The sequence below is a fragment of the Aptenodytes patagonicus genome, chromosome 26 (genome assembly GCF_965638725.1).
Source record: "Aptenodytes patagonicus chromosome 26, bAptPat1.pri.cur, whole genome shotgun sequence".
NCBI lineage: Eukaryota > Metazoa > Chordata > Aves > Sphenisciformes > Spheniscidae > Aptenodytes > Aptenodytes patagonicus.
The window spans coordinates 3,027,677-3,162,795 of NC_134974.1; the positions used below are offsets into that span (position 1 = coordinate 3,027,677).

At 57.0% G+C, this 135,119-nt stretch overlaps 10 protein-coding genes, 1 long non-coding RNA gene and 1 pseudogene across 16 annotated transcripts in view; 2 read left to right on the forward strand and 10 right to left on the reverse strand.

The window, feature by feature from the left end:
• Nucleotides 1-1,332, reverse strand: part of CFAP126 (cilia and flagella associated protein 126) — a 2,955-nt gene extending 1,623 nt beyond the window's left edge. The window contains exons 1-4 of the mRNA XM_076359940.1: nt 1,306-1,332; nt 1,169-1,231; nt 434-514; nt 137-313 (exon numbers count right to left, since the gene is read on the reverse strand). Coding sequence (XP_076216055.1) covers nt 137-313; nt 434-514; nt 1,169-1,231; nt 1,306-1,332 — 348 coding nt within the window. The remainder of the gene's footprint in view (nt 1-136; nt 314-433; nt 515-1,168; nt 1,232-1,305) is intronic.
• Nucleotides 1,333-2,622: 1,290 nt separating this feature from the next.
• Nucleotides 2,623-6,084, reverse strand: VSIG8 (V-set and immunoglobulin domain containing 8). 2 transcript variants are annotated; one of them, XM_076359868.1, is made up of 7 exons: nt 6,012-6,084; nt 5,398-5,573; nt 4,847-5,048; nt 4,580-4,744; nt 4,153-4,275; nt 3,867-4,002; nt 2,623-3,355 (listed from the first exon to the last, which is right to left on the reverse strand). In XM_076359868.1, exons 1-7 carry the CDS (start codon nt 6,058-6,060, stop codon nt 3,184-3,186), a joined length of 1,023 nt encoding a protein of 340 aa, XP_076215983.1. In that variant the 5' UTR covers nt 6,061-6,084; the 3' UTR covers nt 2,623-3,183. The 2 variants fall into 2 exon arrangements, with proteins under 2 accessions (XP_076215983.1, XP_076215982.1); XM_076359867.1 differs by having other exon boundaries at nt 4,580-5,048.
• Nucleotides 6,085-8,693: 2,609 nt separating this feature from the next.
• Nucleotides 8,694-17,865, reverse strand: CFAP45 (cilia and flagella associated protein 45). 2 transcript variants are annotated; one of them, XM_076359821.1, is made up of 12 exons: nt 17,845-17,865; nt 17,617-17,727; nt 14,422-14,558; nt 12,254-12,395; nt 11,441-11,611; nt 11,001-11,179; nt 10,638-10,767; nt 10,194-10,340; nt 9,989-10,102; nt 9,521-9,714; nt 9,074-9,298; nt 8,694-8,871 (listed from the first exon to the last, which is right to left on the reverse strand). In XM_076359821.1, exons 1-12 carry the CDS (start codon nt 17,845-17,847, stop codon nt 8,748-8,750), a joined length of 1,677 nt encoding a protein of 558 aa, XP_076215936.1. In that variant the 5' UTR covers nt 17,848-17,865; the 3' UTR covers nt 8,694-8,747. The 2 variants fall into 2 exon arrangements, with proteins under 2 accessions (XP_076215936.1, XP_076215937.1); XM_076359822.1 differs by lacking the exon at nt 17,617-17,727 and having other exon boundaries at nt 17,845-17,861.
• Nucleotides 17,866-19,276: 1,411 nt separating this feature from the next.
• Nucleotides 19,277-22,797, reverse strand: TAGLN2 (transgelin 2). Its single transcript, XM_076359820.1, has 5 exons — nt 22,731-22,797; nt 20,315-20,511; nt 20,064-20,238; nt 19,878-19,980; nt 19,277-19,801 (listed from the first exon to the last, which is right to left on the reverse strand). Exons 2-5 carry the CDS (start codon nt 20,492-20,494, stop codon nt 19,660-19,662), a joined length of 600 nt encoding a protein of 199 aa, XP_076215935.1. The 5' UTR covers nt 20,495-20,511; nt 22,731-22,797; the 3' UTR covers nt 19,277-19,659.
• Nucleotides 22,798-25,391: 2,594 nt separating this feature from the next.
• On the reverse strand, nt 25,392-37,557 carry IGSF9 (immunoglobulin superfamily member 9). 2 transcript variants are annotated; one of them, XM_076360039.1, is made up of 20 exons: nt 37,475-37,557; nt 37,016-37,207; nt 32,813-32,965; nt 32,524-32,675; nt 32,174-32,291; nt 31,848-31,989; nt 31,498-31,643; nt 31,164-31,306; nt 30,946-31,086; nt 30,660-30,776; nt 30,139-30,289; nt 29,862-29,985; nt 29,606-29,781; nt 29,222-29,472; nt 28,944-29,028; nt 28,358-28,528; nt 28,077-28,122; nt 26,181-27,527; nt 25,830-25,975; nt 25,392-25,650 (listed from the first exon to the last, which is right to left on the reverse strand). In XM_076360039.1, exons 1-20 carry the CDS (start codon nt 37,530-37,532, stop codon nt 25,457-25,459), a joined length of 4,053 nt encoding a protein of 1,350 aa, XP_076216154.1. In that variant the 5' UTR covers nt 37,533-37,557; the 3' UTR covers nt 25,392-25,456. The 2 variants fall into 2 exon arrangements, with proteins under 2 accessions (XP_076216154.1, XP_076216155.1); XM_076360040.1 differs by having other exon boundaries at nt 25,561-25,650; nt 25,762-25,975.
• A 2,546-nt stretch (nt 37,558-40,103) lies between these two features.
• DUSP23 (dual specificity phosphatase 23) lies at nt 40,104-41,750 on the reverse strand. Of its 3 annotated transcripts, none has more exons than XM_076359806.1 (4): nt 41,571-41,750; nt 40,855-41,019; nt 40,434-40,615; nt 40,104-40,264 (listed from the first exon to the last, which is right to left on the reverse strand). In XM_076359806.1, exons 1-4 carry the CDS (start codon nt 41,718-41,720, stop codon nt 40,237-40,239), a joined length of 525 nt encoding a protein of 174 aa, XP_076215921.1. In that variant the 5' UTR covers nt 41,721-41,750; the 3' UTR covers nt 40,104-40,236. The 3 variants fall into 3 exon arrangements, with proteins under 3 accessions (XP_076215921.1, XP_076215919.1, XP_076215920.1); XM_076359804.1 differs by having other exon boundaries at nt 40,855-41,127; nt 41,571-41,714; XM_076359805.1 differs by lacking the exon at nt 40,104-40,264 and having other exon boundaries at nt 40,430-40,615; nt 40,855-41,127; nt 41,571-41,729.
• Nucleotides 41,751-42,073: 323 nt separating this feature from the next.
• Nucleotides 42,074-43,920, reverse strand: LOC143171019 (serum amyloid P-component-like; annotated as a pseudogene).
• A 119-nt stretch (nt 43,921-44,039) lies between these two features.
• On the reverse strand, nt 44,040-45,895 carry LOC143171018 (serum amyloid P-component-like). The gene is made up of 2 exons (XM_076359743.1): nt 45,794-45,895; nt 44,040-45,533 (listed from the first exon to the last, which is right to left on the reverse strand). The coding sequence occupies exons 1-2, from the start codon at nt 45,855-45,857 to the stop codon at nt 44,914-44,916; spliced, it is 684 nt and encodes a 227-aa protein (XP_076215858.1). The 5' UTR covers nt 45,858-45,895; the 3' UTR covers nt 44,040-44,913.
• Nucleotides 45,896-47,576: 1,681 nt separating this feature from the next.
• On the reverse strand, nt 47,577-49,277 carry ACKR1 (atypical chemokine receptor 1 (Duffy blood group)). The gene is made up of 2 exons (XM_076359742.1): nt 49,042-49,277; nt 47,577-48,554 (listed from the first exon to the last, which is right to left on the reverse strand). Exons 1-2 carry the CDS (start codon nt 49,060-49,062, stop codon nt 47,625-47,627), a joined length of 951 nt encoding a protein of 316 aa, XP_076215857.1. The 5' UTR covers nt 49,063-49,277; the 3' UTR covers nt 47,577-47,624.
• A 1,085-nt stretch (nt 49,278-50,362) lies between these two features.
• CADM3 (cell adhesion molecule 3) lies at nt 50,363-76,988 on the reverse strand. The gene is made up of 9 exons (XM_076359741.1): nt 76,854-76,988; nt 61,799-61,939; nt 61,413-61,565; nt 61,048-61,185; nt 60,640-60,810; nt 59,933-60,023; nt 59,368-59,537; nt 55,937-56,062; nt 50,363-54,832 (listed from the first exon to the last, which is right to left on the reverse strand). The coding sequence occupies exons 1-9, from the start codon at nt 76,927-76,929 to the stop codon at nt 54,714-54,716; spliced, it is 1,185 nt and encodes a 394-aa protein (XP_076215856.1). The 5' UTR covers nt 76,930-76,988; the 3' UTR covers nt 50,363-54,713.
• A 5,512-nt stretch (nt 76,989-82,500) lies between these two features.
• LOC143171028 (uncharacterized) lies at nt 82,501-98,039 on the forward strand. Its single transcript, XR_012997124.1, has 3 exons — nt 82,501-82,565; nt 96,056-96,158; nt 97,992-98,039. It is a non-coding gene; the product is annotated as an uncharacterized LOC143171028 (long non-coding RNA).
• A 16,791-nt stretch (nt 98,040-114,830) lies between these two features.
• Nucleotides 114,831-127,099, forward strand: LOC143171159 (uncharacterized). The gene is made up of 4 exons (XM_076359942.1): nt 114,831-114,973; nt 121,221-121,264; nt 126,052-126,230; nt 126,380-127,099. Exons 1-4 carry the CDS (start codon nt 114,881-114,883, stop codon nt 126,532-126,534), a joined length of 471 nt encoding a protein of 156 aa, XP_076216057.1. The 5' UTR covers nt 114,831-114,880; the 3' UTR covers nt 126,535-127,099.
• The last annotated feature ends 8,020 nt before the right edge of the window (nt 127,100-135,119 follow it).

The window sequence follows — 135,119 nt, forward strand, 5'->3', positions numbered from 1 at the left end:
CGGCTCCATCTCTGCTGCCTTCTCCCCTCTCCTGCCCTTCCCTGGCCTGGCGCAGGCCTGGGGTGCTACAAAATGCCCCTGAAATCTGCTCGTGGGCTGGGGTGCCGTCCCTGGACCCCCAGAGAGGGGCACCTACCCTCCCGGTGATCTCTGTCCGGAGGCCGTTGCAGGCGTGGGTCAGGGCGGTGGGTTGGTGGATCCAGTCAATGAGCTGCGCGGCGGCAGCGTCCGAGCGGGAGGTCAGGTCCAGCCTGGCCGGGGGAATCCTCGGTGGCATCTCCCAGGTCCCCACAAACCTGCCCCATGGGGACACCTGGAAGAGGGGGACCGGGACCTGTCGAGGGCCTTCCAGCCCCAGGGAGCCCCAGTGCCGGCCGAGGGGGAGGAGCGGGCACCTCCAGCCCCGCCACGGGTGCCCGTGGATCTGGCTCACCTGGGAGCGGGGCACAGTGGGGAGCAGGTGCCCACGGTCATTGGCGACGATCGGCGTGGAGCCCTGCCGCAGCAAGGGGCGCTGGGGGAGCAGGGGGTGTATGTATGGCTGGGGGTCCCAGGGCAGTCCAGGCTGGGGCTGAGAGGGGTCCCAGGGGTCAAGGCCAGGGCTGGGGGCATCCTAAGGGTCCCATGATGGTCCGGGCTGGGGCTGGGGGGGGTGCCCTGGGGGGAGGTCTGGGCCGGAGCTAGTGGGGTCCTGGGGGATCCTGGGGTCCAGGCTGGGGCTGGGGAGCCAAGGTGGGGGGTCTGGGATGGGGCTGGGGGTTCCCAGGGGTCCAGGCCAGGGCTGGGGGCATCCTAAGGGTCCCGCGATGGTCCGGGCTGGGGCTGGGGGGGTCCCAGGGTGCCCTGGGGAGGTCTGGGCTGGAGCTAGGAGGGTCCTGGGGGATCCTGGGGGTCCAGGCTGCAGCTGGGGGGCCCCGGGGGGGGGGGGGGGTGGTCTGGGATGGGGCTGGGGGGGTCCCGGGGGTCCAGGCCAGGACTGGAGGGGTCCTAAGGGTCCCGCGATGGTCCGGGCTGGGGCTGGAGGGGTCCAGGGTGCCCTGGGGGGAGGTCCGGACCGGAGCTAGTGGGGTCCTGGGGGATCCTGGGGGTCCAGGCTGGGGCTGGGGGGCCCCGGGGGGGGGGTCTGGGATGGGGCTGGGGGGGTCCCGGGGGTCCAGGCCGGGGGTACCTGCCGGCCAGGCCGGGGCACGCTCCAGTTCTGCAGGCGGCGGGGGTTGAAGGCGTCCTCGTACTGCGGGGAGAGCGGGGCCGGTGAGAGCCTGGACCGAGACCGGCACCGGGCCCGGGACCCCCCCGCACCCCCACCTGCCCCGCGCCGTAGCGGGCCGCCATGCGCCGCGCGCGCCGTCTCCTGGCAACCGCCCCGCGTGACCTCGCGCCGCGCGCTCCCCCTGGCGGCTGCGACGGGCGCTGCCGGCGGGGCGTGGCCGGGCGGGGGGCGTGGCCCGTGACGTCAGCGCCAGCTGTTCCGCGGCGGTGCGGCGGGTCCCGGTGCCGGTGCCCCCCCCCCCCCCCCGGGCGCGGGGAGCCCGGACGGGGGCTGGAGCGATGGCGGGGTCAGGGTGACGGTTCAGAGAGTCACGGCTGGGGTCAGGATTCGTGTTCAGGCTCGGGCTGGGGTCGGGCTTAGGGTCAGGGTCAGGGTCAGGGTCAGGAGTTAAGGCCGTGGCTGGGACGAGGGGTATCTGCGGGGGGGGGGGGGGGGGGGGGTGTCGTGGGGGGGTGGGGGGGGGGTGGGGGTCGGGTTATGGCTTAAGCCCTTGGGGCCTGGTTCGGCCGGGGCAGCCCCCGCCCCGTGGGACCCCCCCCCCGACTCGCAGCCCTGGGGCCGGTGCGGGGTTGGGGTTAGGGTAGGGTTGGGCTTAGCATTAGGGATTGGATTAGCATTAGCGTTGGGGTTAGCACCTGGGTGAGGGTTAACATCAGTGTTAGGACTGACGTGATGCTTAGGGTTAGTGCTAGGGTCCAGGTCAGGGTCAGGGTTAAGGTTAAGGTTAGGGTTAGTATTAGGGTTAGGGTAGGGTTTATCGTTAGGGTCAGCCTTAGGGCAAGAGTCGGGCTGGGGGCTAAGTTTAGGATTGTGGGCAGCATTGCGTTAGGGTTAGGGTTAAGATTAGGGTTAGGGCACCCTGGGTCTGTGCACCTTTGCTGTTTGGGGCTGCCCTCTCTCCCTGTTGGAGGCTCGCCCTCCCTCCCTCCCTCCTTCTGCGGGGTGCTCGGGGGCTGCGCTGGCTGTTTCCCCCCCAACCCCTGCCAGGCTTCACAGCAGCCCCCAGGCGACTGCTCCCCGACAGGTCCTGTCTCACCTGGCGTCCTGGCCGGCGTGGGGCACCCGCAGCCATGTGGCAGCGTGCCCTGGCAGCAGCCCCAGAAAGCACCCATGGGTGCTGCAGGGTTGTGTCAGCAGCGTCTGCACGGGGACGCTGGGACGGGCGCTGCCAGGAGCGTGCCAGGTGCCTGCCGCTGCCATGGCATTAACTGACCCATCCCAGCATGAGCTTTCCTCCAGTGAATCAGTGCCGCCGACTCCCCGGGAGCTTCCCGATCACGGTGCCGGGGCCGGCAGCTGCCTCCTCCCTGTGCTCCCCAGCCAGGGAGAGGCGAGGCACAACAGGACAGCACTGAATTCACTTTAGTTTATTTCTTTTCATTTTTTTTCTTGTTCCAAACTGCAAATCCTGGTGCCAACGGCATCTCGTCTCGAATAACACCCAATTGCTAAAGCCAATGCGGGGGCGCCGGTGGCGCCGGGCCGGAGGCAGGGGGGCTGCCGAGCAGCCAGTTTGGGCGATTCGGGGCTGTCACGTCCCTGCTCGACACCGAGGGGACGGGCTGGAGAGAAATAAATATTGCTGCACTATTGAGGGATGCCTCTGGGAGCGGGGCTGGGAGCCGCTTCGAGAGCCGGGCTGTGGCGAGGGGGGGGGGACATACAAAAAAGGGGCCAAAAAAAAGAAAACCAACAAAACAGACTGATGAACCCAAACGAAGTTTGCTGGAAGCCGGGGCTGTTTCGGGGAGGAGGAGGGAGCTGGATTCCTGACTTCAATTTGCACGGCGAGCCCCAGCAGTGCAGCCATGCGCCGCTTGGTGCCGGATCCTGGCGGTGCCGCCGGCTCTGGGCTCGCAGTCGCTCCCCCCTGTGGAGCCGAATCAGGGGCGGGCGCGGGGCTGGCGGGGGGGTTACAGCGCTGGGCAGGTGACCTGGTGCCGGATGCCCTCATTGCACATGAGGGCAGCTGCCCGCTCGTCGCCGTCGCCATGCTGGCACTGCATGTAGCTGATGCCGTGGGGCGAGTAGCTGTGGTGGGCGCAGACATTGCAGGCGCGGGTCATGGTGCCGCCTGTGCTGCTCCTGCGGGCAAAGGGGAGCCCCAGCGGCACCCGTCAGTGCTCGGCAGTGCCCAGTGGCACCCATCAGCACCCATCGGTGCCTGGTGGCACCCGTCGGTGCCCACCAATGCTCAGCAGTGCCTGGCAGTACCCAGTGGCACCCATTGGCACCCCACTGGTTTCCATCACTGCCAAACAGTGCCTGGTGGCACTCATCAGCACCCGTCGGTGCCCATCGGTGCCCTCTGGCACCCGTCAGTACCTGATGGCACCCACCAGTGCTCATTGGGGTCCATTGGTACCTGGTGGTTCCCAGTGGTGCCTATCAGCACCCATCGGTGCCCATCAGTCCCCATCATTGTCTGGTGGTACCCATAAGTGACCCACAGTGGCCATCAGTGCCTGGTGGCACCCAGCAGTGCCCATGGGTGCCCATCGGTCCCCAGTAGTGCCCAGTGATTCCCGTCAGTGCCCAGTGGCACCCGCTGGTGCCCGCTGGCCCTGTGCCCATCCTGTGCCCCTGTGCCCCTCACCTGCAGTCGCTGCAGGTCCGCTGGCACTCCTTCCGACGGTAGCGGCAGATCAGCGCCCAGATGAGGAGCCCGAGCAGGCTGAGGAGCAGGAGGGAGCCCAGGATGGAGCCCACGATGATGCCCGCCTGCCTTCCTCCTGCCACAGGAGCACAGCCTGTCACCACCAGCCTCCCCACCGGCTGCCCACTGGTCACCATGCCCCTGGTGGCACCCTGGCATGCAGAGTCAGCCCCCGACAGCACCCTGACTGTGCTGTACCACCCCCCCCCCCCGCAGTGGTACTTACTTGGTGCGAGGTTGAGGTTGAGCTGGCACACAGAGTAGCCCACACGGTTGGTGACACGGCACTGGTAGACACCGGTGTGCACCACTGACAGGCTATGGATTAACAGGTCGCCAGGAGAACGTCCTGCAGTGGGGAGAGATGGCCCCATCAGCCCCATCACCGCACCCCTGCCAGCACCTGCACCCTCGGACACAGGTGCACAGGGACATGGGAGCACACAGACATGGGAGCACACGGACAAGGGCACATACAGGCATGGACACCCATGAACACAGGTGCACACAGACACCCACATACCTGGGTGCACACAGCCATGGGCACCCACCAACACGTGCACCCACAGACAGGGACACACCCCCCATGAACATCCCCTGCACCTGGGTATCCCCTCCTCCCCCTGGGTGGGTGCAGCCCCACCAGCACCCACCTTGGATGGTGCCGGAGGGCAGGTGTCCCCCACTGTAGCCATCAGCCAACTTGGTCCAGTGGTAGGCGAATGGGGAGGTGCCGCCCCGGCTGTAGCACCGCAGCAGGACGCTGCTCCCCTCTATCAGCTCCCCCTCGGTCCAGCACTGCGGGATGGCCGGCTTCTCTGCAGGGAGAGGGACACTGTCACTGCCAGGGCCACCAGGGGCCACCAGGGGCCACCCAGGGCACCTGGGAAGGGGACATGGGGGAGGGGGGGAGGGCTCACCTTGCACAGTGACGATGACTTCATGCACAGCCACAGTGTTTTTCTTCACCCGGCACTTGTAGGTGCCAGTGTCAGAGACCTGCAGGTCGGCCAGGTGGATGGAGGCGTCGTACTGGCTGGGGTCGTTCTGCACGAAGGCCACCCGGTCCTGCAGCCCTGAGCCACTGCCGTAGTTGACATGGTGGTCGTGGTAGGACAGGAACTGGGGGGAGCAAGCGGGGAAACTGAACAGGGCTGGTCTGGGTGGGGGGGACCCGGGACTGCCAGCTGGGGAGGGAAATGCAATGCCCAGTGCCTGGCTGGCTCTGCCTGCCCTGCCAGTTCCTTCCCTGCCCTGCCAGACTCTGCCTGGTCCTTCCCTGCCCTGCCTGGTCCTTCCCAGCCCAGCACTCCCAGACCCTGCCTGGCTCTGCCTGTCCTGCCTGGTCCTTCCCTGCTCTGCCGGACTTTGCCTGTCCTGCCTGCTCTGCTGGGCTCCATCTGGTCCGTCCCAGCCCTGCCTGCCCTGCCTGCATGGTGAGATGGCAGCTGCCGGGACGAGTGACACTCACCACATTCTCCGGGCCGGTCCGCTCAGGCGTGGTCTGGATCCACTCGATGCCCACGCCCTGGGGACCATTGTCTTCGGGCTCGAGGATGTAGGGGCAGCCCAGCTTCACAGAGTCACCCTTGGCCAGGTACAGCACCTCCCGGCCCTTGCTGTTGATCCTGACGGCCAGGAGGAGAGCTGGGGAGAGAATGGCACCCATCACACTGGCTGGGGAGCACAGGGGCATCCCAAACCTGCGCCTCAATGCACCCCAACCCCACATCCCACAGCACCCGGACCTGCGGGGAGCAGGGACACGGCAGGGACCCATCTGCAGGGTCAGGCACCCACAGGGGCTCAGTGTCCCAGTGGGGTTGAGCACCCATCAGGGCTGGCATCCGCTGGGTCCTATGAAGTTGCATCGGGGACAAAGGGACATGGCAGGCTCAATGCCACCCGCCCAGCTCTGGCCAACACAGGTGGGTGTCGGGGCAGGACGAGCCCCAGCTGCGTGCTCTGCTGACCATGGGGTGCATCCGGCACCATGGGGTGCCCTGCGGCCGGGCAGGGACCCCTTCATCCTTGGTGGCATTGCTGCAGGAGCGGGTCCAAGCGCAGGGATCCATCAGTGCCTACCTGGCATGAGACCCAGGAGCAGGAGCAGGCTGGCGCCGTGCCCTGCCATGACGCTGCAGCCGTGCCGGGCGGTGAGGAGGAGTGGGAGCAGAGGAGGCTCCGAGGCGACAAGGCAGCCGGCCGTGCGGGGCTGCTTTTACATGCTGGGCTGGGACACTCCTCCCTGTGGGGCGGATGCCTTTGGGATGACTGAGTGGCTCCAAGCTGTGCGTGAGCGATGCCGCCCTGCTCCACTCCCTACCTGGTAATTAAGCATGGCCATGCCATGGGCTCCCATCCAGCCAGGCCCGGGATGGGGGCCACTGCAGGCAGTGCGGGCAGGGGGCACCATCATGACCCGGTGCACCCAGAGCAGCGGAGCAGAGACTGGGGGGGGGGGGGCTGTGAATCCCATGGTGCCCGGTGGCTGGTACCCTGGTGTGGGCACTGGCGGGATGAGTGTGGCCGGTGGGAAAAGGCTGCCTGGGACCCTGCGGGAGCAGCCCAAGCATGGCCGAGCACTGCAGCTGCATGAAAGTGCCAGTTTGGCCCCATTCAGGTCCTGAAAGGATTTTGGTCTTGGGGCAGGACTCAGGGTAGTTGGAAGAGCTTAAAGGTGTGGTTTGATCAAGGGCTTAAGCTCCTGCAGATCCCTCCTCCGGTCCTGCCCCCTCAGTGAGCGGGCATGGGGATGCCATAGCCATGTGGGGACTGTGGCACCCACCAAGCCCATGCTGGTGCTGGTGGCACTGCTGAAACACAGCGCGGAGGCCTGGCTGGTGCTCCAGGCCACGGCTCACTGTATGGGGACATGGTGGCATGGCAGCAGCAGGGGCAGCACACCCTGGGCCATGCTCAGCACAGCGGAGACATACAGTGTGGTTGGAGGAGGCTGGACAGCCAGAGAGGAAGAGAGGGGCCAAAACCTGCTGGGAACTGAGGGCAGGAGCTGGGGATAGGGATGCTCTGCAGCTGATGGAGGAGTTGGGGACAGGGATGCTCAGCGGTGGAGGGAGGAGTTGGGACAGGGAAGCGTGGCAGCAGGCACTGGGGATGCTCAGCCCCGTGGGAAGCCCCAGCCATGGGCACGCTCCATGCCCATGTCCCCTGGGGGGGCTGAGCTGGCTGAGCCCCCACACTGGGCTGCTCTGGTGCTGTAGGCCAGGGCCCATGTCTGGCTCACCCGTGCAATGCCCTGCAGCACAGCTTGGCCATGCTGGTGCTCTCCAGACCACAACTGCCCCAGCCAGCTCGGCAGCACCGCCCAGCGGGTTCCAAACACTCCCGGGGGCCAAGAGCTGCTCCATTTACTGTCCCCAAGCTGAGCTCACTGCTGCCAGTTAACCCTTACTGGCCCCGTGCTGGGAATTGGGGCTGAGCCCAGCACGTGCTTTGGCGCGTCTGTGATTTCAGGGCCCCTGTGCGCAGCCTGGCCCCGGGGCAGCACCGACATGGCGAGGGGTGCCGCCTGCCAGGGCTGTTCCCACCGTGACAGGGCCGTGGCTCATGGCGGCTTGGGGCTCCTTGCCGGCACGGCGCTGGCTCCCCAGCTGGTGACTCCTGCATTCCTCGGCACAGGGAGCCCCACTCATGCAGGAAGGGTGGGGAAGCCACTCCGCCCTGGCTGGCCACCCGCTGGTGGTCACAGCCCCTTTGGCACGGCCGGTGCGGTGGCTTTGAAACCCTCCGGGCTGAGCCTGGCCTAGAACAAGGCTGCAACTGCCTGGCCAAGGTGGTGACCGAGAGTGACACGGCCGGCGTGTGGCCACTGGAGACCAGGGATGGAGGCGTGGGCAGCTGAGCCCGCCGCAGAACACCGCAGATGCTTTCTGGGCTGGCCACAGATGCCGAGGCCCCAGGGGGTCCAGAGAGCTCGGTGGCCGCGAGGGGCTTGCTTGAGGTCAGGTGGCAGATGCCCTGCAGCACCAGCAATGCCTTTCAGCCCCTGCCCCAAAAGGGATGGCGCAGCCCCGCAGTGCCTGGCTCCGTCACGACATGGGGACACACAGCAACTGGAGAAGAGACAGGGAAGAGATAACAAGAGGCTATGGCATTTCGTCCTCCCTATTTACCCAGTCTGGAGGAAGCTCAGGGCTCACAGCAGAGTCCTCTGAGCCATCCCCCTGCCCTGGGCAGTCTCGCCTTTGCCGGCTCTCCTTATTTTTCAGCTGCTCTGACAATTAATCAGAGCCACTCCTACGGGATCCCAGCCCTCTGAAGCTGCCAGTCCCTATCCAAATGGATTTTAAATGTTTGCATCATGCTCTGGTCTCTTTGCTTTGCTCCTGAAGAAGGCCACTGCCAGAGGGCCTGGAGGTGACACCTCAGTGAGAAGGTGGCACTGCCAGGGCTGATGCAGCTGTGGGCAGCCAGGGCCAGGGCTGTGTGCGTGGAGAAGAGCCCACCTAGCTCATGGGGACCCTACCTGAGCCACCCCGCGCGGGCTGGGAACACCCACCTTCCTCCAAGCTGCTTCAGTGGTGACACCGAGCTGTGCCAAGGGCGTGGAGCCACTTCTGGCCCCTCCGAGGACACGGGCTACCTCTGACATCTCTCCCCCAGCAGATGTGGGGAGACGGGCAAGGGGTGATCTCTGTCCCGGGAGTGTGGCAGGTCAGACAACGAGCCTTTGGGCTATTCCAGCCCTGAGGGCAGCTCCTGGCCCCAGAAACCCGAAGCAAGAGAAAGATGAAAGACACCATCTGCTCCATAAACATCTCTGTTCATAGAAAACTCAGCCTAAGAAAATGGAAACCCCTAAGTCACTGGGGAACCGGAGCTCCGCTCCTCATGGGGCTGAGCCTGGCCAGGCGCTGCGCTTGCTTGGCTCAGGGCCCTCCGCTCCACCTGGGCGCAGTACTTCTCAGGGATGCCGGAGGCTCTGCAGAGGAAAGAAATCATCAGGCACCCTGTGCTACACCGGAGCCGAGCTTTAGGACTGTGGCCCTGGAGCGGATCCTGTTTGATGAGGATGCAAAGGAACCTGTGAGGTGGCCCAGGGGTCAGGAGATGGTGGGAAGCCAGGAAGGACTTAGGGACATGCAGGGAACCAGGGAAGTAAGCAGCCGCTGGCAGCACATCACCTGAGCTCCTGCATCTTCTGCTGCTTGAGCTGGGCTATGCGCTGGCTGCGCTGGCGGGCCTCCTCCTCCAGCCGCTGGCACTCCTCGAAGGCGGCCACCCGCTCCTGCGCCAGCTGTTGCTGACGCTCCCACATCTGGCGCCGGACATCGTTAGCATGGGCGAGCTGCAGACCTGCCCTCCGTGCTTCCTCCGCCTTCTCCTTCTCCATCTGCTCCCGCTGGGCCCTGTGGGAGAGCTCGGGGCAGATGAAAGGCCCCGCTCCAGCCCCTGTGCGTGCTGATAGCCTGCCTGTGGGGCCTCAGCCAGCACCAGAGCCACTGTGCTGGCTTGTCGCTGGGAACCCCCACAGCAGCACCCCTGCCACTCTGTCACACATCCCTCGGCCCCATTTTGCAAGGCAGGGCCTGGCCATCTCGCCAGCGAGCTCCTAGCACTGTGTCTCTCACCTGAGGATCCTCTCGAACTCGTGGCGGTCCTGCTGCACCTGCACGGCCATGCTGTGCTCCCGCTGGGCGATCTGCTCCAGGCGGCTCCGCTTCAGCATCTGCTCCATCTCGGCTTTCCTCTGTGTCGCCTCCTTCTCCTTGCGCCGCCACTCTCGCTCGGCAGCCTCTTGGCTGCGCTTGGCCCTCAGTGCGTCCTGCCAAAGGGGGACAGTGGTGATGCTGGAGGGGTTGTGGAGGGCTTCCCTCAGGGGGGAGGTATGGAAGCACTTGACCATAGTTTTGCCTCTCTCCCAGTGCCACAGCCAGCACTGCTCCAGGACGTCACCTGGCTCCAGGTGCTGGTCCAGACCTGCAATGCCCCAGTAGACCCACCACCTCCAGGAGAGCTTCCACTTTGCTGGGGTGGTGACGAGGAAGGTTGCAAGTGAGCCAGCATGGGAGCACATCGTGTGTCAGCAAACTGCTCACCTGCTCTGCCTGGTGGTCCTGGGCCCTCTCTTGCATGGCCCTCAAGCGTGCCGTCTCCTTCTCCTTCTCCCGACGGATTCTCTCCTGCTCAGCTTCGAACTCAGCCTCACGCTCCTGCATGGGACAGAGCCTCGTGGCAGCTCCCTGCAGCACCTCTGCTGCCTGTTGAACCTATGCCAGCGCCACACACGCTCAGTCCTATTACCATTTTCTGCCTCTGGTACTCAAGCACCCGTTCGTCTGCCATCCTCTCCTGCTCCCGCTGCTCCTCCTTGCGCCGCTGGTTCTCGTCATTGATGCGTTTAATCTCAGCCTGGATTTTCTTCTGTTGCTCCTGTCTCCGCTCCAAGTCCTGAAAACAGTGCAGAGGGTCCGAGGGTGACAGGACAAGTGCCACAGCACAGAGCGCTCCCTCCGCTCCTCCCTGTGTGCCTTCCTGAGGGCCCACCAGCACACTCGGGGTGAGGGAGGGCTCAGCGGCTCGAGTCACTTTCTGAGGATGCCTCAACTTCCCCAAGAAACCAGAGCTTTAATTCTGTCAGCTGTTGCCTCCACACACCAAGTCTGACTTACCCAGCACTGGGTCACCCTTCCAACAAGGTGAAAATCTAACTCCAGCCCCCCCCTGCTCCCTGGTCACTGGTCGCACCTTCAGGTCCTCCATCTTCAGCTGCTCCAAGTACTCCAGCAGCTCCTGTGCCTCCTGGTCCCGTTGCTCGGCTCTCATAGCTTGCTCCTCCGCATTCTGCTCCATCTGCTTCACAAGCTCCTGCCTCCCTCTGGAAAGAAGAGAGCAGAAGGTTTCCCTCCGGCTCCGTCCCACTCCCAGAAGCAGAAATGCCGGCACGGGCATTGGGTGGTGTGTCTGCTGCCTCGTGCTGCCCAGCCCAGTCACTGTGACTGGGAGGCATGCTGTGGTGTGAAGCCGGCAGCCGTAGGTTATCCGAGCTCCTGCACAGGGCCTGGGAAGAGGACGGATGCCTCCACAGGCAAGAGGGACCCTTTTGCAAACCTGATCAGCTCCTGCTTCCTCCTGCACTCCAGTTCCTCCTGCATCTCGTCGGCCTTTTTCCTCTCCACCTCCATCATCTTGGCCAGGCGCTTCTCTTCTTCCTCCAGCTCTTTTGTGATGAGCTGCTTCTCGAGGATCTGCGTGTCGCGGATCATGTGGCACTTGGCACCAAGGATCAGCTGTGGGGACAAAAGGTCTCCCTGGTCTCCGAGCCAGACTTGGCAGTGGCAGCAGGGACAGACACACAGACAAGGAGGGGGAAAAGGGAAGGAGAGGATGACCCTGGGTAGCAACAAGTAGAGCAGGGTTTAGGTCTAGAGTGGCTAGATGAAGCTCGCGGGGGCTCTCAGCAGCCTGTCCGAGCAGGCAGCTCAGGCAGGTCTTAACACCCGCAGAAGGTTCTGCGGTGCCAGGTGACGCGAGGGAGCCCCTGGCCGTACCTCGTTGAACTCCTTGATCTCGTCTTCCTGCTCCATGCGCATCCTGCTCGCCCGCTGCAGCAGGTACTGGGCTCGCTCCTGCGCCTCCTCCTCCAGCTCGCTCAGCTTCCCCGTCTGCTGCTGCAGGACAGCCCTTTGCTTTGCCGCACTCTTGCGCTCACTCACTGCCTCCTGGGGGGACAGGCAGGGCTCCCAGAAGCTGGACGCCCTCCTGGGGCAGCCCCGTGAGGCTGAGCCTGCCCGAGGGTGCTGCGGGGCAGCCTGGCTCATGAGGGGCATGCTCCACTGCACCGTGTCCCTGGCACAGAGCCGAGGGGCAAGGCAGGCTCCTCCAGCCATGGCACAGGAGCTGGGTAGCCCCTTCCCACACCCCTATTAAGACACCCCACTCCCTTTGCAGGGTGGCAGAAATGCAACACACAGGCTTCATCACAGCCTCCGGAGTCACTGCAGGCTGGGGGAGCAACCAGTGTGGGATTGCTGGATGCAACCAACGCGGGCATTCCTTCCCCACCCACGGACCAGGCAAATCCAGGGATCCTGCACAGCCCTTCCTGGGCTGGGGATCAGAGGAGACCCAAGACACACAGCTGTGCTGCCTTCCCTGTACGCTGCCCCAGCAGCGATGGGCGCACCGAAACATGGGTGAAAGAGAGATGAAGGTGGCGGCCCGTGAGCAGAGCTCCGGCGACAGCCCCAGCTGGCGTGTCTCTGATCCACAAGGTTGGCTCTACCTGGGCACATCCACCTCCACCCGCAGCCCAAGACCTGTCAGCAAGCAGGGAAAGAAGGGGCAGGAGGGGAAATGCCTACGAGAATGGCTTCCTTCTCCGCTTTGAGGGCTGCCAGCTTGGTCTCACGCTCCTCCTTGGTCAGGACTCGAGCTGCTTCTTTAATGCGCTGGAAATCCTCCTGGCCGATAATGAGGGATGCTGCTGGGTTCTCCGCAGGGACGCTGGGCAGAGAAAGAGAGTGGTCAGTGGCATGGAGTCTCCGACAGCTCCCTCTGTTCCCTGCCCCGCTGACCTCCCTGCCTGGCCATGGGACCTGCCTGGGCTGCCCACACCAGGGGTGGCAGGAGCAGCTCCACGACCAGGAGTCACCAGAGAGCAATGCAGGAAGCGCCTGAGCTGTGGGGACCCGTCTCTCCCGGTCGGGGGGGGAGGAAGAAACAGAAAGTGCAGTGAAAGCAGCACCACGCTGTGATGCATGGGGGACAGGATGCTCGGCGGGGTGGCCAGGGGCCTCCCGGGAAAACCTCAAAATATTCAGCATGGGCCTAGTCAGCCCCAATAAAAAATGCTGAAAGTATTTCAGTCCAACCTGACTTTCCCAGCCCTCATTTGGGAAAATTTTGACCACTGCCCTGACCCCTTTTCCAGTGGAACACGCTGCTCATCCCTGCCCCTAGACTGACTGCCGCTGCTCCTGCGTGCCAGGTCGAAACCTCTGTTCCATGCAGACAGATTTTGGGGAGCAGAAGTTGCCTTTTCACTCTGTTTCATGACACTCAGCCTGCTCCAGCTCCACATCTGCACAGCACAGCTCAGCTTCGGCTCCGCTGCTCCGGGAATCCACCCGGCACAAGATGAGGAAATGCTGTGCTGCCCAAACACGGAGCACCCTCTCCCCTCCCAGTGCTGGCAGGTGTCCTTCCAGCCGTCACCCCAGCTCTGCAGGACACTGCAGAGCCACAAACTCTGCCCGTGACTCACGCTGTAGTTTAGAGGAAATCACCGAAGCTCTTGGTGCCCCCATTTCCCCACTTGTAAAAATGTGGATAATAATACTGTTTTCCAGGAGAGTTGTAAGGAGTTAATTACTCTCTGTATTACTCAGATACCATGGTGACGCATGTGGTGTAGGAGCATATATTAACCAAATGCATAGAGCACTTTGAAGATGTTCAGGTCTAAGAATTTACTCATTATTATTGTGTGTCACCTTTCATCCACCCTTGTGAATATGAACAGATACCTGCATAATGATCGTTCAAGAGCTGCATCACAGCATCGGATTCCAGGACGCCTTAAAGAATGGCTAATGGTCACAACGGCACTAATAAATGTAATGATACAGTGGCCACTGCTTTAGTCGTCTCAGTGTTTGGGTGACCAGCCTGGGATGTCCAGGGCCTGATTTTCAGGAATTAAACCAGCACAAACAGTTTCCATTAGCTTCAGTTGGACCTGCGGCTGTGCAACACATCTGGAAATTGGCCCTCAGCTTCATCAGCAGGGCTAAATAAGAACGTGAACATATAAAACCAGGTACCGGCCTCGAAAGCCTGAACCAGTGCCTCTGTGCCATTTCACTCTCCACAAAACCTGAACCATCCGTGGGGCGGGTGTCACGTTTTACGGGGTGTAAGAGCATTACATGGAAGTTCAAAACAGGAAGCGAAGATGAACCTCGCACCGAGCGACAACTACAAGGAAAATTTAGGGAGGTCAAAATGAGGCTAAATTGGAGCTGGCTGGGATAATGGCCCTATTCTCGTCTATGTGCTGCAGGCTTTTAACGAGGTGTAGTAATTAGGGCCAGGGTTCTTACAGTTCAGCCTTGCTTATAAAACATCCCTGTAGAGAAACACACAGCTCCTGGTGCGCAGGGGCTGCAGGCGATGCTCCACTGCCTTTCTCACATGGGGCTTTTCGGTATTGGGGTATGGGAGGCAGCGTTTGATACGTGATGGGGGGCAGGTGCCACCCTGGGGGGCTGTTCAGCCCAGAAGGAGCTTTTCTGGCTGCTGAGGTTTTATGTTGCTTTTTACTGGTTCTTACGATGATTCAGTTCCTCTGTAAAACGCCCAGTGCTCCATTGCCGCTCAAGCCAGGCATGTTGGAGCACTGCTGCCCATCCCTCCTCCCCTGAGGTGTCCCGGCAAACGGTGGGACAAACTCCGTGCACCGAGACAGTGCTGTGACAGACACGCAGGGCCCCGAAAGCTCCTCAGAGCTGCCACTCAGGCACATACTTACACGACGTCACGGATGAAGTCCTTGGTGATGAGACGGATGGTCTCGGGCTTGTGCCTGCCAGCGGACGGTGCTTTTGGGGTAGTCTGCACATCCCGAAGGATCACGATGGGGCTGCCAGAGCGCGACTGCCGCAGGCTCTGCAAGAAAGGATGGCATTTCCTATGGCTTTCCTGCCACCACCCCGTGCTCAGCTCTCTGCCCCTGGCTCCTGGGCACAGAGGTGCTCTGGGCACGAGAGGCCCCAGGTTCCCGTGAACTTGGGACGCTTTCTGACAAACACCCTCTCACACCACCAAGACCAGTGAAGTCTGGGCACAGGAAAGGGTTTTTGCCTCAGCAGCCCCAGCTCCGAAGGCCTGATGAGAACATGGGGAGAACCAAAAATACCCCTACAGCACTGGTTTTACTATAAAAATCTGGGCATCAGTCTCTCACCCAGATCTGAAGTAAATGATGAGCTGACAGCTGCTCGCTCAGGGCAAGACCTTGCAAATGCTCAAGTATCATCTCGGCTACCTTGAGCTGACGGCAGCTGCCTCTGCCCCACTCACCCGTGGCCACCGGCACCTCTGTCCTGCTGAGCCCCACGGACTCAGGAAAACCAACCCAGATTGACCCAAACTCGCTGGGGGCTGGCAGGGGGATGCTGGGGAGGGGAAAGCGGGGACAGCTCGAGGTCTGGCCTTGCAGGGCAATCAACCGGCAGACGGCACTGGGTAGAAACCAGTACTCCCAGTACAGCCTAGACTGGTGCCGGTCCCTTTGCTCAAGCTGAGACTGCCACCTAGTGAAGTGTCCCCCAGCTGCTGGGTGACTCGGGGACCGCGCTCCACACCCCCCCGGGGCAGGGTGGGTGCTGGGTGCCCCCGGAGGGGTGGGAGCAGCCGAGGGATGTCCCACACACGTGGGGCTGCCCCACGGGAACCTCCGATCAGGCCGCAGGGTCTCCAATAGGCAGGAACAGACGTCCCGTCCATTCCGGGGTGAAGCCCTGCCGGGGCTGCTGACAATCCCACAGGAAAGAACATTTCGGAGCAGGTCCTGGTCTGCAGAGCAAACCTCCAGCAGCCGAGCGGGACAGTCCCCGGCCAGGAGACCCGAGCCCAGCAGGGCAGGTTCAGCTTCCCTAGTCCGGGGTCACTTCCCCGAGCCCAACCATGGTGTAGGCGTCCCAGTGAAATACTCACCCGGGTCAGGGAACTGCAAGAGCTAATCTAAGGTAACACACAAATGTGTGGTTTCTCTTGTACTTCTATCTACTAGTTCAGCTTTAAAATCCTAAGCAACTGCTGGAACAAATCCTACAGCCGGCTGGGCGCTGAGCAGTTCCCTGGGAACTTGCTGCTGGCAGTATTTCCATTTTACGGGTCTGCAATATTTCCATTTTACGGGTCTGCAATATTTCCATTTTACGGGTCTGATGACCCCAAACCACGGGCTCTCCCACAGCCCAGCACAGCAGATACTGGAGCAGCTTCCCAGCCACCGCAGGCCCCAAGTGCGAGCTGTTGAATTAAAGGGTTTGGCACTGAAACATCCATGCAAACAAAGATAATAGTGTTATTCACTGCAGCCAGCTCGCACATTGTCCCCAAAGTCAGGAGAACTCCTTGGACTAGACCTGGATTAATCTCAGGGAACTCAGTTAACACCCATATGAGTGTTACGACATTTTTATCTAACTGCCTTGAAGGCTTCCGAGATAACAGATCATAAACCTGCCTGGGGGTCCTTGGCTCACAGGGCATCCGAGGCACACGGACCTGGCAGCCCCGGAGCAGGTTGCTTGCCGGGAGCGCTCCCAACCCACGAGGCAAACCGTCTGCACAGACTCCAGTTGGGAGCGGAGGTAATCTTCATTACACGCTTCCTTCCTCTCCTCTGAAAAGCCAAAGGGTTTTGGCAAGTCTCTTCCGACAGATTTGTTTCAAGCGATAAGACCCAGGAGAGGAAATTACAGCTGCAAACACACACCCCCGCAGAGGGACAAGAGCCTCCAACACAGTGCGGTCCCCTCATGGCAGCCAGCCGCCTGCCACGGCCCCAGCGGCGATACCCCCAACATTTTATCAGCCAAAGAGGCGGCGAGCATGAGATGGGTCAAACTCTGGCAGCGTCCAGCCTGGCCCTTGTACCTCGATCTGTGTCAAAGACGACACAAAGCGTGGGGAGAGCCAACGGCTGCAGCCATAAACCCAACCTGCCACGGGGAGAGCAGCTGGAGACTCGATAAAGGAGGTGGGAGAAGCAGCAGCGGGGAAGGATGTCCAAAACATCACCCTTGCCTGGAAAATGCCATCGTCCACCTTGGTGACAGCGGTTGCAGCTCTCCCCTGGGCTCTCCTCAGCCGAGAGACGAGTGTGGAGGAAGCGAGCCTTTTCCTTACAAGACCAGAGAGGAAAGAGCTGTTGCTCTCTGTTTATCTCCTCTCTCAATGGCCAGGGCATCCAGCCAGGAGGTCAGAGACCTGCTGCAATTCTGCCTCGTCTCCAAGGGGACTGATTTCGTAGCTCCCTGATGAAAATCTAAATATGTTGGCAACAAGCTGCTCTAGAAGCTTCCAGCCCCGATCCAAGGACTCTCCATATATCCCACATGAAACAACCTCTGTCTAACGTATAGACCCCGTAATGCCGGCTCCTCTCCTTTACCAGGGTGTCTCACCTCCTGAGCCTCCGTTGTCTCACTAATTAACTAATTACCCTGTGAAAAGTGGAAGCTTGCGGTGTCAAGGAAGACAGAGGCACATGCAGCCCCTGGTCTGGTGACCTTGCCACGCTCCCAGGAGGCGGGGGTGGATTTTGCGCCCTCCCAGAAGGAATTGAACATCCAGCTCCCACAGCGCGGCAAGTAATTAAGAGTGCAGAGGTGGCAGGGCCTGGGGGGGGCTGGCGAAGGGTGCGACAGCATCCCTCACCCAGGAGGTTTGGAAAACAGGGACCATGGAGGCAATATGGTGAAGAGCCTCTGGCGAGCAAGCCAGCGCAAGCAGGGTGGGATGAGGACCGTCAGAAGAGGTGCGAGGGGCCGAGGCACCGGGAGCTCCCTGCCTGGAGGGTGCCCGAGCCGGGGCCGAGGAGCACTGGGCAGGACCCCAGCACCACGGTGCCCTGGGCGGGATGGGGCTGACTTTGGCCTGGTGAGGTCCCAGCCGCCCCGACCCGTGGTGCTCCCCGGTATCCCGGCCCCCTTACCCGGCTCTCCCCGAACAGCATCTCATCCACCGCGGTGCTCCGGGCCCTCCTCCTGTACCGGCTGTGGGGCTGGCTGGGGGCACGGCTGGGGGGTGCGGGGACGCTGGCGGGCTGCGGGGGGAGAGGGGCCGTGAACGGGCTGCGGCGAGGGTGGGGGGAACCCCGGGGAGGAGGCGCCGGGGATACCGGGGGAACCGGGGAGGAGGGACCGGGACAAGCCGCACTCACCATCCCGCTCCGCTCGGCGGCCGCCGGCCGTCTCCACGGCAACGGCAACGGCCCCCCCCCCGCTCCCCTGGCAACCGCCGCGCGGGCGGGGCGTTCCCCAGCGCGCGCACGGGGGCGGGGCTGAGGCCAGAGGGCCGCGCTGGGCGGTGGGAGGGCGCTTTATGGTGGGGGGCGCGGGGGCGTGTTCGCGCGCGGGTTGGTGCACGCGGGGACTGCGTGCAGGCCGTGCGCGTGCCCGGGCACACCCCGCGCGCACACCCGCGGGCTCACACGCGTTCACACTCGCCGCGCGCGCACCTGCGCACGCCGGCAGCTGAGGCCCACGCGTGTGCGCACGGGTGGGCTCGCACGGGCACGCACGTGTTTGTGCACGTGGGCTGTCTCACACGCACACCGGTGCACGCGTGGGGGCTGGCGCGGGGAGCCAGGCAGATGTGTACGTGCCCAGGCAGGCACCGCCCTGCCCACGCGTGCACACGCAGCGAGGCTCACCCCGCGTTACCGATGTGCACACGCAGCACGCGCTCATCCTGCCCGCGTGTCCCACGCCGTGTCCCCCTGCCCAGCCACGCCCTCCGGCCACCCCCGCCCCCCGTGACCACCGCCAACGCCCCCCCCCCCATCCCACGGAGGCCGGCAAGGCGTCGGCAGCGACTGCCCCGCCCCGCCCAGCCCTTGTCCCGCCCCGCCCTTGCCCCGCCCCCAGCCCTTGCCCCGCCCCTCCCAGCCCTTGCCCCTTCATGCCCGCCCCTCCCAGCCCTTGCCCCGCCCCTCCCAGCCCTTGTCCCGCCCCCAGCCCTTGCCCCGCCCCTCCCAGCCCTTGTCCCGCTCCGCCCCTCCCAGCCCTTGCCCCGCCCCGCCCCGCCCTTGTCCCGCCCCGCCCTTGTCCCGCCCCCAGCCCTTGCCCCGCCCCTCCCAGCCCTTGCCCCTTCATGCCCGCCCCTCCCAGCCCTTGCCCCGCCCCTCCCAGCCCTTGTCCCGCTCCGCCCCTCCCAGCCCTTGCCCCTTCATGCCCGCCCCTCCCAGCCCTTGCCCCGCCCCAGCCCTTGCCCCGCCCCTCCCAGCCCTTGCCCCGCCCCACCCCTCCCAGCCCTTGCCCCGCCCCTCCCAGCCCTTGCCCCGCCCCACCCCTCCCAGCCCTTGCCCCGCCCCTCCCAGCCCTTGCCCCTTCATGCCCGCCCCTCCCAGCCCTTGCCCCGCCCCAGCCCTTGCCCCGCCCCAGCCCTTGCCCCGCCCCTCCCAGCCCTTGCCCCTTCATGCCCGCCCCACCCCTCCACGGGGCCTGGCTGCTGCCATGCTGTGGTGCGAGGCAGCGGGGTCCTTGCACCCCCAGGCCGGGGTCCCCCCACCCCAGGGTCTCCCCTCACCCAGGAGCCTCGTGCCTCCCACTCCAGCCCAGCAGCCCCCCCCCCCCCAACTGCCCAGGCCTGGAAAGAAGATGAGCCGTTTATTGAGGCACGGGGGAGGGGGGTGCGCTGGGGTGGGGTGCCCCCCCCCCCCAAGCACAGCGGCAGGGCTGGGGGGGGCACCACGGCCCCCAAGGCACTGGGGAGTGCGGGCACAGCAGTGGGCGGGGCAGCGCAGCAGCCCTCCCCACCCCACCCCCACCTGCACCCAGCCTAATAATAATAATAAAAAAAAGACTTTGGTCCTCGAAATACTGGCAGGGAGGCAGGCACCCGGGCAGGGGGGCACCCAGATGGTCCGCGGGGGTGGGGAGGGTTAAGGCAGTTTGGGGGCCGGCCCCGGGGGGCCCCTCGCAGGCAGGGCCCATGGGGGGCCGTGCTGGGGGCAGCCAGGGGGCAGTGTGGGTGCTCAGAGGATCTGGCGGGGCATGCCGTAGCCTGTCATGCCGGCCTGCGAGGCACCCCGGTTGGTGCCCATCTGCAGCCCAATGACGCTCTGGCCCTCCTTCAGCTTGTCCTCGGAGAAGACGCGCCGGTTCTCCTGTGACTTCCTGCAGGCATGGTAGATGTCAGCGTCCCCACTGGACCCCACGGCCCGGCACCCCCCCCCCAGCACCCACCACCTACTTGGGGAACCAGTTGGGGTCTCCCACGAAGAGCCCGTCGCCCTTGGCCACGGCCAGGCTGCCCAGGTTCATCAGGGTCCTCTGCACGCACGCCATGTTCTTCCCTGCAAGGCCCCAGGCAGGCTCAGCCCCGTCCCCATCCATCTCCAACCCCGTCACCGTCCCCTGCACCCACCCAGCCGCTCACCTTCCCAGAGGTCGACGGTCTGAAAGATGTCAGTGGCAGCGATGCCGTAGCGCTCGGCTGCCTGCAGGAACTGCGAGATCTGCTCCATCTGCTTGAAGGCCATGGCAGACGCCTGGATCTTGGCCACCGGCCCCTGGCCCCGCGGGTGCAGGCTGTTGATGAGCCGGCACAGCACCTGGCCGGGAGGGAGCCAGGCGTCAGGTGGTGTGGCGCAGCAGCCCCCTGCCCCGGCCGGCCCTGGGGGTACTCACGGTGCCGTCTTTCAGCCACTGCTGGAAGCCATCCCTGCCAGGTGCCGGCTGCGCGACGTCCCCACCACACTGCGCCAGGATCCACCGCACCAGGACCTGCTCCAGCTCAGGGTCATACTGCCGGTCGATCTTCTGCTGCACCTCCCGGCTGAGGCCATACGACGGTCCCCGGTTTGCCATGCTGACGGCAGGGGGGTCTGCAGAGATTGGACCCCTGTCAGCGGCTCTGGTGGCACCGGGGCATCCAGCATGGGACAGACATGGCCCCGTGCCCGCGGCATGGTGGAGCCCCTCAGGGACAGCAGTTGACAGCAGGCATGGTAGCTGCTCCCCAGCAGCGTGGCAGAGCCCCATCCTGCCCAGCCAGGCTGCCTGGACGTCCGGCACGGAGCCTTATCGCCTGTGCCAGGCACTGCCCGGTCTCTGCCCTGCCCTGCCTGCTTCCTGCCCAGCCAGCCAGGAGCAGGTGCTGGGTCTGTGCCCACCCGAGGGCGACGGGGCAATTTGGCCCTGGGCAGGGTGGGCGGCACCATGGCCCCTCAGTGCTGGGGCTGGACCCCCCCACCCTGAGCATCAGTGTCCCCGCGGCTTGGCCCCACCGAGCGCACGCGTACTTGGCAGGCGCTCACTGCCGGTCGAAGCTTGTTTGCGAAGCTCACCCATTTGCTCGGGCTGGGTGCCAGATCCGGGACTGGCTCAGGAGCACAGGGCCTGGGGCTGCCGCCAGCGGTGCCCCCACCCCAGCAGGGGAGCCGGACCTGGCGGGCCCTGTGGCCGGGCACTGCCCTTGCCAAGGTGCCACCGGAGCTGGTGCCAACCGTGCTGGGAAGGATAGAGGTTGTGCAAGGTGCCCACAGGGGAAACACGAGCAGATGAGTGCTGCCCTGCCCATGCAGCTGGGGTGCTCCAAGCTCCGAGGTGGTCTGGATCCCCTCTACCCACCAGCGACGCAGCGGGCATGCATTGGGATGTGTATTGCCTCCCGTGCCCAGTCCTGCACTGCTGGCGTTTGGGGGGCACCCTGGCACACAGAAGCAGGAGCACATGCTGCTCCTCCCCAGGGATGCAGGTGCCCCTACCAGCCCCGGTGCCCACACCCCAGCTGGGGGCATATGGCAGCTGCCGGCCTGGGGCAGCCCAGCCCACACCTCGGGGGACCAGGCTCAGTTTGGGACAGAGCTTGACCCCATCACATGGCTAGCTTCACGCTTCGGGCTCCTGTCACTAGGAGCAGCCATGGGACGAGCCACCCTGGCTCATCAGGACAGGAGGAAAATCAACCCCAAGCCCCCGGGGAAGCCAGCAGCAGCAGCAGCGGGGCGGCTGTGCAAAGCCTCAACGCTGTGGCCACCCCGCAACCACAAACCATCCCAGGCCAGCCAGGTGTCCCCCCAAAGCCATCGGCTGCCGTGGGGCTCCCCGGGGCAAGTGCTGGGGTGCGGGCAGCCCCTGCAGGGAGGGAGCCAGCTTCCCCGGAGCGTGGGGAGCGCCCGGCCGGGGGCCAAGCCGGTTGGGAAACAAAGAGGAGCTGAAATTGGTGCAGACAGGGCTGATTTCCCGACACAGCTGGGGCTTGCCCAGACGGGAGGGGAGGGCCAGACCCAGCCCAGCTGCGCCACTGCCGTGCTGGGGACCCCACGGACGCCGCGGGAGGGGGCTGCACCCTGCCCAGCCGCGGCATGGCGACCCTGGGGAGCCCATAGCAGCCCGGGGGCAGCAAGGAGGGAACCCCAGCCAGCACAGAGCCACCCCGGGAACCCCTGAGCCACCCCAAGAGCAGCAGGGAGGGGACTGTACCCAGGGCGTGGCCACCTTGGGGTCCCCATAGACCCCCATCTGGGACACAGCCGCCCTGGGAACCCCGCAGCCAGCCCAGGGTCGGCGGGGAGATGACCGTACAGAGAACAGGGCCACCCTGGGGACCCCGCAGGCACCAGGGGGGCACTGGGGAGGGGACGGGCGGGGGACTGGACCCAGCCTGGCTGGGACACGGCCACCCCAGGGCCAGCGAGGAGGGGACAGGGGCTTGGACGAGGCGCAGCCGCGGCACCGGGGCCGCCGTGCCGGCTCCGAGGGACCGCAGCCCCGGGACGGACGCGCCCCCGGGGCGCCCGGAGCGGCGGGGCCGGAAGCCGCACCCGCGTCCCGCTTCCCGGGCGCGGCCGCGTGTCCTGGCCGCTCCGCGGGCGCGGCGCCCGGTCCTGCCCAGAGCCGTTACCACGGCGGAGCGGGGGGGACAGCCCGGGGGACCGGTCCCGCTCCGGGCCCCCGGGGCAGCGCGGCCCCGGCCATTTTAGGGCAGAGTGGCCGGTCCCGTCCCCGTCCCCATCTCCATCCCGGTCCCGGTCCCGGGTACCCGTCCCCACCTGCCGCCCGGTGTCCGCGGGCGTTGCCCGCTGCCCGCGCCCCTCCCTACCTGCGGCGCCGATCCCGCGGTCCCGGTGCGGCAGTGGCGGATGCCGCCGCCCGCGCCCTTTTCACGGCTGATGTCAGCGCGGCCGGGGGCGGCCCGGTACCGCCCGCTCCCGGGGCGGGTCCGCCGGGCCGAGGCCGGGCCGCCACCGCGCCCCGGGCTGCCCCGCCCCGCCCGGCGGCCCCGCGGGGAAAGGGCTCCGGCCCGGGCCGGGATGGGCACAGGGGACGCGGTGGGGGGAGGGGTCATAGGGGGTCGTGGTGGCAGCGGGGGACGGGGTGGCCGTGGTGGCAGGGGGACAAAGGGGCTGTGATGGGGACAAGGCAGCTGTGGTGGCAGGGAGACATCGGGGTTTTGGCGGGGACAGGGTGGCCATACTGGCAGGGGGACACAGGGCTTGTGGTGGGGACAGGTTGGCTGTGGCAGCCGAGGTGAGGACAGGGTGGCTGTGGTGGCAGGGACAGAGTGGTTGTGGTAGGGACAGGCTGGCCATAGCGTTTGAGGAACATCAGGGTTTTGGTGGGGACAGGGTGGCTGTAGTGGCAGGGGGATATGGGGGCTGTGGTGACGATGGTGGAGACATAGCCTGGCATGGTGGCAGTAGGGGACAAGGCTGTGATGGCGACAGGGCCTAGCTGTGGTAGCAGGGGTCATGGTCACCACAGTGGCAGGGGACATGATGGTGGGGACCACCAGGGCCTGGCCATGGTGGCAGGGGGACAGCTCGAGGGGCTGCAGGCCCCACAGGGACACGGTGTCCCCAGCATCTGCGGCGTCCCCAGCGGCGCAGGGAGGGACGATGACACTCTTGCACAAGTCCTGTCTCCATGGGAAGCATAACCAAAACAACAAACAAAACCTTGTCCCGAAGCCACATCCGCCTCCAGAACGGGTGGCAGGGTCACCACCACAGCATCCCCGTGACCCCACCCCTCAGCACCCAAAATCTGGCCCGGGCTCAGCACCCACTCTCCTGAGCCAGCCCAAGATGCCACTGTCCTCAGTTGCGAGGACACTGTCATGGTGGCGATCGGCCTTGGAGTGCCCCCCCCTCCCCCCCAGTGGCCAGTGTCCTCCTACACCCATGGTGGGGACCGGCCTTGGAGTGCCCCCCCCCCCCCCCCCCCCCCCGTGGTGGGTTGTGTGTTGTCCCTGTTGTCCCCCATGCCCCCCCCCCTTGGATTGTGGGTGTCCCCCGGGGATTTCCAGTGGGGTTTCCTGTGGCTTCGGTGCATGGCTGGGGCACACGCAGATGAGAGGACCAGGGTAGAGGGTGGCACATGACCAAGGGTAGCGGGGTGATCCGTGGGACAGGGGTGACATAGGGGGGACAAGGTCAGGGGGTGACATGGGGATGCAGGAATAGGGGCAGGGTTAGGGGTGACAGGATGAGGGTGGCACAGTAGCAGGACCTGGGGGAACAGCTTTAAGGGTGACACAGGGAGGCAGGACCCATGCAGGGGGAGGCCCAGGGTGACACAGAGAGCAGGAGGGGGGTGATACGGGGGGGAACAGGTCCCATGGGGGGTGACATAGAGATCACGAAAACGGTGACACAGGGGCAGGATTCTGGAAGGACTCGGCCAGGGGAGGCAGTGGGTAACAGAGGGTGATTTGGGGACAGGACCCCTGGGGGCAGCATAGGGGCAATAAAGGGGCAGGAGCTCCAGGGCACAGGGCCGGGGTGGCACGGGGCAGGACCCCCAGGGGTGGAACAGGGCAGGACCCAGGGGAGCGGCATGGGGACAGGACAGCGGGGGACAGGGCTGGGGACGATATGGAGGTGAGGGAATGGTATAGGGCAGGATGCTCGGGGGATGCAGCCAGGGACGATGCTGGGGTGACACAGGCAGGACCCCTAAGGGACACGGGGGAGGACCTGGGGGACAGGGGCAGGGCTGATGCAGGGGACACGGGGGGACCCCGGGGACACGGGGCAGGACCAGGGGGCATGATGTGACAGGGGACAGATCCGGGGGGACAGAGCTGGGGGTGACCCTGAAGGGACACAGGGGACAGGCAGGGTGACACGGGGTAACGCGAGTGGACGTGGGGGGGGCAGACGGGGGTGACACATGGGCGGGAGCCCGGGGGAGGCTCAGGGCGACCCAACGTGACCCGCGGCGCAGCCCACGAGCGACCCCCCGGAACACTGAGGGGCGTGGGTGACGTAGTGCGCTCCGGGCCCCGCCCCCGTGACGCGCTCCCGCGGCATGGCCATATAAGGGAACGAGGCGCGCAGGCCCCGCCCTGCGCGAAGTCGCCGCCAGACGCCGCCCCGCCCGCAGCCCGCCCTGGGGAGGGCGGCAGCGGGCAGGGAGGAGGCTGCGGGGAAAGCCGGGGGGCACCGGGACCGGGACACCGGAACGGGGAGGGGAAGCGGGGGGAGACCAGAAGGGGAGCCTGCGCAAAGCATGGGGACGGGGAAGATGGGGGGGCTGCAGTGGGATTAGGAGGAGATGGGACGGGGGGGGGGGGGGAATGCAGGGAGCACGGGGGGTGGGGGATGATGGGGAGGGCCCCACAGGGGTGGGGAGAGCAGCAGGATGGAGGGGGTGGGCTGGGGGGGGAAGGGGCAGGACCCTGGAGGGGCCGAGGGTCTGGGCGCCCCGGGGCTGGGGACATGGTGGGCACCCATCCCCCTGCCACACACGAACCGCTGCTGCTCTCACGCCTCTTTATTCCACCCCAACATCCTTCTCCCCCAGCCCAGGGGGTCCTGGGGGGCCCTAGAGCAGCGTGGCCAGCTCAAAGCGCTCAGCGCAGCACCCACGGGGGCCCAGCCGCTGCCGGGCCACCTCCCTGCGGCGCCGGGATACCACCAGCTCCTGGCACAGGGCTGTGCCACGCTCCAGGGGGCCACCCGCCGCTGCCAATGCCTCTGCTGACACCGAGCTCACTGGGGAGGAGCCGCCGCCGGGCTCTGCGGGGAGACAGGCAGCGTCCGGCCTGGCTGCATCACCCACCCGCGGGGCCACCCCCAGGGATGTGGGTGGCAAAGGGCCCTGCCACCCCCTTTTCCCAATCGCCTCACCCTGGGAAGGGCGGGGGACAGCCCCACAGGGCTATGATGGTCGGGAGGTCTGGGGGTGCCGCACTCACTCTGCCGCTCCAGGTCGCGCAGGGCGATGGTAGAGACAGGCCGCGCCGGGTCCCCACTGCGGTAGAGCTGCAGCGCCTCAAGGATGTCTGACTCCAGGGCAAACTCTGCATCCCACTCGTAGTTCTCGTCCACCGAGGTGTTCCTCCTGTGGGGACGGGCATCAGGACAGTACCACAGAGCTGGGATGGACCCCAGGGGCGGGGATGGTGGGGACCCCATAAGGGGGTGTCCCCAGGGAGCAATGGCTGGGGTGCCTCCATGCCGGGACACCCCGGCCAAGCCCCGCGGCACAGGGTGAGAACTGTCCCAGCATGAGCGAGCTCATCCCCAGCATCCTGCCCGTTGCTCACCTCTTTCCAGTGCCACCGAGGGCTGGATTCATCCTCGCCCTGCCCTCCTCCGCCACCGAGCCTCTGCTGTGCCAGCTGCCCCTGTCCCCGAGGGGGGTGCCCAGGCAGTTGCCCCCCAGGGACGGTGCCAGTGAGGGGGGTCGCAGGAAGGAGGCGCTGCCCCGGCCACTGCTCTGGCTGGTCAAACTGCCCCGCGGCAGCTTCTCCAGGGGGGGAGGATCCAGGGGCCCACAGGGTGCCCAGCTGGGCTCTGCGGTGCCAATTGAGGGCACAGCTTCAGTCCTACCACCACCAGCAGGGAGGCGGTGAGCTGACTGGGTGGGGGGCCCCGGGCCGGCCCCGGAGCTGGGGGAGCCGGGCCAGGCAGCACTACCAGGCAGTGAGGCCTTGGCAGGACCCACCGGCAGCCTGGGGGGCTTGAGGAAAGCAGTGGCTGGGGGGGAGATGGCGTTGGCACATGTGTCAGTGGAGTCCGGGCACAGTGTCTGCCCCGTGTGCTGCAGGGAACCCCCAGCCCCCGGCAGGGCAGGGGGTGGGCTGTCAGCAGGCTCTGGCTGGCTGGCTGGGCTGGGCTCAGCCGGCTCCTCCAGGGGTGGCCAGTCGCCATCGACGCACATCTCCTTGAAGAAGGGCAGGCTCAGGTACTGGAGGATCCCGCTCTGGGCCGGGGGGCCAGCCAGCTGCTGGCTGCACCCAAGGCTGGGGGAGGCTGGGGAGCCGAGGGGCGGCGAGTCCCACAGGGTGCTGGCAGTGTTCTGGCAGAGCCTGGCGCTGCCGGGGTTGTCGCGCAGCTCCTCCACGGTACTGTAAGGCAGAGTCGCGGCAGAGGCCACAGGGCTGATGTTGATGATGCACAATGCTGCAGCCTCATCCACGGGGCTGCTGCTGCCGTAGCCAAAGTAGCGGCCCTGGCGGTAGCTGGCGGCCCGGGCTCCCCGGCGGGCCTGCCCTGTGGGCCGGGGGCGCAGCGAGACCCCCTTGCGCCAGATGGGCTCCTCCTCTGCGGGCAGCTGGAGGTAGGGCTCAGTCTGCGGCCCCGGGGAGTCCCGCTGGGGGTATGGCTTTGGCTCAGTGTAGGGCAGGGCCCCAAAGGCAGTCTCCTGCAGCCGTGTGTCAGTTTCCACCACAAAACGCCCATCAGGGCCACGGCAGATCCGCTCCAGGGGCACGTGCTCCCCAATGTGGCTCTCATACACGGCATACCGGGAGCCAGCCCCGGCGATGCTGAGACCCAGGCTGGTGCCAGCCTTCTCGCCCCACAGCAGCGTCTGGCGCAAGCTCCGGTAGGGAGATGGCTGCAGCTTCAGCTTCACAGTGCTGTCCGGGCTACCAGAGCCACGAGAATTGCTGTAAGGAAGAAGAGAGCTGCTGCAGCATCCCCGTCCCAGCTCTGGGCTCATCTGGCTGCCCCCTATGCCGGGAGAGCTTGTGCCGGGCATCTGGTAGCAGGTACCATAGAATCATTGAGGTTGGAAAAGACCTCTAAGATCATCGAGTCCAACCGTCAACCCAACACCACCATGCCCACTAAACCATGTCCCTAAGTGCCTCATACCTAAATACCAAGTCCCTAAATACCTCCAGGGATGGGGACCATGACCCTACACTGCTACTGCAGGCTTGACAGACCTGCTCCTGTGCTTTCTGATCCTTTCTTTAGCCAAAACTCCCCAGAGGGAGCACCCTGGAAGAGCCCTACCCCATGGCAGACCCTGATCCCAGCACCCTGCTCCTAACGCCCCCTCTGTGACCAGCCCTTGGCCAATGATGGTGGGGGGGGGTGGCTGCCCCCTGGCCTGTCCCTCTGCCCCCAGCCAGTGGCGAGTGAATGATGGGGAGTGCAGCAAGACAGGGAGGGAGCAGGACAGGGAGGGAGCGTGGCATGGCATGACTTACTGTGGAGGTGGAAGCTTCTTGCTGGGGGAGAAGACGAGTGGTGGATCTGGAAGGTTATGAGAACACAAGGGGATCACACAGTGAGCAACTCAAAGTGATGATGAGGAGATGGCGGCGTCCACTACTACCATCCCTGGTAAGCCCCCCAGCCCCGGGCTGGCTTGTCCCCCTCCCTGGGGGGGGGACCCAGGGCACTGGGTCCTGCCACTCTGCACGTGATGTATTGAGCTCTCCGGGAGCTCCAGGATCCAGGTGCCTGCACCCAGCCAGCTGGGTCCTACCTTGCCTTCGCTTCTGGATGCGGGCAGCACGCCGGCGGTTCATGATGCAGGCGGCCATGGTGCTGAAGATGACAGCCACGCTGAGGAAGCAGATCCCCCCGATGACCCCGGCCAGCACCGGCTGCGGCAGGAGCTCTGGCAGCTGAGTGCGAGACGGATACACCTCCATGCCTGGGCCAGACAAGAGGCATGGTTACCCGTGGAGCATGCCAGCACAGTGGGCACAGCCTCCCCCACATCGCCAGCACCACAAGGATAAACAGCAAAGTCTTGGCTCTCTCTCCCCTCGGGGCTGGTCTGCCTTCAGGCAGACCCATGCCCTCTGCCGTGCTGGGTGCCAGGAGCAAGGATGCTCTGTGCAGAGCTCTCCCGCTACCTGGTCCATGAGACCGAAGTCACACCAGATCCACAACTGGAGATGGCTCTGGACCCTGCATCCCCTGGTCTAGCAGCAGGGACACTTGAGGGCGGGAGCAGCATGAAGGGGTTTCTATTTGGGAAGATCCTAGACCACACCGGGCACTTTACACCTCTGGTTTCTGTCCCCAGGGCAGGAAGAGCAAGTGGGCGGCAGCCCAGGCCTTACCTGCTGTGGAGACGTTCACCGTATTGCTGGGATCGCTGATGTAGCTGCCAGCAAAGGCCACCAGTCGAAACTCGTAGAAGGCGTCCTGGGGGAGCAGAGGGCCATCAGCCTTGTTGGCACGGCAGCCAGCCAAGCCTCAGCCCACATTGCCACAGAGCCACTTGGCTATGCGGCATCGCCAGATGCCCCAGCTCCAGGTACCAGTGATGCAGATCTGACCCCCTCCCTTGCTGCGTCCCCTCAGAGCCGCCCCGCAGAACACCTGGTGAGATTCCCACCTTGATGAGTCCTGGCACCAGGACCTGGGTCTTCGTGCTGGGGATAGAGCGGTCCAGCACCTCCCAGCCGCCCTTGTCCTGCCGCAGCTCCAGTGCGTAGCCGCTAAGTGCCACCGAGAACTGAGCCGGGGGGTCCCACTGCAGCAGGACCCCACGCAGAGTCTCATTGGCGGTCAGAGCCTGCGGCGGGGACAGGAAGACGCGCATGGTCATGGCTGGCGGCTCTGGAGGCACTGTGGTCACTGGGAAGCCTGAAGAGAAAGGGGATGCTGGTGTGGGAGCTGATATGAGGGGACAGCAGGGCAGAAACAGGAGCCTCCTAGGCGCTTGAGGGCTCTGGGGGGAACGGGCACTGCTTTGGGGAGCACATGGGCCCCCTCTTACCCCTGGGCATGGAGGTGACAATCTGGCTGAAGGGGCCGCTGCCCAGCTTGTTCTGGGCCAGGACGCTGAACTGGTAGCTCATGTCTGGCTGCAGATTCTCCACCAAGAGGTGCTGAGCCCCCACCGGCACCGAGAGTGACACCCAGTCATGATGAGCCCGGGGCGGATGCTTCACCCTGAGGAGATGTGGGACCTGTGAGTCCAGAGCTGAGGGCCCCAGGTGGGACACCAGACCCTGCCCACAGCAGGGACTCACAGCGGTGTGTACCAGACGCTGAACCTCTGGAAATAGCCTCCATCAAACCCTGGCTCCCAGGAGACATTGGCTGCCAGCAGGAGCGGGAGCACAGAGACGTTGGTGACAGCATGAGGACTGGTACCTGGCAGGGGAAGCAGAGAGAAGACCTATCAGACCAGGCGGCTCAGACAACAGCTGTGCAGGAGCCTTTCCACCCCTTCCACCTGGTATCATCCACCCCAGGGCAGCCCAGCACCCATGGACAATGCGGGCCCACCAGGGACAGGCAACTCACCCAGCACGTGGACAGAAGTGGTGGTGCTGACGCTGGCTACCTGGTTGGTGGCCGTGCACTCCCAGACCCCATGCTGCTCCTTGATGAGCGGGCGGAAGATGAGGCTGCTGTTCCCATCCACCTGGGCGCCGCTCTTCCCCGCGCTGCCTACCTGCACGGTGAGGCACGGACACGCTGATGGTGGGCGACCACCCAGCCCGCCCCACCGCAGCACTGGTACAGTTGCTCTGCAGCAACCCTGCAAGACCAGGCCCTCGGGGAAAACGGGACTTGATGTGATCCACCACCCTGGGGCTAGTTTAGGAACTGAGGGGCAGGATTTTGCCCTGGTTTCTTAGAGGGCAACACAAGCAAAGTGCCCTGAGCCCATTCTCCCGCAGGAACCAGGAGAGATGTGATCCTGCAGCATCTGCGGGGACATGGACACAGGGACTGCCGCCCTAGAGTGATGCCCCAGAGGCCAAAAGCAGCATCCGCCCCTGAGGAGGGCTCAGCTGGTTCCCCAGAGTGGCAGCTCCTACCTTCAGCCAGGTGACAGTTGGGGGGGGATCCCCATGGGCCACGCAGGGGATCACCAGCTCCCGGCCCACCTCCTGGAAGTATTCCCCCTTGGGGCGCACTGTGAAGGCGGGGGGGTCCTGGAAGACAGGCATATACAGTGTGGGGCTTGGCAGCAGGCGGGACAGGGTGCAGACCTGCAGCAGGGCAGGCCAACAGGCACGGAGCGCACCCGGGCTGCTTGACACAGCAGGGTGGGAGCAGCTTGGGCAAGGGACTCGGGCAGTGTGCCCACCTGCCCAGCCTCACCTTCAGCAGAACACGCGTGGGCTGGGACTCGCCAGCGGTGCCGTAGCTGTTGTATGGGGTACACGTGTACACTCCCAGAGCATCGTCGTTCCCCGTTGCAATGACAATGGAGCCATCCGGTCTCACAGACCAGCCAGGGAGCTGGGAGAGGCAGGCATGGGGTCAGGACAAGAGGCTCGTGGGGGTGGGAAGGCAGGGGAGGGCGCAAGCAGCGGTACCTTGTCCAGCTCCAGTGGGCGCCCGTCCCTCGTCCAGCTGACGGAGAGCAGAGGAGGGTTGGCCCTGGTGGAGCAGTGGATCACACCCTGCATCCCCTTGGGCAGGTGGGTCTCTGGGAGCATGGTGGTCACCTGCGCCGGATCTGTGAGGACAAACAGGGTGCTGGGGCCTGCGTGAGGGCAGCAGGGGGCTGGGGTCTCCACGGCAGCTGAAGGGGTACCCCTTCCTACCATGGCCTGCAGGGACCCCCCTGGGCTGGCCCAGCAGAACCTTTCTGTGAGCGGAGCCACTGACAGCGTGGCCTGGGCTTGCGAGAGGCTGCAGGGCTCTTACACAGCACTGTGACGAAGGCCGAGGCAGAAGGTGGCTTCCACAGCCCGTTGCTGGGGATGCAGGTGTATTTGCCGGCATCATCTGGGGTTGTTCGCTGGAGCAAGAGACTCCCATCCACCAGGACACGGACCCGAGTCTGGAGGTGGCTGCAAGGGAAGGGGAGAGCAGTGGTGAGCAGCGTGGCTGGGACCACCCCCAGTGCCCCAGGATGAGTGAACGCCACCCGCCATGCACCCAGCCAGCCCACTGCGCTCAGATCCAGGCTTCGTGGGGCCACAGCAGCCTGCTGGCCCCAGCACTGCCGGCAGGAGCCCACAGCTGCCTCGGTACCATCCCTGTCCCCACCATACCTGAGGTGGAAAACGTTGCTGCTGCCCTGGAACCAGGTGTAGGTGAGGTTTCCCGGGTATGCCTCGGCCTGGCACGCCAGAAAGGCATCTTGAGAGACGTTGACAGTGACGTTCTGGGGTGGCACCACGATGATGGGTGGCCCTGCAGTGTGGGGCAGAGGGGACGGTGAGGGCTGGGGACAGAGAACGGCCTCAGCTGCTCCCAAAGCCCATCATTCCTGCGCCTGCCCCAAAACCAACCCCTGCGATGTGGCTCCTCTGTGCCCTGCGGCGGCACCCAGTGGGGTGGCCCATGCAGCCAGGGCTGGGAGAGCACTCGCTCTTACCCTGCACAAGCACACGGGTGGTGTGGGTGATGGTGCCCTCCTCACTGGAAGCATGGCAGGTGTAAGTGCCTGCACTGGCACGCTCCACGGCAGCGATGCTCAGTGTCCCGTTCTTCACCTGCAACGGCACCAGGCACGTGGCATGGCCACCAAGGGACAGGACACTCTCAGGAATGTGGCGCTGTAGGCAGAGCCGGTGGCAGGAGGGGGGTGCCACCGTGGTGGGGACAGGCACCCGCTCTCCAGCCAAGCAGAGTTGCATTGGGCTGCCCCACGAGACCCTTGCTGAGGTGGGGGGACACATCATGGGCTGGGGGGGGGGGCAGTAACGAGTGGCTTGCTGTCCTCACCTGCACTGTTTCCCCACTCTGGACAGCCAGGTCGCTCCTCTTCCAGATGACAACAGGCTGGGGGTTGCCGACAGCCGTGCAGGTAAGGCTCAGCGTGTCCCGGTCCCGCACCTCCACAAATGCAGGGGGGGTCTCCAGGAAGGTGGGGGGTGCTGTAAAGACAAGTCCAGACCCTCACTCCCAGGTGCGGCTCAGCTGGTCTTGGAAGACCAGTGGACCCAGTCCCAGCCCTGAGAGATCTTGGCTGGTGCTGAGCAGAGCAGCGACTGAGGGTGGGATCAGCCCGTACCATTGACGGTGAGGTGGATCCAGGTGCCGTTCTGGAAGTCAGCGTCAGTGCTGTGCCGGTCGAGGAAGAGCACGCGGCACTCGTACCAGCCTTGGTCCTCAGCACGCAGGAGGTTGATGCGCAGCGAGGCGCCTTCCTCAATCCGCACACGACCTGCACACCCAGAAGCAGCCGTCATGGCCAGCGCCGCTGGCTTAGGGGCAGCTGCATCCCTGGGCCACCTGCCTCCCCGGGGCACCCGCCCACGCAGCACTTGCCCCTGCCACAGGCTCAGCAGCTTCCCTGGGGAATGGGGCTGACTGGCCCACTTGGCAATGGCAGGGTCTGCCCGTGTGGCCAGGCCGTGCTGGGCTGCTTCTGCCTTGGCTGGCACCGCAGGGGGCTGGGAACGGCTGCAGGACAAAAGCCAGGGCAAGCCACGCTGCGGTGGAGGTTGGTCACACCGACATTTAGCACTACACCTCTTGCTGTTGTCGGGGGAACAGAGGATGACATGGTGGTGGGCTCTGCCACCCACCCCTGCATAGGGTGGCCTCAGCAGGGACCCCCCAGCCCAGGCAAGGTGTATCCCTGCGCCCTGAGCATTGCTCCCAGCAGCTAGGCAAGAGAGCTGGTCCCACCGTGCCCTCCGCCTCCCCCTTGAACTGCCAGGCTGCCTGCAAAATCCCTCCCCGCACCCTTCCCCCTTGCCTTTCAGGGACTGTTCCCCCACAGCCTTGGCCACCCTTTCCCCGGGGAGCCCCCCAGCTGTCTCACCCTTAGGAGCCCTGATAACACTGTTCTGTCTCCCTGCGGCACGGGGTGGGGTCAGGCCGAACCCCTCGCCTGCCTCGCAGGGACGAGCACTACAGACCCCTCGAGGGGCACGGCGGTGGGGGGCTCTCTCGGGTTGTGGGGCCCTCGCCCCGAGCAGGCAGCAGCCCCGCACCCCATGGCCTCTTGGATGAAGAGGAGGAGAAGGGCGCAAAGCGACAGCGAGCACAGCCCTTTAATCCCCTGGGCTATTATCAGAGCCATAATCGGCTCAGGCGTGCAGCAGGCAATTGGCTCAGCCCTGGCCGGGGTGCACAGCCAGCAGCACCCACTGCCCCGGCACCCCCGGGGCTACACACCCCCAACCCTGCTGCAGGCACCCACAGACCAGAGAGCTGCTCCAGGCTGGGGACGAGGGTTTAGCCCCAGGCATGCCATTGCCCAGGGTGGCCTCGCTCTTAGCACGCCGCAGCAGGGACACAGCCACGGTGGTGGCAGCACTGCACACAGCTCTTGGCACCGGAGCAGCCCACAACACTCCTGTCAACATCCCAGAGCTCCCCGGGACCAGCATCTTCCTGAAGTATTTCCAACAAAGCAAGTTTTGCCAAACATTTCCCCCCCTCCGCCCCATCAGCTCTACCAATGAGCTCTGTGTCACAGGTGGTTCCCATGCACTGCCCCAGCCACCAGAGCCCAGGCCGGGCACTGAGCATGTGCTACCAGCAGCGGGAGGCTGCATCCCATCAGACGAGCCTGGCGAGGAGGAGGAGGAGGAGCGGTGGGACCCGGGCAGGCTGGTTTGGGCACAGAGGTTAGGTGGTTGAGGGACAGGATTGCACACTAAATGCTGGGGCCATGCAGCCCTGTGTGAACCCAGCACACAAACACGTGCAACCCCTTCCTAACAGCACCCGGAGCTTCTTCCAGCTGCTGCAGCCACCCGCCACATCTCCCACCCCTCCTGCCTCTCCCCATGGCCAGCTCCAACACAGATCCACGGCATCTTCTACGGCAGGAGATGCCGGGGACAGATGGACGTATCTGGATGCCTAGGGCCAGCATCCCTCACTCAGAGCACAAAGCAACACCCCAGGCAAACCTTGGACACAAGGGGGATGGCAGGAGCAGGGAGAGGGATGGGAGCCACGCGTGGGTAAAACACCCATAGGATGAGGGGTCCTCCCACCCCTCACCCCAGAGCCAGCTCCCACGCCGAGCCCCAGGAAGCAGGGCAGCTCTGGAAAACCCCATCCCTGCCTGCAGCTGCCAGCTCACAGTCCCAGGAGCCAGGCGGGAACAGCAGGCTCCTGAACAAAGGTCCCTTTGGAAGGGATCAGAGTGCCCCGGGGACACCCCCCAGCCTCTCCCTAATCCCCTGTGCTGGCCCCAGCCCCCTCCTCCTCCTCTTCCACCACCCAGCCGATAACAAAACCGCCGCTGCCCTCCAGACCAGCATCCCCCAGTGCCTGGCAACCGCCATTCAGAGGGACACAAAGGGGGCTGCAGCCCCAGCCGCTGCGCTTGCTGCCGGCGATCGAGTGCCTGAGAAGGCAGCCAGGCCAGGGACCACCGGCCCTGCTCCAGGCCAGCCAACAGCAGGGGACAGTGGCACCTCGGGGAGAGCCGACCCCATTCGCCCAAGTGAGCCAAGGGCTCTCATGGAGGTGGCTGCAGCCCACTGTGCCCCCAGGATACCCCAAATTGCCCCATGAGGAGCACGGGTGACAGCAGGGTCTCCCTGGCCCCTGTGGGTGACACCTGATCTACTCTGCCTGCCTTCCCAGCCCCCCCAGAGGATTGAAAACAAGCCGCCCGGCTGCCATGGTGACAGCCACCAGCCCCCCTGCCCACCCAGCTCGCCCTCATTACTGCCACCAGACCCCTTCCCGCAGCACATCCCCCCCCAGCGCTGATCCCAGAGCAGCCCAACCTGCTCCCACAGCCCCCCAGGGCCTTGCTGGCAGCAGGGACAAGCGGGAGGGCTGAGGGCAGCGCAGGCGGGATGCTGCCAGGCCCCTTCTAGGTAACCCGAGCTCCTGTAGCTGAGGGGCCCTGCGATGCCCGGCTCAGGTAACAGGAGCCCAGCCTGGGCCTCCCGGGAAAGCAGGTGCCTCGTCATCACCAGAGGGTTTGTTGTCACTGTGGGTCCCACTGAGCCAGGTCGGGGCTGGCTGCAGAGCGAAGGTGTCCCCAGGCACAGGCCAGCAGCGGAGAGAGGCCGAGGCGTGCCCCGAAATTAGTCTTCTACGCAGCCCAGGAAGAGGCAGCACTGCTCTGCCCACGGCCAGGCAGGAGCGGTTGGCTCAAACCTCAGCTTGCTGCACATTTTTTAGGCAAGGGCTGGTTTCAGCAGCGGCGGCAAGCTCCTGACCTAGGCACAGGCTGGTGCTCCAGCCCTCCCCATCTCATCCCATCCCATCCGGTGGGAGGATTTTGGTGCATCGCTGCCACAGGCTGTGGGGGCCATGCTCAGCCCAAAACACCGGCCAGCTGCCAGCCCTTCCCCTCCTCCCCAGCCATCCCCGTCCTCAAGGGACACTACTGTTGTCTTCACCCCTATGCTCGCAGGGATCCCTCAAGGTCTGCCACTGCTTCACTTTATGGGATATTTGAAGAGGAGAATATCCCCCTCCCATGCTGCAGCCCTTCCCCAGTGCAGCTTTGCTCCAAATCCCAGCCAGCCCAGCACCGCCAATTGGCAGCTTTGCCAAAATCCCCTCCCCAGGCTCAATCTTCAAGTGACCCGCATGGGCTGAGGCGGCGGCGTGGCAGCGCCTGGGTGCCCGAGGCCTCTGGCACAGAGCATCCTGGTGTCACCGGCCCCGGTCCAGCACAGCAGGCAGGATGGGAGAGCCAGGGCAGTGTGGCAGGCATTGCCACAGTGCTGCAGCCCGGGCACAGGCAGGTGGGCACTCAGCCATCCCCACTCCCAAGTGGGTAGTGCTGGGGAGGCCTCAGCAGCCAGAGGCCATGGTGATGGGAGTAGTGGCTGGCGTGCCAGGAACCTCCTGCCTGAGAGGCTTCTCCCACCCTCTGTCCAGGTGAGGATCCCTCCCGCTGCTGAGCTGGGCCGGGGGCTGTGCCTCCCCTGTGAGCTGGGTGTCTACATCCCTTCTGCTTCCTACTCCAGCCATTCCTGGAGCTGCTGCACAAGGATGGGACTCTGCCCTGCTGCGGGGACCTCCCCAGCCCCATAATGTCCTCTCCTGCCGCCTGGGGCCAGAGGGAGAGCCCTGCACTTCCCCACCACCCCGGGAGCGTGATTAATGTGGTCTGACAGCAGCAGCCCACGGCTGGGGCCCAGCCAAGGAGAGCGGAGACGCAGGACACCAGAGCCAGCCCGGCCAGCCTCACGTACTGCCCCGGGCCCATCCCAGCCCGGAGGTTGGGGCCAGGAGGGCCCCCCAGGACCCCATAACCGCCCACCGCCACGGCTACGGGACTTACCGATGTACTCCGGGTCCACCCGCGGCGAGTAAAGCCCGAACTTGATGAAGATGGGGAGGACAAAGCCGAAGCGGACCCACTCGATCACATAGAGAGGGGGACGGGCCTCGTGGGCATCCAGGAGGTCGCAGCCCAGCACTGTGCTCTCCCCGACTCGCCCCACCACAGCCTGGGACTCGCTCTGGCCGCTGCCTGCCGGAACCAAGGCGGGAGGGGTGAGCCCCGCCAGCGGGACGGGACACTGCCTTCCCCCCGAGCCCCCCAGCCCGCGGACCCCTTCCCAGCCGGCGGCACCGGCCGCCCCCGGCCCCGCGACGTCAGGAGCGGCACCACGTGCGCTGCCCCCGCCGCCACCCGCGTTCCGGAGGCCCGGCACCGGCCAGACCGGCCTTGCCGGCAGCGCGGCCGCTCCCGCCCCGGCTCGGCCCCTCCGCCGCGGGCGGGACGGCGGCCCCTTACCCTCAGCGCCAGCGCCGGCGAGCAGGCTGAGGACGGCGGCGCGCAGCCACCACCGCATAGCCCAGGTCCCCCCTCAGGCGGCTCCCGCAGCGGCCCCGGCGGGACGGGGCGGGCGGCGGGGGACCGAGCGGCGGCGGGTCGCCGGGAAGCCAGCAGTTGGTCACCGGGGGCCGGCGCGGTGTCTCCGAGGGCCGGCGCGGGGCCGGCGCCCCTCAGGGCCCGCGGACCGGCGGGCTCCGCCGGGATGCCCACGGCGCACCGGCCCCGGGCGGGGGGCGCTGGCAGCTCCGCGTCCCGCCGCTCCTCATGCCCGTCCCGCGGAGGCTCGGCCGGGCTCACCGCCCCGCTCCGTTTCGTTCCGTCCCCGCCGGGCGGCCGCAAACAAACCCGCGGCGCCGGGAGGGGCCGCCCGGGCCCCGCCCCCCGCCTCGCCCCGCCCGTTGCCACGGGGACAGCCAATCGCAGGCCCGGCGCCGGGCGCCCCCGAGGCGGCCAATGGCGGAGTGGGGCGGTGGGAGCCGCGAGGGCTGCTGGGAGTTGTAGTTCCGGCGGGAGGGTAGGGGGACGCGGGTGGGACGGGGGAAGGACACGAGGGTGGGCCACTGCTGCGGGGTACGGGTGTGCGATACACCCCTGGGACACGGGCACGGGACGTGTGCGTGACACAGGTGTGTGTGTCCAGGTGTGTGACACAGGTATGCCTGCACACTGCCTGGCTGGGAGCATCAGCAATGCACGGCGCCCACCCAGGGCTGCTGCAGGCTGAGCCCTGCTGTGCTAGTCGTGCTGTGCTATGCATAGCCATGCTGTGCCAAGCCATGCCATGCCATGCTGTGCCATGCCGAGCCCTTCCCTGCCATACCACACCATATCATACCATGCCAAGCCATGCCACGCGGAGCCGTGCCATGCCACGCTGTGCCATGCCGAACTGTGCTATGCCACACCGCGCACAGCCCCACAGCCGGGAGGCAGCGCACGTGCCGGCATAGGGCACCCCCGTGATTGCCATCGTGCCAGGGCTCCCCACCTGCCCTTCCCCACCTCGGTCATCACCTCTCTAATCCCACCCTAAATGCGTCCCTGGCATGGGGACGGCCACCAGTGCGGTGTCCCCATCCCACCAGGCTGAGCCGGAGCTGGGCTGCCCGCCAGGCTGGGGGCTCTGGAAGGCCTCTTGGGACAGGGGCTGACTGGGGAGGGGACAGCCCCCGCGTTCTGTTGCCACGATGGAGCCTGGCATCAAGGGCTGAGTGTGGCCATGCCGGACCACATGTGCCATGCTGGGCCCTGCTCTGCGGCACCGCCAAGTCCCAGGAGCAGTGCTGAGCACTAGGTCGGGGATGCTGGGGCAAAGCCCCCTGGCCCAGCCCCCCCTTCCCTGTGGCAGGGGGGTCCGCGGTCCCCCCCGTCGGCTCGGCCTGGCCCGGCCCCCTGAGCCTGGGAGACTATTAAGGACAGAGCTAATGTAAGAGGAGTTAAAGTAAATAATTCTGTGGTTAAGCTGCTTTCCTGCATCTCACGGGCCCATGTGAGTCCTGCGGCTCCTGCGGGCTTAGGCACTACAGCTGGATGGCGTTGCCCTGTCCCCGTTGTCCCTGTCCCCTAGCGCAGTGCTGCCCCCCCCCCCCCCCCCCCCAGCCACTTGTGCCCCAGGCAAGGGGTGCAGGCAGAGTCGAACACCCCCTGGACAGCCCTGCGTCCTGGTGTGGTGTCACAGCCCAATGGAGCCATGGCATTGCTCATGGGACATGGGTGCTTCCTGAACCCCCGCCAGGGAAGGGCCATGGGGCACTGGGCAGAGCTGGGGGCTGCTTTCTACCCCCTGCTTTTTGGGGTGCCCCGCACCCTGCAGTGAAGACCCCCCTGGTCACCTCCTCCATCCCCGCCAGTCCCATCCCAAGCCCTGTGGGAGGAGCCAGGTCCAGGAGAGGGGGGGACACCGGGGTGCTACAGCTGCCCCAAGACAGTCAGTTGTCCCCAGCCACGGCTCTGAGCAGGGCACAGCCGTTTTGTCAGCAGTGCCCAGTGCCACCACCCTGGTGCTTCGTTCCCAAGGGAAGATGACGACATTTTGGGGTTTCAGAACAATGTTTGGGGGCCATGGAGCTGCCTGGCAGAGGCGATGGCCCTATCAGCTCAGGGCGCAGACAGGGAGCTCGTGCCCAGTGAATGCCAGGCACTCCCGGCCATGTGCCACACGTCTGGGAACGGGGACGGTGACACTTCTTGCACTTAGGATTTAAATGCCACCAAGGTTAGGAGCAGCTGAGAAGAGATTTTCAGGATTGGACTTTTGGACAGAGATACCTAAATTCCATCTGAGCTTCACTTTAAGCATCAATGTCCCGGGCCGGCCCCCATGCGCTGATGCAGCTGCCACCCTCCATGCGGCCCCACTGCTTTAGCAGGCGACCAGCTCCAGGACCCACCTGCCGGTGCCCAAAGCAGAGCTGCTTGTGCTCCCCAAGGGCTGAGGCCAGGCAGAGACCCAAGAGCCAGGACTCCCACAGCCTGGGGTGCGGCTGCCGACCCAGCCGGGCGGTGCAGCGGGATGGCAGGGAGCCTGGCAGAGCCGCGAGCATGTGTGCTGCCCACCGGTTCCCCACACAGAGCCCTGGAGAGAAGCTACAGGAGAGTCCTTTAATGTGGGAGGGGACAGACGGCAGCACCTTGGGGCTGGGAAAGGCCCCCCACCATTTCGGAGTGACCGTCTCCATTGAACCCATTCAGCACATACTGCCCTGGGGAGATGGTCGTGCTCACGCCTCCTCGCTGTCCTCTCCAGCGCTGTGGTGGGGCAGATCCCACTGGTGAGCTGGGCTTTGGGACCCACAGCTCCCCTACCGCTTGCTGCACCCGGCACGCCACCAGCTGTGGCCCTGGCGCGGCACAGGGAGCCCCTCTGGGGAGGGGAGTAACACAGAGACAGGACTCCCTGCTGCAAGGCTGCACCTACTGAATGCGCTGGCAGAACTGGATCACAGCTTGCTCCTGCTCCCATGTCTCGATGGAGCCAGGCCGCAGCCGCCGGATCTCCCGGATGGCGTCGCCGCCACTCATCTTCTGCGCCTTCGCCAGGTAGCAGGCCAGCATGGTGCCCGTCCGGCCGTGTCCCAGCATGCAGTGCACTGCCACAGCCTGGCCGGCAGTGCCGCACCATCAGCTGGCACCGGCACAAAGGGATGCGGGTGTCCCTGCTGCAGCCCCCCCCCCCCCCCCCCCCCATGCTCCCCAGCATCACCCCTTGGTGTTACAGGTGTTACCCCCTTGGTGTAACCTCTCCCTCAGTGCCACCTCCTCCCCCCTGAGGTGTCACCCCCCTGCGGCATCACCCCCCTTGACACTACCTCCCCAGTGTGACGTGCCCCCTGCCATACCTCCCCGCGGGCGGTGGCCTCTTCCACCAGCTGCAGGAAGCTTTGGATCTGCCCGGGCGTCGGGGGGCTGAAGTCGGGCACGCGGAGCCGGTGAAGCCGGATGGCGGGGCAGCAGCTGTGGTGCGGGGGTGCCCGCTCTGACAGCGACACCAGGTGCCGCACGCCCTGGCCCAGCAGGAACCGGTAGTGCCCCGGCTCCCGCGGCATGGCCAGGCCTGCCAGCCGCCCCTCCGCCACCCACGAGAAGTTGGGGGGCTCGGATGCCCCCATTGCCTGCAGAGACCGGCACCGTGGGCCTGTGCCACCACGTTCCCTGGGGACAGGGCTGCTCTGGGGACCCCAGCTGGGCCAGACCCCTGGAAGACCATTGCCGGGACCCCCCAGTTCAGGCCCCCCAGGATCCCCTGCCAGGCCCCCCAGGAGACCATGGCCAGACCCCCCAGGACCCCCTGGCCAGGAACCCAGGACCCCCAGTACCACCCCCCCCCCCCGGAGAACGTGGCCAGGCCCCCAGGGCCCCCCAGTTCAGGCCCCCTGAGATCCCCGGGCCCGTCCTCCCGATCGGTCCCATCCCCCCCCCGGCAGCCCCGCACCGCCCGGGCCCGGCCCCCGCGGCCTGCTCCGAGCAGGGCCCCGCACCGGCCCGGCCCGGCCCGGCCCGGCCGATCACCGCAGGCCGCCCCCAGCGGGCCCGGGCCGCTCCCGCCCCGCCGTACCGGAGAGGCCGCGCGGCGGCGGAGTGGAGCGGGGCCCGGAAGGCGTCTGCAAAGAGCGGCGGCACGGGCGGACAGGGACCGTCCGCCAGCGGCGGGGCGGCGCCGGCCGCCGGCGCACGGGGCTGCGCCCCCGGGGCTCCGGGACCGCATCCCCGCGGGGCTGGGGGACACGGGGCTGTCCCGGGGCTGCCCCTCCCAGCCCCGGCCCCGGCCCCTCTCCGTGCCCAGGGGCTGGCGGGGGTGTACGTCCTCCAACGTTGGGCAAGGGTGTGCCCCCTCTCTGTCCCCCCGCGTTGGGCAAGGGTGTGCCCCCTCTCTGTCCCCCCGCGTTGGGCAAGGGTGTGCCCCCTCTCTGTCCCCCCACTCATCCCCAGCCCCGGTGTTCCCGGTGTCTCTGGGACGGAGTGGGGCCCCTGAGCTGGCAGCAGCCCCTTCCCCCGGCTTGTCCCCCTTCTTCCTCTCTAGCAAGTTTTCTGAGCCCAAATTAATTACCTGAGCCACGCTGAGCTTTGGTGGGCTTCAATTTGCCTGGCAAAGATCATTGCTGCTTTTCAAACCCATTTCTTCATTTATGTGATGCCAGGTGGTTTTGGGGGGGTTACACAGCAGGGAAGGGGGGCGACACAGCCCCCACAGCAATCACGGCTCGCCCAGTGCTTGCCGGCCACCATGAGTGAGAGCGCAGGAGTGCACCAGTCCCCCGTTGTGCACCAGGCGTCAGGGCTTCAGGTACATCTCGCCCATGATCTTGTAGGGGAAGTTTCTCCAGCTGAAGACGGGGGCTTCGTCGGGGCTGTTGTGCATGGCTGCCATCACCCCCGAGGTGGAGATCCCCGTGTCTCACATGTACACGGATGAGATTTCCCCCACAAAGGACTGCTGGGTGTCAAAGCCGCCCCTGAAGGTGTCCTGCTCCTGCCCCAGCAGGAGGGCCGCCTCCGCCCCCATGTGTAGCCCCTCTGCAGCCCCTTGCGGGGCCAGGGCTTCCTCTTGAACCAAAAGCCCATGATGCCGGTGGTAGACTCCCAGCTGGCGCAGACATGCTCGCTCGCCACGATGCTCTTGGGGACACCAAAGGACACAAACCTGCCCCCCATATAGAGCCAGTACACCCAGGGCTTGGGCTTGAAGAGGAGGATCTTGTCCTGCACCTTGGTGGCGTAGGAGAAGAGGCTGTAGGGCTGGGTCAGGTCGGTGTAGGACCACAGGCACACAGTGAAGTTCTGCAGCGGCTGCTCCAGCTTCATTGTCACAAGCTTGTGGGAGTCTTTGGTCTCTTGGGGAAACACAAACACTTCGTACACCAGGTCTGGGAGAGGTGAGAAAGAGGTGGCTGCTCCTGCCATGGTGAAGGCATCTGGCCAAGTTCCCCAAGGAGAAACAGGGTTGCAGTGTGCCAGCGAGGAAGCCACCACCAACCTGGAGGTGGCCTCTGGCATAAGACCCAGAGGTGGCTTCCACCACCAAGACCGGCCATGCGTGGGCTGTGATATGGGGTGGCACAGGAACGGGGTGGTGAGGACGAGCTGTGGGAAGGAGGGGAAGAGCACTTATCCCCAGCTGTCCCCTTGGTCCCTTCCCTATCATTTATCCACAGGTTGAAGGTGGCCACGTCGGTGCCCAGGGAGCCGGTGGCCGTACAGACGTAGGTGCCCAAGTGGGTCTTGCTGAAGGAGGGGAAGAGGAGGACATTGTTGGGGCCTTTCTGCAGGGGGTCGTAGCTTCCTTCCTTCTTCTACAGGAACTCCTGGGGTCTGAGCCAGGCTGGGTGTCACTCAGGTGGGTGGACACGCTGGGGTGGCCATGCCATGGGGTGGAGTAACACAGAAGGACCATGGTGCTCCCTCCCCAGCCCCTTCTTCTCCCACTGCCCACGGGGCTGGGGATGCTGGAGCTGCCTGCCCCATGCTGGTGCTGTGCTAGAGGCTGCAGGAGAGTGGGGAGCACCTTACCCGGGGTCCCCTGTGACCTCGCAGCAGAGCATCAGCTGGTGGTACAGGGTGGGTGCCGGCGGGTGAGCCTGGATCCGGGCGGTCACTTTTCCTGCAGCACCCAGCGGGAAGGGCCAGACTGGGCGGGGGGGCTCTTCCTGTCCCCCTGTCCCCACCCGTGGTGCCCGGCTGCACCAGCCTGTGGGAGCCCCGTGTCCCCACCACCGCCCCAGCCGCAGCCCTGCAGCACTCTTCATGGTGCTTGGTGTTGTGTCCCTGCCGCCCCCCACTGCTGGCCCCACTGCGGCGCTCAGGGTGCCCCTTTTGGCTCTTGCTACACTGCCATCGCATCTCTTCCCCCACCCCTGCTGCATCCCCTTGCACCCCCAGCGCACTGCGCTGTGCCCACTGCACCCCTCTGCAGAGCTCCAGGTGCCTCCTCCACTGCATGGCTACTGCGTGATCCCCACGCCTCCCCCTGCACCCACTGCACCCCTCTGCAGTGCTCAGGGTGCCCCACTGCTCCCCACTGCCACCACCACTGCATGTCCCCCTATACCCATTGCACCCACTGCTCCCGCTGCTCCTCACTGCACTTTCTGTTCTCCCCATGGGACCCAAAGGGGGTCCCGGCGCAGCCCCTCTGCCCCTACCTCGCAGGGCAGCGAGGCCGAAAAGCACCGTGAGTGTGAGGAAGCAGAGCCACAGCTGCCTCATGGCACTGCTGAGCCTGGCCACCGGCACCTCCATGGTGAGGGAGAACTGCAGAGCCACTGCCACAGCGCTGGGGCTGCTTAGGGTCTGTGCCAGGGTGAGCGCAGCTATGCAACAGTGACATTCACCCATGACCTTCGTCCCCAAGTGCCTGGAGGCACTGACCCACAGGGCTGTTTGGCAATCTGGTGAGGGGCCCGGGGCCGGTTTGCCTGCCCGGGAGCCTGCAGACCCAGCGGGCTGGCAGGGAGCCTGGGGACGGTGGGTGTGCATGGGGACGGGCATCGGGGACAGGTCCTGCATCCCCAAGGGCTTGTGCTGAGCCCCTGCCTGCTCATCCCTAATCACTTATGCTGTTTCGTGTGTGGCTGGGCAGCGCTGGAGCTGGTGGATCTGCATCCTGCCCACGTGGAGGCTGGCCATGGGGCAGCTCGGGGGGGGGGGTGCGGGGAAGGGAAAGGGTGCCCCAGGCATCAGTGATGGGTTGGTGGCGGGTGCTGGCGCTCAGGGGGACTCTGCCAGGCTGAGTGGTGCCCCCAGCCCTCTCCAGCTCCATCCGAGCCCCGTCCTGACCAGAGCTCCCTGGCTGGGGCACGCAGACGGCACCTTCTTGGCAGGTTGTAGAGGCGAAGGGGTGATGGGGATGGGGAGGGGAGAGCGGGGTCTGAGGCCGCTCCAGTCCCAGACCCGGCCGGCTCTCATGGCCCCAGCACCTCCCGGAGCCGGGGTTTCACTACCACATCACCTTTCACCTCGTAGCTCAGGTTCTTCCAGGCCAGGACAGCAGGCGGCAGGCGTAGGGACTGGTAGGCGGCTCGCATCTTGTCTGGGGACAGCCCCGCATCCCACAGGTAGACGTCGGTCAGCTCGCCCGAGAAGGAGTTGTAGACGTCAAAACCACCCCCGAAGGCGTCCTGCTCCTGCCCCAGCAGAATGGCCGCCTCCGCCCCCACCATGTAGCCCCTCTGCAGCCCCTTGCGGGGCCAGGGCTTCCCATTGAGCCAAAACTCAGCAATGCCGGTGGCCGACTCCCAGCTAGCACAGACGTGCTCCCAGTCCCCGTGGCCCTCAGGGACGCGGAAGGTGACGAACTTGCCCCCCACGTAGAGTCGGTACTCGCTGGGCTTGGGCTTGAAGAGGAGGATCTCATTGTCCTGCGCCTTGGTGGCATAGGAGAAGAGGCTGTGGGGCCGGGTCAGGTCAGTGTAGGACCGCAGGCACACGGTGAAGTTCTGCAGCGGCTGCTTGAGCTTGGCCCTCAGCAACACGTAGGCATCGCTGGGGTCCTTCCGGAAGACGAACACCTTTCGGTACAGGTCTGGGGGACGAGAGAGGGGATGCGGTGGGAGGTTGGGGTGTCCTGCAGCCCCCTCTGACTGCCTCTGAGCCTTCCTCTGTTCCCCCCGGGTGATTCCGCATCCCTGACATCCCTTCTGCTGACCCCAGCCTTGCTCCAGCATCCTCCAGCCCTGCTGACTGGGCTCTGGCATGAAGCAGAGGGCTCAGAGAGCTGCTGCCACGTACCCCCTGGACCTGCCCTGCCCTGTGCCAGCTCCTGTCCCCCAGCATTGCCCCTACCTTCCTGGGCCACGATCCCCGAGATCCCGGCCAGGACAGCAAGCCAGAGCTGCAGCTGACCCATGGTCCTGGGCGTTGCAGTCGGTGCAGGGAAAGGAGCCGCCTCAGTGCAGGGCTGCCGCCCGCCAGGTTTATGGGCCGGAGGGTGGGAGTGGAGCCGCGTCCCGCCAATCCCGTCCCCAGCAGCCTGGCATGCTCTGGGAGGAGTGATTTCATGCCGTCACGCGGCCGTGCCACAAGACCCTAGGTCACCCGCCTGCACGGGGCTCCCCTTGGAGCTGTGCCCACCCGGGCCAGGGGGGCACCCCAGCTGCGTGGCTTCACCTCGGTCCTCTCGTCTCCCCGCCCCGGGCAAACGCCCTGTGGGAGTGACCCGGTTTGATCCCGGCTCATCTGAGAAGCACAGGGGAAGCTGCCCCTGGCCCCCTCGCCCTGACCTGCGGCTCTTGGGCATGTCCCCGGGCTCTGCTTGCCCCTTCCTGGCCAAAGGGACAGAGCCCAAAGCCAGAGCTGTGGGCACCAGGTGGCAGAAGAAACCACAGCAAAGCCGAGTGACTGAGGGTCCGGTGTCCTCCGAGGGTGCCCGTGGTCTGGGCATCCTCTGAGGGCGTCCGTGTGTCCTGCGACCAGACAGGGCTGGCACACAGTGCGCCGTGCCCCCCGCCTGGGATGCATCCTGGTTGGAAAGAGGGAGGATTTCGTCTGCTCCGGGCTCTGTAATGATGGTGCTGGATTGGCTGCTGGGCAGGGGGTCCGGGCTGGGATGTGGGGCCGTTGCGTGGGTATGCTGGGGGGGACAGGTGGCAGGGCAACAGCAGGATGCTCTCGGCCGTGGGTGGCTGCCCCCTTTTTGGGGACAATGTGGGCTCGTTCCCTGCCGAGTCAGTACCTCAATTTGCCAGGGATGAGCCCCCAGGTCCTGCAGGGCTTGGCTCAGCCGGGGCAGCTCCTTGTGTGCCACTGTGCCAGGTCCTGGACCCCCCGGGTGGGCAGCTCTCAGCTGCAGGCTCGCACCCCTCCATCGCCCCCCCTCCAGCTCTCCACCCACACCCGTTTCACATCCCATGTGCCTTGTGACCACACGTGGCTGTCCCTCGTGGACCATGGCTCAGATGCCTCCAGCGCTGGATATAAATCACCCCAATTCCCGCTAATAGACTGCAGACCTTCATTATGAACTTTTCCTGCTAATTTGGAGGCATGAGGAGCACACACCTCCTGCTTCCCGTCCCTCAGCCCACAGGAGCCTGGCTAGAGGTGATGGATGTCACCCCCCCCATCCCCCCCCTGCACCTCCCAGCCCCTGCCATTAACCAAACTTGGCAAGTGGCTCTGACAGACGTATATATTGTATATAATTCCCACTGGCTGATCTCAGGCGTGACGCTTATCTCGGCTTGTCAGGAGGGAGTGAAAAATCCCCCATCGCTTCACATCGCTGCTGCCCTTTCTGCCTGCCAAAATCTCCCTGTGGAGCTGGGGCAGCCGGGGCTGAGCCTTGGGGATCCCCAGGGGTGTGCAGGAGCCTGGGGCTGACACCCCCCAGGGACTTGGGAAGATGCTTGAGGCACCCCAGGGCCATCTCCATTGAGCAAATTGGGGTGTCTGGCCCCAAACAGTGGGGCTGAGACCCCAAGGAAGGGGATGGAGGGAGGAAAGGCACCAAGCCTGGCACATAATGGGCCCACATTGCCCTCCCCTGGGTCCTGAGGGAGCGTTGCTGTGGGGCAGAAGCTGCGGGGCTGGTGGGGACATTGTGGGGAGAGGGGATGGTGCTGGGGGCTGGGGGGCCAGGGGATGGTGTGAGGCCCTCAGCTGCAGCCCCAGGAGCTCAGCAGCTGCTGCTGGCACCTGCCCTGCAGCGGCAGAGCCGGGCGGCGAGCAGCGCTGCGGGCCCCAGGCAGCAGTGCAGCACCCCCAGCCCCTCGCTCAGCCCCAGCACATAGTCAAAGTGCTCGAAGGTGCCGCAGGTGGGCTGCAGCAGCTGGGTGTGCAGGAGGAAATCCACGGCCAGCCCCACACCATAAGGGACCCAGAGCCCAAAGAAGAGCCAGCTCGCACCAACACCTGCCTCCCAGCCCACCCTCAGCTGTGGCATGACCAGCGTGGCCGCCAGCAGCACCACTGGCAGCAGCAGGAAGAGGCAGAGGCAGAGGGCGAGGTGCAGCAGGTATGCTGGGGAGAGGATGTCCACGCTCCGGCGGATGCAGCTTGTCTCCGGGGCTGCCACCGTGCCACTGGCAAGAGCTGCTGGCGTTGCCAGCAGCAGTGCCCCAACCCATACAGCCACGGCCAGCCGCCGGCTCCGGCGGTCCCAGCGGCACCAGACAGTGCTGCAGGAGCTGCTGCCCACCAGCAGCCCCTGCGTGAAGAGGCTCCAGTACCAGAGCAGGTAGGTGAGCCTGCACAGCCCTGTGCCCAGCCACCAGCCCTGCCTGATGCCCACCGCCACCGGCGGCAGCAGGGCGGCGAAGAGACCTGTCCCCACTGCCAGCTGGGCCACCAGTGCTCGGCTCTGGGGCCAGCCCCAGGCGTGGGGCCGCTTGGCCAGTGCCATCAGCAGCGCCCCAGTGCCCAGGGTGGCCGCAGCGCAGGTGACGGCCAGGAAGGTGGGAGCCACGCGCTGGAAGAGGGGACAGTACTGATTGTGGCAGGGCGCGGCATCGTAGTCCAGGGAGGTCATGTTGCTGTCATCATAGGAGAGGTTGCCCATGATGTCCAGCAGGTCCAGGGAGTTTTCGCTCTCCAGGATGCTGGGGCTCTGTGAATGAGACCAGTGGGCATCAGGGAGGGACGTACCCGGCCGACTGCAGGTGCCTGCATCCCACAGCATCGCTTGAGACATCCCCTCTGATGGGCTGCTGCTCCCCGCCATGGAGCTGCTGCCCTGCTGGTGCTGGGGGATTCATGTACAGTCCTGGTGCAGGTTGAGCAGGGCAATTTATCAGGGAGGGACACACTGCGGAGAGAGGGGAGGCCTTCTGCTGATACCTCAGGGGTGTGGGATTGTCCTGAGCTGGCCCCGCTGTACATGAAAGCACAAATTTTCTTACAGCCTCAAAGGAGGGTTGCAGACCCCTAGTGGGTGGGTGCAAACCCCACCGAGCTGTCTGCAAATGAGTGCCGGCAGTACCTGCTGAAAGCCGTGGCCCTGCTCACCACTGTGCACCCATGTGGCCCCAGCCCTCATGTCCAGTGGGATGGGAAATCGCTGGGAAGAAGCAGCAGGGGAGGGGAGAGGCACTTACCACCAGGATGCAGTTGCCCATGATGTGTGTCCCAGGACGGCACCTGCTCCTCTGTGTTTGGGATCTCCAATGGGTGCTGTGCGTGGCAGCCAATGCTCAGCCGCACATGCTCACTGCAGGGCGCTGTGCCCAGCGGTGCACACTCAGGGGTGCACGCTCTCTGATGGGCGCCACGCACGTCAGTGCACACTCTCCAAGAGCTGTGTTGCACAGCGGTGCCCGCTCCACTCACTCTCCCTCAGGCTCCACTCCTCCCGCTCAAAAGGGAGGCAAAGGACTGCGGTAACGAGATAAGAGCTGCCTCGTTAATGGCAGCCCTCCTGGCCTGGCAATCCCCTTTGCCAGGGTCTGAAGGAAACAGGCGGGTCACCACTGCCGGTAAAGCCAGTGAGCTGCCAGTGCAAGCCTGCAATTTCTCGAGCAGGAAACAATCACTTCCTGGCAGAACACCTTAAATTAATTAGGAATTGTATTTACAGGCACTCCGGCTGTGTGGATGCTCCTGTTGCTGTCCTGGACTCAGGCGTGTGCAGAGTTTCATCCCAGGGATGCCGGCTGAGTGCAAGCCTGGCTCTGGGGCATAGGGTGGGTGTTGCGGGTGCAGGATGCTGGCAGCTGCCGAGGGGACCCTGTGGTGGCGCAGCCTCAGCATGCGGTGCTTTCCAGCTCCCGTACAGCAAGGAAATCCGCAGCTCTTCCTCGAGACGCCCTGCTGGGAGGCCGGATCCTGCGGGGTCACCCTGTGACACCGGGGCTGAGTCATGGGCTCCCTGGGCTGCAGTGGGAAGCAAGCCCAGCTTGGCAGGGGACCGGCAGGGGCCGGTGGTACTTGGTGGCCCTCATGCCTGGTGGGAGCCTCCTTGGAGGGTGGTGGGGCTGGAGGGGGTGTCAGGGGGTTGGGACTGAGGGCTACTGTCATTTGGGGGGGCTGTTAATTTGGGAGGAGCTGAGGGTCAGGAGCTGTGTGTCTGCGGTGGGGGTCTGGGGGACTAGGTGGGGGAATTTGAGGGTGAAAGGGCTGGGGGTCTGCACAGGGGGACTGGGAACAGGCAGCTGATGGAGACTGGTTTGGGGGGCTGGGGGGCAGCAAGGGTCAAGGGCTTGAGGGGGACTGAGCAGGCTGTGTGATGGGCTCAGCTGCGTCCCTCCCATGCTGTGCACCAGGGTGAGCCATGTCCCCTCACCAGGCTGAGCTCTGCCCCTCCCCGGCCTCTGTGCCCCTGGCTCCCCCTCGCCCCAGGGGGGTCACGGCCACGACACCTCCCAGGCCCCGGCAGTGGCCGGTGTGCGCAGGCAGAAGCAGAGACGTGCAGGCAGGTAATGTGTGTAATCCAGATATATTTATAGGATTATTTTCCAAGATTAGCACAGGATATTAGAAAGGTTATAAAGTCACATCGATGTTCGTTGTCTCCCTTTTATGTACATACAAGAACACAGCACAACAACACAGACCATCCTCTGCCCTGCCTTGCTGCCACCCCATGGCGTCTCCAGAGCTCCCTACAAATATGGCTTTCGTGTCTATTGAGAGTTCAGTGCCAGCCGGGAAGTGGCCGGAGCCTCGCCAGGGCTGGTGAGCGGGAGTGAACAGGCCTGGCTGCAAACGAGGACCACAGGGTCCTGAATTCTCCTCGGTTCCCCAGCACCGGCCCTGGCCGCATCCTGGTTTGGATGCCCCGGGCCCAGCACAGGTGACAATGGTGGCACAGCGTGGACATGGGGCTGGAGGTCCCCTGCCCGTGTGGCTAACGAGGACCCCCTGCTCCTGAAGGGGCCACCAAGGCCCAGGGAGGTGGCTGGTGCCCTGGGCTCTCCCAGGCACGTGGTGACACCACCTGGCTTTTCTGGGCACCGGCAGGGAGGGACAGGAGCCCGGTGTCCCCTCTCCCCTGTGGCAGTGTGTCCCTCATGTCACTGCCCCAGCAGCACTGCCTGCCCCCTTGCTTCTTCCCTCCGCAGTGCAGCGCATCCACCATCAGCCACATCAGTGACACCATGTACCCCGCTGCCTCCCTGTGCCGCTGATGGTGTGTGGTGTCACCCCCATGCTAGCATCAAGGTGTAGCTTCTCACCCCTTCACACAACCCACATCACCTCTTGTACTTCTGACATGGTGTACCCAACCCTCCTTGACAGCCCTGAGCCGGTGTACCACAGCGCTGTACGCACGTACAACAGCACATGCCTCAGACCCAACACAGGGTGTATTCCATCAACCCCCCCTTCACATCACCCTAACACACTCATGGTGTGGTGCAGCTCACAACTGACACCCATCGTGCCCCCACTCATGGCTGTGTACCTGTTCCCCTGCACACCTGTGACATGGTGTATTCACCACCCCAGAAGACTCAACACACGGCGTACCCCACCAAGCCCCTGGGTTCCCAAAATGGTGTTTCCCACCACACCTCACACCCATGACATGATCTATTCATCAGGGCCTCAAACTCGCAAAGTGGTTTCTCCATCATGCTCATGACACGGTGTGTCCTCTCTCTCCTTCCACCGGCAGCATGGTGGGTGCACCATCACTGCACCCTCCCACACCGCGACGTGCCCCATCGCAGCCTCATGACGGTGTCCCCATCACCCCTCGCACTCATCCCACAGCATCTCCCTCTTCACACGTGTGACCTGGTGTATCTGTCACCCCTCACATGTGACACGGGATCTCCCTTGCCCTCATGCCTGTGGCAGAGGGTCTACTGCTCCCTTGCATCTACCAAAGCCCTTTGGCTCTTGCTTGCAGATGCAGCCTCATGTTCATGCTCCCACCACTCCCAGGACCTGTGACACCTGGGGCCATAGCTCAGCCTTTCGCCATGGCTGTAGCAGGACAATGGGCCCACCTGGGGTGAGACCCGGCCCATCCTTTGCTGACATCTGCTGCAGGCAGCAGGTCCCACCCCGATGCCCTGCCTGTGCCCGGTCCTCCCCGTGCTGCATCCTGCCATGTCCCATACCATGCCGCATCTCAAAAAGGCCAAATCCTGACTTCTCTCACCAGGGCAAAGCGGTGACCACTGGTGCCAGCCCTTGAAGCAGCTCTGGAGCAGCGGTGCTGGGGAGAAACTGGCCACGGCCATGCCTGCGCTGCCTCAAAGGGGCACAAAGCTCCCTGTCCGACGTCAGCTCCCACCTCCTTTTCCCTAGGGACCAGTTAACCCCCTTCCCTCCCAGACCCCTGGGTTAGGGCTTTCTTTGTAACGATCTACAGCACGTAGACTTACAATGAGATTAAATTGTACTTGAAAACATGTCCTTGCATTTTTATTTGAAGGAATTACTTCTATTCGATAGTGGATGTTAAAGATCTTCAGTGAAGCGTCAGGTCGCACATTCATACATGCTCAGTGTGCAGTGGAGTAGTTAACAGCATCGACATCTGCAGTGTTATCTCCGGCAGCAACGGTTGCATCCCTTGAAACGAGCTCGGAGCTACCGTTGGGACTCCAGGCCAACGTCCTCCTCCAAAGAGATAGGAAGGGAGGAACAACGTCAAGAAAACCGCAGGTTTTCTTCGCCATGTACCACGAAGGCTTTGTGCACTTCTCTCTTGTGGTGCTAACACCCTGCTGCCTGCATGGTCCTGACACACGATTTAGCCACAGTGAACCTAATCACATCTGTGCATGTGCCACAAATGCATCACTCATTCACACCCTGTGCCTGCCACCGAGCCATGCCTCTTCTTCCTCGCCTGCTTTGCCCCAGCCCCCTTCCAGCCCTGCTTGCTCTGCGATGGTTTTCCTGTGGGCATCCTCCTTGCGCCATGTGCTCGCAGCGTCTGGATGGGAGCAGCACTACCTGCCCCATGGGCACCTGGTACCCCATGGTGGAGGACACAAGCTCTTCCTCTACCTCCAAGGTGAGGTTACCCACACCACCAAGGGCTTCTGCTCCTTCCCCAAAGGCCTCTCCTCCTCCAGACAACCCGAAATCGAAGGGGCTCCCAGCTGAAAGACAGCTCCTGCAAACCCCTTGTGTCCAGACCAAGAGATGCTGGGATCCTGGGAAGCTGGAAAACCTCATCCCAAGGGTGAGGGATGGGGCCTGGCTCCCTGGGGGATGTGGGGTGTTCTGCAGATGCTGGAGTGCATAGCTCCCTGCAGCCCCATCCGTGTGTGGTTGGGGTGGGCCAAGCAGACCCTGGGGACATGCTGGAGAGGTTGGGAAAGCTTCTTATTTTTGTCTTGGAAGAGATAATGAAACAGGTAGGAGGTAGGGCAAGACCTCCAAGCCTTCTTGGAGATCCCCGAACTACCGAGACACTAAACCCAGGCATTTCGGCCACTGTTGGCTGCAGCCCTTGGAGCTGAGAGGGAAACGGCCTTTTCCAAGCTCACACCTGCCCTGGGAAGGGGCTGGGGAGGGAAGGGGGACAGACAGCTCCAAGAAGCAGACCCCGGTGGAGACCCTCTCTGCACATCTCCTTGGCCAGAGGAATCCCAGGCCTCATGCCGCTCTAGGCTGCTTGCGCTGGAGAGCAGGTCGTCTCCAGCTCAGCTCAGCTCCCGTGGTGCCATGAGCTGTGTCAGCTCTGGTTGAAGCCACCCTCAGGGTCTAAACTACCTTTCCAGAGGCTCTGGGTGCCCCAGAGCCAGCCCAGCGAAGAAGGAAGTGGCGATGGCTACAGGCCCACTGGCTCTCCTGGCTCTGCCTGGTGCTCCCAGCGCTGTGGCCTCCTGCACTGAACATCTCAATAGATGGTTTAAATTGATGTTTCCAATCTGAGAATTTGTAAAGTTGGGGCTTTTTCTCTGGATTCGCCCCCAAACCTCTGCCCTCCCCCCTCCCGCTGGGGTGGGACCGGGGAGCTGCAGTGCCTGGCAGCTCCCAGTCTCTCTGGGGGCCTCAGCGGTTCCCACCCTGGAAGCTCATCCCCCCCTTCACACATCTACTGCACGAGGACAGCTCTCCTCCCGAATGGACACTGTTCAACATGAACCACCAAGGATAAAATCAGGGCAGGGGCCTGGGGTCCCTCCCCACTTGACCCCAGCCGCGTGCCAAGAACGCAGAGATGCTGCCTGTCGGCATCCCGCTCCTGTCCCACCGGCCACGCTCCCTGTCCCAGCTGGGGCTGGGGCCATCACACAGCAGCTGAGGTTGGGGGGAGCAATGGGAACGTGGGTCCTGGCTCTCGGTGGGAGGCACAGGGCAAGCGTTCGTGACAGAGGGGCTGCCCAGCTGCCCCGAGCTTGTACCAGAGCCTGGAACTGATTTTATCCTTGGATGTCAGAGAAACCAAAATGGAGGGAAACAAAGGAAAGAGCTACATTGACCCCAGCCCAACATCCCAACCAAGGGCCCAAAGCAAAGAGCAGCCACGAAACCAAAGCAAAGGTCCAAAGGAAGAAGGAAAGTTGCTCACTCACTGGTTCGTCTGTGTTTTGCGCGAGCGCTGGTCACAGGGATGGAGGTGCAAGCAAGCAAACGGGGCCAGGGCTTTTGCTGTTCGTAATAACAACGTTTTGTACAAGTTCAAGAAGAAGCATCATGTCTCAGGCCGGTCGCTCTCTGCTCTCTGTCCCGCCATCCCTCTGTCCGTCCATCTGCCCATGCCGGGCGCGAGAGAAAATCTGTTGGGTTGAGTGGGGTTTGTGGTCTGATTTCCGTTTCCATCGGGGTTTTTTGGCTCCATTTCTCACTCCCTCCGACACCCCTAGATGAAATACTCCTTCTTGTCGTCGCTGCTGGCTTGGCCACCCTCTGCATTGATGATGGCTGTGTCAGCATCTGGGGCGTCGTCTGACCCCTTGGCCTCGTGGGTCAAGTAGGTACCTGGGTGGGGAGAGGGGCTCAGCGTCACGGGGAGGCCCTCCTGGCACCCTGCTCCCACGCAAGCAGGGGGAGGCTGGGCTGCCTGGAGGGGCCCCAGTGGCAGAGCGCGAGGGCTGGCTGGAAAGTGGAGGCGAGAGGAAAGTCCTTTGGGTTTGGCCTGAAATGGAAAAGTCACCGGTTTCCCTGGGACAAGCCCTGCCCGGGGACCGAGCCTCGCCTGGGTTGCTCAAGGCTTTTGCAGTCATCTCTAGCCAGAGGGTGAAACTGCCTCCCCTTTGCAGGCAGCAGCCTTTGCCTGCATTTCCAGGCACATCTCCTGCCCTCCCCACTGTCTGCCCCTCCCTGCATCCCTGTCCCTGTTCCCCCTCAGAAAACTGGAGGGTTTCTCTGCAAAACTGCCATCTGCAAGGAGGCTCCAGCTCCCGGCTGCCCCTGGAGCCGGCACGGCATAGGGCAGAGGCGGCAGCTCTGCTGGGCTCAGAGGGCAGGGATGGGGTGCTCTTACTCACACATCACCTCTGCTGGGTTTTGCCGATGTCTGGATGTGACCGTCTCCCCGTGTCTTATGCACATACCTGCCGGGCGGATGAAAAGTCCAGGGATGGGGAGATGCAAATGGTGGAGGGGAAGGAGGAAGAGGAAGGTGGAGGGCTCGAGGGATGGCGAGGAGGGCAGGGAGAGGGAGGAGGTGGGGTCAGGCACAGACGGGGACAGTGGCATGGGTAGTCCCGGAGCAGTGGATACCAAGCCATAAAGGAGAGATGGAGAAATGGGGTAGAAGCTGCCTCCACCTGGTGCTGCCCAGCTCCAAGGACTCACTGTGACATCTCCACGCTGGGGTTGGTGCCAGCATGGGCATGGCCAGCAGCCCCCAAACCAGGAGGGCTCCGTTGGCTGCACTGGGTTTCTCTGGACATGGGGCAGGTCTGCAGGACGGGGAGCTGCCTCTCTTCACCCCTGCCCCACGCTGCCCACTCGCTTTGGGGATGTAGCCCTGCTCCCAGAGACCCACCGAGGGGTGAGCACACCTTGCACTGCCTGCTCCGACGTGGCACGGGGGTCTTGGCTCCGTGCCCCTCCATGTGCAGCTCCCCCACCCCGTACCTTTGTGTCTGATCAGGTAGTGTCCCAACACGATGAGAAGACTGAGCAGGAGGAAGACAATGACGGCAACCACCCCGCCGATCACCGCGTGGTACGTGCTGGAGGTTGAGGGCACCGGGCTCGCATCTGCCCAGACAGCAAAGGGAGAGAAAACAGAGAGAAGGAGATGCTGTGGACTCTGCTGCGCGGCAGAGGCTGCTGCTTGTCCCACAGACCGCTCAGAGCTGCAGGTGCGTGCCTTGGAGGGCCCAATCCTGCTCGGCTCAGTGACATCAGCTTGATCCTGCTGCAGATGACAGCTGTCGAGGTAGGTGCAAGAAAAGGGAAGGCAGTGGGGGAAGCAAGGGGGGGAAAGCAGTGGCCATCAGTGCCAGCTCCTGTGGGGAGTCAGCCAAGAAAAGCCCCAATGGCTGCGCTGGGAGTCCTGCCTGGGTGAGAAGGCAGCCAAGAAGAGCTGTGATGGGCAAACCCATCCCTGTGCCCAGCTGCCTGCGATGTGTCCCAGGGAGCAGCACCGGCAACATGCTTTGTGCAGCTCGTGGTATTGCTGCCTTCAGGCACAGCCATGATCCCACTGCCCCATCCTTCACGGTGGAATTTTTGCCCCAAAAGGGGAGGCTGAGCACATGGTAGAGCCAGGCTTGGCTCGCTCTTCCCCTGCGCCATGCCAGCAGGAAGGTGACATGCAGGCTGGCATGGCCATACACTGCACCCCAGGAGGAGACGGCACCCCAAGGAAGGTGGGACCCCAAGGCCAGTCCCAAGTCAGCCGCATCTTGTAGCGCAGTCTGTGCTGGGATCCTGCGTTAGCCCTGGTACACAGGGACAAATCCTCCTTCCACTCCACTCTCATTGTGCCCCACCAGCTCTTGGGGGAGAGAGCCACAGAAACGTTCAGAGTAGGCATTTGGACAGGACAGGGTGGGAAAGACAAACAGGGGAGGCGACAGGATGGAGGGACATCTCACACGGACACAAGGCACAGGTTGCAGCTCACAGGCAGCTGCTGCCACAACCTGCCAGGAAGAGCTGAAGGACCATTATGCAGCCCAGGCTCTGGGGCCTCAGCTCTTTCTGTTGCATACCACCACCCTGAAGTGCTGAGATGGTGGCTGCAGAGTCCACACATGCCAACAAGCAGCTGCACAGGGACTGGAGCCTGGCTGGGATCCTGGGATGTGGCAAGGGTGCCCCTGGCCCAGGGCTGGGCCACCATCCTCCTGTGGAGCTTCTCCCACCGGGCTGGGGAGCAGCGGGTCCGTAAAGAGACAGAAAAGGAGCTTACGGTACCTTGCATGGGAGCTGGAGTGAAGGATGAAGCGGTGGCCATGGAAGCATGAGAGATGGGCTGGGAAGGGCCCGGCGGAGGGGCTGGAGTGGAGTGAACGTGTGGGGTGGGGAGCTGGGAAAGATCTGGGGAGGACAACAAAAACACAGGGACACGAATCAACCCCGGGAGGTGCCAGTGAGGCGTGACAGAGCCCATCGGAGGGGACCCCGGCTCCCCCCAGCCTGATGGGACCCGTTCTTCTCAGCGGCTCCTTCCATGACCCCTTTCTTGGCCACGGGTCCCACTCCTCTTCTCCTGCCACTGTCCTCTGGGACACACTGCTGTGAACATCTCCCTCCATCTCCTACCCTGCCAGCACCCCTGGTCACCCCTTCCTCTGTGAGGGACCCCATTGGGACCCTCCTGCCTGGGAGCCCTGGGACTGCAGTAGCCGGAAAGTGTCACCCACTGTGAGGTGCCACCTGCACTTTCCTATGCACACCCTCAGGGACTGCTCCGTCCCCGCTCTCCCTCACAGCCAAGCAAGGTGGCTGCTGTGGCAGGCAGGCTCGAGGGCTCAGCCGGGCAAGGCGGCTGCTCCAGTGATGGTGCCCAAGACCCGAGTGGCTCTGGGGAAAAAGAGGGGGGATTTGACAAGGGCGAATCAAGCCTATATGTGGAGCTTCTCTGCCGGGGGCTGTGACACCAAGCAGGTGAGGGACACTGGTGTTCTGGGTGCCGTGTGCTCATGGATGGTGTCGAGCACCCCGGATGCTGCTGTGAGCCTGCGGATACCTGCTGAGCACCCTGGGGGCTGCTCTGCTCCTGGATGGGTGCGGAAGGCTCTGGGTACTGCTGTGTGCTCACAGCCGGGCTCAGGAATCAGCGCCCTGCGCAGACCCCGCATCCAGGGGGATGGGGGGGACACAAGGGGTGACAAAGGATGACTGCACAGGGTTGGGCATTTAGGGGCTTATCCTGGGCAGGCAGAGGAGAGGGACTCAGGGGGACAGGGTGCCTGAGGTGCCATTGCTGCCATGTTGGAGGGGAAGGATGCCGAGAGTGCCTGAAACAGGAGGGGAGGGAAAGGGGACGGGAAAGGGAAGACCTGGAGCATGTACAAGTGCTGGAAGATGGAAAGTCCAAGGCTGGTAGAGAGGAGAGAGAAGGCAAGAGATTTGGAAGAAGAGGAGGATAACCCCAAATCCAAGGCCAAAACCGCAGGGAAACAGGCTCCTACCAACATGGGAAAGCTGCTGGGCAAGTGGCTGGGTGCTGAGCACAGGAGTCAGGGCAGCACCACCACCAGCCAGGGATGGGCTGGAGAAGCACTCGCAGCCCCACGCAGCACACAGCTCTGCTCCACGTGTGACACATGGCGCTTGGACATAGCAGGGCACAATGACAACGAACACGGTGGCAGAGCACAGCTGGGGCAGGGGGAGGTGGTGAGGGGATGGCACCGTGCCAGCAGGCGGCGCATGCTGCCCCTTCCCACGCGAGGATGGGTGTCGACTGGTGATACACTCTGGGGACGTGGGACACAAGGCAAGCCTGCGGGTCCAGCAGCTCAGGGCAAGCAATGGGGCCTGTCTCCAGAAGCTTGGGACAGGGCTGGCAGGGCACCTCGTGGTTTGGAGGGGTCGGTGCCGTCTGGAAATCCTTTTTGGCTTGTGGTGGCAACACGCAGAGGCTTCCTGCAACAGGCTCAGGAGCACTGGCCTTTCCTCCTATCCCAGAGACTCCAGCAGAGTCCTGCCGGCAGCCCCTGCAGTTCCCCCATTGCAGCCTCTCCCACTCCCCATTGGAGGCAACAGGGACTGAGCTCAGCCTGGGCCATGCCATGTCCCTGCCCTGACTCCCCCAAATTGCTCTCTGCCCTTCTCGGCCCCAGGCAGCAGCCTTGCACAGTGCAGGGAAGGACAGGGAGGCTGGATGTGGCCAGAGGAGCTGGGGATGCAGCACTCTGCCAGTGAGTGCGCCAGGACTCAGCTGCATGCACACACCCACTCTGCACCACAAAGCTTCCCCTTCCACCACAGCCCTCCCTGGATCCGTGCGCCCCTTCACAGGGAGACACAGGTAGGATGGAGGTGGCTGTGCCATCCAGCAGCTGCTGGGAGAAGTTGGGTGATGCTAGGTGCCCTGCGGCCCCACTTACCGCTGACGTCGAGGTTGTACTTGGCCACGACGCTGCCCATGGAGCTGGTGGCTGTGCAGACGTAGGTGCCGCTGTCGCTCTTGTTGAGGAAGGGGAAGATGAGGACGCTGTCAGAGCTCAGCTGCAGGGGCACGTCGCTGCCCTCCTTCTCCCACAGGAACTCCTGGGGGCTGCGAAGCGGGATGGCGGTGAGGCACCACCGCCTTCCCCAGCACCCTGGGCGGGCTGGGGCAGAGCGGAGTCCCTGGCCGGGCAGCGGAAGGGGCAATGAAGGTGTGGGAGTATTTAAGCAGGAGGGAAATACCCCATTTAGAGATGAGTCGGGATGGATCTGCTGCTCCAGGGAGAGGACAGGGGCTTTGCCTGTTCTCCGTGGGGTGCCTGGCCCTACTTGGCATCGATGCAAGGCCAGTGCCTGGCCCTGAGCCCAACACAGTGCTACCTGCGATGTCCTGCCCGAGCTCTGGGGAGGGCTAAGTGGTGGTTTTGGGAGCCTGGCAGCAGGAGGACGAGTTGGCCAGGGCCTGGCGGGGCTGAGCAGGAGGAAGGCGAGGGGGGGCCTTACATGGGGTTGCCCTGCCCGTCACACTGCAGCTGGAGCTTCTCGCCTTCCCGTGGGTACTGGGGATGCGGCTCGATCTTTGCTGTCGGCTTGTCTGAAAAAGGAGAGGCACAGTTGGGTGACCGCCTGTCCCTGCCCCACACTGTGCAGGGGCCTCCCGGCACCCCAAAACCCTGCCCCTGCACCCTGCCTCGGCCCCAGCTCTGTGTGTACAGGGGTGCAGCGTGAGTGCACCTGCAGGTGGTAGGGTGCACCGATGTGAGGGTTGGCACTCTGGAGATGCACAGTGCAGCTCCCACGTCCCTCACCCTGTCATCACAGGGGACATGCAAGACAAGGGGAATGGGAACAGGCAGGACACAGGAGATGGTGCAAGCGGGTAGGAAGGGATGGCACAGACAAGTCTCAGGGAGATAGGGACAGGCAGGACATAGGGGGCAGGGACAGGCAGGGGAAACCAAGGGCATGCATGCGCAGGGGAAGTGTCACTGTGCATTGCCCCTGTGCGTGACAGGACCGTTGTGCATGCAGGTTGATGAGCCTGTATGCATGTATGTGTGACGGCTGTATGTATGTGTAAATGTAGGGCCATGTGTGTGATGTCTGCTCAACTGTGGTGATGCTGAGGCCTCCTCCACCTCTCCCACCCCTCCACAGCGCTGTCCCCTTCCCCATGTGGCCCTGTCTCATCATCCCCACGTATGACGTACAGTGGACCTGCAGCTTCTGTGTGGTCGACCTCTCGGAGTTCTGCAGGGACTCGTGGTCCACAGTGCAGGTCACCTCAGCTTCGTTGTCCTCCTTGGTGACGCGGAACTCCACCCGACTGCTCACGGTGAAGGTCTTTCCGTTGGGGTCCTCCACCACCTCGGTGCCCTCATCTGTGGGGACAGGAGACCGTTAGAGCTGATGGACACAGTACCCTAGCAGAGGTGTGAGGCTGACACGCGTGTTGAGCAGGGGACACCTTGTCCCCATGCCTTTGTTAGCAGTAGCATAGGATGCCAGTGTGGTCCAGCACCGGGCACATCTGCAATGCCTGGTGTCCCACCTGCCTCCATGGTGTTCCCCAGCCACCCCAGTCCCTCGGGGCAGAGCCCCACTGCTTGTGCACCCACCCTTCAGCTCCTTGTTGCCCTTCTTCCACCGGAGCTGGGCCGCAGGCTTGCTGCCAGAGGACCGGCAGGTCAGCCGGGCTATCTTCTCCTCATCAATGGGCTGCTCATGACCGAAGATTTGGGGTTTCTGGGGGATTCCTGGTAGAGGAGGAGGCAAGAAATACAACAGCCTATTAGCTGTGTGTGTGCTGCCACCCAGAGACGGATGCACACGCAGAGACGTCAATAAACACAGCAAGGATGAGTTAACGGGTAGGGATATGGGAGTAGCAGAGATGAACAGCTGCATGGACAGCATCTTGCAGGCAGGGCAGTAGCAGGCAGGAGATTGGGAGCAGGTGGGGGGGCTGCCACCAGTGGCTTACCCAGCACGGTGACGAGGGCCTTCGCAGTCCGCACGGGCATGGTGAAGATGGAGCAGGTGTATTCCCCCTCATCTGACAGCACCACATCACTGATGCTGATGGTCAGCTCGTTGGGCGTGGACCTCTCCAACTGGATCCTGTTATCTCGCAGGGCTGGGGGAAAAGGGACAACAGGGTGAGTGACAAGCTCTGTACCATCACACCCCTCCGCTAGCTCATATTTTGCCTGGTGGCATCACTGTAGGTGGGGAGCAGGAGGGAACATCATCCTCTGGGGCACCATTGGCCCTGGTCCACTTTCTCTCTGCCCCACCATTGCTCTGGTCCTGGAGTGGGCTCCTCTCCCCCAGCCAGCCCTCTCCCATCCCCAGTTCCTGCGCATGTACCTCGTTTCTCCCCAAAGTAGAGGGTCTGCTGGGCAGGGTTGGACCACTGCAGCGAGGAGTCATCGGGATCCTCCACCTGGCACTTGAGCACCACTGTACCACCGGCTACCACAGTCTCATCCGATGTTGTGGGCTGGCTCTCTGGACACAGACAGGAGAGGTTAGTGGGGGCCCTGGGCATCACCTCTCCCCAGGTGTGCACGAGCATCACTGAGCAACCAAGGGAAGGGAGGGAGGAACACAGCAGTGTCCCCAAAACCCCTGGGACAAGTAGGCCTCCAGTGCTGGGCTGAATACAGCTTGCTTGGGACAAACATTTTTTCCAGCTGACCCTAGGCCCTGGATGGCTGGGCTACACAGACTGGGGTAGGGGGACCAGGTCACCTTGGCTCAGCTGCTCTGGGTGGCAGCATGGAGGGGCATGGGGAAGAAGAGCAGGTGTTGGCAGAGGTCTGGCTGGATCCAGGGAGACTGTCAGTGTGAGTGTATGCCAGTGTGCACACGTGTATATCTGGGAGCATCTGTACAGCCCCTTGAGCATGGATGTGCGCGCACACACACGTGCTTATGGTACATGTCCCACTCCAGGGACAAGGGGTTTCTACTGTACAGGCAGCGTGCTTGGCGTGGAGCCCTTCTGCACACCCTGGGGACAACAGGGACCTGCTCACGGGCACACGTCAGCCCAGGTCTCCCACTGCAATCCCATTCCCCAGCAGGGAACGGCCCCACTACAGCTGCAGAAGCAAGGACCAGCGGGCAGGATCCGTCCTGCTGCCCAACCTGCAGCACCTGCTGGGACGGCAGCTCCCAGGACACTGCTGTTCGCGGGCAGTAGCTCCATGCCAACCTGCACAGACACATCAGTGTCAGGCCTGGCTCCAAGCATAGCCCCTGGGGCTGCTGTAAGATACAGGCAGCTGGTGCCCACCAGGCATAAGCTGATCCAGACAGGGGCAGGGGTACGCCAGGAGGCAGCAGGAGAGCCTGGCACCAGCACAGGCACCAGCTGAAGGTGCCTGGGGAGGCAGCAAGCTCTGCTCCACTGCCCTGGCAGTGCCAGCAAGCCAGGGCTCGCACCCATGGTACCTCCATGCCAAGCACCCCATGCAATGGGATGCTCCACCAGTCATCTCCACCCCTGCCTCCAGCAAAAGCATCCGTGGTCCACTGAGTGTGGCCTGTGGGGTGCAGTCAGTGGCCTGCTCTCCATGTTATTCCTTAAGGGGATTTTCTCTTGCTCACGCTGCTCCTGGGCTCTGCACGTCCCTTCCCAGACTGCGTTTCCTCAGCTAAGACATTGTCCTTTGCTTCCTTCAGGCTCCTTGGAGGGCTCCACACTGCCAAGCAGCCCAAGGACAGAAGAGAGCAGCAACAGGATCAGATAACGCCCCCGCCTGCCCCAAGGACAGCTATTTTGGGAAAGTTGATGTGCCAGTGAGCTGAGCTGCACAGGGAGAAGGGGGATGCTGGCTCTCCCAGCCGGGGGCTGTACACCCTCCTCACCCAGCTGGGTCCACAGGCAGCCACATGGACAAGAGGGAGGAACACGGATGCTTCTATTTGCACTTTGCTCATGTGCTTGACACAGGGCTTCACAAAGTGTCATCTTCTACTCAGCCCAAGTTACTCATGTTTAGGCAGGGTCTCCTCCTCAGGACCCCTGAGCCTTGGGTGATCCTGCCTGTGTGCCCACGCAGCCTGTAGTGCAGTCCTGATTTCACAGACTTGGTTTCCTGCGTGATATTCACTGCTTGGGAGAAGCTCCAGTTATCAGAAGGAGAGGGGTGGAAGCAGCTTCGGATGAATTTCCCCATTTTCCACTCAGAATGGTGAAGGGAAATATTTTCTTTTGCTCACATTGCAAATTCCCCAAAGCTATCGCAGGGAGTGAGAAGGAGTGAAGAGGAAGGAAGGCAGGAGGACAAGGCTGCTGGGCTTCCCAGGGACCACTTGGCTCATGTTAAACTCCAGGAAAGCCTGGGCTGGAAAGCACATGAATCCCTCCCTGCCCACTCCCAGCAGCCATGATTACCAGAGATGCATCAAATTTGGATTAAAAACATTCCCAGGGTAAAGACTCTCTCTCCAGCCCAAGGAAACTCCCAATCACTAATGCTAATGTTTCATGCTTGCTATTGAAGTTTTGATCCTCTCCACCTGCCTGGGTTTGATGGCCAGCCCTTGGCCATCGCTACACTCTTGGTTGAACACCGCTGGTTCTTCCCTGCAGACATTTACAGGTGGTGATCAAGCCTTCCCCACACACCAGCCGGATGGAGCACCCGAGCCTCACTTCACAGCCTGTTCCCAGCTGATCACAGCCCAGGCTCTTCCCTGACGTGTCTCCAGCTCGCTCAAGGCCTGGGCACAGTGGGGGCTCTGGTGAGGACCACTGGGACCCCTGATGCTGGGGATGGCACTGGGCGAGCAAGACACCACACCCCCCCCCCCCCGCCGTGGGGGACACGTCTCTGCCACGTCACATGCTGGGGTCTGCAGCTTGGCCAGGGATGGAGGCCATGGCTCTCTGTCTGCTCCTCTGGAGAGATCTGTCTGTCAGCTTGTTTTAATTTGGTTAACAATGCCTTTGTGCTGCTACTACCATAATTAGGGGATTAGGCTGCTGCAAGCTGCTGTTGTCCAAACTCAAAACACTCCAACTCAGATGCCATTGAGGACAGGGTCTAAAACCCACACAGAACAGACCCAATCTCTTAATTAACACAATTACCATCACCTGCCACAGCACTAGCCTCATTAAGGTATTAGTGTGGAGAGACATTAAACAGAGCAAGGTGTCTTTCCCCCAGGGCAGGGGCCAGGCAATGCCGCCCATACCCCCATGCTGGGTGACACACAGGGCACCGCACAGACCCACTGAAGCTCCAGCTTTGCCTTGTTGACAACCTCCCTTCTCCCTTCCTGGCTCACAGCTGTACAGCCAGGACCACCAAGATGGGTCTCCAACCCCCCAGAGACCATGCTTCTGTGAGAGCTGCAGAGCCCTGCGTTTAGCTTTCCCACCTGCAGGCACGTGCTGGCAGCTCATGCAGGGTGGGGGACACAGCCCCACACCAGCCCCTGCGGCAGAGCCCCTCTGGCCTGCCACACTGTGCCCTCCGGCACGACCTAGATACTCAGCTCGCCTCTGTGCCATGTGCCCGACAGCTTGGAGGAACAGATGGGCACGGCTGGGCCACTGCACCAGTGCAGCTTGATTTAATTAAAAACCGCCATGGCTGTAACCTGCTGGCCCTTGACAGAATAGGGGCAGAGCCACCATGGGAGCTGCCATGGGGCCAGGAGAGGAGGGGGCGGCAGGACCCCAGGAGCAGCAAGTCCCACCACAGGGAGCTTCACCCCTTCCCGCTCCTGCCACGGCCTGCGAGGAACAAGGCACAACCCGCGGGGTCCCTGTCCCTCTGCAGCCTCACTGCCACCCTCGCAGGCAAGACCCCCTCTGGCAGGGCAGGCAGGTGGGCACAAGGGGCAAAGCTGCCATCCCATGGCTGGGGACAGCGGCACACTGAGAACGAAGATGCCTCATGCACTGTGACTGCTCCCAAATCCAGCAGCTCCAGCCCCGGCACAGCCCAGTGCATCCTCCGGTCAAATCCTGAGGGTTCCCAAGGAAGACAAGGGGCAGCTTAGGCCACCCTGCTCACACCAGAATGGCCCTTCAACAGCATCGTGAGGGGTGCTGCTATGAGAAAGCAGGCACCTGTCACAGGGGTCCCAGCTCCCTGGGCGGCATCCCAGGGGCTTGGAGGCATGAGGGGGAGCAGAGCAAGGATGCTCTGGAAAGCTGGCTGCAGCGAAAGCTTTCAGGTCTTCCTGGCATGCTGGTTAAAACAGCCCCCACGAGCCCAGGGACAGGTGCCGGACACTCAGGGAAGCATCCGCCCTCACTGTGCCAGCGACTGCTGCCAGCATGGAGCCACTGCCACCTGACAGCCTGGGCTGGCAGTCCCCTCGCGCTCCCTCTGTGACACCGCACGATGGCCAAAGCAGCCCCTGGGGCCGCCCCGCCACCACGGTCTGAAGGGCTGCACAGCCCGAGCCCCAGCACGCTGGCAGGGCTTGGCACCGGGCTGCATCAGAGGACAGCTTCTGCTCTCACAACAGGGCAAAGGAGGCGAGTGCAAGGCCCCAGGAATGCCAGCATTGCCCTGCAAGGATGAAGCGAGGCAGGAGAAGCATGCAGTGTTTAAATCCAGCCTTCCCCACAACATGCTGGGCTCGGGTAGGTGCAGCCAGCCCAGGACCCCTGCTGCCTGCATGGCCAACAGCCCGCCCGTGGCTCATGGCTCTCCTCTCCAGGAGGGGAAGCAGATCCCTCAGATCTACACCTCCCAGGGCCACCCAAGCCTCGCTGGCCACCTCAGGCCCCTGCCATCATCCTGCAATAGGGTGAAAAGTTATTTTGCAGATAGTAAGCCAGCAGCAAGGTCTCCTGGCAGGCAGAGGACCCGGCTCTCCCTCCGTGGGACCCTCCTGGAGGAGGCCAGACCTGCTGCAGGTAGGGACACTGAAAGCTCAGTTACTGCCTCAGACCTGGGGACAGGCAGAGCAACCTCAGGCACCCCACAAAACACCACAGCAAAGGCTTTGCCAGGCACCCTGTTTTTGGCCAAGAGCTGCTGCCCATGTTTGTTTCAGATCCCAGTTGGCACAGTGAAATTAGAGAAGCACCACACTCTAGAAAAATCAATATTTCGTTAATTAAACCTGTGCATTTTTGCAGGGGGGCTGCATTCATATTTAAGAAGGGAAAAACAATGTACACACCTCTCCCGGCCCTCTGAACCCAGCAGCAGGACCTGCTGGCACGCACGTCCCCTTCCAGCACAGACCCTTCTCAAAGGTCTGCAGCTCTGCTGCTTCCAGCCCCGGGAAGCTCCCATGCAGACACACAAATCCTCTGCAGCACCGCACCTCTGGGGCCTTTTGCAACAAAACACCATGGCATGCCTTCTGCCTTCCAGGAGCCGTTTCACCTACTTCCCGTACTCAGGGAAGCAGCGAGCGATGCCTGGGAAGAGCACTGCAGCCCAGCAGCCTTCACGGTGCATCTGGAAGATGCTCTGCTGCCCACACCAACCTTGACAGGGCAGAGCGTTTGCTGAGGCCTGCCAAAAGCTGGAGGCACTTCCAGCAGCAACTGCAGTTGAGGCAGGCAGGAGCCAGAGCTGCCAGGACCCTCTTCCAGCCTCCGCCAGGCATGTCCACCCCGTGCCTGCCTGAGTCTGCCTCAAGGCTGCGAAAGCGTTTCTGTTGGGGCAGAAGCAGCCCCAGAGGAAAACACCCACTGCTCAAATCCCTCAAATGCCTCCAGTCTGCAGCCATGGCCCAAAAAACACCACCTGTCATTTTCCTTATTCTTTTCTATTTAATCTAGTTTTGTCATGATAAAGATCCAATTTATCTCTGTTGACACAGACATTTTCTAAGGCGAGTTATCTCCTCTCTGAGGACTGTATTTTAATAATTCACTCAGCAGCCATGAACTGCAAAGCTCCATTTCCAGCCGCAGGCATCCTTCCCGCACGGTGACACCAGAGCAGCCCGGCCAAGGTGGCAGTTTTGAACTCGGTGGATTGCAAACCCGGCCAAGCGGGCTCAGACATCTGCTGTGCAAGCTTGCTTGCAAGCTGATTTGAGTGGTGTGTGAATCCACAGTCTGGGATACCCAGAGCCCAACTTCCAGGCTCCTCCTCACCGGCAGCTGACTTGCTCCAGATTTTGTTAGAGGGGGAAACCTGCTCTTGTTTCAGTGCATCTGCTCAATGCCACCCCACGCTCCTCTTCCCTGCATGCCTGCCTGTGGAAGCCAGCCTCGCCGGCACGCTCCAGCCCTCAGACAGAGGACGCATCCCTCTGGGAGCCGCAGGGCAAGGGGCCCTCCTGCAACACCTCCAGGGCCAGCTCCTTTTCCAGTCCTGCGGCATTTAGACATCTCTCGTGGCTGCAAGGCTTTACCAAGTGCTGTCAACCAAGAGGCTGCTCGTGAGATGGGACGGCTCCGTGCCAGACAAGCAAGAGCAAGGCAGAGGAGGATATGGGCAGCGGGAGGTGAAGGAAGCAGATGGAGGGCCAGCCTGCAGGCTGAAGCAGGCTCAGATCAAAAGGTGGTGGTGGGAGGGATGTAAGAAGCCAGGCTGATCTGAGAGAGGACTAGAAGTGGGGACATCCCCATGCGCTGTCACCCAGCTGCTCTCCTGGTGAGGAGGCGTATCCCACTTTCAGGCTGGGCAGGCAATTCTCCCCGGCACAGCGAGGCCATGGGGCTGTGGCATCCAGGTGCCTCGGGAAGTTTCCCAGGTTTTCCTTACCCTCGCAGGGACAAATCCATCCAGGATCCCCATTTGCACCCTCTGGTGCCAAAACCTCCCTCTGGCCCCTCTGCCAGCTCCCACCCTTGTACCTCCAGCCCACAACAGCCAGCCTCTCTGACCCATCCTTCCCACAAAGCAAGGGATTTGATTTTCAGGGTGACAAAAGACTATCACGTTAACACAAATGCTCACTAGAAGTGGAAAACACACAACCCCTAAGAGTCTACTCTGAACTCCAGATCTCTTATAGACAGGGATGCTGTGACATGCTACGCTTCAACAGCTGGCTCTGTAATGGCCAAGCCCTCTGCTTTGGGGGCTTGTGATGTGGGGTGTGAGATCCAGAGGTTAATGGGGGGCATGACAAGGGGACCTGGTGTCCAAGCTCCCAACATGACAGGAGCTCACTCCTTGCAAGTGAAGTGGTCAGCTGAGCGCAGGGGCTTCATGCCTTCAAGTGTGGTCCACATGAAAAACCCTAACTCCCCACCCTAAACACCAAGTTCTGTATTATCTCTCTGAAAGCAGACGTGTACATGAGCATTCTCTGGGAAGGGGCAAAGCAAGAGGACCCAGCTCCTCATCGCAGCCTGCTCTGAACCCTGGGCCTTTGCTGGGGTTCTCCCAGGACCATGCTAGAGACTTTGGACACAGCCTCCAGGACCCCATCAATGCTCTCCAGCAGCTCTGAGCCCTCTGCACGTGAGAGCAGCAGGGTCCTGGTCCAAGGGGCACCAACACTCAGCTCCAAGCACCGTGGGCAAATTACAGAGCTGCATCCTTCTCCCAGGGTGTGGGGATGTGGTCACCTCCCTGACAGACCCTGCCCAAGGGTACGGTGAAAGCTGACAGCTGCCTGTGACACCTGACCAGGGCTAGGCAACTGAAACACGGCCAGCAACTAGCAATCAATCAGCAGCCAAGAGCAGCCAAGAAAGAGAAGCAGCTGAAGAGAGAGGCCAGTTGCAAATGCTGCCGAAGCTCTCGGATCACAGGATGCCCTCCTCCTCCAGCCCTGGCTGGCTGCTTTTAGAGCAAGCTGACAAAAGCCCCTCCTGTGTGCCTTTGGGTACACCCTCGCCACACGCCTTCCTCTGCCACTGCGCATCAGAGCTGAGCTGGGAAGCAGCCTCTCCTCCAGGACCAGCAGGACTCTGCTTTCTGCCCTATCAAAGCACACAGCCTGGTCCCCCTGACACTGACTGCTCTTCCAGTTGCCCCAGGGCTGGACGAGCCCCTGCAGAGAACTGGGATGGGAACAGGCTGGTCGGGGGACAAGGGAGCTGGGGAACCCCTCTGATGGCAGCAGCAGCTCCTGCCTGCAGCTTTGGCAGCCGCACAAATGCAGGCCGCCGCTGGCAGCTCTGCTCAGTCGTGTTTGCACATTTACACCGGTCTGGCAGCCAATTAGCTCAGCAAAAGGCAGCGGCATCATCAGGGAATCCCAGCGCCGGGCATGGTGATCGTCTCCTTCCGAGGCCACCGGCAATCCCATGGCTGAGAGGACCTGTTGCCACCCTGACCCACAAGTCACCAGCCAAAGCTGCAGCCTGCCCAGGGACAGCAGAGACCCCAGCTCAGGCACATGCTGCACGCAAGCCTGCCAAGTAACAGGCAAGTCCTTGGAGGAGGCAGGACAGAGATGAGGGGGAAAAGCCCTGTTCTGGGCCACCACAAATCATCCAAGCACCATGACAGCCATCCCCAGTGTCAGAGCTTTCCTGGGACCCTCCAAGAGGGGACTAACTCCCTTGCAAACAAGCAGCAAGCTCACCCGGACCCTCCCGTCTCAGGCCTCCCTCCAGCACAGGGCAGCAGCAAGCAGAGCCAGGCAGGGTGACCCCTCTCCCACAGCCCTCCTCCAGTTTGACAACAAACAGCTGATAACTACTTTTTTGAGCATGTTTTTTAGCTCCTACCCTAAGGCCAATCTCCAACATGACTGTTGCCAAGGGAACGAGCTCTTTGCTTTGACAGTTCTGTTTTAAGGATCTCCCGCCTGCCCAGTGAGGTGTCTCAGAAATGGTTGCTTCGGATGCCCTGGTTCATTGCTTGTTGCTTTGCAGGCATCTAAACACTTGCAGCAAAGCTCTGCCCAAGCTGGCATGAGAAACTGTCACTCCCAACTGTCCAAGGATTAAACACACAAGGTTGTGTAAGAGGATGTTTATAACAGAAATAAGAAATGGGGAAACCCTGGCAGCTCTGCTCCCCTCTAGGGGACAGCATGCCTGCCAATGGGCACCACACACTAACACCTCCTCCTGACTTCCCAGAAAGACAGGGCAGAAGAGTAATTTCAGAAGATTAAAATACAGGTCCAATCCTGCTACTCTTTCAGGTGACTGTGGTGGATGCTCTGTTGTGCCCAGCTGCAGCAGGGAGTCCCCACATCCCAGTGGATACCCAGGGAGAATGGCTGTGGCCCACCAGCTCATCTCTTGTTGCATGGTCTGTCCCTTTTGGAGATGAAGTCTCCAGCATCACAGGGAGACAAAAAAAAAAGCCAGAAACCAAAGCTGGTGAGATGCAGAGAGGCAAAACGGACCCCCCCAGGAACGTGCCACAATGCTGACCTGTTACTGCGTTCATCTGCTCGGGGTGAAGGTGTTTAAAGACAAGCTAAGAGCACAGCCCTGCAGCACACAGCCAAGGCAAGGAGCACCGTCAGCAGCACACTGCACCACTGGGCCTGTCTCACCACGGCTTCCACCACACGTCAGACTGGGAGGAGAGCAGAGTGCAAGCCTTATGGCAGCAGAAAGGAGCACGAGGAGTCGCTGCCCTGGGCACAGCACTGGCACGGACACCACCAAACACATCCCACATCTGGAAAACAGGTCCCCAGGGTGCATGGGGCAATGGGGTCCCAACACGCCCTGTCTTCTGTGCTTATCTCCAGACTGAGAAAGTGGACCCAGCTCCTGTCCAGCATCTGTGCAGCAAGTGGCCCAGGAAGCCTGCTGCTCTCTGCACTGCTGACCACTCAGACTAGAAGTGTCAGAACTCGCTTTCCCTGGAAATGATGGCCTGAAAGCAGCAGCAAAAGCAGTGGTCTGGAAAAGCTAATGTTCCACATGGGACTTGCCAGTAAATACGCCATCCGAAGCATTGTAAGGTGAGGAAGAGCATCTGTAGATGGAGCACTGCCTGGAGCATCACCTGAGGAAGGGTCAGGTCCCCTTGAGCAGGACCCTGCAGCAACAAGAGGAAGCTCACAGCTCTGCTGCTCCACAGCCACAGGCAGACTCTGGGGTCACCTGGAAAGATGCTGCTGTCTGGCACAGCAAGCATTGCTGCCCTCCAGCACGTCCCTGTGACACCGGGAAGCCCCCGCAAACCCCAAGCAGTGGAAGCTGCAGCACGGGCAGGTGTCGGATGTGCATGCTGGTCCCTGTACCAGGGCTGTGTTTCAGCCTGCACTACAGTGGAGGCAAAGCACGATGCCAGGCAGGTGACTGGAATGGTTAAGCACATTCCTGCCCAGCCCTCATCGTGTGTCTCTGCTTCTCCGCCTCCCTCTGCTGTTATTGACTGCTCATTTTAGGTAGCCTCATCTGGGTTAGTGCTTCTGGCATCAGGGCTGTCCAAACACAACACACAGCATTACTGCGTCCGACTCCTGCCTGGCTCCTCTCCTTTCCCCTCAGCCAGCATGGCCCTCCCTCTGCCACAGCAACCGCACAGCTCAGCCCAGCGCTGGCTGCGACAGCGGCAGAGGGGCTGAGACAGCCCTGGGTGAAAGCAGGAGCTCTTTCAGAGCACAGTGGAGAGCCCTGTCCCCCACCTGCCCTTGCAGGCAGACAGAGGAGCTGGGGCACCAGGAAGATCACTTACACCTCACCATCACAGCATGATGAAGGCTCTACTGCTGCATCACTTCATGGCTGCAGGTGCCTGGCCAAGAACAGAGGGGAGAGAACGGGACCAGATGGTTCAAGCTGAGCTGACCCAGTAATTCAGAGGAGGAGGATCAGATACATCTGACTACGTGGGTGTTACAGCACTGGCATCACCTTCAAGGTCCCATGGAGTCACTGAAGAGCCAAGCAACAAGGAGGCAATTCAATCTGTGCAGACACAGCATCAGATGACCTGCATGGCCAAGCCATTGCCTGGGCTGTAAGAGGAGCCCGGAGAGGAGTTCAGATGGAGGCAAGGCTGGGCACCGGGGGTACCACGCCACATGCCAGCACAGGGAGCAGAGCACCTCCCACAAGGCATCTGCACAAGCAGACCATGCTCTGCAGCGGCTCTAACACAGCAGCAAACACATGCGACCCAGGAGAACAAGCCCAGCAGCACACAAGCAGAGACCACCAAGCTCCAAGACCACCACACGGACACTGCCACCAGCAAAGGCACCTTGGACACATGCTCACATCCTGCACCACCTCCTCCCTCACGCTGCTCCTCTCCTGTGAGGACCTGAATGGTCACATGACACCCTGGATTGGGGCAAAACTACGTTAAAACCAACCTAGTGAAAACAAACAAGAATGTTGGCTTTAATGCAGATTCCTCCATCTGGCTAAGTGCCTGGCCATGCCAGCACCAGGGTGACTACCCAGATGTAGACGCCTCCAGTTACTCCGGCAATTCCAACACCCCTGGCGAGGCGAGAACATCAGGCAGAGGGAGAACAGGCAGCGTCTAGCACACAGGAGACCTCACAAGCAGGGAATCCTGGGCAAGTAGGGTGCTTACTTCCATCTACTTCCAGAGAAGGAAAGGTACCCACACTTGGGAGGTGCTCAATTTGTGCTTCAGGAGCAACACCACGGTCTGTTGGGGATTTCTCCTCTGGCCAGCAGACCAAGCTGCCATGCTCCCAGCAAACACCCCGGCCTCAGCATTGCAGACCATGCCAAAACCTGAGGCATTATTGGGACAGTGGCAAAATTCCTGTCCCACGGCAGCAGTGCCAGCACATCCCCTCACTGTCTGGGTATGTGGCAGGGCAGCTCTGCAGCACTTGATCCCATGTATTGTCTTAAAATCCAGCATTGCCTGTTGAGCCTAACGCGTTGTGCCAGACAGCTGAGTGGTGGCTTTCGTACTCCCCGTCCAACTCCCTCCGTCTGGCTGCTCGCAGAGGGATGCTCTCCTCCAGCTGACATGCTGATCCCAGCTGCATTGCCACTGCGAGAACAGCTCACTTCCCCCAGGCAGCTGATCAGAGTCATCCAAAAATCAGGCCATCCAGGTATCGAGTGATGCAGATAGGTCACACTCCCTCTTCTCATGCCTGCACACCACCGCCTCATCAGGGATGTCACTGCTTCCTCTACCCTAGTGCCAAGGGCTTGTGCTGGCACAGAAAGACTTTAGCATATGGTAAGCCCTAATGACATGTGAGAACAGGGCATTTGCACACATTAGTTGGGTAAAAGCACTGCCGTTAAGCATCAAAGGATTATGTTAGCTTCAGACAACTACTGGGCTTCCACCATCCCACTTCTGCACACCAGGGCTCCCTCCTCAAGGTCTCCCTGCCACGGGCCTGGGGCCGATGCTACAGGCTGGAAGTTGCACACAGCCTCCCACAATCTGGCTCAGGACCAGTGCTAACATCTCCCCAAAGCTTCTCCTGAGGGAGCGGGACTACAGGACCTGCAGCCGTCATCTGCTCTGGGGCTAGAGATGGTAAGAGTCCTGCGGGAGGCCAAACCTCTCTCCCAGCCCTGCGCTCCTACCACTAGACACTGTTCCCGCACAGGCAGGGCAGGGTGGATGACTTCTTACAGAAAGGACACCAGCTGGAAGCACAGGGCATTTCCCCAAGACAAAGAAAGCTCCTCCTGCGTGGTCTGGCTGAGCAGACGCCTCCATCAGCTTCAGAAAGATGAAGCCACCTTCCAGGAAGGGGAGAGTCTCCTGAACCTGCCTCTCTGCAAACACCAGACAGGGATCTCATCTCACCTGGCTTCAGACATCTCAAGATGGTCCCCAGGCTCTCCTCAGCCAATGGGGAGGCGTGGGCACAAGCCACCTAACCAACCTCAGCATCTACAGGAGAAGATAGAGCAGCCCTGGCCCCCCTGCTGTGGCATCTATACCTGGTCAGGCAGGCCCAGCTCTAAGACGCTCAACATTGAGGCTTCTCCCAACAAGAGAAACACACACGATGAGTGAAGCAGTTCTGGTACAGTGGGAGGTAACTGGATGCGAGACCTGAGCTCAGCTCCCTGCTGTGCCACTGAAGCTGCCCAGCCTCCTCCCTCGCTGCTGCAGGATGGTGGTGCTCCTTGTGCTGCACATCGAGGGTCGCTCAGAGCCCGCAATGCCAGTGCCACAGCAGGATGAGGTTGCTACTGAGCACAGGGGAAAAACAGCCCCAAGAAGTCTGGTTTTCGCATGTTGTTGCTTCCCATGGGACAACAGTAGGGCACTGTTCAAACAAAAGGGTTACACAACTCTAGAGTGGAATAACTCTGCAGGGGGAATAATCCTCACAGCAAGGACAACCACGCATCCAGCCCAAACACTCAGAAATCTGTCGACAGCAGCACAACATCAGCCAAGTGCACAAACACGGCCCCGGTGTGAAGCACCAGCGCTTCCAGCATCCAGGCAGCTTCAAGGGGCTCTGCCAGGCCCTGCCGCAGTTATAGCTTTGAATCCAGAGCACTGGAGGAGCGTTTCTTCAAGGAGAGGAGACAGCTACTCCATCCCTGCCCCAGGAAGGGTGCTGCGGAGGGGCTTTTCTAGCTGGAGAGCCATGCTGGGAGCTGATGGCTGAGGGGCACAAGGGTAAGGCACTGACCACGAAGACATGCCAGCAGCTTCTTTTCAAGCATCTTCCAGCCATCCGTCTCCTCTGCTCCCAAAGGCTTTTTGGGGGTCTGTTTGTCTCGCTGTGTCAGACAACAGAGAGCCTGGCAGCTCATGGCCAGGGCTGGGCCACAGCAGCAGGCCAGCCCTGGAAAAAATCTTGCAGTGTCATCATCCAGACTGCATCCTGCCCTAGGACTACACACAACTTCAGGTCACAGCCACCCCTCCTTATGTGAGGACTTGCCAGGCTGCTCAGCCACCCCCTCCAGCCCAGCTCTGACCCACACGCTGAGCATCTGCCATGCACAGGATGCCAGGACATCCCTGCACTGTGGGACTGAGCATCACACACACCCAAGTGATGCTTTTGGGCTCCTGTGGGAGGACCGTGGCCATAACCAGAATAAATCCCGGGATTTGTGGATGGGAATGCAGCCACCAACCTGCACCAGCCCCCAGAGTGGCTCTGCCTGTGACAGCGACCTCCTCCAGCAAAGGGACAGGCCACGGGGGAGGCACCTGCTGGGGAAGGCGGGTGGGAGGCTTGCTCCTCGCTCCAGCACGGGCAGCCCAAGCCATGGGCAGGAAGCTGCCGGGTTCAGACGTCTTATCCTCTGTGTCACGCTCCCTCCACCACAACAGCCCTTGGGACCCTTGATCCCAGGGCCACACGTACCCACACCAGAATTACCTCCCTGCTTCTGATGAGCCATGGGCAGGGACTCAGATGGCAACTGGACCCTCTCCCGCTGCCAGCCTCCACAACACCCCACAAAACAGAACGTGCAGACCAGGGGTAGAGGCCAGGCCCCAGGCAGCTGCTGCATCTCCCCATGACCTGCTCCCCATCCAGACACACACAGCAGCAATTTTATCATGACCAGCGACTCCTGACATAGCAAACAGCCACCAACAGCCTGACAGGAATTACAGGCCCTAAGCAGCGAGCACTGGCAATCCAGCAAGGACTCTGCAGTTGAATGGTTATAGAAAACAAGATGCTGCCGCTGATGAGCCCTTACCAAAATTACATTTGCTTTGCGGCACTTCATTACCGGCTGCCTCGCCCCGCAGCGCGCTGCCCGCCGCTGTGGTGGATGGCAGGTAAACACCCTTTGTCTCAAGGGCTGATGCTCCCGCCGAGCCCTGCGCCTCCCACATACAGACACCGAGGACCGACCAGACGCCGGGATGCCACTAGACATCCCGGCAGCGGCAGGATCCCAGCAGGATGGGGAGCGTCCACCCTTCCCCAAGCCCGCCGCTCCAGGGACGGGGGGCTCCAACCGGGCAGCTCCCACCGAGGGCTCCTGCTCTGCCGGGGGGAACCTGAGATCCGCCCCACCCCGGGGAAGGGTCTCCCCACCCCGGGGAGGTCACCGCCGTCCCCCCCGGGGGCTCCATCCCCCGCCCACGGGGGTGTCTGCCTCCCCCCCAGGGGTCACCACCGAGCCCCGCCATCCTCCCGGGGCGGGCGGCTCCACCCCACCAGGGAGCCTCCATCCGTCGGGCCCCCCCGCGGGCAGCGCCGGGAGGGGCCGGGCGCCGCCGCCGCCCGCCGGGGCCTGTCTGGAACCTTCCGCCGCCCCGGCCCCGCCCCAGGCGGTACCCGGCGATGAGGGGACACGGCAGGCAGCACCGGCGCCGCCGTGACCTTGAGCCCCGCCGGCCACCCGGGGCCGCGGCTGCCGCACCCGCCCGGGGCCGGCGGCGCGGGCGGGCCCCGAGGGCAGGGCAGGGCCGGGGCGGGGCGGGGCGGGCGGCACCTGTCGGGCCCCGCTGCGCCTGACCCACATAACGGCGCGGCCCGGCCCCGCCGCCCTCCGCACCTGTCGCTCGCGCGCGGCCGGTTCCCCCAGCCGCATGAGGGAGGGGCGCGCCCCGCCGCGAGGGGCTGAGTGATGGCGGGGGGTTCGCCCGACCCCGGTACCGCCACTCACCGTCGCGGGAGAGGTTTCCCCGGGCGGCGCCGAAGCAGGCGAGGAGCAGCAAGAAGCCGAGGGCGGGGGGCGGCATGGTGGCGGCGGGTGCCCGCGGGGCCGGGGCGAGCCGAGCCGCAGCGCGGAGGCAGCAGCACCGGGCTCGGCGCTACTCTCCGGACTGGAGCCGGCGGTGCGGCAGCGGCGGGGATTAAATAGAGCGCGAGGAAGAGACCATTCTTGCCGCCGCGGCGGGGGGGGTGGGGGGGCCGCGCCACTGCCGCCCCCCTCGGCCCCCGTGTAAACATGACCGCTCCGGCCGCCGGCTCCCCCCGCGCCCTGAGGCGCGGTGGTGCGCTCCACATGCGCGACTCCCCGCGGGAGGCAGGTGGGCGCGGAGCGGCGGCGGCGACGGCGGGGTCCCGGTGGTCCCCGTCGTCCCGGCCCCGGGCTGGGGGGGCCCGGTCCGAGCGGAGTCGCGATTTGTCAGGGTGTCGCCCCCGGTCCCGATTCCGGGCTGAGGGGAGTCCCGCCCTGAGGGGGTGCCGGTCGGGGGGAGGTCCCGCTCCCGGTCCCGGCCCCGCCGCGAAGCGCCTCGCAGCCTCGCCCGGCCCCGAGAGGGGTCTTCCCAGAGCGGCGGGCCCGGGCACTCCCTCGGAGCACGGGCCTGTCCCCGTCGGAGCCCACCGCGTCCCGCCTGCCCCCAGCGAGGCGCCCGGGGCAGGCCGCGGACAGCTGCTGTGTTGCCATGGCTCTGCCCCACGTGCGGGGAGCACAGCCATGCAGGCGATGTCGCCAGGGCTGCCGTGTCCCCAGGGCGGGCCAGGGCGCCTGTCAGGCTGGGACCCTCTGCACGGTGACTCTCCAGGTGGGTCTGGGATCTGTGGTCTGGGAAGCACGTGGCAGAGCCCCAGGCTGAGTGATGGGCGGCTCGCGATGGCTGTGGGATGGAGGTGGCAGCAGGCAGGGTTGCCTGCTGCTATGTACTGCTGTTCTCTAGGGTAGTTGGCCCTGCTCAGTCTGGGGTTGCTCTCCTCTATGCCACATGCTCGGCATATGTCGGTTTGCAAAGCAACTCCCATGGCTCTTGCGGCTGAAGGACTGGCTTTGGCTTTCCTCTTGCTCCTGTAGCCAGCCTGTTGAGCATGGACGAGCTGACAGCGTGCAGCTTGATCGATGCAGGACGGTCTCCTCAGTGCTTCATGGGGTCAGAAGGACTACAGCTGAAATGCTGGGGTGTGACCCGTGCTCATCAGGGTGGCTCAGCCTGTCTCTGGTCCTCGGGGTTGAGGACTTCCTCTCTGTCTCTGCAGCAGCCCACGTACCGCCCGGTCTCACGATCGGTCCTTGCTCAGACTTGCAGCCAAATTACATTTGGGGTGAAGTCTGCGTTTGCTCCAGTCCTTGGCTGCCAGTCCCTAAAAGTCAGTGTCCAGCCCTTGCTATCCCATGGCATCTCCCAGGCAACTCCTTTATCCACTGTTATCCATCCGTGCTATCATCCATTAGATGATAATACCCAAGTGCTTGCTAACGCCAGCCCAAACATTTCTAGCTCAGACTCCCTCCTGCAGCCCTAGAGGAGAAATTAACCCCTTTTGCTTTAGTAGGTCTGAAACAAATGCGTACATTCATTTCACATGTCAGCGTAAACTCCTCCTCACGTGCTTTTATGCTGGGCTTTTCCGCACCGTGATGCTCTCCTGCACAAATGCTGTGCAAGAGGGATGTCTCCATTAGTCATAATCTCCGTGGGAAGGGGCTGTGGGAGGAACAGCTTTCTGGTGGTCAGATCAGATTGCTGCTCTGCCTCAGTTTTCATCGTGTGTCTGGACATGGCCCTAAAGGTGATGCTGCTTGTGTTACGGCCTTTGTCCAGCCGACCTTAGAAGAGCTGCAGCTGGCCCCAGCTATGAATTCAGTGCTCAGGGTGCAGAGCCACGGCCCATGGGGCAGATTTGGGGACAGTGTGGGCCAAGTGAGGCCACGGGAGGCTCTCCCCAGGTCTTTAGCTGGAAAAGGGTCTGCCTTTGGAAAACAGCTCTGGCAAGCCGGGGGATGTGAGAGCAGCTCACACGAGGTCTTCCCCCAGGAGCAGAGTGAATACAAGCACGGTTCCTCTCTGAGGCATGAGCGTGGTCTCGTGCGTGAGGGAGGCTCCAGTAGGAGGCTGCAATGGGGCAGGGAAGCTGGAGAGGGTCTCGTAGGATGGCTTGTGGAAGGGGACCGTGCTGGGTTGGGCCCTGGAAGGGTGTGGGTGGCTCCTGGCACTGCACGTGGCAGTCGGGGGGGGCAGTTTCCTCTGGAGAGGAGGGCTAGGGTGACGCTGGGTCTCTTAGGGCCTTTTGTGATCCCCCAGCCTCTTTGCTGGAGGAGGACGTGCGGGAGTGTCCTGTCCCTCGGAGCTGTGCCGCAGTTCCCTCGATGGAGGACGGAGGCTGGGAGGGCATGCTGCCTGCCTGTCGCAGCACTGGCTACAGCGTGGCAGGGCTTCTTCACGGCAGATAATTGCAGTGCACAGAGCCCTAAGCCCCTTCCCTGAGCCCCCTGCCTCCCCAGCCTGCTCCCCCCAGCCTGTCCACTCGCCCTGCCCTGCCGCAGGCTGGAGGCTTCGTAGCTCCAGGTGGTGCTTTTAACCCTTTCTCTGTCTCCTGCAAGGCAGGTGTTTTGCAGAGAGCCTGGCTGCCAGCAGACAGCTGTCCCCTGCCTCTGTGGATGCAGCACCCACAATCTCCATCACACGAGCAGCTCCTGAGAGGTGATGGCTAGTGAAGGGCCAGGCGGCTGGAGGCAGAGGAAGAGGAGGTATTCAGTGTGCAGCAGGTGCCGAGGCAACGCTCGCCACAACAAATCCCTGTGATTCAGACCCAGAGCATCTGCCGCTGCTGGGGACCGAATGTTAACAAATGGCAACAAACGGCCAAGGGGGCTGATGTCATGCAGCTGCCTCTGCCGAGGCGTCCCGGAGCCCCCAGGAACTGGAGCTCCCCTGCACGGATTCACTCTGCCATGCCCAGGAAGGATGGTGCCTCTCAGCTCTGCTTTGCCTGAGAGACACCCCAGAAGTCCCTGCCGACCTAAATCTTTCTGGTTCTCTGTTGCTGATGACAACGCAGGGCTGTGAAAGTGGGTGTTACACTCAAAGCAGTGTTGGCCTCCGGGTCTCCTTGCTCTCTGGGAGCATGTGCCTCTCTTGAACTGGGCTGTTCGAGTCCTCCAGACCTTCCCACATGTGCCAGCAGTGGTCTGGCAGCATCCTTCAGCCAAGTGTAAAGGACTATGCAAGGTACGGGCATACAGACTGTGGGTGCAGGACTGGTTTTTTTTAGCTATGCCACTTAGGTATAGCACCCTTGGGCAGAAGCAATCAAATCTCACTCACCTCCCACTGACATTAGTTTAAGAACTGCCAGCCCTGGTCATCTGTGAAAACTTCCCAGCCCCATCTCCTGGCTGCAGCTAATATTAATGCTACAGAGGAAGAATAAACCACCCTGGTGTTAGCTTTCTACCCGGGACCAGCTGGAATGTAGAGCTAAAATATTTTCCAAAATACCTTAGCAATGCCAGTTACAATTTCTCCCCACCCCTCCCTCCCTGCCAATCTAAAAAAGCCAGTCTGTTTCACCACTCTCTTATCACACCTCTGGAGAAGATTTTCCCCTCTGATTATCTGAATTTGGCCTTTTCTGGTGTCTTGCCACCTGTCTCCTGACTTTTAGGATCAGACCAGAAGCTCCTGCCTTTCCTTTGTAGTCCTTCCAATGGATACTCTCTCTGGAAGTGGGGTTGGAGGATGGAGTGAGAACGAAGCCTTCTAAATCATCAAATGGGCTCGATAACGTATTTCCCTTTAAACAATCATGTTTCCTAGCCTGTGTTTGCTGTTGCCCCAGCCATGGATAGTATCTCCCTGGAGGCTCTGCAAAGGCATAAAAATCTCCAGGGAAGGTGTGAAAGATGGAAGGAGAAGAGTCATTTAGCATCTCTGCGATATCCTCATCTACCATAATTGCTTCCTTTAACCTCTGACACTCTAACGGCCCCATGTTTCCTGATGGCTTTTTGACATGCTCAGCCCTGTTGTTTGTTTTTATACCTTTACTGATTTACTCTTCAAAACCCCTTTAGGCTTTGCTTAATTAGCCTCACACTGATTTTTAGCATTTGCTTCCATTTGGTGTCACTCACTGCTGTTTGGTCCTGGCTTCCCTGTGCAATGCTGAACTGAACAGCACTGGGGCTGCTATTATGCAGCATCTCAGCTACTATTGGTTTATGAATTTGCTCCTGTGTGCCACTTAAAACTCAGTCAAGAATGGCCTCCCCACTTCTTCCTGCTCCTCTCCTTGTGTCGAACTTGGAGATACTCTGTCTCTGAACCGTGTCCCACTGTGCTGCATGTTTGTATGTGGGTGGTTCAAGTCCCTTACTATCATCCGCTGTTATCGCACCTTTGCTGGAGTCTCATGCCATTTTGATCTCTCTCATCAAAGAAGCGAGCCTGCCACTTCTCTGAAGCTGTCTGGGCAGGGAGATAGAGTCTTGCGGGGATGTGATTGCATCTGGGCGTTTGACTGCTCCTCTTTGCAGCTTGCTCGAGCTGTCCTGCAGAGCTTGCAGCCAGATGTTTTGGTATTTCTTTGACTTCTGTAACTCCTTTTATATCAAGATGAAGGTCCGGGCAATTCACCTATGTTTGCATACTGCCCAGATATTTGTAATGCTTGTTCCAGACCAGTGCAGGCTTTTATCAAACTTGTTAACCTGCAACCAAGCTGATTTTACAGAAATATTCTGTACAGAAATATCTTGTCCTTGATTTGCTTCTGTTAAGGCTTTGGTAGTTACTCCTGAGTCACGTTGCTGTGAGTCAGATCACAGCTCTGTTGTGTGTCAGGAACCAGAACCCGATGGCCGTGCTTGGGGATTCCTCCTAGAGCTTGGGTTTCGTACATTTAGGGGCTATCTCATTTGAACCAATTTTCATCAAAGCAGGATTTATTCATGGCTGACTGCAGCGAGCCCAGAGCAGCAGAGAAGACAGGAGTGGGGAGTGAACACAAAACCCCAAATGCGGCAGGGTTGTATGGTGGATTCAACCTGACTTGCACCAGCTGCACAGTCTGTTGTGTTGCAGCAAGCCCTCAACATATCCTTTATCCAACTAACTCTCAGATTTTTCAGCACTGTCCTTTGTTTCTGTAACTTCGAGACCTCACAGTTTATTCAAAGTGCAGAGTCTTAGAATGACTTGTATTGTGGTCTGGGTACATTCAACATTTCTACCAAAAGCCTAGCAGAAAAATGCAGAAATGCCTCTGATGCACTGTGCAGATGACAAAACTGTTGGAGGGTAGGGCTGGTGATTTGCTAAGGTGGAAGTAAATAGATGCTTTAATAAGGCTGAATGTAGCATTAAGTGTTGAGGAACAAATGATGGATGGTGGTGTTCTGAGACACAGTGACCAGAGAAGACTTGGAGGTCACTGGAGTATCAGGTAACCTTTATCTACTTTAACTATTGCATTTCTAAGAGCACTAAGGCCTTACTTAGCCATGGTACCTAAGTGTCTCAGCAAAAGATCCTGCTCTTTTAACAGGTCTTCCAGCCTGGAGGACAGCAGTAACTGGAGCAGGATCCAGTGGCTGGAAGCTGGCAGAGGACAGCTGGGATTTGGAATAAGGTTCTGACCATTGGAGTGACTTCCTGAGGCAGATTAACCCGCTCAGGTAATTTTTAAATTACGAATGAACTTTTCCCACAGTCCGTTCACGTTCAGCAGGAATTCAGAGAGGTGTCGTGGCTGCCACTGCGCAGGCTGATGGCCAAAATCCAAATGGCCGTTTCTAATCTACTCTGTGTGGGCTCGGTGACATTTATTAGCTCCTGGCTTGCAGCACAGCTGTGAGCTGACTTCGAATCCTGGCTGGCAATTCGCTCTTTGTAGGTTGTGCAGACTGCTTTTCCAAGCACTGGTAGGACAGGTACAGCAGAGCTTTGAGCCCTCTCTGAGATCCCCCTGTAGTTTCCATTGCAGTTTGAACAGTGGGTTTGCGTAGCTTTGTGTAGAAAATGTTGCAAATAGTGTAGGAATTTATTCTGGAGGATTTTATTTTTGCAAAGGAATGAAATTCGCCCCAATTAATGATGTATTGAGTATAAATGCACATGATGTCAAAACAATGCATTTAAATAGCTACAAACAAAACAATACAAAATGCCAGTCAAAAATAAAATGTTCTTCGAAAAGCTGGCATAAAAATTAACAGAAAAAGACAAATGCAGCAGAACTTTCTCCTTGGTAACTCTCAAACTTCAGAGCAGAATTCAAAAGCTCTGTTATAGGAAGGTAACACCAGCTCCAGAAACTCCTCTGTTACTGAGAACTAAGTTAGTCACCTGAGCATGTAATAAGTGAAATAAATTGTTGGTTAAAATGGTTTAATCCATGAAACTGACATTTTATAGATCCAGCTTTGCAATCCTCAGCTACTGAAAATGAGATTTTTGTTATTACCGGGAAATGCCTTGAACAACTGGGCAAAATTTGAGGCTGGAGAAGCTGCTTCTGTTTTGGGGGAGAAAATGAGTTTTAGACACCATAAATGACAATCTGTGAAGCAACTGGTGAAAGACCTTACAAGGGGACAAGTAACTTTTGATTTATTCCAGAGTAATACACAGAACCTGGATCAATATATCACTATCAAAGATATGCTTTTTTTTATACTGACTGTAATGTACTCAAATTCAACATCCTTGTGAGGAGAAAAAGCCAAAAAAGTTGACTGCAGCAGCAGAAGTTTGAAAAAGTCTTTAAATGACATAAAAAGAGGAAGCCAGTTAAAAGGAAATTAAAGGGAACAGCTAAATGAGTAAAATACTTGGCTTTGCCATGGAGAATATTTAAAGCCGCCGTGTGAAGGTCTTGAGTCAATAGTCCTTGTTCTCTGCTGTCACAGATGTACTGCATGGTCTCGGGGTGAGTGGCCGGTCAGGGGGGATGTCTGGAGCAGCTGGTGGGGCTGTGGGAGCGGAGGGACAACCGGAGCGGGCAGAGTGTGCTCCATGGCGAGGGACCAGGAGGTACTGAGGGGACCGGGGAGCCGATGCACAGCTAGGCTTTGACAGCGAAGAAAGAGCCTTTGCAGCAGGAGGGACTCAAGTTTCTTAGAAGCCAGGAAGCCACCCAAAGTTGCTGAATTGAGGTTGAAGGACAAATTCACTCTGCAGGGAAACCGGTCTGAGTTTCCCCTGTTTCAAGAGACATTTTGTTCTCATTTGTATTCTGACACTATATATATTTAGAGGTTAAAAGTCGTTTTACGAGGCCAATTTTCAGGAAGACATCCAGGCAGCTCTGTCCTGAGGTGTGCATATCAGGAGCAGGGAGGACACACGAAGAAAACAAAGCTATCGTGCAGAAGCAAATGAGTTCCTTGTGTTACTGCTCGCTGCAGCGGCATCCCAGGAAGGTTCCCTTTATTTGCTGTGCAGAGGGACTCTGTCAAACTGAAGTGTTGGCAAAGAGGTTTTGGAGCAAATCAATACATTGCCCAGGCTGACCACAGTTACGCAACAGTGCCGGAGGAGTGCAGTAGTGAAGCTGTTAAACTACGAACGGGCTTGCGCTTTAATACCTAAATCGGTCTTTGAAGGATACAGGAGTGTGATGTCAATGAGTGAAAGGAGTCCTGGACTGATTTAGGGACCAGAGTTAGTGTTCAAACAGCCTCAAATTGTTAGAAGCAACAATGTAGAATAATTTTATTAGATGCTTGAATGAGTACAGTATATTGGGGAAGAGTTTTATTTGGCTCTTAGAGAAGGAAGTCAAAGCTCAGAAGCATATCCAAACTCTGAAGGTGTGAGCAAGCTGGTGGGCCAGGGTGATGTACAGTTAGTACACTTGTACATGGGGGTTCGCATGTTTTGAGTGAGTTCCCACATCAGTAACCTACAAGAAAACTAACTTTTCAAGGGGTGAAGAGGCAGGCCCATAGATTAATAACCGTTTACAGGAGTATTGAGCCCATTTTCACAGTGGCGGCAGATGCTGGTGGCAGCATACAGAGGTCCGTGCTGGTATTCATGCCGATCAGTGCATTCACAGAGGATGCAGAGAAGACTGTGAATAGTGAGCTGGAAAATTTGTAGGGAAAAAATTATTCAGGAGAGCCAAATCTAGGGCTGAATGCAAGAAGCTGAAGAGGGTCCCATGATGCTCATGCATAAAATGGCAGATTAGATTCAATTCAAATACATGCAAAGCCGAATTCAGAAGAAAGAGTGGTGTGTACAGGGTGTCGATAGTATCTATTGGAGCTGGCAGTAGAGCTGACTGGAGGAGGTACAGAAATTCTGGCAAGGAGGCCAGAGCTGGCTTCTCTATAAAGGATGGCTTATGGGGTAGCGCCCAGCTTGGGATGGGGTGAATTGAAGGGAGTGTAACAGACATCTGTGGCAGAGAGAGAGAGAGGAAATGTTTTGCCATTTCCCACTGCATGAGAAGTGGGTGCGTGGATGGATGTGATCCATTCACATCTCTTTATGAATCCACCTTCACATGATGCTGAGGATTGAAAGCAGAGTGTGTTCAAAATGGGATTAGGCGAGTTCACAGCAAAAATCACAGTCCAGAAAGTTCAGTCCAGGATGGAGACTTCTACATTTCCAGTGATGAGTGAGTCAGAACAGCCTGGTGTGTCCTGTCCATGGGCGAAGGACTGGCACGAATTCAGTTATGCGAAATCATTGACATGAATTCAGACACAGCTGTGGCGTAGTAGCTGGCGGGACTGGAGGGGGCATAGAAAGGTTGCTTACTATGTCCGTGTGGAAGGCCTCTCTGCTCACTGCTGCCAGCACAGGTGGTCCCCGAAGCTGTATCTCATTGGGATTGGTGGTAATGCTGGTTGCTCTGCTTGGTTTTCCATGTTTCGCAGCTTCTCTTGGCTCTGGCCCCCAAAGGGGATGGTGGCATTTCCTACATGAGTAGGAAATCACTCCTTGAGTGTGAGGGCAGGAACCCTCTCTGCAGTGCCTGAGCTCATGCCTGTAGGCTAGTGACAAAGGGGCAGGTAACAGGAATATGACATGTTTTTTCCTGAATGACTGAGTCTGTGACACAAGACAAACGTCAAGCCACTGAACAGGCAAATCTGTATCTTGGTTTTGCTTTCCTGTGAAATGAGATGGTTTTTTTACATGCCAGCTCTGCTTGTTGTAACATCTTCTGCATGGTTAAAGCAGCTACATCCCCAGCAGCATGGTTACACAGGGTCCTCAGCAACCTTGCCAGAAAATAAGACAACAGAGAGCTATCTGTGGACAAATGTTCTCAGACTTCTCCACGTTTATGGGTCTAAATGACCAACTGCCCCAGTCCTGGTGATGCTGGTGGCCAGCGTGCCATCTTGCCAGAGGACGATACTGTCTCAGCTGCACTGCAGAGAAACAGCACATGCGCTGAAGCACGCTGTAGTGCTGGGTGTGGAGCTCTGCTCTCTATCTGAGCTGTTGACCTAAGGTTGCCTCCTGCCCAGGTCATATGCTGGCGCTCTGGAAACAGTAGATTGTAGCAGATTACAGATTGCTAGCATGACTAATGCTTGCCAGTTCTGCTTTGTGGAAAATAAGTTCTGCCCTGCAAACCTGAGTGGTATCTCTTGGCCAGATTACAAACTTGGCTGTTGAAAATATATAAATGTATTAATGCTCTATGTTAAAGCTTCTGTAGGGCATTTGAGTTCCTTTGCTTGCACAGTCTGATTACAGAGTTAGCCTCAGTCACACAGCCTAGGAAAAAGTTATGCAGTGGATTAAAATACAGGTATATTCTAGATCTCCAAGAACCTTTGGAAATGGGGGAGTGGATTGGCAGATCCTAAAAGAAGACGTGAACGCAACAGGCATATTGGAAACCTGGGCAAGGCGGACAATCCCTGGGGCACTGTAAGCCGAGTGATGTTTGACAGAGGGTTGTAAACTGAAGGAAGTGGGCAGGCTAACCATTCCAGTAAAAACCAGAGAAACCTTGTGGAAAGAAAGGTCGGACCTAGATAGGACGATGGTCGTACTGCGTCCCTGTATTGGGTATGCATCACTGAGCTCCTGGCCCAAGTGGTGTGCTGAAAGAATCTGAGAAACAGCTAAAGAAGAAGAGAGTAGATTTTCCTCAAATATACCAGAAACAAGAAGTGTGCCAAGGAGTCGACAGAGCCAGCACATGATCAGATATAAAAGGAGCAATTAGAAAATATGAGCCCATTGCAGAGAAGCTGAAGCAATTATTTGCATTATTGTTGATTGTAGAAGAAAACATGGAGATTCCCATGCTGTAATTAACCTTTGTGGGGACTCATCAGAAGATATGTTCAAAACTGAAAAGCCTGGAGCAGGGATTATGGATCCAATTGATGAAATGGACAGTGATAAACCATCCAGGCTTGTTGTCTTGCTTCAGACTTCTTAAGAAAGCCAAGAATGAGACTGCTGAATTAGAAATGGTGGTGTGCAAGTGCTTTCTCAAACCGTCTTTGCATCTAAAGGCTGAAGTATGGAAAATTTTGAAAAAGAGCTCCAGAAAAGATCTCGTTGATTTTCGTTTACCCCATAATACCACAGAATGGTATTTGTAGGCAAATGGATGTACATGATTCACGGGGGAAGAGGCAGTGGAGTCCTCTGATGTGACAGACAAGAGCGATTTATTTAACAGACTGTATTGGCATTCCCAAAATGCTTTCGACAATGTCCTTCACCAAAGGCTATAAGGAAAATAAGCAGCCATAGGATAAGAAGAAGAGTGCTGGAAAGTATAAATAATTCGTTGAAAGATCAGAAATAAGGTGGGAGTAAATAGTCAGTCCTTCTGAGTGCTGGAGACCTGCAGAGATCGTGGGTTCAAGGAGAGACTGGACAAGTTAATGCAGGAGACGTGAGCTGAGGGTTGCAAATACACAACAAATGCCTGCTTTGTTCTCACTGTTCCTGTGCATTTGCCTGTGACCACAGCTGGAAGGAGACTGGTAAGTCAGAGAGACTTCTGGTCTGATACAGTACAGCTACTCCTGCCTTGTTTTGATGCCCTAATTATCAATGACCACAAGTGTTGGTATGGGGAGTGATTACTGCAGGACTATTTTCTCATGTATCATATATCAGTAAAAAAGAAAATGGTAGCAACTGCTCAGTTGTATGGAGTCATCTGGGCTGGTTGGTGAATTGGACTTGCTGAGCACGATGTGTTCGTTTTAGTATGAGTAATTGCAAAACAACATACAGAAAAACAGCGCTCACATTTACACGGTGGGGACTATTGTTTGGAAGAAGAAGACACAGAAGAAAGCTAAAGATCCTGAAGTATAAATGACAAGTATGAGCTTGGGATGTGAGCTGGTGGCCGAGGATAGAAGGATATTTATGCAAGGAAACCCTGAATAAGAGCAGAAAGAGGAATTGTCTTTTTGTTCATCCCTATCATATGGATGCTGCATCCAGCTACAGTACTTCCATGTTTAAAAAGTCTGTTTGGAAATGGCAGAGAAAACAGCCACAAGTAAAATTTAGAGGCTAGAAAGTCTTCTTTTGAGAGAAAATTCCAAGAGCTCAAAGCGCTTTACAAAAAAGACCAAAAAATGATCTGATTTTCATCTGCAGTTCACTGCAAGGGCGGAAGATTTCTCACAGTGGAAGACTGAATAATCCCAGCTAGAGACTGAGTGAGGTCAAGTGGCTGAAGTGAAGCATAGATTCAAACAAGAAAGAGGGTGCAAAATATCAGCTGTGCAGAGAATTAACCATTGGGATGCTGTGAAGGCTTCTCTGCAGTTTAGGGTCTTCATTCCTAAAAGATGTGTGGCCTTCCAGCTGGGAGGGGTGGGCTGTGCTTGGGGAATCCCTGGCTGAAGTCCGTGAAGGCCTGAACTTGGGGCTAAATGGTGAGCTTGGTCCTTTGGAGCTCCAGTACCCAGGAACACACCAGTAACTCTTGCTGGTGGTCCCAGGTTTACTCTCCTATCATGAATGCAGGCTTTACTTAGCAGATACCCAGCTGTCCTGAAATTAGTGGGATTAAGATGGCTCGCTCTCCCTTAGCCTTGGGTTGATCTCATCTTTGGCCATCAGGAATTGCTCTCCAAGAGTGATAAATGCCAAGCTGTGTGCAGAGAAGTAATTTCTTAGAATAGAAACCTCTCCTCTCTCCTCTCTCCTCTCTCTTCTCTCTCATCCCTCCTCTCTCCTCCTTTCAGCTCACATTTTGCCAAAATTCTGCTCTGGCCACAGATAACGTGTGTGAAATTCAAACGCAAAGAATTTTTTTGAGAAATATAGGCTGTGAAATCGGGCTTATAAATGAGCGCAAACTACACCCTTAACTGTGGAGTCCTTAGCCTGGCTTAGAAGGCTGCTAATCCCCATCTGCCATAGAGGTAAATTGCCTGAGGAGGCTTGGACTGTTCCCGTTACAGCTAGGTTTTGTGCTTCCATGTGTGGTAGCGCTGAAATAATTTGCTTCTCCTGTAGTTAATTAATTACTCTTGTGTCTACCCAACATGTCTTACCTGCTCCTTCATATGAAAAACCCCCCTTGTTGTTGACCACCCCAGGTCTTTCTGGAAACACCTGGGCTCACCTGGAACCAGACCTCGGTCCAAGGTGGTAGACCTTAGCTTGGGCAACAAGGTGCTTTTCTCTTACCCCCTGTGCTTGCTAGACCCTTAGCTCAGGAAGCCAGAGACCTGCAGGGCAGGGGGCTGCATTAGGAACATGCTCTGTTTTCAAGTGGTTTCACTGTTCTCCACTCCAGTGTACAACTCCTTTGTGACGTCTGTGCTCCAGGAGGCAGCCACAGCAGGTTGCACCAACCATTCCTCTGTTTAACTCCCTCCAAACTCTGCTGCATGATGCTGAATTTGAAACTGGCATGTACAGCTCAGGAAAGAGCCCTTGGAGCCATTGGTGGTTCTCTGAAATCATCAGCTCTGTGTGCAGCAGCAGCACCCAAAAAGCCAACGGCACATTGGGCATCCTTACATAGACACCAGGCATCATTTTGCAGCTGTCTTGCACCTTGTGTAGCTCTGGTCTCTGCATCTCAAGTTAGAGAGAGGTGTAGAGAAGCAGCTAAAATGATCAAGGGGATGAAACAGCTGCCTTATGAGACCGAAAAGACCTGGACTCCAGTTTGCAGAGGAGAAGGTGGTAAGAGAGGGAATGTGGCTGAGGTTTGCAACATCATGGAGGTGGTGAGTAAGATGAAGGCAGAGCTGTCATTCACTAAATCCCACAGTACTAGAACTATGCGCACTTGGTGAATCTAGAAGGAGAGCAGTTTAAAGCAGATAAAAGAAAGTTCATCCTTACACAGCAGGAAGTGAAAGTGAGGAACTTGCTGCTGGAGGAAGCAGAGGAAAGACAGTAACAGCAGGGTCAAAAAGGGATCAGAAAACTTCAGAGGCAACAGGTTCATCAGCAGAGACTGAAGGCAGCAGGCAGGGACATCTCCTCTAACATCCCTGATACAACAACTGTGGATGCTGGGGAAGAGCAAGGAGGATGCCTGCAGAGTGCCCAGGCTTGTGTGCATCCTAAAGAGAAGCTCCTTTTGCTTCTGCCAGAGACAGAGCCCTAGGCTAGGTGAACATCTCTGATGCATGTGGGGGAGCTCCCAAGGTTGGAGCCGTAAGAGCCACAAGGGCTGGCATAGCCACTTGGTTTAGTTTGCTTTCAGGGCTGTGCTAACCTCAGCCAGAGGATCGGGCAGAGCACATGCTTCTTGGAGGGTGTCATGAGCAGCATTGCAGCTGGCAGCCTGAGAAAGGGGATCTCTGCAGCTGCTGCGGCACTGCCCTGGAAAGCCACTTCTCCTTTTGTACAAAAGAACTTGCAAGTATTTCTGTCATGGGACTGCTCAGCCACTCTCACAGAGGAAAAGCAAGATTTGTTTGAAATACTGTGCTTTTAACAAAATACCCTGACCCCAAGATGAGGACAAACATTGTTTTCTCATAGGAGCAGACACAGTTGGAAAGCTAGAACCAAAATATTTATCAGTGACTAAAACTTTGGATTCTCACTTTTTGAAAGTTGATTTTAAAACTACCTTTTTAGATGTTAAACTTCTGTGGGAAAATAAAATCATTTGGGAGAGCTACAGCAGTTTTCTGTACTGGGTTTCAGTATGAGCTGCTCTGTGCTGGAGGGAAAGCCTTACCCATTCAGCCCTGAGCAGCATCCTCACTCTGGTCTTCTGGGACCTCACAGCACTGATGGGGATTTGGCCCTTATCCAGAGCTGAAATCAGCCATGTAGGCAGCAAGTGTGCATGCGTATGCATTTGAGTGGGATGTTCTCCGACTCCCACATTTGGCTTCTCTCTTTGGATAAATTCATGCTGCAAAATTTTGCTTGAATAGGTTTGCCAAGCATGTCCCCGGAGGTAGACCATTATCTGCAGCCTTACCCCATGTGTGCAACAACAGCCAGCAAGAAAAAGCCTTTTCACCATGGCTCGCGGTGTTTGAGATGGCTCCTTCGCTGTGCTAGCAGCAGCTCTCCGTTGCTAGTGTAACGGTCTTGTCTGGGATTTTGCTGGAATAACCCATCACTCCTCTGTGGGCATCGCTACGGGGAGAGGCTGAAAGTGAAGAGAGAGGAGGAAGTACATCAGGAATGGCATTTACTTTGTAGATTTTACTGCTTTTTGATGTGTCCCTGCAAGCAGGAGTCTCTGCCCCTCCCTGCCCCTCCTTCCTACCCTGCAGACCTGCTGTCCTCAGAAGCTGGCACGAGTGGGTTTGTGGTCGTAAGGTGACATGGTCTGAGAAATTACTCCTACTGCAAAATCACTATTTTTTGCTACTTATTTTTCATCTGTGCCAGTTCCCCACAGGGGAATGTCTTTGTGGCTTGTCCACCACTGTTCACAGGGCAGTGCAGGACCAACTCTTTCATTCACAGCACTGGCTTTTCTGGCCTCAGATATTTTCCCAGCTTGAGCACCAGTGCCTACAGCATTTGCTCACTCTCCATCTTTGTCCGTATCACCATTGCTCACTCCATTCTTCCTGGGAAGATGCTCTCTAAAGCATACGGTATGAATCAGCCTTTACAGCTTGCTACCACCTGGCAGACTGTGAGGGGTGCAGGGTCTGGGGAGAGGACTGGACTCTCTGTTGGCTCATTCTCTGACACTGCTGAGTGCAAGAGCTTTTATTCCGTATTGTGGTCCCTGCAGTCTGCGTGGCCTATGGCAGCAGGTTTGATCATCGTTAGTGTTGCTATTGTTACTACTTGAGCTACGTATAACTTGCATTTTAAATCGTATCTCATATCTGCTACATTCTGCGTTGAACTGCAAATCAAGCATTGTATAAAAACAAGGGAGAGATTGTATGTGCGTGTGCATATGTGTGCCTGTGCGCTCTACAGAAACCTGAGGTGGAAATGCGATGCAGAAACACGTCATGATAACATGCCCTCTATGTGGGAGGGAGCAAAAGGGAGTGTGTTTGATTGCCTAAGTAGAAAGGCTGCATGGGCAGCCTTTGTTTGGGAAGTTATGTAAGGAGATTTTGAGTGCTGCTTAAGTGCTTGGCTGACTGGTTTGTCCTATCAGAAGTGCCTGCGCATTCTCCTGTTGCGTGAGCTCTCAGGAGACGCCTGGGAGTTCGGGATGCAGTGCCGAGCTGGAGGGTGTAGGCCTGCTATTGACTCTGATGACGGTGAAAAGACAGGGTTCTCATTTGCACATTAATCCTTGCTGTGCAAGCGTGCTGGCCCAGCACTGGAAGCTCCTGGGGATGGACCCTTCTGCTCGAGATCAGATGTTCCTGGGATAATTCAGGTGGGCAGGGACTCGGGAGGTCATCTGGTTCATGGCTATAGCTATGCATGTCAGGGTATGTTCATCAAAGATTGTGCTTTTACTCAATACCCATCCCTGGAGCTCCTGAGGGTTCGGATGAGTGCCCCTCCTCCCTGAAGGATGCACGGTAACTGCTTTTCTTTCCTAAACTGTCATCCCTGCACTGTCCGAAATCTAGCCATTGCTGCTGAACACATCAAGGACAAAGGCAGAGTTATGAATCCACTCTAGCACAGAGATAAGACTCAGTATAATTAGAAACTTTTTATGTGGAGAAATGAATCAAAGCTGCTTCTACTCCTGGGACATTTTAACTCTTCACAGCTTCTATTATTAGTTGTAGAACCATTTTTTTCTCAGTTTCAGGCTAGGAAAACCTGCAATAAGAAAGAAGTCCACACTGAACTGACCCTGCTGAGCTGCTTGACCCTATGGACAAATGAGTGACGATGGAGCATGGCACACATGTAGGGGCACCTCTGGGCTGTCACATGGAGCACTGGAAAGCAACTGTAAGACTGCAAAGCAAATATGTCATTTGGCCTTGTGGATGGGCAGGGCTTTCAGTCCTGCTAAGCAGATACAGCACTTCCGCAGCTAGTGACCAAACTGGGAGCACTGGATTTTGTTAGTTTCCCAATAATATTCCTATTGTCTTTATTGCAGAAGGCCAGGGGGTTTGCATTGACCAGACAGCATGGAGTCTCAGGTGTTGTTTGGGCTTCAGCTGGTTTTAGCTGCATTTAACAGTTGCCTGTTGGTCAGTAACTATTGCCTGACTTGTCGTAGCTTGAGCTCTGTGAACATGTGCTAAAGGGCTGGTGAACCCAGGCATTGCTGCGTAGCAAACAACAGCCCTTTATGTTAAGTGAAGCTGGAGGAGGCTACTGGGCAACTTCCAAACTTCAGCTGGGAACCAGCGAGAAGGCAGTGTTAGCAAAACACATGAAAATGAATCCAAGCGTGCGCAAGACTGAGGAGGAAGAAATCACTACCGTGAATGGCAGACTCTTCTTGCCAATGACTTCAAGGTGCTGATGAGTTGTCGTAACCCTGTTCTGCTTGAGGAAGACCTGACCTTTCTCCAGTGTGCAGTGACCAGCGGCAAATTGTGCCTGACCAATTTGATTGCCTTGTGTAAGGAGACAACAGATGAGAGCAATGGATATTGCATACCTTGGCTTTAGCAAGGTGTTTAACACGGTCTCTGAATTCACAAGATACAGATGACTCCAGTGGAAAACTGGCTGGACTACCAACTCACAGAGTTGCAATCAGTAGTACGAAGTCCAACTGGTGGCCAGCTCCTAGTGGCTTCCTTTTGAGACCCTGCATCCCTCCACTCCAGCACTGGTGAGGCCACATCTAGTGTCCCATTTTGGGCTCCCCAGTTCAAGAGATAGATCAACATACTGGAACAAATCCAGAGGAGGGCCACAAAGATGGTCGGGAGTTTAAGCATACAGCAAATGAGAAGAGGCTATGAAAAGGTGAAGGGGGATCTAATTGCTGTCTTCTGCTACCTAATGGATAGTCATAGAGAGGAAAGCCAGACTCTTGAAAGACAGCAGATAACGGTCACAATTTGGAACAGTGGAACTTCTGGTTGGTCATAAGGGAACAGTCTTCCCCATTAGGGTGGTGAAACAGTGGGACAGGGGCCAAAGAGGTGGTGGGATCTCCATCTTAGGAGGTATTCCACACTTGACTGCGCAAGGCCTTGAATGATGTAATTCAGCTAGGAGATCAGCTCTGCTCTGATCAGTGGTTGGATGAGATACCTCCAGGGTCCATACCGACCAAAATCTTTTTGTGATTATTGTATTGGCGCACTTCAGTGGAGAGTATAGCAGGACATGACACATCCCTCTTGTTTTTGAAAGCTAAGGTATTTGATAAGAACCTTACCCTGTTATAAGCACCTTGAGAGGGTTAAGATAAGAACTGAGATCTTAGGAAATACCAGAAATAAGATAACTTCATCTTTGCCTGTGGCAAACAAACTGTACTATTCATGGTCTAATTTCCTGGACAACTTGGTTTTCTTCTGAGAACACCTGCCGCACTCAGAGCTCACCATGTATTGAGCGAAGGGGGTCTAGCTGGGCAGGACCACAGCTGCTTTAGCAGCGTGGGTGCTGAGCAAAGTTCGATGCTGCTGGATGTCCAAAGACTGTCTTTGAGAGAGGCACGTCTGGGAGCCAGGTTGAAGGGGGAGAATATATCTCCTCACGTCACAGGGCACTGTGAGAATTCATAACCTCCCTGATATTTCCGAGACTTACTTCTCTGGGTGATGAGCGCAACAGATAAATGCAAGAGGAAGCAAAAGGTTCCCTATTCAGAGCAGGGTTTGATGTGTAGTAAACAAGCCCTGAGGCTGTACACTGAATGATGAAGATACAAACTGCACTGAACAGTGCAGGAACGCAGCACAAAACAATGTAATGTGTAGCTGTCCAGAAAAGACTGGTTAATCTGTCTGGAAATAAAGACGTGGAGCACAGACAGTGCACCATGTCAGTGTGAAATTGGTGAGCGCTGCAGGTGCTGAGCTCCATGAAGGAGCCAGTGCAGCTGAATGAGAGGTTAGCGGGGCAGAATGGACAGAGACTGCTCAGAGCAAACTGGCTGCTAAGTCCTGGCCCAGGAGGCAGGCTCGGGACCTGGGAAGGAGTGGGGTCAGTGAGATAGACCCACCCAGGACACTGCAACTGCTGAGCACTTTGTTGGCAGGAGGGTACTCAGAAATGCTGCAAATTGAGAGAGCAGGCAGGAGTGGTTCCTCCAATCTGAGCTGCAAGCTAGAAAAGAGTTTTGACGCGTTATCGAAGGAATCTGTTGTGCCTGGGAATGTAGCAGTGGTGTTTTGGGTGTGATGCTGCCTTGAAAGAAGTCTGGGATGGATGGTCATCCCTTATATGCTGTATTCAAACCTGGAAAGACAAGGGAACAAACACTAATAGCAACATATGGGCCCAGTCTGGCCGCTGTGACAGAGGTTATACCCATCCAGGGCTCTTCCTTCTCTGCAGGACCAGGTGAGACTCTGCTGTCCCCCAGAGCTGACTGGAGAGCACTGACTCTCCTTGGAAAATGCAAATCACCCTCGTTGTTTCTATGTCTTGTCAGATTGTATAAAGATACTTCAAGTTAATGCCAGGCCACCATGTGAGTTGCTCTCTGTATCTACTCTGTCCTCCTCACCACTGTTCCCCTTCTGCATCAGGGATGAACACAGGAGAGCGTTAGACCAAGAACAGACCCACTGAGTTTCCTTATTCATTTGATAAGGCCTGTTAATACACCTGTACTGATTGACATTAATTAGCTGTTAATTTTTCCTAGTTCTCTTCTATCAGCCTTCCCAGGACTTCTGGATACGGCCTCAGATGACAGGACTGTCTGCCTGCGCTGCACAGCTCCACTGATACTCTGAGCGATGCTGAAGGTTTGTATCAGCAGCAGACGCCAACCATCCAGGCACAGGTTATTGTTTATATCAGCTAAATTACCCAGTGACCCAGGCCTGCTTCCTGCTGCACTGCCCAGCAGTCCTGCCTATTTACCATTTAGGTCTGGAATTGCAATAATGACATTACTTGATATAAAGCAAAGCTCCACCAGCTTTCCCGCTCTGGCTCTCCTCCTCCCGTTCTGCACAGAGGGCTCTCTCCCAGGAGGAGTCAGCAGTGGATTTGCTGCTAGAGATTGTGCTCGCTCTGGCTTTGCCTGTATCCTTCAAAGAGAATCACTGTGAGGAAGGAAGAGGTGTTAATCAGACTGTTTATCCCTTCAAAGTGAGCAGTTCATTTGGAATAAGTAGGGGAGCTCAGTGGACTCAGCTAACAGCAGCTTTATCCCACCAATTTGTGCTTCCAGAGATGGCTTCTCCCTTCTCCTGAAGGTGCAGGGGAAGTGGTGGGTAAGAGGTACGCTTGGTCCAGACATACAGAGCAGGGGTGTAGCTGTTGTCAGTGCAAAAAATGCAGTTATAGAGGAGCCTGGAGCTGTGAGAGCATTTGGGAGAAACGTATTAATAGACTGCGCTAGGCAATGAGCACCTGTGAGATTGACAGCAACCAGATTTTATGGATTGGGACTTGTGGGTCCTTGTGGGGAGGGGGCTGGGCACTGTAAGGGTTAGCAGCAGTGAGACAAGCGGTAGCGGGCAAGCTGAGTCTGGCACATCTGGTCTGAAAGCAGGTGGTTGTGGAGAAGGGCTGGTGGCTCCATCATGCACAAGGACAGATTACACTCAAATTTACGCTCCCAACAAGAGATTGTTCCTGCTTGGAAGCATGGTGCGAGTGGCACTTCTGATGGACCAAGGAGAGCTTCTAAAAAAACCTCTGCTATGTTTAATTCCCAGACTGAGAAACAAATCCTCAAAGCAGGTGTGATGGCAAAACAGGGGGTTTTGCCCAGTTTGCGGCAAAGTGAAGGCCTAACTTGTTGCAAATGTGATGCCTTCACAAGTGGATGTGTTCTTCTTCTGTTCAAACATTGGAGGATGGGGCTTCATTTTGCACATAAGACTGTCTGTGGAGGGTACTGAGGCAGGAAGGGAGTAGCTGTGGAGTAAACGGGACTGCATGTGAGAGTGTGGGTGAGTAATGTGTGCAGCCTCATTCACAGCAGCACCACTTCATCCTGCACCAGCAGAGCCCTGGTCACCCCCTCCCCAATTCCTGTCTGCATGGATCTGAGCAAAAAAACTTTTGGTGGACGGTGATTTGGCTGTAGCTGGATTTACTCACGGTTTTGGGAACACGAAAAGGGACTGGCATGCCAACCCCATCCTGCCCCAAGTACTGTTGAGGAGTACAGAGATGGCAGATCTTGTTAGAGCAGAAGTGTGTAGTAGAGCCTGTGCCTTCTTGTGCTGCTCTTTGAGCCATAGCCACAGAGAGTGGGGCACAGCTTTCTCTGGACACGTCCTAATGTATGGATAAAACAGGATTTTAACTCTTACCTGCCCCCAGTTACTCAAGGCCCATGAGGGAGGTTATTCTGTATGTATATATATATATATATACTCTAGCTATAGAGTAGCTAGGGACACATCCGGACAAGAGCTGCCACATGGTAGAGGAGAAAAATGTGGAAATTTGATAAGTGAGGATAAGGTTGGGGAAGGCAGTAGGACCTGCTTCAAGGGAGGCATTTGGTCAGCCTGTCTTCCTTGCCCTGTGGTGATGGAGTCAAGGTGCTGCAGTTAAATCGCTGATGCTGGCACTTGCACAGGATCTTGTATATTAACCGCACTGCTGTTCTGTTGCAGACGTGTGAAAAATTACCCTGCTGAAACTACACTAATCACAGCATGCAATATGTATACTTGCAAGCACAGTATGCGAAGTCTGACTCTGCCAGCTAAGGATATGCTACAGTTCTCTCACACTTGCTTATGACTATTTAGTATCAGCACAGCAGCAGCACCAGTGAACCCTGTTTATATTATGCTGGGACTTTATTATATTAGGTGCTGCACAAAGAAACAAAAGTGCTCCTTTTCCCAAAAGCAGCTCAGAGGCCAAGTGTGGGACTGGGGCTCTGGGCACCCGTAGTCTGTAATGTCTTCTTCTCTGTGTCTCTTTGGATTTCATGCAATTTGCACTATACAGATCATTAACACAAATGTGTTGATCAAATCTCTGTGACTAACTAGAAATTGAGATTTTATTCCTCCCTTCATTCCAGTAGGAGGTAAGAGACCCCATGCCCAAAGCTTATTAGGGATCCAGATTGCACCTGTATAACCCTTGGTGAGTTCCTGAAGAGTGTGTGTGTGTTGATGATGAACTTCTGATTTATAAACCTCCTATTTACAAATTAATTCTCAAGCACAGACACGTAGGCTGACCTGAGAAACCAGCACTGACAACTACCTTTCAAGTCCATTATATTCTCACTAAATCTGCTGCTCTCTCTGGCCTCTGCATTGGGAAAGAGCTCCATGTTAGAAAACGCATCAATGGTAAAATTAAAAGGGATAACAGTTTCATTGCTTATTATCTGAGATTGTTTGCAGTTACTACCATCCTTTTAACTTGAGGTCTGAGCTAGCAGCCAAGCTAGAGGGCAGGTATTTACCCCTGTTCCTGGTGCCACCACCTTCCTTGCTGAATGTCTTATTGCATGGTTGTGGAGGAGTTATGACAGAAATGAGGCATGTCCCACGGGAGGGTCAGCTGTTGAGTGCTGGGTGCACCTCTTGGGATAGACTCTGGAGGGAGAGGGCTTTGCAATGACAATGACAATCCAATGACATTGGATTTGTCATTCATCTGCCATCAACCAACAGCTTTTGAAGACCATAGCAGGAACCTGGGCAGGGGATGGTGTGGTAAGCTAGCACCTGCTCTTGCTAGCAGTGATGCCCTTGTGTTTTCTTTGCTGTGCCTGGGTTTGCTGTGCTGGGACTTGCTGAGCAGCCAGGACAGGGTCTCATCTGGCTAAACGATAGTCCCTTCATTGATGTCTCCATGTGAATTACCCACTACTTGCAGTTGCAGGATCCTGCAGTTTCATCTGGCCGTATTCCCTGGCACCTTGACTTTCAGGAGAATAAATTTCCACCGGTGCCTGTAACTGCATTAATTACTGAGCATGCCTGGAGAAGCTTGTGTGAGCTGACCACTTCTTCCCTGAGGCCATCTGGGAACCAGAAAAAAGGCTGCCTGGAGTCCCTGTGCCCTGAAAAGCTGTATTCCCTAGGAACATGCCTAATCACAGCAACAGGAAGCCGAGATAAATGTGTGCAATGTCCCAGAGCTTTGAATATCTGCCCAGGAAATGGGATACCTGCAGGCCTCTTTCTGCCTACAGGAGATATGAACATCCATCTGGCACTGCATCACGCCATGTGAACATACCTGCAGATAACTGTGCAGCTTGTTCAATCCCTGCTCAAAACGTGCCTGGCCCAGACATGGATGCCATTGTGCTGACAGGCAATGTGCAGTGCTGAATGCTCCAGCATCAATCCAAGCCCTGTGTACTGATGTATACAGCTGGAGCAACCCATGGCTGGCTCTGCTAGATGACACTGCAGGGCTGTTAGCAACTGTTTTTTCCTGTAAAACTCAGAGCCTGCAAAACAAGAGGTACCTGGTTGCACTGCTGGAAGCAGCAGCTGCATATCACACTCTCACAGGCTCCTGCAACTCGCTGCTTGTGAAGCTGACACAAGACGACACTTCAAAGCTGCCCCAGTACAGCTCCCAGTAACCTGGTGTGGGATGTCTGTATGGGGTGAGGTGGAGTTAGCTTGCCCAGAGATGTCCAGGGATGTGAGAGGTCCTGGAGTACATAAGAAGTCACCCCAGGGATGGAAGTTGTGACACAGGACCTGCTGGAGTCCCATGCGCTTTTGGAATGACAGCTGGTGGCAAAGCTGGGTCTCCAGGGCATCTCAGATGGCACCAGACGTCTGTGTAGGCAACTGAGTCCCTATTCTGGTTGCAGAGCAGACACTGGCTTCACTTGAATCTCTCTCCGGACCTTGCCAACTAGAGCTCCAGGGCTTGGTTTGGTTACCTTAATACCAATCTCTAAGTGCTATCTCAGATTCCCCAGGGTGCCCCACCTGTACATGAGTCTCCCATAGAACCTGTGTTTGATCTCTCAGCACTGTGTGGATGTCTGGGATACCCCAAGGCATCCAAAGCAGCACTATGAGTCAACATGTACGCAGCTGAATCCCAATTCCATCGACCGTGGTAGGAAGCTGTACATCCTGCTCCCTTGTAGGTGTCCAAATTTGAGTTGAACCTCTCAATTGGCTCTCCCTGGCCCGAATGTGACCTCTGTTTCTAAATGGAGTCTGAGGTGGCAGCTGAGATGGTGATGCTGGCACTGGGTATATCCATGGTTAGGTGAGATGAATCTTGCAGATGGGATTTAGGATTGTGTCCATTTTACTTGTTCGTATCGTTTGAGAGCTGTGTTTTGCAGGATGCTTTGGAGACCTCCTGGTGATGGCACGTTTTCAGTGCGGGTTGAGACCTGCGGGTTGTGATGCTTTCAGTCCATTTTATAGGGGTGATGTTGATTTTAGCATTTGAGTTTCATGGTCATAATGTCATATGGGACCAAATGAAATGCTCTTCACATTTAATTATCATTAAATTATTAATTTCCCTTTATCACACAGATTTATCATTCCATCAAGAAAACAGGTTATGCTGATAAAGTCTATTTTCTGTGAACTCCCGTAGAACAGCCAGCTATTCCCTGTCCGACTGACAGGCCTGTAATTACCCGAGTCTTCTCATTTACCTTTCTAAATATTGGCACAGAATTACCTTTTTTCCCATCTGCTGAACCTCCTGGCTTTGTTCTCACTTCCTCACTTCCACCCATAGATCTGCCTTGGCTGACTCTCATACTAGCAGACCCAGGCAGTCTGCAAAGGTTTTTGCCTTTGGTCAGGACGGGAGCTCTCAGTTATCTCCAAGATTTCTTCCTGTAAGGGAGTCACATTTCTGCCCATCCTGCCACCCCTGGGTTTGTTCTTCCTTTTCTGTGAAGCAAGGTGTGACCTCCTTACTGAGAGCAATATTTGCAAGGAAATCTGGGTCACTAGATCAGTCTAAAGGGAACTTGCAGTAATTTTGTGGCATCTTTTGTGGAGGAGAAAACAGGTCTTTGGTCTCACAATGATCTTGTGAAGGCTGAGAAATTTTCCAACCCTCCACACAGGCAGAACGTGGTGTCCATCCGTGCTGCTCCCTGGTTGCTGCTCACACATCAGTCCTTCTGGCAAGCCTACCTCAGTTTTCCTTTGTGCATCGCACATGGCCACTCCTCATGTTTTGGTCTGGTCAGCTCCTTGGCTGTTTTCTCAGTTATAAACTTCTTGGGAAGCAAGAAGCCTGGAGTCAGGAACTTGGGAATCCAGCTGACAGTCTCAGGCTCTCTTGGATCCAATTTTTCTCCCTGCAAGCTTAGTAAACCCTTTGCTAGGATTAATAAGCCAACCCAGGTCTGCGCCCAAGTCCCAACCCACGTGTATCTTTGGCTGCTGACTCTTCTCACCTCACTTACTGTGTGAGTGATCCTCTCACCTGCCTCTTTCCCAAGTAGCTCCATAGAGATCTGCTGCTGAATGGAGACCCTCTCTGTGCCTGCCACTGCTGGACATGCAACCAAGGAATTAGAGCAGCACAAATGGCAAGTTTAACCAACTCATTACCCTTCAATATACAGTAAATAAAATAATTGGCTTTAGACCCCTCTCAAAACCTCTGCTGTCTTCCCGACACAATGGTCACAGTGTTTAAACTCTGTGCTCACAAGCATTAGGCAGCACTGGGGAACTGGAAACCACAAATACTTTCTCCTCGGGCAAACATGATAAATGTGTATTTACATAAAAATGGAATCAGGAAAAGCTAACAAGTGTTAAATACCAGCTCTGGAGGCTCTGGTATGAAGGGAAGCACAGAGTATCAGGAACAGATGGATTGCAAAGCTTGCAGAAAGACTCATCAGAGCAGTTCCAGCTGCCTGAACTCATATATAAGGCACAAAGGAAAAGGGGGCCAGAAAACATCACAAGCCTTAAGACATGGGAAGTTGTGGTGTTGGCAGGGATTTTACCCGACATGCTTCTGCAGTGTCCTAGAAGGTATTAGCAGCTGTTTGACTAACGGGGTCCGGGTGATAGTGGATATTTGGATTTACAAAAAGTGTGGGAAAAGCCCTTCTATGACAACTCTGAAGGAAATTTAGCAGTCACAGATTAAGGGGAGAGTACTTGCAGGGACTAATAGCATGTTAAAGGATGGGGACCAAAGACTAGAGTGAGTATTTGGTTTTCATGGGGAGGCCGAATTAAGTGTCAAGTGGTGTGAAGATCTGTGCTGGAGCTGGCAGTGCTCAACATATTTACAAGAAAAGGAGATAATTGTGAGTGGCAGTATTTTTCATTGGTGCAGTATTGTTTAGGATAGTCAAATCTAAAGCTGTCTGTGCAGCCCTGCACCAGCTTCCGTGTCCTTGGGCTGCCTCCTGAGCTCTAAAAGAGATCCTGCAGGTCTTATGGCTGTTTTTTGTTCTTGGCCTCACTCAATGCCCTGGCATCCAGCACCCCAAATTTAGCATCACAGGACAAAAAGTCACGGCAAGGAGATCTGTAAGGAGACAAGGACCTGAAGGAAACTGAATCCTCACCACATGTATTGGGCTGTGCCAGGGCTCCTCATGTTTGCTCTGGAGAAAATTTGCCAGGACCAATATTCAGCCATAGCTGCAGAATTGGCTCGGGGTGTCTTTAAATACACTGATATGCACTGGATGCTTGATTTAAAAAAAATAATCTTTAAGGCTATTTAAATTTGTGCTGAGGGTAGTATTCAGCACCTGGGGCCACTGGTCTGTGAACAGACCCAGAGCTGGCCCCGTAGTCTTGGATACGCCTCCTGCACCGCCACCATAACCATAAATGCTTACAATTCTCTCTCTAGGGCACAGAGTCACTTTTTTCCTATTGCATTTCATATTTAATACACCTTAAAGGATAACAAGTATGTCAGCACCTTAATACTGCAATGTACTCTAGGACCAAATGTGATGCACAGATACAAATGATACTTGGACTGCATCCCAGTCCCCCCATCCTGTACCTTTTCCCTCTGTGTTTTAGGGAATAAATTCCCAGGATTCCTCTTCTTTGTGATATTGCAAGAGGCACAAGAAAGTCTTTGAAATGGCTTGCAGGTTTAATGCTTAAGAGGAATGTTTAATTTGGGCTCCCTAAGATAGCCTTGATCAGATAAATGATGAAGGGCTCCAGCAAGAAGGGACACAAATGTTTGACTGAAAGTTTGAGAAAGCTTAAAAAAAAAAAAAAATTCCTCAAAACAGCAAAATAGACAAATTTGAGAGAAAAAAAAAAGTTAAGAAACCAAACAAGAGGGACCCGTTCAGTGACATATGAATTTGCCAAAACTGCAATAAATAGACAGGCAGAGCTGAAGTGTGAAGTGTGGAGGTGTATTCCCGCTTGTAATTATAGAGAAACAAACACACTTTGTCATCCTTGTGGGAGAAAGCATCCTTATGAAATGCCTAGCATCCACCTTGTTGCTGAGATTAATACGCTGGATATTTACATGTTAATGCAACACATCTTTGCTCAGACCATCATAATGCCATTAAAAATAAGTAAACACATTCAAAGGATTGTTCAAAGGAAAATTATTAGTAGTGGATAAAAAGAAGCCCTGAAAAAAGATACCCAGGAAAAATGGAGAAGGCGAGAGGTGCTGGGCACAAGCTGCATTAAGGGAAGGCTGGACTAGAAATAAGAAAAAATATTCCTATGAAGGGGAGCAGTCAGGGGCCCAGGAGAAGATCATTCCTCCCAGATGTTTGTTCAACCCCACCTTATAAGCAAGTTTATACACTCCAGCGCAGCATGGTTGTATTGGTATGGTATCTACCTTCGTCCATATTATTTTAGAGCTGTTATCGGCCTATTTGTTCCCTAATCTGTGTTTCTGAAATGGGCTGTTCTTATGTAGGCTCTAGGCACGTGTCCTCCCTAAATTGCACCCTATTTTTTTGCGGACTATTTCTCCCAATTTGTCAGGGTTATTTTGAATTCTAATCCTGGCTTCTAAGTTGATCCACCTGCAGATTTAATAAGAAAAGTCTTTATTCCATCATGAAAGTCAGGTGTGAAACGCTAAATAACGCTAGGCCTCGGCCAGATTTCCTCTTGATATATTTTCCCATTTTGAGCTAAAACCATCTCCCAAGTAGATTTTTTTTTTTTAATAGTAGATGGTTTTGCACTTGTTTTAGAGAAGCTTAACTTAGATGACTTTCTCTACCTCATCTATAGGAGTGTCATACAAGATGTGTCAAAAGCTGTGTGGAAATCCCTGTACATGGCATCTTCTCTGGGGTGTCGGGAGGATTCTTGGAGAAAACTGCTGAATGCTCTGGACCTGCAAGTCTAGAAGCCCTCCATGATGAAAGTCATGAAGCCCAGCTAATACAAAAATTAACTTCCTAATCTGTTATCTCCTTCCCTTGTATCACTGAAGATTTCACACTTCTGCCACTGGAGCGAACTGGAGTAGCTCCCTTTTGAGTAAAGGCTGTAGCGAAAAGAGCCTCGTGCTTGTGACTGTTGCCTCTCGACAGCATTTCTGCGTGGTGAAGTGCTGGACCACCCCTTGCCGTTGCCCTCTGTGCACTGCCAGTGCCTTACAGACTGGTCGTGGGTGCCTCTCAAGTCCTCTGAAGTTGTGTCTCGTTTGGAGCCCAGACCCTCTGACTTTGTGCTTAATACCCTGTGCTGTTCTTAATTGTCCATCCTAAGTAACCTGAACTATTTTTCCTTTCTTTTCACTTCTGTCCTATGCTTGACATCAATGCAAAGTTTCTAGTTTTGAAAAGTTGGTCTTTTACTAAATTCCTCCTGCTGCTTCCTCATCAGAATAGTTTTCAGTTGTTGCTGTTGTTTCTCTAAGTAACCATGAGTTCTCTTTAGCATCTGCGTAGATTTCCCTTCCATGGGCTCTTCCTCACCAATTTTACCAGTTTATGAAGCAGCTGGTTTTCTTCTTGTTTTTCTTCCCTTTTGGCCAGAATCAAATCTAGAAAAACTTCAGCTTTAGGGTTTTTGTTTGTCTGTTTTACCTTTTGGATAAAAGCTGTTCTGCCAATGCAGTCATAAAACTTGCCAAGCAATCAGTGATTTACAGGATCCCTGTCAAGCAATCCTGAGTAGCTAAAATCCCTTGCTACTATCAAATACTATTTTTTGGATGATATTATGAACGACTCATTAAAATGGCTGGTCTGTTTTCTCTTCCTAGCTGAATTTCTGTATGCCTCTGCTTTAGTAGCACCCATTTTTCCTTCTTTAATTCTTATTCAGAGATATTTCCTCCTGCAGTCTCATACTCAGTGAATGTACCTATGCTCTTGAGATCCTCCTTTTTCTCCTTGTTCACCCTTCCTGAACAAGCTATACAGTTGGATATTAATATTCCAGACATAAGTTATCCCAACAAGCCTGTTATGCCAATTAAATCAGAATTTTGCTTTGTATGCAGAATTTGAGCCCCTCCTGTTTGTTCTGTTTCTAATGTTTGTATACACAGATTTCTAAGACACGTTGTCCACTAAACACGTTGTCCACTATTGTCCTTGTCCTCTTATGAACTACAAATGGTTCAAAAGCCATCCTGAAATCAGTATGGTTTCTTGCTTGTCAAAAGATTGTTTCAGAACATTACTTCTCTGGTGGTTAGAATCCTATTAATTTTCAGCCTATGTTCATGGCAAATTTATATTTATTTATTCTTGTGCCAATTTGTGCTTTGGATTAAATAGGTCTTCTCCCTCCATGGTGTTTACTTCCCTGTCGTATTTATAGCAAGCTTTTCCATCTCTCCTTAGCCTTCGCTTTGTTGCATTGAACAAACTGAGTTCTGTCATTTCAGATGGACTCCCATTTTTGAGCAGAAATCCTTAGGATCAGTGCCTAAGCATGCGCCTGTTCCTTTCCTCTGCTAAATTGCACTGGAGTGATGTTACTCCAGACCTCAAGATCAGTCAGCCCTTCTTGTGCAATAACCTTACTCCACTTTGTATTGATGATACTTCAACTTTAGGCCAGCTACAAATTTTGTGATAATTCCTGCTGGAATCGCTCAATGAAATATTAACTCCTAGATGGCTGTTTAATAGCTGATCCATTGCCTACTGGTAGAAATTAGCATCAGGCTCTGGACACCTTGAGGCAGGGGGTCTTTGGTTTGCCATCAGCAGGTGAGCAAGGGCTCCAGGAGATGGGATCGTGCTTAGTGCTCTCTGTTTGCTGTGAAAAGGGACGCTGCTGGACACTGCACTGGGCTGTGGGTTGGGGATGGGATGTGGGTAGCGTGCTCATTTGCAGCTCCCTGGAGCAGGAGCTTTGCTGGGCTTGGCCTGTTCCTGAGACAGTGGCTTGAGGTGGCAGAAACCAAGTAGTAATTCCAGAAAAGGATCCTTTTAAATAAGGCAATTTTAGCTTAAACTATAAAACTCAGCAGATGCTGAAGACGAGAAGTCTGGCTTATCCAAACACAAGTGTTTACTGCTGTCATCCCAGGGCTGCTCTAACAGCCAGGAGGAGTGTTAGAAATTAACAGGCTGAAACTGTGTCAGAAACTAGGCAAAGCAGATTAGTGCAGCATTAGAGCAGGCTGCTCTCCTGTCCCGGCGGAACACACCTCTGATGGTGCAGACTGGTCCTGCTGGTGTGATGGGCATGTTGGGCATGCCAGGCTTGGGCTGCACTGCAGCGTCACTCCCTGTCCTCCCCTCTCCAGCCCCTCTGATGGGGCTGGCCCCACACGCTGTGCCCACTGCTGTGGGCTGCGCCTGGGATGTGGAACGTGGTCTTGCATCCCGTCCTCCAGCGGTGGGTCTCGAGTGCCCCAGAGCATCTTGAGTGGCCCTGGGTGCTGATGTTTAGGCACTGCAGCCACCCAGAAGGTCTGAGCCATGACTGGTCAGCTTTGGGTAAAGCCGCCTGTGTGTAGGTGTGCAGGGATAGGCATCTCCGTGGGTGCTGAATGTGATGTCTTGACTTCTTTTACAGTTGCTGGAGACCGAAAAGTGTTTCAGCTTGCTCTGGGCACCTCTTATTTGACAGGTGAATTGCTCTGGTTCAAATAAATGTGAAGGCAGAGCTGGCCAGAGCTTTGTGATGATCTGTCTTGATCTGCTCTTGCAGCCAGCTTTCTAAAGGAACCAAGAGGCTTTTAAACTCAAACAAGCCAGGTTTTATTGTAATATGAGCTAAAATACTTAACAGAGATATCTCAAAGAGACAGATCAGATCGAATAGGACTAAAAAGGGTTTATTTAACTCTCCCCTGCCCACTTGCAGAAAAGAGTATTGCCTTCAGGCTTGTTTTCAGTCGTCTGACTTTCTGAGGTGCAGAAAACTCTGCATGGTCTCCTTTGAGTCCAGGAACGCTTCTCCCTCTTCCAATAGTGTCTGCTCCCTGCATGTTCTCATCGTGCAGATGTCCCAGCACCTCCTGCTATGTCTGCTGAGCCTAGCCAGCTCTGAATTCCCTGTGTCAGTGTGGACAGAACCTCAATGAAGACTTGCCTGCAAGGATGGTGGGGAAGGATGCTTCATCCCTGCAGCATACTCACAATTGGCGACACACGGTCTGCTGCAAAATGTTCCTGGTTCCCAAACAGAGAGACCAGAGAGGCTCCAGGAAAAAATATCTAGACTTCTTTGAGGTACCCGTGCATGGAGGGGAGGGGAAGGAGCTTTCATGGGCCTTCAGTGAGGTTCAGTGGCTCTCCCCTGTGCTTGTTGTGCATGCAGGGTGTCTGCTTCCCCCAGGCGAACCAGCCAGACGCTGCTTTCCCAGATCCATCATTCAAGAAGGGCAAGGAGCGTCTGGGGAGCTACAGGCTGGTCAGCTTCACCTCCTGGAGGATGTTTCAGGCACATAAAGGGCAAGAAATGTCTGGGAACAGCCAGCAGGGATTTACCAAGCGTGCCTGACCAACTCAATTACCTCCTATGATGTGATGTCTGTCCGTATGGAAAAAGGGGGAGCAGTGGATATTGTTTATATTGATTTTTAGCAAGGCTTCTGAGGTCACAAAGCATCCTTATAACCATACTGGGTAGTTATGGACAGGCTGAATGTATGGTAAGATGGGTGGAAATTTGTCTTGCTGTTGTGTTTAAGGAATACTAGTCAACACTGCTCCTTCTGTCAGTCCCGGCGTGGGTACCTGTAAGCCACCCGCTGATGCTGGCATTCCCTCTTTCCGAGAAAGGACTTATGCTCTTCATGTGAGGGCTGCCTTTGCCAAACAGCTCTGACTCACCAGCATCCATGCCAGCCTGCTAGGAGCCCCTTTAAGAGGCCCAGCCCTGCCTCAGGTACCTCTTCTCCATGGCTGTTCTCCGAGCTGGTGGCAGCTCTTTGCTAAGGACGCTTGGACATTCCACCTCCAGGCCATGCCCAGCTCCTCCAGGTAGTGAGCTCCAGCCCTTTATTTCCTCTGTGGGCTTTTCCCTCTCCCTAGGCAATGGTGCATCTCCCCAGAGTCTGTGTTGTTTCTGTCAAGGGTATCCAGACTGACTCACTCATGGGTGCAGCTCCCCAAAAAACCATGGCAGAGCAGCCTGCGGCGTCCTGCTGTCTGGAGAGCCCAGGAGCACCCTTGGCTGTCTTCTCAGCATCACAGCCTGGCTTCTTCTTGATGCCTCTGCCAGATGATGGAATGAGGATGACTGGAAGCAGGGAAGACCTAGAGGAAGAGGCCCTCCAGGAGTGTGCAGAAGATCCAGGGGCTGTGGTAACTTGAGGTGACCAAGGTGTCGCTGTGAATGCATTTGCACTGTGCCAAGCTGTCTGTGCAAATAAGGTCCTCTCACGTTGGGAGGGAGAAGCCTGTGGTGTTTGGTGGACGGTGAGCCAGCAGTGAAGAGGCTGCACGGTTTTATGCTGTGTGAAGAGTTATGTAAGCTCTGAATAATAACAGAGCTGTTAAATATGACTTCTCAGGGTTGAACGCAAAAAAATAACAAAGCCATCATCCTGGCAGGCACAACAGGAGCTGGAGAGAAGCAAAGTGCTGTGAAGGAAGGATCTTCTTGGTGACTCGAGCTCTTGTCTTCCCCACTAGTGGTCAGAGGCAAAGCTGTGTTGAGAATCTGTGAGCTGCAACCTTCCCCAAAGGCCAGAGCTTGTGTCAGGCCTCTGGTCCACTCTGCTGTGCTTTAGGGACTTGCAAACTGTTACCACCAAACTGCTGTGGAAAGGGGAGCTCAGCAATGGCCCTGTCCTGCTTTCAGTGTGTGCAGTGGGATGGGAGGCAAATGAGGGTCTGCAAGGCACCAGGGCTGTTGTGAGGATGGAAAAGAGGCAAGCCAAGGGGACTGGTGCTTCTTGTGGTATACTCCTTTAGGACACAGCGAGCGGTTTTTCTTCAAATGCGTAATATATAAAAGCACAACTCCTCCCTGAGAAGAACCTGCTAAAGACCTCTGCGGGTGTGCAACTCTTGCCCAACAAGGCAGTAAACAGAACCTTCCTGCTTCGAACTCACTGAGCCACTGGTCCCCGACACCCTGGGTGCATCCCCTGTCCCTGGAGGTACGTATGCAGTCTGCCTCCCCTGCCAGGCTGTGCTGCAGGAGGCATTGCTGAGGCTCGCCAGGACACATAGCTCAGCACTCTCCCTTCCACCCTGGGGGAAAACTCTGCTGTCTCCCTGCAGATATAGAGGCCAAATGCCCGCTTTAGTGAGTTAAACAGTGTGAAGGGATTGTCACTGGATGGCTATTATCTCTAGATGGGGTTGGTTCAGGCCAAATCATGCTCTCCCAAACTGTTTCTGGATGAGCATGGGAAGGTTTTGCTGGGCAGGGACTGTGCTCAGAAGCAATTTGTGTGTTGAGCTCACTTGTGGAGGTTGAAGAGAGTTTGATAGCCTGGATATGGGCTGGGTGATGCCAGCTGACATCAGCGCTGGAGAACAGTCCTGGATGCATTTAATTTACTAGTACAAAGAGACATCCTGGCTGGACAAACTGTAGAGCTGGGCTGGTGAAGGGCTTGGTGCCAGGTGTGGGAACAGTGCCTGCTGCATGGAGCAAGGTGTGTTCACAGCCGGAGGACTCATGGGAGAAGTGTGTGGACAGCACAGGCCCCTTAGACACAGGCTCCTCCATATGGAGGTGGGCAGCTGACAGATTCACAACAATGGTTTGTGCACAGGGATGCACAAAAGGGTATGCTCTTGACATGTATGTGGCTTCAAGCATTTGTGTCCCCTAGGATGCAAGTCCAGTGTCCTTGGCTGTGCCTGATGGAAGCACACAATCTCATGCTTGGCTCAGCTCTGGGTCCGAACATGCCATGGAGATGCTGCCTGGAGAGTGCTGCTGTCTCCAAGACGAGCAGGGGACCAGTTCGGTCCAGAGATGGCCCGTGAGCTTAGCTTTGCTGGCTCGAGGGCAGCAGTTCTGGTGCTTGGCTGTTTCTCTGCAATGGGCTGAAGCCATGTGTGCTCCTCCCCGATTCCGGGGGAGCTTTTTGCTCCCTTTGCAGCTGTTTGTTCTTGGGAACTGACAGTCCCAGGAAAGCTGCCAAATCTCCGGCTGATGGATGAGCCCCTCTCAGAGCCTGAAAACCTTTCAGACAAACAGAGCGGATCTCTTTAGGGAGCTGCATGTGGGGATAATTCAGAGTGAGGGGGCAGAATTGAAAATGGGAGCACTGTAAAGGATGGTGACAAAAATGCCTCTTCACGTGCATGGGAGTCCCCAAAGCTGTGCTAGGAAGAGAGTCCAGGAAACTGAAATTACTGGCCTGAGACAGGGAGAATATGAAAGGAGTTAAGACACAGTGAAGATGCGAGCTCCTGACATGATGGGGAAGCAATGTGCCTTAAGAACAGGCATTAAAACGAGCAAATTTGGAATGAAGAGAATGAAATGATTCCTGTCATAGCTGGAGATCTGGGGAACTCCTGGCTGCAGTGTGCCATTAGACTAAATGACTTGGGACTTAAACATCTTCTCTGGCACTGCTTGTGGGTCAGTACTTCCAGCAAACCCTTCTCAGTTGAAAGGCACTTAAAGCGAAGCCAAATTACCCCAGGGCCTATGTGGATTGGCTTTTCTTGGATATCATGCTTATAGAGAGAGCAACAGGACAGCAGAAAACAAATGGCAAAATCAGATCGCAGAGGCTGCTGGCCAAGGTTACTAAATGCAGGCAGGTCAATCTCTGCCTCGTAGCGCTCACATGTGGGTCTCTTGTGGTCCTTGGAAACGTTTCCTGACCATCTCCAGCCAGCACCAAAGCAAGCAGCTCTTGGTGACCTGTTGGTCTCTCAATCAGGCAGATGCTCTGGTGTGTTATCCCACATGTGTGCTCTGTCAGTTATCCCACATGCAGAGGAGTGTCACCGTCCAGCACTGCTGAACCAAGTGATATCCATCCAGGAATGGGAGCACAAGCTGTGCAAGCCATTAGAAAGCATATTGAGGGCTCCAGTGCAAGGCACAGGGGCTCTTCCAAGCCTTCTGGGCTGCAGACTCCTGCAGACAAAGGAGACACCTGCCATTTTTGAAAGTCTGGGTATCACACGTGGGATATTTTTGGCTTTTTATCCAGATGCTAGGGTCAAGCCCTTTTGCCGTAGCCAACAAAGTGGTCCACAGGCTGCAGTCAGGTCAGGCTGCTTAGCACAGGGAATTTTCTTAGTCTCTACATAAGTTTGCTGACAGTTTACTGGGGGAGTGTACAGCATGGCTTTCCCTCGGTGTCCTTAACTGTGCTGCTACTTCACCCCACCAGGCAATCAGCCTGCATCTGGTTGCATGTCCCTGTGAGGTCCTCCTCCACCAAAGTCTTTGTGCTATCAAACAGTGCCGGTGAGGGGCCTGCTCTCCTCCAGACACAGCTTCCGTCTCTTTCTTTCCCTCCAGTGGTCCCCACAGGGTGGGGAGCAGCCTGGCATGATGTCCTGCAGATGTTTGGCCCAGGTTAGCTCTCCCCATGCTCAGCCAGCCGACACGCAAACTGCTTGGCTGGGCTGATGTTCCCTCGCTTGCTCTGCTAAGTAGCGTCTGGAGCGGCTCTGGGAAATTAAAGCCTTAACAGAAGCTGTGGTGGCAGGTCCTGCCTGAACACATGCATTTTCATCCTCCCTCAATGATTCTTGGCTCAAGTGATGGTCCTGCGGGGTGATGGGAGTGATTCCTCCTGGTTCTCACGGAGAAGACCTATGGGTCTGCTGGGAGCCCCTGCAGAGCCCCGAGCCCGCCAGCATGAATGACTCAGCTGGCCCCACCAGGCCAGGCCGATGTTTGCAGTGCTCCTGAGGAGCAGCAGCCAGGGAACACCAGGGAAGGGGGCAGAGCAATCTGTTGCTGAGTGCAAGTACAGGGGCCAGAACCAGGAGCATACAGGCAGGGGGTGGCTGGAACAGGCAGACAGAAACCGGAGCAGAGTGCTGGGTGGTAGGTGGGCTGGCAGAGACCCAGGGAGCCTCTGTGCTGGGGCTTCACACCTGCCTGATGCATCTCTAGGGAGCAAATCATACCTGCTTGCCTGAGCAGTGTTGCATGCATCCTGGGTTTTCTTGAGGACCATAATTGCACTAATGAAATGGCCATAAAGAGCAAGACACAAACGTGTCTCTCCCCTGTCATTTATGTCCTGATGGCCTTACAGCTGGTGCCCATGTTGGAAGGACAAGTGGGAGGGCTGTGCAGCAAAAGGGACACCGCTAATGGCACCAGGAGGTCTTTGGGTTGGGGCCATGTGGCCCAAGTGGGACTGGGGCCACATCCCTTCCAGGGAGGAGTCTGAGTCACACAGGAACCCAGTTCTGCTGCCAATCTGGTAGGCAAACGTGTACATTTACTGCAGCCCAGCAGAGCGAGCGCAGTGCCCCAGGCACAGCTAGACTCTTGTGTACTGCCTGGCTAGGGCTGGCACACGCAGGCTGGGGGGGTGGGTGACTGCTTATGGGGCTGCTCCTGCTCCCAGGCAGGTCTCCTCAGCTTCAGAGCAATCTTAAAACTCCTCCAATTGCTCCTGCCTCCCCATGCTGTGCTAAGGTGTGACATATCCTTCTCTTTCAGGCACCACCTCAGGATGAGATGAAGGCATGAGGGAAGCCTGCTCTTCCCCAACTGTTGCGAAAGCTGCGGGATGGATTCAGCCCTTGTGTGTGGACAACAATGTGTAAGTGTGGATAGCAAATGTGTCTACACGAGACCTTAGCTCTCCTAGGACTTACTGGGGCTGGACAGCAAATCACTCCCCAGGGTCTGTACTGTCCTCACTGGAGACACCTGCTCAGTTGTAGGCACCTTCTTGTAGATATCTAAAAGGAGATGTCTGCAACCTGGTGCTGAGCAGATGAAGCAGATGTGGACAGTCCCACAGTCTGTGGCTGGGAGCAGTCATGTTTTTTGGCTGTGGGGCAACCTAGCAAGGTTTGAGAGCAAAGTGACTGGAGGAACAAGAATGGGGTGGCAGCCCCTGGCAAGGAGCAAACTGTTGGTCCCAGCTGGTACTACCTGCGTGTCCCATCCTGACAGCACTGCTGCAGGGCATGGGACATGTCCTGGCAATGCTGGGCATAGGATACACCATGCTCAGATATCCCTCCTAGCTCGGGACAGCACAGCAGCTTATAGGGATCACTGCCTGCTGATCATCAGTCAGGGGAGGACTTTTGTCCTCTGCAGGCCCAAATTATAACCACCAGCCTGCTGTAGGCATGGGCCCAGAGTCGGAGGCTGCTGGGCCACAGCAGGGCAGCTGGCTTTTTAGCTGAAAGTGATGCATTGGGTCAAAAACTGACAAGCAAAATGGCTCTCCAGCCCATGGAAATGGATGGAGGTCGTGGTGAAAGTGGACCTAATCTGACATCTAGCCAGAGATACGCGTTCAAGCTCTGTGCACTGTGTTCCTCCTTGCTTGGCCTTTGCTGTGTGCTCCCCTTGGGATACATCGGGGACACAAGGCTTATTCTTGCTCCCTGGCAGTACTCTAAAATTAGTCAGAGCCCATGGCCTTGTGGGGCATGGACTATGGCTTGGGTACCTCAGCCCTAGTGTTTCCAGTTCTTGTTTACATGCTTTCCTATTTAATGAATAGTTCTGCAGCTAATTACTGATGGGACTATTTATAGCAGCCTAGTTCTCTGTAATAGGTCTGTTCGCTGCTCCCTGCCTGCACACTCCTTTGATATAAATAGAGAGCCAGAGAGGTTGTAAAGCTGGAAGATACGGTGTGCAATAGGAAATACCAGGGGAGGGGATGAATCCTTCTCACCCCAGAGTCCTGCTGTTCTCTGCTATGTTACACCCTCTCTTGCAGACTCAGCCAAGCCTGTTATGGGAGGAGGAGTGACTCTCGGAGCCATGCCAGACCTGACCATGCCTTGCTATGGGACAAAATCACTGGAGAGACGATCAGCTTGGGGCCCTAGCAGGGCCAGAAGAGGAGTATGGACCATTGCCAGCAGCAAAACCAAGAGCTCTAGCGATGCACATGAGTCTGTAGTAATGAGACCTGAGTGGGATATAAGGAAGTCTGTGTGGGTCGGAGAAGGGAGGTGAGTGGATGAGCTGTGCGAGAGGGCAGCACACCTCAGGACATGCAGCATGAGCGGCACTGGTGCACCCGGGCAATCTTGCCTCCCAGGGAGCTCTGTAGCAGCAGGGGACCAAAGCTGAGGATAGGGGCAACGGTGAGTATTTCTGCAATCACTTTGCATTTCTCTGGCTGTTAAAGCAGCAGCATTTCCTCGTGTTGCCTCTGCTTAGCCAGGGGCTGGCTCCCATGACTTGCACATCCCTTTTGCTATCAGACTGGAATCCAGAGCCGCACTGTGGCTCTGCTCCAGGGTGTCTAAGTTTGGTTTCCAAAGTTTTCCTTGTTTTGTAAACAACCAGAAGGAAATACTTGACTCAGCATGGGGGTTAGTTGACGACACTGTGGATGCTACCAGCCTGCATGGATTCAAAAAGCAGCTGGATAAATTGGATGAAAAATGCATCAAGGGCATCAAGGGCCATTAAACCTAAAGATACCACCTTGGGCTTGGGAAATCCCTGAGCCACAGGTCGCTGGGGGATGAGAAAGCATGCTAGGGATGCTTACCCTATTCTTACAGCCTTCCCTTACTGTCTGCTGTTGGAAATGGTGATAGGCAGACCAGAGATGGCTGCTTTTAAATTCTTCAAGTCAGTTACTAAACCCCATGAGCCACCGCTGCTTCAAAACCAGAATTTTGTCTCTGCGGGAGCCCCTGTCATGCTCAGTTCACTTCTAGCCTGCTTCTTCCACTGTTGCTGTGAACCCCCTTCTCCCCTACCAGATTAAAAACAGGAATGAGCCTGAGTGTTTGAGAGAAGACAGCATGTTATCCGGGCTTGTCTGGACACACAGATCTGCATTTCCAAATGGCCTCTGACAAGGGGCACAAATTTCAACAGACTGGGGTGGGTTTCCAGAGAGTTTTTTCCCACTGCCTGCTGCAAGTTGATCCCTTGTGCACAATAGTTGCAAACTTAGACCCCGCTTTGCTGGAGGTGGGCAACCAAAATTATTGACCCCATTTGAAAACGGGAAACGTATTAAAGGAAGTGTGACTCAAACGATGTACTTGAAGATATTCTAGCATGTTCTTCTTTACCATGTTTAAAGAGCTGGAATAGCAGAGTTGTTTCATCCCTGAAGAAGATGCTTGTTTCTGAAGTTAATTCCACAAATTAGGAGCATATGATGCTCTATCAGTAATGATAATTAAGTGTTCTCATATCGAATTGCAAACTTAGCTGTTCCATGGAACTACTTGTAGGAGAAAGAATTACAGAGCACAGTAAAAGTTAGTGGCTTTGGCTCATTAGTGACAGAAGATTAAATAGTAAATGTACTTGAAGCATTTGGTACTGTTTCCTGAAAGACAAATCGTTAGTGTAATCTGGTTCAGCTTGAAAATAACGCCAGGCCTGGCTGAGGTCTGTCTGCAGGCTGCAAACCCATGTGCAATGAGCTGGAGCTGTGCGGGGACAAAGCTCGTTGCAGCTCAGGAAAGTGGGAGCAGAGCAGGATGGTGTCAGCTGGTGGATGTCCCTGAGCAGGGGTCCGTGCACCGAAGGCAATGGGAGGGAGACTCCTGGAAATCTTCCTCATGCAAACAGCTCACTGCTGCCTGCAGTAGCTGCAGGTTAACCAGGTTTGCTCAGATCACAGTTTCCCAGCTTGCCCTGAATGCACAGAGACTTTTTCATAGAATCATAGAATAGTTTGGGTTGGAAGGGACCTTTAAAGGTCATCTAGTCCAACCCCCCTGCCGTGGGCAGGGATATCAACTAGATCAGGTTGCTCAGAGCCCCGTCCAACCTGAGCTGGAATGTTTCCAGGGATGGGGCATCCACCACCTCTCTGGGCAACCTGGGCCAGTGTTTCACCACCCTCAGCGTAAAAAAATTTCTTCCTTATATCTAGTCTAAATTGACCCCCCTTTAGTTTAAAGCCGTTCCCCCTTGTCCTGTTGCAACAGGCCCTGCTAAAAAGTCTGCCGCCATCTTTTTTATAAGCCCCCTTTAAGTACTGACAGGCTGCAAGAAGGTCTCCCCGAAGCCGCCTCTTCTCTAGGCTGAACAACCCCAACTCTCTCAGCCTTTCTTCACAGGAGAGGTGTTCCATCCCCCTGATCATTTTTGTGACCCTCCTCTGGACCCGCTCCAACAGGTCCGTGTCTTTCCTGTGCTGAGGGCTCCAGAGCTGGACGCAGTGCTCCAGGGGGGGGTCTCACCGGAGCAGAGTAGAGGGGCAGAATCACCTCCCTCGCCCTGCTGGCCACGCTGCTTTGGATGCAGCCCAGGATACAATTGGCCTTCTGGGCTGCGAGCGCACATTGCTGGCTCATGTCCAGCTTTTCACCCACCAGTACCCCCAAGTCCTTCTCGGCTGGGCTGCTCTCAATCCCTTCATCCCCCAGCCTGTATTGATACTGGGGGTTGCCCCGACCCAGGGGCAACCTTCACCTTCCTTTTGCCTCTCCACCTTCCCCTGGCTGGCAACCATGCCTCCAGATGCCAAGTCAAGAAGATTACTGCTGAAAGGTAAATGCTGTTGGTCTTGGGGCAGCCAGTGCTGAGAATAAGGCTGTCCAAACAATGATGAAAACAAATCTCTCTTCACCCCCAAAATGGCAGAGCTTTTGAAACTTGATTCTGGGTTTGATGCTCAGGTCTGTGGTTACTGAAGACTGGGCTGGACAGAGCCCTGGGGAAAAAGTGCTGCTCTTCACACTGCTCTGGTTTCTGAACACAGGCTCTACACCAGTCCAGTGTCAACAAGATAGCAGCCAGATCATTAAGGAGCTCTGCCGGTGTAACCTGCCTCTCTCCAGTTGTCCTGCATGTTTCTTCCTTGTTCCATATTGCCATGCCAAATTTTTAAAAGCTCTGCAAAGATAGGCTGATGCTTGCAAGGCCATTATCGTCAGCACTGGAATAAATGAGCAGGTGGAAGCTGTAAGAGTTGCCAGAGAAGCATGGTGGTGCAGGGACTGTGCAGCCTCATTGGACTGGACAGCAATCCAAGTGACTGAATCGCTTTGGCATGGGCTGCCACAGCCCCGAGACCAGTCCTGGAGCCGGGCACCTGTTGCATGCACAGCAGTGGATCCCCAGTTTGCCACTGCTGCCCCTTTCCCCCACTTTTACCTCCAGACCCTGGGCATCCCCCATGGTCAGGGTCTGGATGGCACTGAACTGGGCAACCTCTTTGCCCCCTCCTTGGGTTGGGCTGTCTGTACTGTGCTGGGTCTGACTGCAGGGAAAACAGCTCAGTTGTGAGAAAAAGCTGCAAGAAACTTTTGGTAGGTAGCTTTCCCCCCGTGCACCCGTTGGACCTGCATTTAAGCTCAAGCCCTTGCCCTTGGTCCTTGACTGAGCTACACGGCAGGTTTGTCTGTGTCTAGGCCCATACACAGCGAGTCCTGACCCTAACCTGCTTGGGTTTGCCCTTCTTGCTTGGGCTGTTATGGGAGCATGCCCCTTGCTAGTGTGGCTGCTGCCCTCACTTGCCTTGTCCTCACCTTTGGCTCCTGGCTCACCTTCTGTTGCAGAGCCACCCTGCTCTGCTGCCAGCCTGCAGCCCATGTCATGCAGGCTCAACAGACACAGCCCAGCCCAGGAGATGACTGTGCAGCTCTGCTCTAGACCTCTGGGTGTGCAAAGCATCAGATGAGCTCACACAGACTTCTGAGAGAATTGTCTATTCTGTGAGTTTCTCCCCACCCCTACCATGGCACATCCTATGGGGCAAGGAGAAGCATGGGCTGATGAGCACCCCTTGAGGGGTGGTGGGCTGGAAGTGACCAGGACAGTGGTGGTGAGGGAAGCAGGGCTGGGGTGAGCATGGCAGGATGAGAGAGGGACATGCTTCTCTCACGTTTCTGGTGCTTCCCTTCGAGAAGAGGGATGCTGCACCAGGTAGCCGTGAGCTTGCTGTATCCTTTCCCCCTGGCTCCTGCCCAGTCCCTGCTCTTCCATCATCTCTAATTCCCCTGCCTGGCTGCAGGCAATCTGCAGTATTTCTGCTGCATGTGTGCAGGGCCAGTGACTGGGCTTGTGCCAGCAGCCTCACCCTGCTCAGACCAGACAACATCAAGGCTCTGCACCTCACAAGTCAGGATCTTATGAGAATGTGACTCAGTTGGCATCAGAGCTACAGTATAAGGCAAAGCCATACAGACGAGGGCGACTGCAGCTCCGCTGGCTCCAGGGTGTGATGCTGGGGTGGGATGGGAGCGTTGCCCTCCTCTGCTGTTCCCAGGAGCCTGTGGAAAGGACTGCGATTTGTCCTGCAGTGATAAAGCATTGCATCTTCTCTGCGTGTCCAGGGAAAGGCTGAGGATAATCTCCTGCTCTGTGCAGCTCCTCTTGGCCTGACATACCTCACAGCCATTTACTCTGCAGCGCTTGTGGTGTGGCAGCAGGAAGGAGGCAGCAGGAATGCTACCTGTTCATCTCCTGATATAGATAAACAGATATCCAAGGATCCTACTATGGGCTGGGGCATCGTGGCTAGCCTGGAAACACCGTGGAGTTTCAGCACAGCTCTGAGCGGTGTTTCTCACTGGTGAAATCTCTTGGGGTAAGGAAGGGCATGCTCCCTGGGATGAGCTTGCTCTCTGCTGCTCTATCTTCTCATTGAACAATGTCTCAGTACTGCCCTGCTTTTCCACAGCTGTCCAGGGAACAGCTCAGGGCAGAGTCTTCTCTTGGCTCCAGACTCCTGCACGTGCTGTACTAGTTAGACACAGATTCACTGGAATCAGCTCTGTGATGACAGAATTTGCTCTGGATCCAAGTTCCAACCTGGTTTCAGGACAAGCCTTGGGTTCATAACTGATCTTGTGCCCTAGCTGCTGTGCAAAGAAAGGCCACAGACCTGCAGAGCACCCTAGTGCACTTCAGCCCACCCCATGGTCTGGGCAACCTCTGCCAGGATGCACAGCCCCTTGGGGCCTCGCTTGCACCAGGCAACACTGCTGGAGAGGGGCTGGTGCTTCTGGAGGTGTCATCACCTATGTCCAGACCTCCTGCTTGTGGCAGGAGGGAAGCCAGAGCATCTGGGGACAGGATGGAAGGGGGAGAAACATCAGCGGAGAAGCAGCAGGGCACAAGATGAAGTTGTGATGGCATCCAGGTGCGCTGACCCTGCTGCTGCCCAACACCCAGTGCTGCTTTGCTCCGCTGGAGCCTTGCTCCCCATGTCTGTCTGCCTTGGACGGGAAATGAAATGGGTTTGCATGATGAACATTACCACATTATCAAATCATCCCAGCCTAAAATTAGCCCTTAATGCAGGAAGGGGAAGGGCTTTGCAACGTGGAGCTGAATCAATAACAGCTTTTCTCCAACTCACCATACCTCCCTGTGTCTGTTCTCAGCAGCAGGAGTGACTGCGCTCCCCTTTGTTTAAGCAATGTCAGTATTTGGCTGATGACGTTGAAGCTGAGATCGATACTTACCAGGTTTTATAGTCTTTCATATGCCAGGGAAAAGAATGCCATTCCTTCTGTCCAGAAACAGACAGAAAGACTTGATGGTGAAGGAGAGGAGAGAAAATATAGTGCTGGATCAGGTGTTAATAAACTAATGATAATCTTGAGATGCTGTAAGGGAACAAGAAGAGGCGCAGGCTCTGGCTCACTTCAGTACCCCTCTTGCTTTCTGGGCTCTGTTGTCCCAGCACTTTGAACAATGAAGTAGGATGGGGCTGAGGAAATAATCTTCCTGCAGCCTCGCTGCTCGTTTAACTCTCAGCTGGCTGGGCATTGCTCTAGGTGTGTTCATGAATCCTCATCAAAGATTTATGCCCTCTTTAGAAGTACTCTCCTTAAGCAACTCATATTAACACAAGAGGTAAAGCCCTTCAAGGAGTGTGAGCTTTCTCCTGTAAGCAGGAGAGGAGTTATTGCTGTAGCCTGCAAAGAAATGAATCCTGCAGTGCGAGTGCTGGGACAGGACTCCCTCCCTTGCAGTCCGGCTCCTGTCTGAGGGAGCTCTCCCTCAGCCTTCTCCTACCACTGGCATGAGGTCTTCAGGGCAGGTGAGACACGCCAGAGCCTTGCACTACAGGGGGGAGGTGAATGAAATAGTAAATGGAGAAAGATAAGCAGATGGTGATGGTGGGGAGGAGACCCCAGTCTGAAATCACCAGCTCAACCATAGAACAGCTTGTTGGGCTAGAGGGTGCAATCCTTTCCCAGGTCTCCCCTACCAAGACTGAGTCTGGAGCCAGCAAAGGAAATAGATGCTAATGGCTGGAGAAGTGCCAAGCCCTGATTCATGGTGCCCTCGCCTGCCCTGCAGCCATCATTTGAAGCACAGAGGTTTGCTATTTGTAATGAAATGCAACATGTACAGGAGGGTTTTCTCACCTTCTTCCTTCTTTGCTTCCTCCCTGCACAGGTTTGTGCGGACTGGACTTCAGCCAGGACGTCCTGGAGACAGATGTAAGGCTTCCTGCATCCTTTCTGATAGGTAGCAATCGCAGGGGGCCGGAGGGGCAGCTGAGCAGGCAGGTCACCAGTGCCTGTGGGGTTGGGAAGCCCAGCATTGCCAGGCAGGACTGTCTGGGAGTCTTGTCAGCATACTTGGGAATGTATGTCGGATATCATGTCTGTCCTCAGCTGTGTGTGCCCTGTGCAAGCGGCTCTAATTTAGTCCCATCCAATTCATTCCTGTACAAGTATGTAAATGCACGGTCTGTGCTATTTAAATGGTGGGAAGAGGGAAAGTCTCTTTGAATATTTACGTTAGAGACTATGAAATTTAATCAGCAATGTTAACAAGTGAAGAACCCTGCTGAGATTCCCAGTGAATAAAAAGGTTTTGACAGAGAAAACGAATAACTTGACAGTAGCCGAGAGGGAACCTAGAGTAAAATTGCTTCAAAGGCAGCTAGTCCAAAGAGATGTGGCAGAGAGCTCTTCCTTTATGGCGCCTTTAAACGAAAGACTCCTGGGAATGGCGGTAGCTGGTTTCACAGTCCTGACTCCCCTGTAGGAAGAGTGTACATGTGGAGGTGCTTACTGTGTGTACGTGCCTGTCCTAGGCATGCAGAGTGCCTCTGCCCCATGGCTTGGGTGCCAGTGTGTTTTGCTGGAAGCTGTGCTTCAGCCCCTGCACCACAGGTGTCAGGATTTCCAGAGCAGTGCAGCATGCCACCGTACCACTTGCTGCTGCGTTTGACTTTTTCCACACGTGCTGTGTGCTTCGGGTGTGCATGGGGTATTTGTAGGTGCAATTTTTCATGAGCCATGTGGAGGATGAAGAGCGTGTGTGGCTCGAGTGTTGTACAACGGGGCATTATGGTGTGGAGCTGGGTGCATTGCCTGCAGACCTAAGCCTGCTGTTAGCTTTGAGGTGGAGAGCTGTGCGTGGGTTGGGAGTTACTGAATTCTGGTATGCTTTTGCCATGATGAAACAGTAGATGAGGCTGGACTGTGCCTACATACGTGAGTAACAGAGAGACTAGGGCCCATTGTGCAAACATCAGAGGGCTGATGGTGTCTGCCACAGCCATGGTTTCAACAGCAAAGGTACTAACCTCCTGGGGAAGCGTGCAGACTTTCAGGTGCATGTTATCCATCACTGCCAGTGCTTGGGGGAACAACACAGCACATGTATAGTCTATGCCCCCAGGCCTATGTGGAATTAATTTTCCTAGGTGCTTTCCAAGGGTAGCCACAGAAAGTCCTTAAGGTTACAAAACAGCTGATGCAGGTTGACATGCTGGAGATGCAGACATCTCCAAACTCATCCAAATGGAGCTGCCTCCTGGCTAGAAGATCTCTCTTTGTGCAATTACCAGGACAGGTACATAATAGCGCCTGACATCTGCATTTAGTCAGGGGATTGCATCCTGTGCAAGAGACCAAGCAGAAATTTTCATCTCAGATCTGGCAAGATGGAACCTGAGCCCAGGCTTTCCCTGTGCGCAATGACCAGCGTAGGGAAGAATCACCCTTCTTCACTGATGCTTGTCCCATTCTCAGTGTCTCCGTAAAATGTTTCTGCTTCAGCAGAACAGCAGGTTTGCCTGAATTTTCACAGCATTAACACTGCCATGATGATGTTTTTACCCTTGTGCAGGATATGCACTTGCTCTGCATGTCAGGAGCAGGATCTCACAGTATCTCAGCAGTGACAGCATAATCCAGGAGTACCAAATTGGCTTCTTCTCCAAGAAGTGAACCATGGTCTTCACCTTTACCCTGGAGATGCTTATTAACAAATATATAAAAGAATAAAAATTGGGCAGAATGCTTGTCTGCATCATAGACTTTTAAATAGCCTTTAACTCAATCTACTACTCAGAGCTGAACATCAAATGGCTACAAATGGAACTGGTGGGAAAAGACGACCTCATTAAATCCGTGCACCATCCGTCTCAGGCTGGATGCAAACAAACCACATGCAGATAGGACTTCAAGCGAAAAAAAAAGGAACAACAGAGAGATGCAGTCTCAGCCCAACAAAGGTCATAATCTCTGGTACATCAATTACTGCCCATCCTTACTGGAGCAGTCTGACACAATCACATGGGATTCTTGGGTCAGCCTGGAAAAAACAAGAATGATGATACTTTAGAAAAAGCCCCAAACCAACCAAAACCGTAAATTTTTTATTACAGAGGCAGAGAGATTAAACATATCCTAAATTATACATACATGGTGCTCATTACAAACACATCAGGGAGCTTTGGGCTGGCTATAAAAACATTACAAGGGAAAGCTTTGCAAGTTTGTATGCAGTAAAGAAACCACTGGATAGATTAAAAAACCAGTAAAACTGTTGCTAAAAGTACTCAGTGGTAGAACTCTACTCCTTCTCCTGTTTGGGACTGAAGGCTGATGTCCAACTTTAGCAGCAGCCAGACTGAGTGAACTAAAACCCAAGAGAAACATTGCCTATACCAGCCTGTGAGAAGTCCCTCTCTGGGCTCAGAGATGCTGGGGTCGAGTAGAAGCTCAGTAGTTCAAACTCCTCCATCCCTTCTCCTGTTGAATTCAGCCAGTAAAGCAAACAGCTCTGTATAAAAGATTGAAAAATCTTTGATATACTAAAATGCAGATAAAACAGGGCACTGGAAAAGGCAGTCTCACAGTGCCATGACACAGAACTGTCTCAGATATCTGCCTAGATCTGGCTAGCAGACACTGAGTCACCGCAACTTGCAAAACTAAAGCAGATCACCCAATACAGAATTAGACTGGATTTAACATGAAGATGTATCTTTCTTACACTCTTTCTGTATGGTTTTACTATTTTATGTAATCTGGTGCGATTTCATGTCTGGACACTCATTTAGCAAAAGGTGAATACCTACAGGCAGCTATTATTTGTTACATCCTAAACAATACACACAATTTCTGCATGGATGTAACTGAGGATCGGGAATACAGGTGAGACACTCAGACCCTTGGAAGGGCTGAATGTTTTGAAAGCCTGATAAAGATATCAGTAAGCAAATCCCGAATAGCTGAGAGCTGTTTTCAGCAACCATAGAGGATATCTCTGCAGAAAGAAATAATTACCAGCTTTGGGGCAGAAAGGTGGAGTCAGGAGAGCTTCATAGCATGGAGCATCCTACTGCTGAGCCAGCAGAGGATGCTGGAGAGGTTCATCCATGAACCTTTGCTGGGTGAAGGTCATAAATACCTTTGACACTGGCTTGTGTGGTTGGCTGCTTTTTTTTTGGCATTGCCATGCCAGTAACTAAGCTGAATAATGTGCATCTCCTTCCTCATATGTTACTGTTACAGGAAGAAGTTTCTTCATGACTCATTTCCATTTTATTCCTCTGACTGCTTGTGAAAAATACAGCAGATACGTGCAGAGAGGTGAAGGCTCTTGCATTTTTGCACTGGAGGAGGGATTCATCTTGCTAAGCGTAGACAACGTAAATGTAGATGCCTTAAATTTCCTTCAGAATTGGGAGCTCCGCAGAGATGTTCAGTTTGCAGATGAGGAAACCTATAATCACTCACCCAGCTGAGGTTGTCTATGTGTGTGCTGGGTGTCCAAACACCCAGTCAATGGACACATAGTCAATGCAGCTGCTGGAGTCTGGAGAGTGATTCAGCCCATCAAATGCAATGTCTGGTTTGGCCTGACCTGATTTTGTCCACTGGTGAGGGGTGAGGATTCAGGGCCTCACTGAGTTTCATTAGCTAAGGCATTTAGAGCCATTTGGAATAATCTAGGGTATCCAAGACATCCCTAAGGTCAGTAAGGACAGGACTTCCCGGAGACCTTCTGGACAAGCTGCTGGAAGGAGGTAGCGTTGCTCATGGTGCCAGACACCAGACAGACATGTCTTCTTTTGCACCTATGTTCCATGCAATGCTTCCTCTTCTGCACTGTCTCAGGCCTTGACTCAGTTGTGCAGTCCGCTAAGTGGAAGGCTCTGGAGTCTCCAGCTGATGCCCACCCCTTGTCAATATTATGAATAGACCTTGGGGTGTGATTTGTTCATAGTAACGTTGATGTCTGGGGCTCAGCTGCTCACACTAAAGCTTTTGGTGCTGAGATGCTCTAGAGTATCCTGCCTGGCCTGCAGTGATCTCAGAAGGTGTACAGTGCATCTCCTGTGGTATCCCAGCACTTCTAACAAAAGCCCAACTGGGCTGTTACTACACTGGCTTCAGGTAATATTTAAGCCTGGCCCCGAACACAGTGTGGTCTGCCAAAACCCTGGTAGCAGAGCAATAACCACTACAACCTGCCTTGTTGACTTGAATCTCATGCTTCAAAGTCCATCAGAAATTCTGGAGAACATGGACTGGTGGTACTGCAACAGCATCAGCAACAAACTGTGTCCCAAATGAAAAAAAGGGGTTTATTTCAAAATTCATGTTCCAAGCTGGTGGAGCATGCTCTGCCATGGTACATCTGAGCTTGAGATACTGTAAAAGATAAGGATTGATTCCTCCTCTCAGAGTGTCTTGGTCAAGCACAACTGCCACCAAACCTCTGAAGTGGGGCACATCATCTCTTTCTGCTTTCCCAGCGGTGCAGCTCCCACCCTTGGGTGGGAGTCAATCCATCCAGAAAGGGCTTTTTCTCTCTTTGGTGGTTTCTCTTGCCACTTGAAAGAGACTGGATTAGTATGAGCTGCATGTTGCCCTGGTCCACAGGACCAGTAAACTCTCCGCTTAAACCCCAGAGCTAATGAGTTACTAATTCCTCCTCATGAGTCACTTTTTGGATTCTGTTTCCTTTCTCTTTTCTGAAGCTGCTTTCTAAATTGGCCAACTGTGGAAAAGCCACCAAACCTGATGTCTGACCCCATTCAGATCACACGCTGGAGTGGATGCAGGACCGACATGAGTGTGCATCACCCCGAGATTGCACTGGTTACCATGCCCCCTGAGCAGTGCCTGGGGCCTTGGCTTCATTGCATTAGTAATCCAGGTCAGTTGTAAAGTGAATGCTGATTCCGCTGCCCTATAAAACATCTGAGTATGTGTGTGCATGCGTGCGCCTGGGAGTGATCCTGCTGCACAGAGCGTCACCCACGCTTTTTTCTCCAATGTGTTAAATACTGTCTCGTTTCCTAATAGCCTGGAGCCTCGGGTCAACAGACGCTACTCATCTGCTCCCCTCCCTGCTCTTCATCAGGTTCCCCAAGACCATTGCAAACAGATGCCAAGGTGCAAAGTCTGTTAACAGAGGATCATGCAAGGAGAACCGAGACAAACAGTTTGACTATTTATGACTCTTTCTTTTGCTGAGGTGAAGCGCTTCCAGAATGGATGTTGTGTAGTGCACCAACATACACACACACACACACACACATACCCCTCCACAAGCTCCTACTGTCATGGTGCAGTGGCGGTAAGGGAGTGGAGATACACACGATGGTTGCATGGGAAAGAGGTCAATGCATGGTCCATGTAGGCTCCAGTTCTCCCTGTGAACCTTCTTCCTGCATAGACTTTCTTCTAGCATGACATGTCACTAATATATCATAATTTAAGCCCAGGGCTGTAGAAAGGACAAAGGATTTCCATGGGGAGCATCCCTGTCTCTGGCCTGGGAGCCCAGACTGGCTGGCTAAACAGTGCTGTTCGGCCTCAAAAATGTTTCAGGGGCTGCATGTAGCCACTTGACATTGTTCCTTTTGGATGCCTCTGCTGAGAGTGACAGCTTGACAGTTCTGTGAAGCAGTCGTCTGTCTGGAGGAATGAAGGGAGATTATTTATTTATTTATTTATTTCTACCAGGAATAACAGGAATACAAGCACTGGCACAGACTCACTTCCACATGGAAGCAGTTAACTTGGCAGTCTCAGTGGAGGAAAGCCAGACATTGTAATAGGTATTCCTGTTCTACATTTTAAAAGCAGCAGGAAGATGTTTCTTGATAACAGAGATAATGAAATACTTTTTCCTCCTCAAGTAAGGAGGCAAGATGTGAAGTGGCAATTGTTGAAGATGAGCTACTCTAACGCCACCCTCTACAGCACTAGTAAAAGGATCAGCTGGGGAGTTCTCCCGACAATTAATGCTGAACTGCTTTAAAGATCTGTCCCAGTCCATCTGCATTCCTGCACACCTCCAGTCCTCGCCTTCCTCGTACTCGTCAGCCGTTAGCAGTCTCTCTGGTGTATAGATGTGATTACATTTCTGTAACTAATTTAGCAGTATGTGTTCAAACTCTCAGTCTGCTGGAGCACTGAGAGCACCACAGTCCCACATTCACGTAGCAGCAGATGGCACCGATTCACAGCCACTGTGGTGACACAGGGACCTCCACTCTGGTCTCAGCCCCAAGCAGTCCGAGGAGTTTTCCTTCTGGATGGTGGCATAGGTCCAGGTATCCAGATGAACAGAGGATTTAAGGTTCAGGTACTTGCTGCCATCAGCTCTCACCCCATTTCACACCACTACCAGGGAGAGCTGCTAATTCCTGTCTGTGGATGTGGCAGGGAAATGTGTTCACTGGGAAGTCCCCATGAGACTTGTGAAGACTGGGGAGGGATCCTTGTGACTCCATCTGAGCTCTTTTTACTGGATCTATTCCTCAGTGGCCTCTGCCTAGCACAGCACTGCCCAAATAATGTGATAGAGCTGGGTCCTCCCAGAAACACTGGGTGACCATGGGTGCCCGTGGAGCTGTTCAGTGTGGGCAGCAGCTGTCCTGGCACTCGGGATGAGCTGGCAGAGCAGCCATGCAGCCTTCTTCGGAGTTACCATTTCAGCCCTGAAGGATCAATACGCAAGTTTCCTGCTGGTCTCCAAAATGGGGGATACCTTGCAGGCAGGGGCACTGCAGTGTTGATATGTTGCGCAGTCCAGCAGCTATGAAGCATTTTTAATTGGAAACAAGTCAGAAGGAGCCCTATAGGCTGCATGATGCATGTTGCAGGCTAAACTGCCTGCCTGGCTGCGATCTGTGAGTGGCAGGACAGTGCAGGAGCTTCGTGCCAGATTGGGGCTGCTGGTTTGCAGAGCAGGTTTGAAATTACGTGTGGTAGTGTTGCACTAATTTTATTTTCACATGCAAATCTAGCTGCAGCATCAGAGCCCTGAGTGCACTGAAGCCTCTGCAACACCCTCACCCCCACCCCAGGGGCTTGGCTGCCTGGGTTCAAGGCGAGCTCTAATATGACACAGCTGTGTAACCTTGGGTCAGCTTGCTGGGAAAATAGATAAGCTGTGAGAAAGAGCTCCTGCCCTTTGCTGAGGAGCTGCAGTGGGGTTCACACGCTTGCCTTTGGCTTGTGCTCGAGCTCTGCTGTAGGTATACCTATGTCTGGCCATGCACCTTGTTGATCTTTCTTCTCTGACTTCTTGGACTGAGCTGGACTTGCCTGGTGATCCCTGGGCTGCGGCTGACTCTGGAAACCTGCTCCAGGTCTGTTCTGATCTTCTTGTTTAGAATTGCACTCCCTGTCCAGGAGGACACTGTCCTGGTGCCCCCCCTCTACCTGTGGGGGCAGAAGGTGGGCACATCTTTCCCCATGGGTGGGCGTGAGGGTGGCTGACCTGTGAGCAGTGCCCTGCCTGCATGGGAGGAGGTGGGGGAAGAGAAGCCATGGGCTTCCCTCCTGCATTAGGTTTTCCTGGTTGAGCTTTGCATGAATGTCCCTTAGCAACCAAATTGGTTCCTAAGTGTGCTTATATTCCAATTTCTTTCACTAAAACTCTCCAGAAGAGGTCTATTTCTGGGAGAGTGTCTCTTATAGCCAGGTGACTGAGCTGGGCTCTTGTGTCCCAACTGGAGATGTGTGTAGTCGGGCAAGGTCTCCAGGGTGTGCCTCTGGGAGAGGGGGGAGCCAGCCCCTGTGAGGAGTCCCATAAAATGCCCTGATGCACATGGGTGAGCTGTGCAGGACTGAACCCAGTCCGGGGTACCTGAGGCCCTAAAGCATGCAGGTAACCTCATGATGCAGCAGCTGAGTCATGTAGGCAATAGCCTGTTTCCCTAAACAGTATGAATCCTCTGTGTCATGGGGGATCTTTGAACTTTCTATGCTGGGTCACTTAGTAAAAAACAAATAAACAAACAAAACAGCATCTGCCTAGCTGTTTGAGATAATTTGAATCCTGTGATTTGAAAAGTATGGAATTGCCCAGCCCAAAAGTGTTTTAGAAAATTTAAATGGATTTAGGCTTGTCATTTCAACCTCTGAGAATATATTCAGCATGGCACAGAAATGAACAATTGTCATGATTCCTTGCAAGGCAATCCCAGGGCTGCTGTAACATTGTCACCTCTGTGATGCTGCATGGCATTAACATCTTACTGACGGTGCAAACCGCACTCACGCTGCAGCTTTTGTTAGAGCCAAGGGGAAACAAGCCACAGCAATCTCACCAGTTGACTCCTGGCACTTTGCGCTTTCAGAGCAGTGCTGAGGTTAGGTTAGTGTTAAAGTTTTCTGAAACCCTGGGAAAGATTTTCACCAGCTTGAGGGAGGAAAAGCCTTTGGATTAAGCTCATGTAGTGCACCTGTGGGGAAGCACAAATGCCTCTAGGCACTGCATTTCTTTCTCGTTTATCTGAGCCTTGCGTTTACTCACTGTTATTTGTTTAGATAAGTGTAGCCGTGCCCAGAGGAAGCAGTCTTTGGAAAACTTGTGAGATGCTGACAACTAATTATTTGTCCTTCATCAATAGATATTCTTAGTCTGCTTTCAAAATTATCCAATTCGCTAATTAATGTGCTTTGCTGGGTGTATAGCAGAGAGCACTCGGGTGCTTGGAGGACTGCTTTTGGCCTCTCTTTCACCATATCCCTCTCAAGGGACTCTCCAGCTTGGTGCTTCGTGCTTTGCTGAAGTTGTCCCAGAGTGCTCAGCCCTTCCAAGGTGGTGGTTTTTAACAGTTCACACCAAGAAAAGCAGCTCTCCTCTCTCCCGGTTGCATTTTTTTTTTTTTCCTGCCTGTGATCTTGGGCTTTCTCCTGGTGGTGGCTCCTGATGTGGTCTGGCTGGTGAAAACCTTTGGAGCAGGACCCCTGAATCGCTGCTGCTGCTTGTGAGGACCAGCATACCCATCAGGACCTGAAAGATGTGCCTGGCACAAGTAGCAGAGATACGTGTTCAGATGTAAATCTGAACAGCCCCAGGGGGTGCTGTCACCAGGGCTGTTCAACATAAAATGCTCATCTACAGACAGGGGTTTCTTCTGTTTCAATTTTAGGGGTTGAGGAAATACAGCAAAGAGCCTTCAGTCTCCTCACCAGTACAGTTCAGCTTATCCAGGCCAGGAGACTGTTGCATTTTATATACAGTGTTTTTCTGAATCAAATTGTACACTCATCAGAAAATGGACCTTGCTGTTTGATGTATGTTGAAAAGTGCCACGTACGTTTATTGTGCTGTGTAAATAAAATATAATAATGCTGAGACACAAGGACTCCCATGGAGTCATTCAGAAGAGAGGCAGAGGGCCGGTGAATGAATTTGGACAAGATTCAGAAAAGGGAAAGAGATTTTTTTTTTTTAACAGAAAAAGCAAGAAAGAGCCTTTCCTGCCACAGAAACAGGTCCTGAACTGCCAAAAGACCGGACTAAGCAATAAACTAGGTCCTGTGGTTGATGAATGGGAAAAGGTATGTACTGGATGGGATTTTTCTGTCTAAAAATGTGTCTCTATCTGTGTTGGTGGCCCAGGGCTGCTTTTGGAGTTGAGGGTGCAGGTTTATTTCTGCCTGAAGCTGACATCTATGTTGGGGGGGGCGGGGTGGGGAGGACTGGCTCACACTGGCCTCAGCCACTAACTCAGTGAGCTGTTTCCAGTTAGTGATGGTTTAAAGGTGTTGAGAGCTCAGCTGACTGTGTGTGTGTTTTCGTCCAAGAGCACAGTATCCCCTTGTGCCATCTGGCCATCAACAGAGGGATGGAGACCATAAAGAGTAGTGAGATGCTCTGGTGATCCTCCCACTCTGGCACTGGGAACAGTTTGACCATGCCTGAGCCTGTGGCGCAGCACCTTCCACCATGGGTGGCTGTGCCCTGTGATGGCACTGGTGACATGCTGGGAGCAAGAACAACTCCAGTTGCTCCAGCTGACCCTGCTTTGAGCAGGCGGGTTGGACTAGGTGATCTCCAGAAGTGCCCTGCCAACCTCAACCTTTCTGGGTTTGTGCGTTACTGTAGGGATTAGAGCAGAAACAGGTATCAGGGGTCAAAGATATATATAGAGAGAGAGAGGAGGGGAGGGAATGAGCAGATGGCAGCTCTAACCCTTGTATGGGGAGCACCCCTTCAGATGGAAGGTGAAGAGCTGCAGGCGGCGTGCCAGGAAGGAGGTGGTCAGTGGTAACATGTAAAGCTCTCAGTGACCCTGCTATAGCAGAGAAAGCTGTCAGTCATGCCATTAAGGACCAGGCTTTCAACAGGGCACTGCATTTCTTGGGTGCTTGGTGATGTCTTCTGAGAGTGACATCAGCTCTCTGTGCTGAAGATTTGCATTTTCAGCACCGAGCTGTTTTCATGCTTGGGCCCTAGCTGCCCTCTCACTTCAGATGAGCCCTTTTCTCCAGCTTAGATGCAGTAACAGCAAAATCTATGCCGATGGAGCATGTTAATGCAAAACTTCCCTGCCTGTTTGCACCTTTTCCTGGAGCAAATCCAAGGCTGCTGCAAACACAAAGGGATTCATCCCTCTCCAGCTGTCTCCAGACAGCAAACCAAGAGCAATGTTTGACAGTGAGGAATAATTACCTTGCCAGCTTTGCTTTATCCACATTTCAATTTCAGAAGGGAGATAAAGCCACATTACCAATGGCTCAGGCAAGAAGCCCATCAAGAAGAGCATCTAGTGCAGCTGGAAGCTCCTCGTCCTAGGAGAGATGTGCCTGTCACAGCTGGGTGGAGGGATGAGAGGCACTGCAAGTGCCATCTCCCCCCACTGCCCCGGGGTGTCCTCTGCATCTGGTCCTTCCTCTCCAGGGGCTGGCTTTGGTTACAAATGGCCCTGTGATGCTTGAGATGCCCAACCAAAGTTTGGCATCATGAATCCTACCCAGCCTGAGGAACAGCATCCCAAAGTGAAGTCTGTGCCAATTTATTTTGCTCATCCTTCCCACCTCTTTAATTAAATTAGCTTGAACATGAAGGGTTGCCTGACCCTTATTGGGTTAAACGAGCCAGTCTCCATGGCAACCTGCTTCTCAGAAGGTCTGACATCTTGCTGTCTCTCCTCCAAACCCTTCCACATTCCTCACGTCTGATCCCTCTTAGCACATGCTTTTTAAAAGCACAAAGTTAAGTTTGCATCTGGGCTGGGCTGCTATTTCAGTGCTATTTCCTAATGCTGCAGGAGCTGTACCACACTTTGGAGGGAGACAGCTTTTCTCAGGCTGGTGGGATGACCTGAGATTGCTAATCTTGCAGCGACCTCAGGGTCTGCTTCCTCCAAAGCTGCACAGTGGTTTCCATTCAGATAATTTTTTGATGTGGATCAAAACTTACAGGAAGTATTGCTCTGTGATAATCCTCCTGGAGGGGGGGGGAAAAAAAAGGAAAAAAAAGTGCCATTTAGAACTTTGAACAGGAACAGTCCAGCTGTTTCCAGGTGTCATAAATAAACAGCATGATTTGTCTCGGAATGCACATGCCTTGGAGTTGAAATTTCAAGTGCTGAGCCAGACCAAGCCAAGGGCAGAGACCATAAAATCTGAAAGTGTCACCAGACTGATGGGCATACACAGTGCCTGGAAATGCTGAGGTGAGATGGGACGGAAGACTTTACTTTTGCTCAGAGTGTAGACCTGTGCTTGTGCAAGAAGTCCCCTTATGCCTCCCCTGCTTCATATCCGCTATCAAATCCTTTTCTTGCACAAAGATATTTTCTGGCCTTCTGCCTCCCTGCTGTAAAGTTTGGGGCAGGTTTTTTTCTTTTGGTGGCCAATCAACTCAAATGCTAGTGGCTAGCAAAATTTCCAAGTAGTGGAGACCAGAGCTCCTTCTTTTACATGTCTAATGTTGGCTTTTCCAAAGAAAACAAATAAAAAGCTAAGAAATGTCATATTAGAAGAACAGCTTCCAGGCGCTGTTGCCTCTGTAGGATTTAGCATGAAAAGGAAAGGAGGCAACGCAAGGGAAAGGTTGGGGAGTTACTTGACTGCGTGCACTATTTATGTGCCTAGCAAAGAATGTGAGTGGAGGAATAGTTAATATAACAGGCAGAGATGTACTAAGACTCAGGGATGAAAGATTTTAAGCAATTTTAAGCTCAAAATATGATTCAGGCATTTAACAAGGAGGAGAATCTATCAGGAGAACATATCCTAAAGGAAGCAATACATTTGCTATCTTTTTGCATCTTTAAACTACATTTGGGAATGGAGTTCATTTAAGGTTCATTTAAGCTATTTTAGATGCCTACTTTAGGATGACATGACCTGCACCCATTACCTCCGCTGACAGTAAAGGGAGCTTTGGGTGCCTGGATGAAATGCAGGTAGCTGTATTTTAAGCATCTATAAACAGCCAATTGAATCCCTCCCTGGGGGGTGTCTCTAAAATAACCTCTTCAGATGAACCATGATAAATGTCTGATTTAAGAGTGCCTTGGGAAGCTTCTCTAGGTTAGGATTATGTAGTCAGCCCCAGAACAGAGATGAAAATTGTCTGGGTTTAAAATTACAGATTTAGGGGCAAAATGAAGTGTGCATGCCCAGCCTCAGTTTCAGTCCTGTCATACATGCTAATCTGTGATTAAATGTTTCAATAGGTTTAAGCAGATACATCCTGCCTTTCATTGCAGTGAATGCCAGACAGGGCTTCTGAAAATTGTCTACATGTAAAGTGTTTGATGAGCTATGCTTCCACAATACATTGCAAAAAAAGATATAACGATGCAGAAAAACATTAGCCATATGTAGAAGGGACATGCATGTTTGCCATTGCCTTCCTTTGAGCAGCATTTATGTGCAGCCGTCCTTTTTGAAAAGCGTGTGTCTGTGCCAGGGCCCTGAGGGCACCAACAGGCTTTAATGGCCCTGACCAGCCTCACCTAGGGGTGCCCCAAACCCTGCACCTGGGCTCAGGAGCCTATTTCACCTCAATATTGCAAGTTGATAAAGGGACAAAATGGGTTTGTACATTGGGGCGTTGCTGAAAAATGGTGTGTGATGGTGTATTTAAAAAGCATGATTGCACGCTCTTACACACGTGAGGACATTTGAAGTCATCGTTGTGTGGTCAGCGAGGTCAGGAAGGCAATGTCTACATTAACTCATATTGTATTTAGTGTGTGAATTGTGGCATGGTGTCTCTGTTCCAGGACCCTGGCATGTTACCTTACGTTGTTTTTCCAGAATAAAGAGGGGGACCTCTCTCTTTCCCCATCAAAGCCAGGGTGGGCTGCACCTGTTTTATTTCATCTGGATGGATGAAGCCATTATACAAGGTTTAGGGCAGCAAAGGTCCACAATAAATCCAGTCTCATCTGCACCACGTGGGAAAACTTCACAAAGGCTGTATGCCCCATGGCTCATCTCTGATGACAGCATAGTTGTCCTTCGACATCCACCACATATTCTCTTTTCTTGTTGAAATTGCAGTCTTGAATGATAAAAGCTTTAGTGTGATTTGATGAATTTCCATAAGGCACTTGCCTGGGCATAACGTGACTGAGCAACTGGAGCACCAGCAATACTACTGTAAGCCCAGTGAACTGCTAGGTCTCAGTGTAATTATAAATGAGGAATCACCATGAGATGAATAACGTTTCTAGTGGAGGACCTCAGTGAAATCTCCAGTTCTGAGCTCTAGTGCTCCAGCCCCCCCTCTCACCGCATCTCTCCCATGCATCGTTGCTGCAAAAAGAGTCTTGTGCCTTGT

Bases quoted from the DNA above. Each gene is read 5' to 3' on its own strand.
- VSIG8 (XM_076359867.1), bottom strand. From the start codon at position 6,060: ATGGCAGGGCACGGCGCCAGCCTGCTCCTGCTCCTGGGTCTCATGCCA. The intron at 4,276-4,579 runs GTGGGTGCTGGT...TCCCCACTGCAG, and splicing joins GCCCTCCGGCACCATCCAAG to GACGTTCTCCTGGCGACCTG. The intron at 4,003-4,152 runs GTAAGTACCACT...CTCCTGTGGCAG, and splicing joins CAACCTCAACCTCGCACCAA to GAGGAAGGCAGGCGGGCATC.
- CFAP45 (XM_076359821.1), bottom strand. The intron at 11,180-11,440 runs GTACGGCCAGGG...TTGTCCCCACAG, and splicing joins AGATCAAGGAGTTCAACGAG to CTGATCCTTGGTGCCAAGTG. The intron at 9,299-9,520 runs GTGAGAGACACA...GCTCTCCCACAG, and splicing joins GAGTTCGAGAGGATCCTCAG to GGCCCAGCGGGAGCAGATGG.
- TAGLN2 (XM_076359820.1), bottom strand. From the start codon at position 20,494: ATGGCAAACCGGGGACCGTCGTATGGCCTCAGCCGGGAGGTGCAGCAG. The intron at 20,239-20,314 runs GTGAGTACCCCC...CCTCCCGGCCAG, and splicing joins AGTGGCTGAAAGACGGCACC to GTGCTGTGCCGGCTCATCAA. The intron at 19,802-19,877 runs GTAGGTGGTGGG...CCATGCCTGCAG, and splicing joins GACCCCAACTGGTTCCCCAA to GAAGTCACAGGAGAACCGGC.
- IGSF9 (XM_076360039.1), bottom strand. From the start codon at position 37,532: ATGCGGTGGTGGCTGCGCGCCGCCGTCCTCAGCCTGCTCGCCGGCGCT. The intron at 32,292-32,523 runs GTGAGGACAGCA...GTGCCGTTGCAG, and splicing joins AGAGTGGGGAAACAGTGCAG to GTGAAGAACGGGACACTGAG. The intron at 31,307-31,497 runs GTAAGAGCCCTG...TTGTCCTCACAG, and splicing joins GGCCTTCGTCACAGTGCTGT to ATCCGGCGCAGGTGACCACC.
- DUSP23 (XM_076359805.1), bottom strand. From the start codon at position 41,720: ATGCGGTCCCGGAGCCCCGGGGGCGCAGCCCCGTGCGCCGGCGGCCGG. The intron at 41,128-41,570 runs GTACGGCGGGGC...CGGTCTCTGCAG, and splicing joins GCCGCCGCGCGGCCTCTCCG to GCAATGGGGGCATCCGAGCC. The intron at 40,616-40,854 runs GTATGGCAGGGG...ACTGCCGGCCAG, and splicing joins AGGCCACCGCCCGCGGGGAG to GCTGTGGCAGTGCACTGCAT.
- LOC143171018 (XM_076359743.1), bottom strand. From the start codon at position 45,857: ATGGGTCAGCTGCAGCTCTGGCTTGCTGTCCTGGCCGGGATCTCGGGG. The intron at 45,534-45,793 runs GTAGGGGCAATG...CTCGTCCCCCAG, and splicing joins GGGGATCGTGGCCCAGGAAG to ACCTGTACCGAAAGGTGTTC.
- ACKR1 (XM_076359742.1), bottom strand. From the start codon at position 49,062: ATGGGCAACTGCATCCTGGTG. The intron at 48,555-49,041 runs GTAAGTGCCTCT...TCTCATTCACAG, and splicing joins TGGGCAACTGCATCCTGGTG to AGCCCCAGCATCCTGGAGAG.
- CADM3 (XM_076359741.1), bottom strand. From the start codon at position 76,929: ATGCCGCCCCCCGCCCTCGGCTTCTTGCTGCTCCTCGCCTGCTTCGGC. The intron at 61,186-61,412 runs GTAAGCCACTGG...CTCCTCTACCAG, and splicing joins GGCCCTCGTCACCGTGCTGG to GAATCCCCCAGAAACCCCAA. The intron at 60,811-61,047 runs GTGGGTGCACAA...CTGTCCCCACAG, and splicing joins GGGCAACAAGGAGCTGAAGG to ATGAGGGCACCGAGGTGGTG.
- LOC143171159 (XM_076359942.1), top strand. From the start codon at position 114,881: ATGCAGCATGAGCGGCACTGGTGCACCCGGGCAATCTTGCCTCCCAGG. The intron at 121,265-126,051 runs GTAAGGCTTCCT...TCTTTTCTGAAG, and splicing joins AGGACGTCCTGGAGACAGAT to CTGCTTTCTAAATTGGCCAA. The intron at 126,231-126,379 runs GTCAGTTGTAAA...GTTTCCTAATAG, and splicing joins TCATTGCATTAGTAATCCAG to CCTGGAGCCTCGGGTCAACA.